Source organism: Homalodisca vitripennis, unplaced genomic scaffold (genome assembly GCF_021130785.1).
Source record: "Homalodisca vitripennis isolate AUS2020 unplaced genomic scaffold, UT_GWSS_2.1 ScUCBcl_36;HRSCAF=719, whole genome shotgun sequence".
NCBI lineage: Eukaryota > Metazoa > Arthropoda > Insecta > Hemiptera > Cicadellidae > Homalodisca > Homalodisca vitripennis.
In genome coordinates, this window is record NW_025776139.1 from 1 (window position 1) to 117,929 (window position 117,929).

Consider the following 117,929-nt stretch of genomic DNA (forward strand, 5'->3'; position numbering starts at 1 on the left):
TGGTATTTATTTACAAATACCGTGACCATGAAAAATGGACTTTTTTTCATGGGTTGGGCATTTATAGCCAAGTATTATTATCACAGGTGCATATAAACTGGGGGAAAAGTATATTATTGTATTATATTGATGCCTTTTGGGCATTATTGAGTTAAAAGATGGAAAATAACCGACAAAATTTTGTCGAACAACACTTGGAGAGTTAAGGATCAGGGGCATCACGTGATCTGGGATTCGACTTTTGCAAGCTCGAGTTAATTTTTTTTCTAAAAGAGCAAGCACTGCGCAGCGGGCAGGCATCGTTGACAGAATTAACGTACTAGTCAGCATCATTTCAGTAAAATTGCCAGAGATACTGTCAAAAACAGAGTTTTCAGAGGATTTCAAAAAATCGTAACTCCTTTGATTTTCGTTGCCGACGAATTTTTTCTTCACTATTGTTTTCAGGAAAAATTGTAGTTTTCAGGGGAAAAAATGAACATACCTTTCCATGGTCACGATATTGTAAATTGATACCAAAAAAAAGATAGTTAACCATACAAAATAAAAGTAAAATATGAATTATTGTGTCTTTTTCAGTTTCAAGATCTTTTTTTGTGGTTACTTTTTTATTATTATTTTAATGTCATTTTTCATATCACCTGTATTAATTTTATTGTTTGATTAATATTATGGTTCCTATTGACTATTAATTTGAAACATGTGACTTTAATTTTGCATTTTTAGATACATTGATATCGATTGATAGTTCTGTTATCATTACATTAAAAGTAAACGATTATTATGACAAGCCATAAAAAACCGGGTCTATTTATCGTACTCTGCCCCATTATTTTAGTATGACCTTACCTTAAATGTACCAGTTGCAATATAGAAGGCAACCCCTCTTGTACTTTTGCAACATTATGAAGCACAAGATAAGTGAGGTTTGTCAAAAGAGTTAAAAACGTAAAATTTTCAATTTCAATACAGCCAGAGAGGTCAAGGTGTGTGAGAGATGATAAAGACTGAAAAGACACATTGAAATACATGGGGTCTTTTTGTATGCCTGTGGGCATGAAATTTCTTATACAGAGCCTCTTCAACTTCGGGAGTCTTTAGGATTGGTCCACAAATGAGGTCATCAGAAGCAGAATTTACACTTTCATCCGGTAATAATTTAGCACCAACTCCAATTGTTAGATACATCAAATTTTGGCCATATTGATTCAAAACTGATAATGATTTATCTGTGATGTATCTACATTTCTCCAAGTCTAATTCAATTAATTTGTGTTTTAGTAACATTTCTAAACCTTCCTCGCTAATTTTTGAATTCCTTAAGCGCACGCATTTGAGATTTGTTGCATTTGGATTGCTGAATATGTTGACAAATTTGTCATCTACTACACCAACATTTTGAAAGTAAAACTGAAAAAATTTCTCACACAGTTCTCTAGGCAAGGTAAGACCAGAATGGAGTTCATAACGGTTTGTTTGTCGGTTTAAATAGCATACTGTAGATAGATTACGAACAATGTAAAGAAAACACTGATTGAGTAGGCTTTCAGGAGCAGTATCACTATCCCAAGTTCCTGAAGAACTGTATTCATGTATACTCTCTGGAGGAGACATTTCTTTAAATTAAAATATGCATGAACAAAAAAATCCTAAAACACTTTTTTATAAGATTATTAACAAATTTTCATCTCTGATTGATATCTATTCAAGAACCCAATCTCTACAAGGTCACTCAATCTTTTGACATTTTAGAAAACACATTTAATAATCAGATAAAAATATTGAAGTTTTCCACCTTTTAAACTTTTTCTGGTCGTCATAACAAAATTTTCCACAAAGTTTTATTGTTAATTATTGATACTCAAAAATCAGTTATTATGACAGCAACATTAGATGTGCACTAAAAATGTAAATGTAAGTGATTGCACAAGAATAGTAAGTTCTATATGGAAAACCTAGTAGCTTTTTGATAAGCGAAGTGAGTTATTTAACGGAATCACATGACACTTTCAAATAAATTAGAGTTCACACATTACATCCTTTAGTTCCATAAAAATTTTAGAGCAACTCAAAATTTTTATTGTAAATAAACTTCTCACATAAATACAAAGATCTGACTGATTGATGACTGACTGAAACGATTCAGAATTAAGAACAAAAACAAACCATAGATTATACCACACCATAGAAAAATGCATTGATAAGTATCAGACTGAATACCAAATTTACATTAGAAATTGTATACTTTTATTAGTTGCATTAAATTTAACATAAAACACATTTTTTAAGTTGTTCATTGCACAAAGGTATATTTTTCTGATAATAGTTTTATCCTAATAACATAGTTTCATTGTACATCAATTGTAGGAATTACGTTATTTAACAGAAACAGGATGAATAAAGGTTGCCGCGCAGCAACAGTTATGCCCGAAACGGTTACGAGAAACTCCCTAATATTTTGACAACGAGCAATGAATTCATTCGTTTCGTAGCCAACAACAGTAAGCTTGAACTGGAAACAGTCTAAAGCGGCGGACTAGAAACTCTTCAGCTGTTATTTGAGCATTAGGGCTATAATGAACAACAGAGTTGTAGTGAGACCATTATTACTTAATTCCCGTAAATTTATCTACAGATCGATAATATCAGTTTGTACATCAATTTTATTAAGTCCTGTGTAATTTATATTTAGTAAAAAATTAATTGTTTAATTATGTTTAATACACAAAGTAAATTGTTCAGTTTGAATATGTTCATTTGTGTTCTATAGGTGTGTAAAATTACTAAAGCAGGCCTGAGCCTTTCTTGTTAACACGTCGTCTATAAAGCTCCTTAGTTTGAAATTAATTCTAAGTTATTTTTTAAAAATTATGGCCAGCTACAAGTTTTGAAATATATATTTAAATAGAGAACATATTGATTCAAACGCATTAATATTGTACTGAAGTAATACTTTTTCGAGAATACTAAATGATTAGCTAACCCCAGCTAACAAGATTAGAATTATAACTTATCTGACATAGTTTTTTACTTAACTAAGGACGCCGCGCTTTATAGACTTGTTGTTATAGACTACGTTGTGTAACTAAAGTAGTGGTAGAAACTATAGCGCTTGGAACTCACATGTCAAGGTTTGTACCCACATAGGAGTGTTTCCAACTCAGCTAAAAACAGCCAAAGTGATTCCAATGTTCAGAAGGACGATCCTCGCCTCACAAGCAACTATCGTTCCATTTCGATTCTGCCAGTTTTAAGCAAAGTATTGGACACATTTTAAACATGTCAACAATTAATGCCATCGCAAGCCTTGTGGATGCGGTCGTGGAGCGTTTTGAGGGTCGGAAGCACAAAATTGGTGTATTTCTAGATCTTTCGAAGGCCTTTCATTGTGTTCACCATGCAACAAAAATCCACTTTTGTGAAAACTGGAATGATATGGGGTACGTGGTCTGCCACTGAAATGGTTGAAATCGTACCTCAGTGACAGATAACAGTTTGTAGAAATTTCCAATGTTCAGTCACAGAGAGTTTCCTTTGAATGAGGGGGGCCCCCAATGATCTATCCTTGGACCTATACTGTTCTTAGTTTATGTGAACGATCTTGGACTGTCAATTCAGAATGGAAAGATAGTCCAATACGCGGATGACACGACTCTCTGCATCAGAGCAAAATCTAATACCAATCTGGAAATAGAAACTTTTGTTGAACTGAATTCTTGTATTCAGTATTTCTCTGACATATCTTAAAACAAATAATGCAAAACGAATTATATAAGTTTTTTGTCTCCGTCAACAAATTAACAAATTCGACCTATAGCCATGGTAGATGACACCCTTTTAGAGGAAGTGGAATCCGCTGGACTTTTAGGAATATATCTCGATAGAGGACTAACTTGGACAGATCATGTTGAGCATGTATGTGCAAGGGTTGCTTCAGGCGTTCTTGCCCTGAGGGATTTGGCACAGGTTTGCTCTTCTGACGTTCTAAGGATGGCCTATTTTGGCCTTGTGTATCCCCATTTGACCTACGGCATACGCCTTTGGGGTGGATGTGCCAGGATCTGATTCAACAGAGTTTTCAGGCTTCAGAAAAAGTTATAGAATCATATGCAAATTGAATCCAAGGAGTCGTGCCGCAATGCTTTCAGGGAGCATGGTTTTCTAACTTTACCCTGCCTCTATGTTTTGGGTGTAGCTTTGTATTGCCGATTCTGATGTGAGTTAATGCGGGGCAGAGATGTACACAAGTATGATGGTAGACGTGGGGATAACTACAGGATGCAACATCATAGAACGCTGGAATCTGAACAACTTCATTCACAAGCTGGTGTCATGGATTAATTCATAATATCCATGAGAACATAAAGGGTTTCAACAACCCAACCCTATTAAAGGATCTTTTAGTGTCTGAAGTGTTTTACTCTGTAGATGAGTTCGTGATACGCCGCTAGGACCATAATGTTTCGTAACTTAGTGCCGATACTGAAGCCATGTAAGAATGAGAGGGAGAATGTAATTTAATGTATGTATGCGTGCAATAAATGAATCTTAGAATAGCAAACTGCAGGACCTTTAGCTTTATGTACTGACGTTTGCAAATGCAATGTAAATTTGATTGAAAACAATAAAAATATGTTTTATTGATTGATTGTAGCTTAGGTTACTACCATCTAGTGCATGTTTTTGCATTGGAGAATTTCTATTTTTGTGTGAAAAATTCCTTTATTTAAACTTGTAAATAGTTTTAAACTATTTAATTTTGTTCTTTGTCGTTTGTTACTTGTTATTAAGTTATTTTATCTTTTACTGTTCTGTTGTTTTGAAAGTTTGTCTTATCTATGTATTATTATTATAATCAAAATAACTATTTATTATATTTACGTAACTTTTACCATTTCTTATTCTGCAAGTCATATATATATATATATATATATATATATATATATATATATATATATATATTACTATAACTACAACTATAGTAAACATAACTAACTAACTTATATAGTAACTTAGTATAGTATGTAGTAGTCATAGTAACTTATATGACTATAATTATAATAAACAGTTTATTTGCCACAGTTTTGTAATGGATATTGTTAGAAAATAACTTTAGAAATGAAAGTTATTAACTTTAACGGCCTTTATCTTGATGCGGTGGAGGCTTCCATTTACTATTTGGAAACTCTGTAGGTTCAAAGAATTGAAATTATTTTAAACAAATTCTTTAAGGTCAATTTAGTGGCAAATCTACTAAATCTTTGCAGTTAGATGTTTGACCACTAGACACTGATACGGGTGGTCGTTGATATCTGAAACATCCTGTATGTTGAAAGATCCTTTACAAAACTTGACTAAAAGCAATTCTATGGATGGATTCCAAGGTTTAGGCCCGATTTCAATTAACAATGACTGGTAGGGACGAAATCCTGTGTTGAGAAACAATTAGCCCATACAACAGAAACATCCGAGAAAAAGCTTAAAAGTTATACTTTTCAACTTGATAGTAATACAGCGTAGTTGTCTAAATGCAATACAGCATAACATTTGACGTGCAATGAAAAATTTTAAAGGTAAGTCTTTCCTAAACACAGCAACAGTAGTATTTTATGTCCAATGTTCCTTAAGTTCGTTATTCAATCCTATTCTATTAAGAAAGCAAAGTCCCACTATATGATTCGAATTCAACGATCATATGTTTTGACATTTAAGCGTTCTTAATGAATTTGGACATAATAATTTCATCATTTTATCCAAAAATATAGACATAATTTTAATCAAATAGAGCGTAGAAGGCCTAGAATGTAGACTGTAAATAAGTGACTGTTATGCATATATTATTACAAAAACGGTTACTTACTGTTGTAAATATAATGTAAATAATATTTTTGAAAGTTTGACTATTGATTCATATTGGCAGTTGACTGTCTTATAAAACTCCTCGTTTTATCGCTCAAATCGCTAGACGCGGTGTTACCTCGTCTAATTGTTAAAGAAAAACCACATGATCAAAGGTTTGAATGGTCTGTTAGAAAATTTAAACACATGGTTGACATGTATTTTGTTCTTGTCTTGTTTTATCAAATGATTGATGTGAAATAGTATTTTATTATGTTTAGATTTAAAAAAAGTTCAATTATTGTTAACTGAGTCGTTCGAATTGCCTTTTCTTTTTAAGTTGAAATCTGCTAGGTCCATTGACATTTGAATGTCCTCTCACATTCCTTGTGGGGAACAACGATAGAAAAACAGAATCTAAGTAAGTGTAACATTTGCCTAACTTAATTAAATTTTAATGGTAGATGGAAGAACGTTGTCGGCTTTTGGGCTCAATTCAAACAGGTACACGAGAACGAGTCTATTGATAATGAAATATAATTTCAATATTTAATATAGTTTACAGCTGAAAATTCAGAAAAAGAACTAGTAGATGCTTTGCTCCGCCCGATCTAATTCGATTGAGTAATTTACACGTATGTTTGGTAGCAAAGAACTATTGATTGAATTGTAAGAGAATTGCTAAGCTTGGTTTTACCTCAATTAACTCGTAAAACGTTCACTCTAAAATACTTATGTGATCAATTGGAATCTCAGTTATGTTGTTTAAAACTATAGGAGTCAAAAGTGACACATACATACCTGTATGCTGTTTCCTATGGCAAAATCAACTTTGCCAGACCTGATAAGAGAATGGCATCGACAACAATTTTCTTGCCTAAGCTTAGTTGTATATAATTAAAAGACATCTCATAACCCCAAAAACACAAATTAGAAGAGCTTTAAGCATTTATGAGGCTTATAGTAGAAGAAAGGTTATCACTAGCACATAGTACATTATCTCATAATGATAAGAAGGTTAATCTTCCAGGGTAATAATAAGAAAGATACGAGTAAATTAGGCCTATAAAATTGTGCGGGTCGAAATGAAAAGTTTGTACAAAGCTTTGAAAGCCTATAACTACTGTTGCAAATTTAGTTGGATTTAGAGTTGATTCCAGGCTTAAACATACTTGTATATTTTGTAAGGGCTCTCATTCTAGTTAAAAGTGCTTGAAAGCTAGAAATATGAGTTTGTGTGATAGAATTTTAAGTGAAAAATAGGATTGTTTTGCTTGTTCTAAAATAGGACCCTCTCGCAGTCAACGTAAAGCTTTTCTGAAGTGCATAGTTTGTAATTGACATCATGTACCTCTTTTATATCTTAAGTTGGATGACACCAACAAACCACAAGAACCTACAAAGGTTGGACACAATTCAGTTTAGGACTGCAACAAGGAAGTGAGTCTTCATGACAATCTTGACAACAAGGCACACCTTCAAACCCTTAGAGTCTCTCTCCTCAGCGAGGAAGAAAATAACGTGAGGGCGTTAATTGGCATTGGATATCAACGAACCTATATAAGAAAATCTGTTGCCAAGAAAAAAATATTCCTTTAGAACAATGACTATGTCTCATTAGCTTTTTGGAGGAGGGATGATTTCGACAGAAGATTATGATTGTTATTTGGTAAGATTAAGAAATAAAGAAATATAATGGTGAGTTTTCATGTAACTTCAAGGCCTTGTACCATGAGCATCTGCAATTCCCTTCCTGCTGTGAAACAAGGGCCATGGACCCAACATGTAAAAACAGAAATAAAATTAAATTATTTTAAAGTATGTTCTATCGACATTTTAATAGTTTCTGATATAGATGACAAAATTTTTACCGGACAGGAGAGGGATCTGAAATGTGGCTTAGTTGCTATCGAAACATCTCTCGGGTGGATACTAATGGGTAAAACTATGACTATGGCTAACCTGACTATGAGTCCGAAAATTGTACTATGATTGCATCAAGTATCCTCTCAGTTGATAAGTTAACTTCCCTAATTAAGCTTAGGGAACTTACACACACTAGGTATCAAAGATCCTATTGAAGTTGGAAGTAATAAAGATGTATCTGTAGCTGTACGAAACAGATTTTTGAGGGCTTTAAAATATGATAAAGACGGACGTTATGGAGTACAAAAAGATACAACCTATTTTTGACGGGTCGGCTTGTAAGAAAGGATATCCTTCCCTCACATTATGTGTGAAAAAGTGGTTAAATTTATAGAAGAAATTTCTCCTTGCTTCTTCGCTTCAGACTGAATGAAATAGGACTAGTTTCGGACATTGAAAAAGCCTGCTTTAGGCACAAGTGAAAAGGACCGTGACTATTTGAAATTCCTGTTGGTTGAAGAGCTTTAATTTGGAAACTTATCGTCATGCTAGAATCGTTTTTAGGATCTCGAGTAGCCCATTCCTTTTGAATGCAGTTATTGATTACCACCTTAGACAAATATATAAAGAGCCTTGCATAGAAGAATCTGATCAATGTTCTGGGTCGGTTTTTAATAGCGCAAGAAAAAAAAATTATGGTTGCCTGTAAAGTCGGTTTTACGGGCGAAGATTTTACGTGACAACGTCTTTTTCTCGGTAGAATATTTATTGATATGAATATTATTAAATTGCACAATAGGAACAAGGAATTGAATGAAAATAAGAATTGCACAAATTTTAACTATAGAAATATATTTTGTTTACTAAAACATTGTACATAATTTGAAATTAATTAAAATTTGTTATTGTAAATGGTAAAGTTGAATAAAACATTTACTAAAATTGGAATTTGAAATTCTTGCTAAACACAGTTAAATTCTAACTCCGCGCGTGGTGATTGGTCGGTTTAGTTCGTTTGTTTGGTCGCACTGTTATGACAGGTTAGAGGTTATAATTTGTTATTTTAAATGTTTGACTAGCAATACGCGCTGTTTCTTCTCAATCGACTGAATTACGATTGATTGCAGAGTGATTTAAACTAATAATTTACTTAACACTATCAACATTTGTCAATAGTATGACATAACCTATAAACTCAGTTTCTCAACTTTTGTGTCAATCTAACAATTAATCAATCAATCATAGTTTACGATAATGAAATATCAGTGTACAATTATTTACCTTTATTGTTGTAGTTGTTGTAAATGACGAATCTAAGCACTCCACATTTTCACGAATAAACATAGTTATCTGCTTTATCCCGTGCGGCGGACCCACAGTTATCTGCTTTATCCCGTGCGGCGGACCCACTGGACGGGCATCGTAACGTTACCGGGCGTTACACTTTTTCATGAGTGACTCCGAGCCGCAACCTAATTTAAGACGTTGTCACGTCAAAACGCATTTAACCCTTTGCACTCTCCTGGCCTGCATTGCAGAATGTCCAATCACTCTTTTAGCCTGCAATGCATCCAGCAGATCCAGCACCATAACTCTGATTTTAAATGGTTTGGTTTGTCCATAAGCTCTCGTGTCCTGCATTGCAGGCAAAATCTATTTTTCTCTTCCACTCTCCTATCCAGCATTGCAGGCAACGCATGACTCATTATATTTAATTTTGTGTAATTAGTTGTGGTGTATCTACGTATTTCAAGTCATGTTAAACTGAAATAAAACTAACCAATTAACAAAATTTAGCTGTTTTCAATAGCCAAAAATATTTTTAAATTGAAATATTAACAATTTATTTGACAGTTTCTTTCTTGCTAGATACATATTGTCAAGTTTACTTAATTTACTTGTGTTTATAGACCTATTTTGTCATAACTCAGCATAAAATAGTAACAAGGGACAGTATTGATAACTATTAATGGCCGGTCAGATGTTGGGGTTCAAAACAATGTAAGGAAACAATGACGCAACACTTGCAACACAGCTGGCTTATCAGTGACTAAGGGGCCAGTTCTATTTCCAGCAGTGTGAGTGGTTTATCAGTCTAGTTGACAAGTGTTTCTTCTATTAGTATTTTGTTATTATATATTTTATATATTATATTATATATATATATATATATATATATATATATATATATATATAATATATTATTATATATTTATATATCTATAATAAGCCTTTTCTTTTAATTATATAAGTATAATTTTTTACTTTTATATGTTCATTTTATTGTCAAAACTGCCATTTAACTATTTCTGCACATCTGTTCATTTTATATGTTATCTATAAGTCTTTTATTTTAATATAAATGTGTTTTTATATGTTTTTTCTGTTATTTATAGATTTGTAATTAAGTTTTAAAACCATATATATCAATTTACTAAACAAAATATACATTTAAACAAATGTAAACACTGTTTTTCCTTATAACCTAACATATTTGTTTATGGTAGTTTAAAATTATTTTACGGTAAAATATAATACAACCAAGATACACAAGGAAAATTGATTACATTACAAATATAATTAAAAAAAAACAATATTGATAGAATTTTTGTAACCTTTGTGTATTTAAACTTTAAATACCCTTAAATGTCAGGCTGTGGAATGACTGGCAAAAATAAATAATAGTTGTAATAGCGTCACTGGAGCATCTAGATCCCAGCTGTGGAGGAAACCATGGCCGCCTGCAATGCTGGATAGGAGAGTGCAGAGGACAGCAAGCAATAAAATAATTCAGAGCTCTTGGGAATCCGCCATTGACTGCAATGCAGGCAAGGAGAGTGCAAAGGGTTAAACCTTATCCGAGACATGTTTATTTTGCTCTTTTCAATAGTATTTTACTCTATGGCTTTGGGGAAATGGTTGAAATATAAACAGATAACCAATCAAAAGAAGGATGTAAGAATCCTTACTGATTCAGATCAGAGACCCAGCTGTTGTATGTCTCTGTTTTACTAAGAGTATAAATCCTCTGCTTTTATCATATACATTTATTTATGTAATACTAAAGTTATGCTTTTCTGGTAGCTATGCTTTAAGAGATCAACTTCAATCTAATAACATAAGAAATAGCCATTTAATAAATAAATATCTCCAGATTTAATAAAACGCAGTCTAACTCATACGTTGTGTCCGTCACACTTTTTAATAACTTACTGTCTATAGTTCTCATTTTATTGAAGAAAAGAAATAAAAATATATTTTTTATCAGTTATTAAAAATCCTTTTTCTACTGTAAATGAATGAATGTTTTTTGTGCAAAGGCACTGAAAGTATATTTTAACTTACTCAATATTCGTTTGTTTTGTTACATATTATCAATTTAAAAATGTTATTCATTGCTTTTTTATTGTCATTAATAGGTTTTAACTTAAATTATTAAGAAGTTGTTCGTTGATGTATTTAAAAATAGTCCTATCTTTTATTATTTTGTTGTTTGTGTGTGTTATCATTGTTGCTTTAGCTAAGTTTTGATATAATTGCATTGGCTACTAAACGAAGAATTAATTGATTTTTCCATTTGCTTATTAATCATATTTTTACTATCATGTATGTACTGTAGGTTGTCATGTATTGACGACGGTGATTGCTAACCATATGAGCTCAAAACTAAGATTTTAATTCTGATGTCGAAAAAATTTTGAACGTGTTTGCCGTCTACTTACTTTTGGATATCTTCAGAGGGAATGACTCGAAATTCCAGGAGTTAAGTCTGTATGATACAGTCTGATTACAGATACTGTATTAAGCGGATGGTAAAATGGGGCGAAACTCAATATTCGCACTGAATCGACCTTGACATGTAGAGATATACCCATGTAAAACATGATTTTGGACCATTGTCAATAATACATTTTAGGCAAAGTCCATCCTATTTGAACAGTATATTCCCCATCTCAGACCGTGCAAACACAATGAACAATATATTTTCCCGAAATTAAAAGAATACAAGTCTCGTACAAAATAGAAGAATACATTTTCCATATATTCAACACTCTTTTTGAAATCCTTGAGGCAGTCAATTAAATATCAACCCATTTTTAGTTTTTCCCCACCATATTCAATTATTTTTCTTTAAATTGGAAGCAGATTGTAAATTTAGCTTCTTATCCAATTGTAGGGCCACTGTCGTTCAATGCGATGATTACATGTATCCTGTTTCTAGCTCAATTCAATTGCTAGTTTGAATGCTTTGACGAGCTCCTCACGTGTTAGATTTAATGGGGTGATCAACCGAGGCGGAGAGAAAGAGTGGGGATGGAGGGGCCCCTCCTGCCAACTACAGATAGCCCGTGTGAGGAGCTCGTGTCAGTTTTGGATCCATCAGTATAAACATAAACATAACCTAAATGTGATAGTGACATTTTTTCTAACCACAATTGTTTTAGAGTTTCTTTACTCGTATTCTTTTTACTTACTTCTAAATTTGTTAATCTAGTATCGCCTTTTATACTATTTTCTTCCATAAATAAAGGTAATTCAAAATCCCAGTCATTTTTAAATCCTTCAGTTTCCATGATGTTAGGCATCATTTCAGTTACATTATTAAATGACTTTGGTAAATCTTAAGACCAGCGGCACGTAATTTCACCGAAAAAACTAGTCCCGATTATCGCCGTAGCCGTTTACTCCCCCCCCAAAAAAAATTTTTGAAAAAATAAAATTTGAAAAACCTGACTGACAATGTATTTATTTGTTTTTTTGGTGTTATTATTTCGTAAGGCAGTAGTCCAGGTACTACTTCTAGTATAAACTCGTCTTATCTTATCAGTCATAAACGCGCGCCGGTTACCTTTTGCCTGTAATGAAACCTGCGTTAGTTCTGTCTGAGTTTTGTGTGTGTAAGCAGTCATGGCGTGATCTGGGCTTGGACTTTGCAAGCTCGAGTTAATTTTTTTTCTAAAAGAGCAAGCAGCGCAAAGCGCTGCGCAGCGGGCAAGCATCGCGTGATCTGAGTTTTGAATACGCAAGCTAGGGTCTTTTTAGCGTGTGACAAAAACCATCGCACGCCATTTCAATAACTTCACTAATTATTCCTTTCCTTGTCCATGTGGGTTTGTTTGTTTACGTCTGGCGGTCAATCGAAGCCGTCCTATAGGTCACGTGACCCTCTCGGCCAATCGGAAACTTTCCTGTTTGTCACGTGACTACTGTCAACTCATCAAAACGACCATGGTCGGCCATTGTTTTTAGTTTGATAGTCGTAAATCTTGTTATTTATGTGTTTTGTATTGCCAACATTTTACTGCTGAAAAACTGGTTGTTATATGTTAAGATTTACCATGACTTTATAAATAAGGGTAACTTTTTGGAGTTATAAAGAAAGTTCAATATTAATATAATTAATTCGATATAATTTCTATGTTTTGCAGATATGTTCGTGTAAAGTGTCTTTGGAGTTATAAAGAAAGTTCTATATTAATATAATTAATTCGATATAATTTCTATGTTTTGCAGATATGTTCGGATATAAAACGACTCATTAATTGGTAAGATAATAGAAATCAGAACCGTTCCGAACTGAGGTCGCTATTAGCCGCATGTACAGAGTTTGTCAGGAATTTTCGGGATTTATCGGTACTGCTCGGCTCTGCTCGGCTCTGTCCCCACTCTTTCTCTCCGCCTCGGTTGATCACCCCAATCTAACACGTGAGGAGCTCGTAATGCTTTGTATTTTTCATTCTTATTTTTTTACTCTATGATTCTTTTCATTCTCTGATTCCCAATATTAATGCTGATGGCGTATGAAGCTTACGTGAAAGTCTTGAGTTTGTGTTAGAGTGTGCTTATTGTTATTTTATAAATGCATTTCCGCATCGTAAAGTAATTCTAGTTGTTTGTTAGATAGGTTGGAGGAAATATGACTCAATTTTTACCACCTAATCTTCTAGCTCTCTTTGCTCCCAGAGACCCTATACCCTATCTTCCACCAGTAGCCAAATTACCTCATGAAAACAAAGGGCTATATTGGAATAGGAAATTTCTTGCAATTATTTGAGGTAAGCTTATTTTAGTGTAGACCTATTGCATTTGATTTACCACGATGTAGTAAAGACCTTATAGCCTAAATTAAATAGCTCTGCCTATACTACTCAACTCTCAACTCATTGGTCCAATTTAGTTCTATCTTTTTAGTAATAGGTTAGTGATATTTCTTCTAATACAATAATTAAAAGTTCAATAATCTGATTTGTGGCTTTAAAAAGTCAACATTTATTAGTAACATAGATTTTTTTATTGAGAGACTAATAAGTGGCCTACACTTGTTATTCGATTTTATTGAACTACTCTATTATTCAGATTTGGTATTATACATTAATCGTATGAAACAGGAATTTTAATACATTAACAACAAGAGTAATACATTACAATTTCTAATTACAAATTTAACAATAACATTACGAAATCTAACTATGATGTAGACTTACAAATTAAAAATAAGTTACAATATTTATAGATTGCGCTGATTGTAGTGAGTTCACGCTTTTGTGAAGGCAGTAGCCAAACCCACTGTAACTAATAAGTAGGAATCATATATTTTGTTAAATAAATTGTAATATTGAACTATTCACTCGCATCAAAAGAATCGAACAATTCAATAAAAACAACTGAATAAAGAGTGTAGGCCGCTATTAAGGGTCTACCCTTTTTATTGACTTCAGATCATCCATGTCAAAATTGTAGGCTTAGTCTTTACAGTTAGTTGGCTTAACTCTTATCTACTAGTGTGGCTATTTGTGATTCCTTTACAAGTGCAGGAATGTCTTAAACGTTTTATAAAAGTTCTAAAATACTTTGTTACAAATTAATGTGATCATGTTGTAGGTTGTGTTAATCACCACTGTTTGAAGTATTAGTTCCACAATTTTAAAATATTTTACTTGCAGTATTTCCAATCACAGGTAGTTTTAATTCTTTCCACATTTAATCAACACAGGGACTTGACCATCTCAGAATTTAATGAAATGTGGCATGAAGGTAGTCCTTACGTAGATTAGGAAAATTGGCAATTTTTTCGTTCATATCTGAAACAGTTTCAAAGTTTTGGCTAGTATAAGTAGTTTCTCAAAATCTTCAAAACATAAAAAAATTGACACAATATATAAGTGAGGTTAATTGCAGGAGTAGTCAATCAAATTTTTAACGTATTTTGCTTGTCGTCCAGAAGGCTAGCCTTTATGGTTTTAGGGAGTGCAAATCACAAATAGTCTAAGCTAACTATGTTTTTTTAATAATAAAAATGTAAATGTCAATTTTTGGTTGTATTTGTGCACTGTGCTTCTGTTATAGCCTATATGATTTTCAGTGTTAGCTGCTCCTGATAGTTTATCTGACCGTTTTGTGGTCAGAACAGCTTATTATAGTACCATCAACTATGCTGTACAGTATTCATGATGTCCATTAATCGACCGTGGCGCGTTAACTCTAATACCATCAATTAATTTTGAAGATTACTTACCTACATGTTAGCAGTTACAATATTTAAAAATTAATTAATTTGCTTTTTTATTGGTCATTGTGATCTTTCAGTGTGAGAGTATTTAAGTTTGTTGTGTAATCGTGTCTTATTTTTAAATTGAGAAAAGCTATTTTTACACTATTTGTTTGTAGAAAGGGTACTTTGGGATTATACCGACCACACCAGTATGAAGAACACAAAAATATAAATTTATAGAAACAAACATGATGGAACGAAAAAACAACTGTTTAATTACAAAATTACAAGCATTCCCAGGTATTGTGATCGGTACTGTTGTCGCTGTTATCTTATCTTTCTCGAGAATCCCAATTAGGGCAGGGAGCGGCATCACATCATTTGCACGGTACATAATTGCCTTTCCATTACAATTCAATTTATATTTCTGATCAGCCCCTCTAGAATTTGATATTTTACTGATAGGTACTATCTCGAGGGATGTTTTTCTTTCGTCGACATCAGCGCGGGGCAGGTGCTGCTGAAGCCCACGCTGATGGCCGGAGGCACTCGCATTTTGGGTGGCGGAGTGTGTTCAAGAATAGAAACAAGTTTTGAGTGTTTTTTCAATAAAGAGTTTAGTTTTAGTTTGGTAATGTTTGTTTTTGTTGAATTTTTGTGTTTGGAGAAATGTAGAGGTAAAACACGGAAGTACAACAAATAACAAAGCGACGTACCAGCTGAACGGGCGGCGAGACTCTGCAATCACGTTATCTACTAGACCGCTCGACTTTGACCTCTGTCTGAGGGTGGGGAGGGGTTTGCGATAAGACAATTCCTGTTTTATATTGATGAAATATTGTTCCACGCTAATCTAGTAATCAGTAGAAGCAAAATGTCAAATAACGATTCATGTCTGGGTGTGGTCGGTATACTCCCAAAGTATCGTAGAAAGTTTGTTTTAGTTTGTTTTAATTATTTTCAAATTTATTTTTAGGTTTTAGGAGATAAAAATTACAGATGACTTAATGTAGTTTAGAATATTATTAAAAGTAGGGTACTATTTTTTTAAAAGATAGTAGGAGTTATAGTTAGGTGAATTTACAAAGTCAAAGTCAAATTAAGTAAATATAAAGATAAATTCAAATAGTATTTTGATAAGAAAATCCCAGAATAATTTTGTCCAATTACTTCATTAATATATGAGAATTTTTAAAAAATTCAAACAAGATATAAATAAAGGCCCAGATTAAAAAAATATTTTTTTGAGATTCGAATTGGTTTTATTCTGAGGAAATTTATGTTTGAGAGTAAACTAAAGGATTTTTAGGGAGCTAATGTGATTATGCATGCTCATTACTAAAAACGACAAATCAAAATTGAAAACTTTCACATTCTGTTCGTAAGTATTGAATCACTTGGGATGAGAAAAATACTTTTATCTCAGTAATAAAGAAACAATTGATCACATACAAAACTCTATTAATGAATTTTATTAACTTCTTCTCACATTTAAGGTAAGTTTGTTCAAAGATCAACTGATTCTTGTAATGGAAAGACCTTCAATGCCATATATTGTGTGGAATCGGACACTTGCGATCCTCGTAAGAATACGTGGATTTATGTAGAAGAAATTTCTAGAGAACAAGTTTGCAGAAAACAAAGCAAAAGTAGTTACTGTTCAAAAAAATAGTAAGAGTATGTTTAAGGATGAAATGGAAATAGAAGAACAGTAAACTTTAATGGGTGTTACTCATTAAAATACAGGTGTATTATGATAGCGGTCAGAAATGGAAGGAATAAGTATATGCATTTTTATTTGTAACAGTATCGGTCCTAGATTAGAAGAGAGATTTGAATTGGCAGCAAGCCAGAGCTGCGTTAGCGGTGGCACAATACTGTTAATCCACAGTATTTTTGCCTGTTTATATCATCAAATTTTTTGCTTACACAGATTATTCTATAAGAATTCATGTGGACGAAGAGAAAAAAAAACTACTCCCCGAGGAATTCTCGGGAATAGCATTACAGAGTTTCACTTTGCACTATATGTATTTAACCTCAATATGATCACAAAAATATTTGACTATAATCTTCATGTCGGTCACTGAATGATCAGTAAAGGGAAGTTGGATACATTTTCTTTAGATCTTGTATATTAGTTTTTCTGTATTAATTCTAGATAAGATTTATAATGGTGTGCTTTTAATTAACTTAATGACTTGTAGGATCCAAAAGATACTCCCCCTCCAACACGGGTGGAAACTCGAGATGAGCGCTTGGAGAGACGGCGGCGGGAGAGAGCTGAGCAGGTGGCATACAAGCTTGAACAGGAGATAGCATTGTGTAAGTTGATGAACTTAATAAACTAATTGCCACTAATATTATTATTTATATCTGAAAGTTACCTTTAACCTAATATAGTAGTTGTCACATAGAATAAATTACTATACATTAATATACTATACCAATAATAGTTCGCTCATGAGCTATTGTTGGTATTTTCAGTCATTATAAAAAGATTGAAATTGATCAGTATATTTTAAAGTTTCAAATTATATAACAAACAGTATTTAGCACTTTATAAAAATATCAGTTTTAAAAAATTGAGAAATGCAGAGTTGTGTTCATACACACTCCTAGATATTAGAGTTTTAAAATTAAATAACTGTAACCAATATGATGGAAAGTTTTGGTCGTTAAGGTAACATTGAAAATCTTTTATTTGTTTCAGGGGATCCTCATAATATACCGACATCTACTCTTGACCCGTTCAAAACTCTGTTTGTAGCGAGAATTGTAAGTATCATTTTATTAAATGCATAAATTACCTCTGTTAAATACTGATTGTAATATTTGATTAATTAAAAATAGAGTATGCTAATTTAGACTTGTAATATAGAGGGGCACTGTAACAGAAAGTTGTAAGACAAGCTGGTAGGAAAACCAACTTACATACGTTGTTTACTGGCAGGGTAGCGACCCGACCGGGTATAAGTCAGGAATCGAATGCATCAGGAATATGCTTCGAATCTCACTGTACAAGTGGAAAAATCACAAAAACAATTTTTCCGTCTCTATAAAACCTATGAAATCAAGAAATAATTTGATAGTTCTGTGAAATTGTATCCGTGCGTGTGTGTCTGTCTGTCCTCTACTAGTCTGTTGGAGTTTTTCTACCCTATCACGTCAAGCCCTCTACACATATAACGATTTATCAGACGATCAGTTGGCCGACCGATCGTCTCAGTTTAGTCTGTGAACAACTGCTCCTCACACACATTCTAATTGGTCTTTAGTTCACATGGTTAAAGCAAAGAGTGTGACGTTATGTTTTGACATCACGGTTGCATCCAAACCTCAACTGTACTAATACTGTCGGCAGTCTGCAGATAGCCAGTTTGCTGAATTTTCCACACACATCAGTTTTCGTTGTCTGAGAAGCTTTGATTAGACAGACAACTCATCCGTTCTCTAAGTAATCATATGACTGACTTCCCAGTACATGTGGCTATCGGTTGTACAAGTCGAACTTTCCAAACCAAATCTTGCAACAAATTATTACGTATTTGAGGAGTTTTACGTCGTGTTCTTTCTTATTCCATGAATACTACATAACGAATATGTTCAAGTTTGTCATTTTTACGAGGGCTGTTTTTTAAGTAAGGGCCGTTCTCCCGTACACGGTAGTAGTTCGCGTTCCTGCCGTAACGAGCGTGCGCCCCGCCTCCCGGCATTCCTAGCGAACAACTTCATGTCAGTTTCAGCTCTGTAGCTAACCTGTATGCATTACTGTGGATCTTTAAAATGTTTTAAGATTATCGAATCACCCGCCGCGTGTGAGATTCGGTCAGTGATACGATTTTTGACTGCAAGAAACATGTCGGCTGCTGACATTCACCGTCAGCTTTGTGAGGTGTATGGTGCCAAGGCAATGAGTGAAGGTAAAGTGCGGAAATGGGTCCGAGAATTTAAAGATGGCCGCGAAAATGTCCACGATGAAGATCGCTCAGGCCGGCCATCTGTGATCACGGGAGATTTGGTTACTGCAGTTGACGCAAAAAATTCATGAGGACCGACTGTTCACAGTAACCACTCTCTCTATGGAATTTCCTCAAGTGTCCAGGTCAGTACTGTACAAAATTGTGTCAGAAAACCTAAACTTTAAAAAATTGTGCTCAAGATGGGTACCCAAACTCCTCACTGAGGATCACAAAAAAAGAGATTAAGCAGTTCTTTGACTTTCTTGACCCGCTACGACGAGGAAGGAGACGACATGTTGAGTCGAATTGTCACAGGAGATGAAACATGGGTATCCCATACCACTCCTGAATCAAAGCAACAGTCCTTGGAATGGCGGCACACAACATCTCCAGTCAAAGTCAAAGCCAAGCAAACGCTGTCGCGGCGCAAAGTTATGGCAACTGTGTTCTGGGACAGGCGCGGTGTTTTGCTAGTGGACTTTATGCCACGAGGAATGACGATCAACTCAGAAGCCTACTGAGCAACCCTGGCCAGTCTCCGACGCGCCATTCAGAACAAAAGACGCGGCATGCTGACAAAGGGAATTCTGCTCCTCCACGACAATGCAAGGCCTCACACCGCTGCTCGGACACAGGAAACGATTGACTCTTTTGGCTGGGAAGTTTTGAATCATCCGCCGTACAGCCCCGACCTTGCTCCGAGCGATTTCCACCTTTTTCGGTACTTGAAAAATCATCTTGTCGGGAAGCGCTACAATGACGACGAAGAAGTCAAGACGGCCGTGAACTCCTGGTTGTCAGAGCAGGCGGCAAATTTCTTTGAAGAGGGATTTCTAAACTTAGTTTTAAGATATGATAAGTGCCTTAACAAACAAGGCAACTATGTAGAAAAATAAAAGAAAGTATGTAGATTCTGAAAATAAATGTATTTTGAAAAAAATAATTGTTGCTAACTTAAAAAAAAAAACGGCCCTTACTTAAAAAACAGCCCTCGTATTCAGAACATTTGGAACAATTAAAATTCTTTTCATAACCCAACTCGCAAGATTGCGCGTGGGAATAGTTTTGCAGTTCACACTTATCGCCCTTGTATATCATACCTTTAAAGTTCAACAGGCAATAAATCTAATTTCTGTTAAATACCAAGTAAGTTAATTAAAAAAATAAAACATTAAATAAATTATTTTTAATGAAATAGGAGTTAATATAACTAGATAACAATAAATAAGGTTAACAAATAATATTACAATAAAAATACAACAAACATAACAAATAAATAATAACAATATCACATTACCCATAATTAACAATCATTATCATGAATAATTTAATTGAATATTCATTATGAGAAACCCATTTTCACAACAATACTACTATTGTTTTGTTATTTCTAAGGTTAAATAAATGTACTCTTTTTCAGAACTATGACACTTCAGAATCGAAACTACGCAGAGAATTTGAAATGTACGGTCCTATCAAGAAGGTAAGCCAATTATCTTGTACAGTTAAGTGATTACTCCCTGTAAGGTCTTTGTTTATTAAAGAATGTATTATCTTTTGCCACACTTCAAATTTGGAGATTACGTTATAGCATATTTAGCTTACCAGATCCGTTATACTCAATTTATTGGTTATACCAGTGCTAGATTTGTGACAGTACACATTGGTATGCCGTACCAGAGCCTTTGGCGGGGGATAAAGTTGAACATAATGTTTAGAACTGTAGAACGTAGTAGTGTTTTACTTCAAAACCAGTTTGGTGTGTCTGGACTGTACTTTAAGCTGTATGTAAGGAGCTAGTTGCCTCATTCCCCTTCCCTGTTTCTGCACAATAATTCAGCCACTGACTGCCTTCTGGTTGCAACAGTTACCATAACCTTAGTCAGTTCCTGCCAAATGTCGCATCAAGCTTCAATTCGTGCATTCGGAATGTTAATTGTCAATGCAGTAAAAACATTCTATGGTCTGTGAATATTCTAGGGGTTCGTTGTATTAACTCATGCAGTATTTTAGAATCAAGCGCACACATTTTGCTAATTGTGCGCTTGTGTGTACGCATCTTTACAATGCATAAAATAAATAAATATTTTAAGAAACCTAAATTAGATGAACAAGCTGAAAAATGCACAACGAGAAAAATGCTTGCAATGGAAACAGATCATTTGGAATCAACACAGTCTTATTTCCATCTTGCATTACTACATCTTCTAATGGCATAAAAAGAAATTATCAAAAATGGCCAAACTGTTTTACTTTATAACAAAAGAAAGTTTTGTAAAAAATCCAGTTGGCCTTAGTACACAACAAAAATTGGGTGTGAAGTTGGCCTAAATGTTGGATATTTAGGTATAGAACAAAATGAAAATGTTAAAAACAATGGACTGGATGTGATATTACTAGTTTTAGGGAGACTTGAGTCCAGCAGCAAACAGCATTGAGAAAGAAAATATATGATCACAAAGACAGTGCTGCACATTTAGCAGCTTTAATAATGGTTGCAGAGTCCTAACAGATTGCCTATAAGGTTGCAAAACAGAATCAGTCTTTTAACGATTTTGAGTCGGAAATTGATGTGCAAGAACTCAATAGTTTAAATATGTGTCACATCCTACATTCAAACAAGGCCTGTGTGAATATCGTAAAGCGCATAAGTTCTGAAATTAAAAAGCACACTGTACAGGAAATAATCAAATCAACTGATAAATCTGAAATCATTTATGAATCAACAAACTATGATGAGTCAAAAATCAACTTGATTTTTTACATTAGAGTTTTCTTACAAGATTTAGGTATGAAGTGCCCTTTGAATATATTTTTGGACCTGATTGAACATGAACAGGGATGCTACAGGTCAGGGAAATCAGGGAAAAGTCAAGGGAAAAAACAGGACTGGAAATCAGGGAAAAGTCAGGGAATCCGGTCTCAAATCAGGGAAAAGTCAGGGAATTTCGACGTTGGTCAGGGAAAAATATAAAATCCCTTTACACAAATAAACTTACTGCCGCTGCGCCGAGTCCAAGCCTGCAGACGATGTGGCGCATATCTTACTTCTGTGTTGTAAAAGATCATTTAAGTCAATCTTTGTGTACGTATTAAACTGTGTTCACTTTATTTTTTTCTTTTTTATATTTGCCACCCTGTTAGCCTCAACACCGCTTTTTTTCCACCCAATAATTGCCAAAAACACTGGGGATTGCGTCGAAAAAAGTCAGGGAAAAATGAAAAATTTGGTTTGGAAATCAGGGAAAAGTCAGGGAATTTCATTATTGGACTCCTGTAGCAACCCTGATGAAAGTGTGTCTTGAAATTTTTTCATGCTATAATTAGCCTTGAAGTTTACAAATTAGCTGACAGTGTTTTGCAAAATAGATTAATTGATGTGGCATGGGACGGAGCAGGAGTAATGTCTGGCCGCACCTTTGGATTGTGTGCCTTGTTAAAAGACAAGTTTCCCTCTTAACATTTTTTCATTGCTCTATTCACAGGCTTGAACTTGTGTAACTGATGTGAAGAAAATGGCAAGTACCAATGGCTTTTCAGTGTTTATTGATAAACTGTATGTTCTCTACTATATCTCTAAGAATTGCCAACAGTTGGTATCCATAAAATTAAGCAGTGGTTCACTAAAAGGAAAATTGCTTTTTCTGTATCTTGCAGTAAGAATTGTTTCTTTTAAAGGTCTGTGTTTATTTATTTGATTAAAAAGTAGTACAACAGCACTTCAACATGATTTAGTTTTTGCTTTAGAAACGGTAATCTGATATCCTTGAGATGTCTAGAAGTTCTTATGGAGAGAATGCAGTGATAAAATGGCAATGAAGAGCAGTATAGGTATTTTTGTGAAAGTCATAAAACATGAAGATGACCTTGTAAATGATTTTCCTCAGTTTTCACCACAGTTGCCAATGTTTATATAGTGTTAAAGAAATCATGTACATGGAAAGTCGAAGAACTGTTAGGGATCAATATTGCCTCCAAACTCTTAATTTTGTAGAATACAAATATAGAGTCACGTGATATTGTTCAGAGTGTTATTCAAGATGATTTCAACTTCTCTAAATACAATATTTCCAAATCCAATGAATAGAAATAGCCCTTTTGTTAGTAATTACCTAAAGTTTTTGTTAGGAATTATGGAAAGAAGAGCTAAAGGCTTGGTGGGTTCATCAACAGTGAACTGCATATAGATAAATTTTCCCTTTAGCAAACCATTGCTTAGAACTGCATAACAATTCGAGGACTTTTGGATATTCCTTCGCCATTTATTTTCAAATGAAATATCAACTTCACAAATTCAAGCATTTTTATCATAATTTAAAGAGTAACTGGGAACAAAATGATTATATTTTTTCCACATAATGAGCTTAAGAGGTTTTCTTGTAGACCAAAGTAAGAAATACAATGAAGTGAAGCCAGGTTAGAACTGTATTTTATTTAATTAATCCATTACTGCTATAGTTGTCAAGGAGAATTTACAGATTTAATTTAACCTTCAATTTAATTGAAAAATGTAAATAAGAAAATAATTTACTTTACATAATTTAATGGGCTTAAATTAAATTTTAAAGATGTAAAATCGAATCGCATTGCAGCATGGCCTGGGCGGCTGACTCATGTGTGATGACGCCCCACTTCTGATCTCATTTGTAACTTAACCACATAGTTAATGAAAAAATGTGTAGAATAAAAGTGTTTTATTCCGATTTTTTCAAACAACATTTCTTCTAATTCAATCATCTGACCAAAAAAACAAAACCTTTCTTGCAGAAGTACTTTTTGACATTTTTAGTCAATAAAAATATTATTACTAATCTTAATAATTTGTAAATTATTTTAATAAAAATTATAAGCAAAATAGATTTTCTAAAATGCGTATCATCATGCTAATATACTTCTGCAGGCAAGTACAAAATTTCATAATTTTATTACAATAATAACTATGATTTACAGTAGTGTTAATGAAACAGCGAGAATTAAAGTGAGTGCCAGCTTTTGGTGCAGTGAAATCACCAATATTTGTTCTGTGCCTGTAATGGCTCTTATATGAAAATGCCTGTTCTGCTTCATTCTTTGATGTGCAGTTTTTGTTGTTGCTCAATAATTTTGCATTCTATTTTTCAGATAGTGATGATCCACAATACAGTGAATGGGAAGCCCAGAGGCTATGCCTTTGTTGAGTATGAACACGAACGTGACATGCACTGTGAGTACACAGGGAGTACATAAGAAACATTTGCAGTCAGGGGGGCATTATCAACCTCATTTGCTAAGCTAATATTTTGGTTTTCTTGTTCTTGGTCCAGTTTGGGGGAGGAGGAGACAACTTAAACTCTGTCAATTGTCTGTGAAATACCATACCATTGCTGGCTAAATAGGTTTGTATGTCTGGTAAGACCCAACATACAAATTCTTTATCAAAAAATATTTTTGAGGTGTCAATCCCCCAATCTTTTTTGGATATGTAGTTACAGATTTTAATTGAAAGCATTTGATACATGAATTAACAATGGGAATAATTTTTTTTATCACAAAAATATATTGAAAAATAAGATTTTTTACTATTATTTTAAAACATAATCACAGGTAAGACATTTAAAGGTGCAGAGTATTTGATAGCAAAAATTTTAAGAAAACAAATTGTATTTCGGCTAAGTATTCGTCTTTACTCTATATACTATAAGGAAGTCTAGTATTAAATCAATAACTGCTATATAACATGTAGAAAATTGTGCTTTCTACAGTAATTAAAAATATGATAATGTGCTATTTGTATACTAAAGAAATTGTCTTCAGACACAGATATTTTAGGCATGTGTCTAGTTTGTCTCATACAAAATCATTTTGTAATGTGTAGAAGGACCATTCTAAGAATGGATAATATTTACTTAAAAAATTGTCACTTCAACAGTTATTTACTTGTAAACCGAACACCGTGATGTAATTTAAGCATGAAATGAAAAATCCACCATTAATTTACACTGTTGAGTCTAAAAATTTAAATTTAGAATTTTCTCAAGTTAAAAAAATATGATTGTTAATAGTGGTATAAAACTTACAGGAATGTTATGGACAATTAATGCATTACATTTTGAGAATATTGTATGATTGTAAAATTGTCCCACGTTTAAAGCCAGAAATATATGAAAGACAAGAAACACAGATTAAGCATGCTGTAGCCAAGCATTACAAACAAAAAAGTTACATGCCATCACACTAATGATATTAAAACAAACAGTAGAACTCAAAATCTACAACTGTTCAAGACAGGATATCATCTTGCACCAAGAAGTACTCATATAAATGGCAGGAGACACAATAACAAAAGAATTACAGCTGAACTATTTCTGCCTATGACACGTTGATAACAGTTTCTGTGAAATCTTTAAAAACAGTACTCAAAAGACCAAGATACATAAAGAGGTAAAAGAAATAATGAGGATAATTGCTACATTTATGTGATTTGGTTATTTTACAAGAATGAAGGAAAACAACAAGGAACTGTGAGGTAGAAGAGAGAAGTAACAGCTGAACAAAAATTTGGTGGACTGTGAAAAACAAAGCTAAAGCAGATTTAGTAATAAAAGAAAATATTACTGGTTATAATAAGAATATATATATAATAAAATATTGAGATATGCACTCAGAAGAGATTAGCTAAAGTGTGTGGGAGAAACCCGTTTAATTTTTTTTAATGCAATGGCAACAGTAAATGTTCATAATAGTTCTGCTAACTTTATAAGTCCATGACAATAATACATTTTAAATAAAGAAAGTTATTTTGTTAGAAAAAACATGGTTTATTCACTCAAAAATATTGTTTTGATATCTTTACCTTATCATTTACAGAGATAATTCATAAATCAGATTGGATTGTAAGCTGCGCAGCTGAATTTGATAAAATGAAGAAATAATATTAAAAAATATAATTTTTTGAATACCATCTTTCTGTCCCAACATACTCTTCTACAAAAAATTTATTATGATAAGCTATGAGTCTTCTATTTACAATTAATTATAAATGCAAACTACGTTAGGTAGATTGTTCGTAACATAAAAGGTTGTAAGCAAATTTTTATTTGGTGTTTTACTTGTGCAGAGCTCTGTTGTTTCCATCTTTGTTAGTTTCTATGACATTAATAACTATTGTAACTTTTTTTAGAAGTTTAAATGTTTCAGTGTAGTTATATGTTATAGCATAAAAGTGTGAAAATTATTTAGGTTTACCTGGTTTTGTTTGATAGTAATGTGAAAATCCGTCCTATAAATTTCTTACTAATGTAAAAGGTTTATTTTTGGGGGTCATTTTCTAATTTTTGTTAACAAAATTTTAGGGATAGATTTCTGAATTAATGTTTGCTGGGTAAATTATCTTTTATTAGTTCCATTTCTTCATAAAAATAGAAACAGTCATCGGACAGAAAATAATCATACAGTTTTTATTTTACTAAATTTAAAGTCATGTAAATCATAACTCATGTGATGTTGTAAACAAATGAAAAAATGTTGAGTTTTGTTAAATAAATCCAAAGTTATGCAATTTGGCCCAAACAACTGGAAAACGACAATCTTGGTCTTAAATTGGTGAAAAAATCAATGAAAAAATACAATCTATTAGTATTGTCACTCATTTATTCATCCCATTATAAGTGCGTTTACCAGCAAATAAGTGTGCATTCTTTTAAAGTGTCTAACTTTTTAAGTTGTATTTTAAAAGTACCTAGTTTGTCTTGTATCACACTCAAAAGGATTTAAAAGATGGCTTGAACTTTTTCCCATAAGAAACATGTTAAACCTCTTGAACCATTCTACTCCTTCATTTTTATTTTACGCCTTTTGCATGACATCTCATTGGAAAGGTATAACTATCAACATGTTGTGGGATTTTTGTGGTTTATAGCTCTTTTCCATGAGTTGCTTGGATACCATAAGTAGTGTGGGTTATTAAACAATCACGTAACTGTACACCACTGGACTTTCTAAGGAACCCTGCGTAAAAAAGGAATCTTCTATAAATTATAGTTAGGTATTATTGCTTAACATGTCGGTGAGTGCACATTTCGTATGCCTTTATAAGGAGTGAGTCAATTACCAAAAATAACCTCAAAGGAGTAAAGGAAATAAAATTGAAATTTTGTATAAAACATTGTTTAATTACGTATAAAAACCATGAGTAGAGTTACATACCAAGTTTAAAAGTTTTACATTGGTCTTAAGAATTTTGTATGTATGACATTTTTTGAAAGAAGGAAAAATGCACAATGACTCACTTGAAGAACACTCTTAAGAGGGTATTTCACTGCGATAGGCTCTTGGTTGTGTCAGTTATCTCTTGTAACTAGTGGGTGTGGAAAATAGCGATCAGAGTGACGAGGAGAATCCTTGGTTCCACTGAGGGGACAGTGACAATTGCACAATTTTTAGGGGCTATATGGGTTTCAGTAATACTACCATTAATGTTATTTCATTTGAGATCTTTAGCATCACTCTTCAACAAGGTTAGAATTAGTAAGGATGAAAACCTAGAATTATTACTAATGGGTAGGAAAATTATCACGCCTACGTTGAAAACTTCTTTCTAAGCTTTACTGATTTGAAAGAAACAAGGACACATTAAAATGTACAGGTTTTGAAATTTTCTATTAAATCTTTGTCAACCAGTAAAGAGCATTCTAGTTTTCTGTCTACTTTGGATTGCAGAGTCAATATAGGAAACAGGGTTGCCAATTCTCTTTCTAGACATTGTGTCTGTTCATGCTGTTTTAATATTATACTCTAAATAAATAATACATTGTTAGACTGTTGAGGGGATTGAAGGGAGGGACTTGTATAAGGTTTTAGTTTGGAGAATTTCTGCATTTTTTATCCATTAGTATGCTAGTACCCATGTAACAGTGGCTAGATAAAGTGAACTGGTAACCCTGCTTCGCACAATGACTGCAACCCAAAGTTGGCAGACTGGTTGAGAAAGATTGCCAAAAACCAAAAGATTTTTTTTTTTTTTTTGGTTGGTCGCAATGGACAATTTCTAAACGTGTACTTTTGTTTCTCTCAAATCAGTGGGCCCTGGAAAGACATTTTAAAAGTAATACTGCTAATTTTCTTGTCCATTAGTAATCATTTTTAATATTAAATTTTAAATCAAAGTAAACAATTATTCTAAATTTCTAATTCCTAATGTTTAATCTGTAGAGAATGGTGGTTGAATAAGCAAAAGATCTACTCCTTTTGTCTGTTAAATGTTCCAAAATTACTAAAATATTAACATATTTGTGACAGTGTAAAACAATAATGAGATTGCATAATTGCACTATGGATGATCTCAATATTTTATATACCAATACTTAATGCTGAAGCAATCACACCTTCTAAACAATTTGAACATTCCAAAAATCGTTTGTTACTACAAAAACTTACTTGATATGAAATTGTTAAAAATGAACAGTTTACGATTTGTTATCAACAATTGAGCCATCATGAAATGTAAATGAGAAATATAACAAACTGTGTAAAGAATGGGAGGTAAGATGAAATGGAATGTAGAATATTTAAGACAATGAGGTAAGGATACATGGTAGGGAGGTAAGTTAAAGCAAGAAAATGTCATAAAGAGTGGGACGGTAAGTTTAGATGGAAAAGAACATATGTAAAGTAAACTGAGTACAAGGGAGAGAGGTAAGTTGGGCAGGAAGAAACATAAATACAGTGGACTGACAAAGGATGGAGAAATACATTGTGATGCAAATGGACAGTTACATAAAATTATGTAAATTGAGCAAGGACGGGAGCAAATTGTGCCAAAAATAAATATGGATATAATAAACTTAGCAATGGTAGGGCGGTAAGTTGTGGTGAAACTGGAAAGTCACAGAAAAACATGTAAATTGAGAAAGGATCAGAAGGTAAATTGTGCCAAAAATAAATATGGATATAATAAACTTAGCAATGGTAGGGCGGTAAGTTGTGGTGAAACTGGAAAGTCACAGAAAAACATGTAAATTGAGAAAGGATCAGAAGGTAAATTGTGCCAAAAATAAATATGGATATAATAAACTTAGAAATGTTGGGAAGGTAAGTTTTGGTGAAACTGGAAATTTGCAGAAAAGCATGTGAACCAAAAATAGGATCAGATGGTAATTTGTACCAAAAATAAATATGAATATAATAAACGTAGCAATGTTGGGGAGGTAAGTTGTGGTGAAACTGGAAAGTCACAGAAAAGCACATGAACTGAGAAAGGATCGGAAGGTAAATTGTGCAAAAAAATTAATATGAACACAATAAACTTATGTGAAAAATGGGAAAGTATAAGTATGTAATGTGTAAATAGTAAAATAAAAACTTTAACTGAGTAAATGTGGGGAGGTAAGTTCAGCAAAGAGATGTTAACTTAATTTACAGCGTAAAGGTTGGAAGGTAAGGTGGAAAGATAACCTACAAGGATTAAGGTAACAGAGTTGAAAACTGATTGTGAGTAGTCACATTCAAGCAAGGGTGGAAATTACTGAAGATGTCAGTGCTGATAGTAGTGGTGTTATTGTTAAAGTAATTATTAGCCCAATATTTGAAGAACATTGTAGTGCTACTAGAATTGTTGAGAACCAGGTGAATGTAATTAATTATTTAAAAAAGCATAACATTAAAATAATGATAGTATAAGTGAACTATTTTTGTAATGATGTGCAAGGCACACAAGGTTGATTCTAGTAGTGATGAACCTATCGGAATATATTAACTATTTTCTATAGTATCGCATCTTTTATGTTTTGTTTGATGCTAACAGTGTTGTTGTGACTGATAAGTTTTACAGGTTCAACTTGAGTGCTTGCTCATTGCTAAGTTAAGTAATTCTAAAATTTGTTAAATGTTGTAAAGTTAGGTGTGCTTTGGAGTGATTTGAACTATTTCATGGCAACTTGACGTTACAATGAAAGATTTTAACGATCTGCTTCATTCAAAAAATTGTAAACGTTCAACTATAGAGCAATTTGAAATCGTAATATTAGTTCTGCAATACCATATGTAACTGTAACGCATTGATGAAAACGGAATTGCATATTTTTACGAAATGGTGTTTCATTTACTTGAAACTTTCAGGTGATTTCACTCCTTACCTGACACTATGGTATTGCAAAAATTATTATACATAAAATAATCAACTTAATTTTTCATGGCGATTTTTATTCATCATTGTGCAATAAGTCACATATAAACATCAATCCACCTTTTTATTTTGTTACATGTTTACATGTTAATAGTACATACACAAATTCCTTGTGTTCACACACCAAATTCATGACAATTCTGAAAAATGGTTCATGTATTTCACACGTCTTAAACAGATAGTTTTACTGACAACAATTTATGGATTTTCATGCAAGAAAGTCTTGTAGCTATTGTAATTGAGTCAACAAAGTACGCATAGCATTGGTTCCTCTTGTTTCTATTATCAAATACAATTTAAAGTTTTCTTTATTTTTACACAAATCTCAGTTATAGTATACTTTGTTTGTTAGATAACCAGGGGGATATTGCATATGAAACGAGATTCTTACATCTTTTTGTGTCTTTGGGAAAGTTTGTTGACTTTTAATCATTATTTCAGATTTATGCTTTTTTAAATATCAATGTAGTACGTATCAACTTGGTAACTAATATAATACCAGTATTACCACAGACCAAAGAAAGTAGTGGACTGGGCAGCCAGTGGAACCAAGTCAGAACTGAGTGGGGAGGCACTACCAAGCATTGTGCCTTTCTATTTCTCTAATCTCACTTCTGTAAATTATTAATATTAACATGAACATTTCAACAATGGTAGTTCATTTGAAAAATGATAACAATACATTTGACATTTCCTGTATTTTTAATATTTTATTAAAAACAACTACAACACAAACAATAACTAACAAATATGTTAATTTTGTATGTAGTTCTGTATGTAGTAATTTATAAAATGTATACAATTCTTTGTTTTCATCGACTACCCTACACATCATATATTTTAAAACAATTTTCTTGTTGACCAAAATAATCTGACCAAATAAACATAAACTTTTTCACAGATGAACTTTTTTATTTACTTTAGCCAAGAAAGGTTTTATATGAATTGTTCTAATTTGTTCCAATAAAAATCAGAAGCAAACGACTTTAAAAAATTCTTATCATCATGCCAATATTCTGTAAACGAGTTCAAAATTTTAGAGCTGTAACTATGTTTTACAACAGTATTAATGATATGGTGAATTCAATCTGAGCAACAGTTTTGGACATTTGTTTGGTTCAGTGCCATCACCAATAAGGGGGCGTTGTTTGGCTTTCACTTTTGTAATGGCTCTTGTATGAGAATGCCTTGTCTATATTTCTTTGGTCTGTGTACTTCATGGAGGGGATTCTGCGAATCATAATTTTTTATGTTAATTTCTACATAGTACAGCTGTATTTTATATTAACAAAACTTATCATAGTATGAGACATATCATTGTAAGCCTGATGGTTTGGCTTTGTTATCTTTGAAAAGAGATCTCAACTAATAATTTTAATTCTAGTGTTAACGCAAAAAGCTAATCATCTATATTCATGTAAACATTTTGGACTTTAAACAGTTTTTTGCCACAACCCAAGCTTACAATTACATGTCTCATACTGTAGTAGCTAAGAGTTTTATGGTCTCGCCATTAGTTTGTTCACCCCAAGATGTTATACACCCAAATTTGATAGGTTCCACTGTAAAAATTAAGAGTCTGCCTCCCTCAAAATAGTTTACTTTTGGTGATGCTGGTAATGAGGGTTGATGTGGTTATCATCTTATAGGTATTGTTTATTAGAAAATACTTTCTAAACACTTCATACACGGCTAGGTTCATTGTGGTAATCTTAAAACTGACAAATATTTTACTCTTTAACTGTTAAAATTAATTTATGTGTCAAAACACAGACAAAGTTAAAGCAATTTAGATTCTTTTTGTTGTAATGATGTTTATAATCTGCTGTAAATTGAGACAGTACATGTAGAAACGTACAGTGCTTCAATTTATTAATTGTAACTACACATAAGCATGTATCAGGTATTCATAATGTTTTCTTAGTTAATAAAAAGACCTTTATGATATAATTGTTCAATTTGCAAAATGAGTTGAAAGTGAGGTCACATTTCCAAAAAAAATCTATAATAAGAAAGTTAGTTAGTTTAAATATTGAGATAATTTTTCACATTATGGATAACTTTACATTATTGAATAAGTTAAGATTTTCTTAATTTTGCTTAAAAACGTTCCTTCAAAAGGTTATATTGTTGCAAACTGAATTGTAGTTATTGTTATTTCTTTGATAGATGTAAAATATTTTAAAATTAAGCCTATTTCATTATGTACATTTTGTTCTTTGTTAAAAGTTCTATATGCAACAAAACCCCTTTTATTTAAGTAAAACAAACAAATCTACATCTTACAATTAATTTAGTTGTATAACCAACAGGCAGGGGTTGTTTTGTTGTTGTGTTGGTTTAATCATTTTGTATGACGGCAAATCTTTGTTTCCAAAAAAGTGTTTATATTATTTAGGCTACTTTAAGAATGATAATTGTTTAACCAGCTGTATAGTTATGTTGTGTTAGCCCCACTAGATCAAATATTTAGTATAGTTTTTGGGTTTCAGAATTGTGTGTGTGTTAATACAGTGAAATATATTTTACATTAGCTTACCTATAGATTCTTTCAAGTTTGCCTATTTGAAGGCATGGCTTGTAACAGGCCTGAGTTAAGTGTAAACGTTATGATACAAAAATTATCAATATCTCTCAGAATTGCTATTTCAATATTACCAAAGCAGTTGGCTATTGTATTGATTAATGGGATTTTACCTTCTACACTCTTCCTCTTCTAGAATTAATAATCTAGTTGAATTATTGCTATTGCTATCCATACCACAGAAGAACTTTGCCACCTAATCATTCTTTATCTTTTTGCCTCCTCCATTCCAGTAATGCCTGACCTCGCTTTTATCCTTCCCTCTGCATTTAGGCTTCCTTAGACACATTTCTCTTGAGTTTAGTTCTCTTTGTAGAACTTGACACCATATACCTCATTCTTCACAAAGTCATCATATCAAACAACTAATTATAATTAATTCTAAAATAAAATAATAACACACATGAAATTTAGTTTATTTAAATGAAATTAGCCTGTTACAAGCCCTGGAGTAAGTAAATTTATTCAGTTTCAAATACTTTGCAGTATTTATTTTAATTTAAATTAGTATTGTTTAGAAAACATATAAAATATTGATTAACATTTTCCTTAGATTTTTTCCTGTTAAATTAGACTGTTCTATATTTTGTAAATGGTTTGCGCGTGACGTAAGTAAATTGCGCACCAGGTAAAAAATATAATATCTGAAGTGGACCCACGTGGAACACCTTGCTAGCACATTGCATTTGTTGTTCTTATCAGTTAATGTAAGTACACTGTTTGCGGTAGGTACACCTTTCATTTCATATTCATAGTTAATGTTACAAAACTGAGTTTACAAGGTTTGCCATGCAGATCGGTCTGTACTCAATGTTGCATGAACTTCAATAAGATATTGAAAGGTTCACACGAATACGTAATTGTTTAATAACAAAATTTCTTTGTAATCTGTTTGACCTAAATGTAATAAATAACTTACAACATTCATTAAAATCTACTTATTTAAAATTAAAAGATCGGGGGATCTCATTATAATTTAAGTTTTAAACCCATTTTGTCAAAAACCACCAATAAAGAAAAATATTTATAAAATATTGAACGGTTATTGTCAATTTTATAAGTTCTTGCGACGTTACAAATAAACCATCAGTTAATTCAAATGAACAATTGAGCGGACAAAATATTTTCTTAATAAAAATTGTTGCAACATTTATTTTAGCACATTAATATTTATTTCAAAAACATTCTTTTGTATGTAAAACTTAAGCTTTGTATATAGGAATAATTACTCTGTAATACAAATACATTTCAAACTATAAACCATTATAAAATACAAGAAATTAAAATTAAATCACTAATAAGATTAAATTTAAATTGGATTTGTAAACTAAATAAATACAATACTGTTGTGGTACAATAGTTATGTTTTAAAGCCATTTTAAAACATATATAAAAGGATCATATGATGATTTATACGTTTAACACGATAGTTAGTTGTTATCTTATTAAAAAATTAAGGAAAGCTTTTTGTTGCTTGCGTATTACATACATAAAATTTAGTTTTAATAATAACAAATTCAATGTAAAAGTATAGATAAGTTTAGTTTCAGGACTGATTTTTCTAGTAGAAGGTTAAATGTATAATTGGTAAGCATTGTGAACAGGTGAAATGGACGGAGACAGCCAAGGTTTGTATATTTTGGAGGTAATAATTTTCCATTATTGACACATGCCCCTTGTGCTTACTTTACAGCTGCTTACAAACATGCCGATGGGAAAAAGATGACGGGCGGAGAGTCCTGGTTGATGTGGAGAGAGGTCGCACTGTGAAGGGGTGGATGCCACGGCGATTAGATAAAGTAACACAATACCCTCTTAAAATAGTTATAAAATTCTCTTATTAGGCCTAACCTACTGAATACAAGCTGTAATGTTTTTGGTGCTTAAACATTCTTTGTCTATGGTACCATGCTTTTAAAAAGACATTCATATTACATTTTGTAAGCTACTAACAATATTTTACATAGTTGATTTTCATAATGACATCCTCATGGGTGGTATACTCTGCACTAAACATTTAACTATTTTACAGTAAGACACAAAAGTTCTGCACATTTAATACAAGTAAAAGGTTAATCTGTTTCAATATAAAAAATATTGAATGGCAATTTTAATTTATATGCAGAACGTAATTCAATATGTATGTGGAGGTTTCATGTGTTAATATGGGTGTCGATAGGTGGAGGACTGGGAGGTACCAGACGAGGAGGTCCTGATGTGAACTTGAAGCACTCTGGGCGAGAGGATAACGAACGTGAGAGAGAACGTTATCGCCTGGAGAGGGAGAGAGAGGCAGCTGGGGACCGAGGAGGCCGTGACAGAGATCGTGATAGGGACCGGGAGAGAGAGAGAGAAAGGGAGCCACGAAGACGGTCAAGAAGTAGAGACAGAGAAAAGAAAAGGAGATCACGCAGGTAATTATGCAAACAATAAATGTTAGGATTCTTGACAAGGCTTAAAACAATTTCAGTTCCTAAATATTATTATCTAACATAAATGTTAAAAAAAAAATGCTGAGATGAATTTGTTGTAAGATTATTATCGTGAAATGATTAAATTCCAACAGAGTAAATAATTCTGTGTTCACCATACAGATATGGGATAATGATTTATGATACCTCAATATAATTAGCCAATATAAGCAAAATAATGAAATCTCAAATAATCAATATTAATAAAAAATGAAACAATATTTAAAAAATTAATAAAATATTAGATGAATACTCTTAGGCAATGTACAACTAATATGAATGAAAATATAACTAATTAAATAATGTATAAAATATACTAATTATTCAAAATTTGTACTAGCGAAAATCTTTAAAAGTGCTGTTAGAAATGTTTTATAATAAAAGATTGTACAAGAATAAAAAATACATGGTATTAAAAAATTTGAATAGCAAATGAACTATAATATTATTTATAGACCAATTTCTACTAATAATGGCCTACATATTACCCAAATATGTGCTGTCATACTACTAAACTACCTTGATAGATTACTTGATTTTGGATTACTCTAAATTGTATTTCATAAGGCACATTTTTAAAATCTTTTCAGATCATGTTTTTTATTAATATAAAAATTTGTACAAATAAATGTTTACCAGCTAGTACATTTTTACATTTTTATAAACCAATAATACAAATATAACCATGAATCTTATCTTTCTTATTGGTGTACAGCTTGTTGAAATGGTTCTTTCTGGCTTAACCAATAAAACAAAATACACAATAATTAAAGTTGTATGTCTAAAAAATAAATTTGTTATTTAAAAGTATACAAACACAATTTTTTAGTCTTGTTAGTGTCTCTTGTTACGTTATTTTTGTGAATGTTTCATAATTAATATAAGTATAAAAAGTAATAAAAAATATTTGTTTGTTTACAGCCGCTCCCGGGAGAGAAAACGTAGACGCAGCAGGGAACGTATTAAAGATCCAGAGATTGAAGAAATTGATGAGATTGTTGAGAAAAGACCAAGAGATCGTGATCGAGACAGAGATAGGGATAGAGAACGTAAAAGAAGGCGAAGTCACTCCAGAGATAGAGACCGTAAAAGAGAACGTAGAGAAAGAGAAAGGGAGAAACGAGAAAGGGATCCTGACTATGAAGAAAAAGTCCGAATCAAACAAGAACCTATGGATGGTAGGTTTTATCTTTTCATCTTAGTAATTTGAATTTAGTTACTCATAATAATTAAGTAATGATATCTGTAAACATGTTTTCAAAGATAAGAAAAATATCTCACATTAGGATTTTATTTAGATCACCATTGTTCCTTTACTTCTTGAAATATTTATGATCCACAACAATTTGATGGAAATTGTAACAAAATCAGAGTACTATAAGGTTGACTAGACCCAATTTTGCTTGTACTTTATACCAATAATACTGTACATATCTCAAATTTAGTTATATTAGAAGTTGATGTATTAATGTACATTTGTGATATAATATTTTAATAAAAATAGAACCAAGAAAATAAATCTCATAATTCAAATCTGTATGAAAAAGGAACCAATAAATTAAATGGTATTCATGGGACTATGTATGATTCTACTGCACAATGTGTATTAATATGTTTTGTACTTTAAAATACATTAAAGTTGGTTTGTCCACAAATATTAAAACATTAGTGTAGAACATCATATGCTTTATGCGAAACTGATACTTCTTTACCAGTGTGTAAGTGGCTAACTGTTCCACATGTAGATTATGCTATATATGAGATTTTTCTAGTTCACTTATTAAAAACGTAAGCATTTAACAAAAAGTAACAATTTAACATTATACGAAAAACAAGGTGTAAAAAAATATGCCAAAATCTAACAAAAAGATATTAATTTGTATGTGTACAACCACCAATATTTTTTCTATATACTATAAATGATCCTGTATTACAAATACTAGCTTCTGTACCTAAAATTAAGAATGAAAACCTGCCTCTTGTCATTATCATCAGTTAAATTTAGACTTTAGTCAAGTCATAATAGAAACGATCAGTTTGCGGCGAGTGCCGCTACAGTTTTGAATTTGGCGCGCGTAATCCGTCTGTTGCCGCGAACGCGATGGCCAGCTGCGCCGACCTCTAGCCCTTAGCTCAAACAATAGGAGCCTCCTACCATCCGGAATTCTTCCGGACAGGTTCTGGGAGGATGGTTCCTGCTAGGTTAGCAGGCAGAGACCGGAGGTTGTGGTCAGTCGTTGTGCAGCCATCGGGTGGAGTGGACGGTAGGAGTAAGTGTACGTGGCCTGAGACTTGTTATAATTGTTAGGGAACCTTTCGGTACTATATCCAAATTATTAGTTTTTATTCATCAAAGCTGGTTAGGTTTTGGGATAGACGGAACCTAGTGGCGGATCCACGGATTATTCCTCTATAAGGTCCCACCTTCCGGTCGCGACGCCACGAGGTCGCAAATATTGGTAGCGCGAGCCGTCCGCCTCGGATTCCCAACACCATTCCTAACCAGCATTAATTTTAATTTCACGCTTTCCGTCCATTTTTTTTTTCGAATAACAGTGGTAATTTCTCAAACAATGGCGTAAATCACCACAGGGCAGCGACCGACGCCACGAGGGAAGCAGCGACCTTCACTAACCGATCAGATAACTAAATTAGTTTTAGTAATTTAAATTAAGCTCAATTTATAAACTTCTCTTACTTAAGTTGATTTAAACATTTATTTTTTGGCTCTTTATTTAAAAAATTTTTCATCAATTTTAGCTCAATCTTAATAATTTAATATTTTTTGCCCTTTTTATAAAGTATTTCTTAAATAACTTAGTATTTTTTAATAACTACTAACAGTAAAGTCCAACATTTATATTTTGTACCCGTGGTTTGGCAAGTAATTTTCAGAATCAAAATCTGTTATTTTAAAAATGAAAGTACTTATGATAGAGCACTACATTTTTCAAACGGAAGTAGGCATATTTCAGGTACTGGTACGCAGGCATTTCAATATTCATGGTTAAGAGGATCAGAGGTTAAGTTGAATTATGATTGGCTTTTATATCAGGTTTTTTTGCATGTAGGAGCAGTTCTGGTTAAAATGAATTTCAGCCACAGTTGAGTTTGCCTTTTTGCCCCAGTCAACAAAATCCTCAATAAAAAAACCGTTTACTTCCGGCCTGATATTTCTGGTACTATAATTAATTTTGCTTGGTTGCCCAATTCAAGAAAGTATGTAAATATTTAGGCTTGAGAAGACCACTTTGGTCAAAAATCATCTATTTCCCGCACTTGTCATCTACTACCGAAAGAGTATAAAATCCTCACGAAGTTCATGCAACATTTTAAAATTATCGTTTATAAAAGGTTTAGCATGATGGAAACTTTGTGGACAAGAATGACTCATTGAGGAATATAAATGTCCATTCATCTGTTTTTTTTCTTAAGCCACTGTAAAAATCCCATATCACAATTTCAAAGAAGGCAGTCAGTTTCAAGTACCTTATATGCAAACATGCGAGCTTTGTTTATCAAGGTGGTTTTATAACAGTGTTTAAACAGTATTTTTAATGCATTAAATGGTTTTAATTTTACGTGGTTACAAAATGTATTAAAAGTTAAATAGTCAGTGATTTTCTTTACACTACTGATCAAGCACTGTGTATACTAAATATTTTCTAAAATTTGAGTTTTAACAAAATGTTCCTCTTTGGGGATCTTTAGCTGAAATTCTTAACAGCCGTTTGTGCTCGTTTCATGAGTATTGTTATTATTTTTCTGAGTTCAAAAATATTCCAGAAATTCTTCCATTTTATTTTTTAAATCATCCTTGGACTTCACAATATTCTGTTTAAAAAAATTAGCTGTGTTGGGCCAGCCATTCTGGAAGTTAGCGGTAAACAAGCCATTTAGAAATTTTTTATTACATAGAGTCATGCTTAATATCCAACATTCCGAATGAATCTTGATATATATACATATATATATATATATTTTAAGAAGAGGGACACTTCATTGTATTGCCAATTCTTATTCAGGAAAAACTGCTGCAAGCAATAATTAATGTTTTTAAATTACAATTTCTACTCTTGATTAAAGATTTTTTCTTCCTTCGAGTTGAACAGTGGACACTCCATCACTGTAATTCCATAAGGTGGGTTGTTCTAAATGAAAGAACAATATACAACCTACAGTTTCATGATTTAAAATTGTCTTAACATGTAAATACACAGATTATTCTATAAGAATTCATGTGGATGAAGAGAAAAAAACTACTCCCCGAGGAATTCTTGGGAATAGCATTACAGAGTTTCACTTTGCACTCTATGTATTTGACCGCATAATGATCACAAAAATATTTGACTGTAATCTTCAAGTCGGTCACTGAATGATCAGTAAAGGGAAGTTGGATACATTTTCTTTAGATCTTGTATATTAGTTTTTCTGTATTAATTCTAGATAAGATTTATAATGGTGTGCTTTTAATTAACTTAATGACTTGTAGGATCCAAAAGATACTCCCCCTCCAACACGGGTGGAAACTCGAGATGAGCGCTTGGAGAGACGGCGGCGGGAGAGAGCTGAGCAGGTGGCATACAAGCTTGAACAGGAGATAGCATTGTGTAAGTTGATGAACTTAATAAATTATTTGCCATTAATATTATCATTTATATTTGAAAGTTACCTTTAACCTAATATAGTAGTTGTCACACAAAATAAATTACTATACATTAATATACTATAACAATAATAGCTCGCTTATGAGCTATTGTTGGTTTTTTCAGTCATTATAAAAAGATTGAAATTGATAATCAGTATATTTTAAAGTTTCAAATTACATAACAAACAGTATTTAGCACTTTATAAAAATATCACTTTTAAAAACTGAGAAATGCAGAGTTGTGTTAATACACACTCTTAGATATCAGAGTTTTAAAATTAAATAACTGTAACCTATATCATGGGAAGTTTTGGTTGTTAAAGTAACATTGAAAATATTTTTATTTGTTTCAGGGGATCCTCATAATATACCGACATCTACTCTTGACCCGTTCAAAACTCTGTTTGTAGCAAGAATTGTAAGTATCATTTTATTAAATGCATAAATTACCTCTATTAAATACTGATTGTAATATTTGATTAATTAAAAATAGAGTATGCTAATTTAGACTTGTAATACAAAAGATGTAGAGGGGCACTGTAACAGAAAGTTGTAAGACAAGTTTGTAGGAAAATCAACTTACATAAATTGTTCACTGGCAGGGTAGCGACCCGACCGGGAATAATTCAGGAATTTAATGCATCAGGAATAAGCTGGGAATCTCACTGTACAAGTGGAAAAATCACAAAAACAATTTTTCCGTCTCTATAAACTTATGAAATCAAGAAATAATTTGATAGTTCTGTGAAATTGTATCCGTGCGCGCGCGTGTGTGTGTGTGTGTGTGTGTGTCTGTCTGTCTGTCTGTCCGTCTGTCCTGTACTAATCTGTTGGAGTTTTTCTACCCTATCACGTCAAGCCCTCTACACATATAACGATTTATCAGACGATCAGTTGGCCGACCGATCGTCTCAGTTTAGTCTGTGAACAACTGCTCCTCACACACATTCTAATTGGTCTTTAGTTTACATGGTTAAAGCAAAGAGTGTGACATTATGTTTTGACATCACGGTTGCATCCAAACCTCAACTGTACTAATACTGTCGGCAGTCTGCAGATAGCCAGCTGGCTGAATTTCCCACACACATCAGTTTTCGTCGTCTGAGAAGCTTTGATTAGACAGACAACTCATCCGTTCTCTAAGTAACCATATGACTGACTTCCCAGTACATGTAGCTATCGGTTGTATAAGTCGAACTTTCCAAACCAAATCTTGCAACAAATTATTATATATTTGAGGAGCTTTACGTCGTGGTCTTTCTTATTCCATGAATACTACATAACGAATATGTTCAAGTTTGTCATTTTTATTCAGAACATTTGGAACAATTAAAATTCTTTTCATAACCCAACTCGCAAGATTGCGCGTGGGAATAGTTTTGCAGTTCACACTTATCGTCTTTGTATATCATACTTTTAAAGTTCAATAGGCAAAAAATCTAATTTCTGTTAAATAACAAGTAAGTTAATTAAAAAAATACAACATTAAATAAGTTATTTTTTAATGAAATAGGAGTTAATATAACTAGATAACAATAAATAAGGTGATCAAATTATATTACAATAAAAATACAACAAACATAACAAATAAATAATAACAATATCACTTTACCCAAAATTTCAGAAAAGAGCAGCTGTATGGATATATATCACAGAATGGTCTTATCTGTGATGAGCAGTTTGGGTTTATACGTGGCCGTAATACTATCAAGGCTGTAGAATCAGTAGTCAGTAAAGTCTTAAATAGTTTTGAATGTAAAACCATATGTTCTGCTACACTAATAGATCTATCAAAAAGCATTTGACTGCATTCCACATGACTTGCTGTTGAAAAAACTAAATCAATATGGTGTTAAGGATGGGGAATTGAGACTTTTTTCATCATACCTCACTGGTAGAAGGCAGACGGTGGTACAGGCTAATGACCAATCTGATTTCTGTAATGTAAAAATTGGTGTACCACAAGGATCAGTATTGGGACCTTTCTTGTTCATTATAGCGGTGAATGACTTTGCAAATAGCATGCCTTGCAATTCAGTTCTATATGCAGATGATGCAACACTACTGAGCAGGAACAAACAGCTAGACCTTCTGATGTTGGATCAGAGCAGAGCATTAGAAAGAGCAAAAGAATGGTTCAAAGTCAACTCTCTTGTAGTAAATAATGACAAAACTGAACACATATGTTTCTCCTTAGATTTTTAATGTAAGCAATAATTTTAAACCTGTTAAAGCAGTTAGGTATATATTTAGATAGTAGGCTAAGCTGGGACTTTCATATTCAAACTATTTGTAAAAAATTAGCTAGAGTAATTTATTTATTACGTAAATTAAAAAGCTGTGTAAGTTCAGAGATGCTGTTGACAGCTTACTATGCATTCTTTCATCCTCATCTACTGTATGGAGTGGTGTTATGGGGTAATAGTAGTGCAGCCAAGCAAGTGTTTTTTATGGCAAAAAAAGGCACTAAGAGTAGTTAAGGGTATACCAGAAAGAGAGTCTTGCTACCCAGTTTTTTAAAGAATTACATATAATGACTCTGCCTTGTCTATTTATTTATGATTGTTTGTTAAGAGTTAAGGCAAACCTAAGTAAATATCAGCTAAGACAGGATGTGTACATAGTTACCCAACTCGATATAATGGAAAGTTAGAGATGTTTTAAGTGTTAGATTAGAGAAAACAAAGAAAAGTCATATATTTATTGAAATAGAATTGTTTTAATAAACTACCAAGAATAGCTTGGTCAGTCAGCATGGTGAAATTTAAAAATGTACTGAGGACTTGGTTTTAAAGAGAAAGCTTTTTATTCTATAGAACAATATTTGGCAAGTGATACTAGTGATATGAGATTTTAAATTAGGATAATACATTCATTACTGTTGATTTGTTGTAGTTTATTTTAAATTGTTGACTAATTTTACCAATTTTATCTCGATTATTTTAATTCACTAGTTATAGGCTTTATGTTATTGTTTTGTTATTCATGTTAATCTTGTTTAATATTTTCTGTTAATTCTTGTTGTTAGTTTCTTGTTACTCTATTTAAATTTGTTAATTAATTATTAAAAATTAGGAAATTGAAAGAAGCTTAAGGAAACTGAAATAAGAAGTTCTTAGTTTAAATATTTTTTAAGCCATTCATATTACTGACGAATGTTTATTGCATGTAAATCATGTTTTAACAACAAATAAAGATCTTGAATCTTGAATCTTGAATCTTGAATCTTGAATCTTGAACAATCATTATCATGAATAATTTTAATTGAATATTCATTATGAGAAACCCATTTTCACAACAATACTACTATTGTTTTGTTAATTCTAAGGTTAAATAAATGTACTCTTTTTCAGAACTATGACACTTCAGAATCGAAACTACGCAGAGAATTTGAAATGTACGGTCCTATCAAGAAGGTAAGCCAATTATCTTGTACAGTTAAGTGATTACTCCCTGTAAGGTCTTTGTTTAGAGAATGTATTATCTTTTGCCACACTTCAAATTTGGAGATTACGTTATAGCATGTTTAGCTTACCAGATCCGTTATACTCAATTTATTGGTTATACCAGTGCCAGTGGGTAAAGTTGAACATAATGTTTAGAATTGTAGAGCGTAGTAGTGTTGTACTTCAAACCAGTTTGGTGTGTCTGGACTGTACTTGCCGTATGTAAGGAGCTAGTTGCCTCATTCCTCTTCCCTGTTTCCGCACAACAATTCAGCCACTGCCTTCTGGTTGCAACAGTCATCATAACCTTAAGTCAGTTCCTGCAAAATGTCGCATCAAGCTTCAATTCGCATGCGTCGGAATGTCAATTGTCAGCACAGTAAAAACATTCTATGGCTTGTCAATGTTCTAGGGGTTAGTTGTGTTAACTCATGCAGTATTTTAGAATTAAGTGCACACATTATATTTTAAGAAACTTAAACTAGATAAAGAAGCTGATAAATGCACAACACTTGCAATGGAAACAGATCATTTGGAATCAACACAGTCTTACTTCCATCTTGTATTACTACATCTTCTAATGGCATAAAAAGAAATGATAAAAAATGGCCAAACTGTTTTACTATATAACAAATGAAAAGGTTTTGTAAAAAATCCAGTTGGCCTTAGTACACAACAAAAAACTGGGTGTGAAGTTTGCTTAAATGTTGGATATTTAGGTATAGAACAAATCTGGTATGAAAATGTTAAAACAATGGACTGGATGTGATATTACTAGTTTTAGGGAGACTCGAGTCCAGCAGCAAACAGCATTAAGAAAGAAAATATATGATCACAAAGATAGTGATGCACATTAAGCGGCTTTTAATAATGGTTGCAGAGTCTCAACAGATTGCCTATAAGGTTGCAAAACAGAATCAGTCTTTCAACGATTTTGAGTCGGAAATTTATGTGCAAGAACTCAATAGTTTAAATATGGATTGCATCCTACATTCAAATAAGGTCTGTGTGAATATCATAAACTACATAAGTTCTGAAATTGAAAAGCACATTGTACAGGAAATAATCAAATCAACTGATAAATCTGTAATCATCGATCAATCAACAACTATGATGAGTCGAAAATCAACTTGATTTTTGTACATGGAGTTTACGTACAGTATTTAGGTATGAAGTGCCCTTTGAATATATTTTTGGACCTGATTGAACATGAAAGTGTGTCTTGAAATTTTTCATGCTATAATTAGCCTTGAAGGTTACAAATTAGCTGACAGTGTTTTGCAAAATAGATTAATTGATGTGGGATGGGACGGAGCAGGAGTAATGTCTGGCCGCACCTTTAGATTGTGTGCCTTGTTAAAAGACAAGTTTCCCTCTAACATTTTTTCATTGCTCTATTCACAGGCTTGAACTTGTGTAACTGATGTTGTGAAGAAAATGGCAAGTACCAATGGCTTTTCAGTGTTTATTTATAAACTGTATGTTCTGTACAATGCCTCTAAGAATAGCCAACAGTTGGCATCCCTAGAATTAAGCAGTGGTTCACTAAAAGGAAAATTGCTTTTCCTGTACCTTGCAGTAAGCATTGTTTCTTTTAAAGGTCTGTGTTTATTTATTCGATTAAAAAGTAGTACAGCAGCACTGCAACATGATGTAATTTTTGCTTTAGAAACGGTAATCTGATATCCTTGAGATGTCTAAAAGATCTTATGGAAAGAATGCAGTGATAAAATGGCAATGAAGAGCAGTATAGGTATTTTTGTGAAAGTCATAAAACATGAAGATGACCTTGTAAGTGATTTTCCTTAATTTTCACCACAGTTGCCAATCTTTACAGTGTTAAAGAAACCATGCACATGGAAGTTGGAAGAACTGTCAGGAATGAATATTGCCTCCAAACTCTTAATTTTGTAGAATACAAATATAGAGTCACGTGATATTGTTCAGAGTGTTATTCAAGATGATTTCAATACATATAATTATTTTGACATGAATCTCACTCATAATCATTGAAACTTGTTACTCTAAACATGATATTTCCAAATCTAATGAATAGATATAGCCCTTTTGTCAGTAATTACCTAAAGTTTTTGTTAGGAATAATGGAAAGAAGAGCTAAAGGCTTGGTGCGTTCACCAACAGTATTGTGAACTGCAGATAAAGGTATTATCCCTTTAGCATACCATTGCTTGAATGTACAGAATGATTCAAGGACTTTTTGGATATTCCTTCGTCATTCATCTACAAAAGAAATATCAACTTCACAAATTTGAAAATTTTTATCATAATTTAAAGAGTAACTGGGAACAAAATGATTGTATTTTTTCCACATAATGAGCTTAAGAGGTTTTCTTTTAGACCAAAGTAAGAAATACAACGAAGTGAAGCCAGGTTAGAACTGTATTTTATTTAAATAATCCATTACTGCTATAGTTGTCAAGGAAGAATTTAAAGATTTCATTTAACCTTCAATTTAATTGACGGATGTAAATGAGAAAATAATTTGAGAGAATAAAGATGGCCGGGGCGGCTGACTCATGCATGATAATGGCCCACTTCTGATCTCATTTTTAACTTAACTACATAGTTTATGAAAAGATGTGTGGAATACAAATGATTCATTCAAGTTTTTTAAAACAACATTTCTGCTAATGAAATCACCTGACCAAAGGAACAAAACCTTTCTCATAGAAGGATTTTTTGACATTTGTTAGTTATTACTAATGTTAATAATTTATAACGTGTTTTAATAAAAATGGTAAGCAAAATAGATTTTCCAAAATGCTTATCATTATGCCAATATACTTCGGCAGATAAGTACAAAATTTCATTTTAATAATAACTATAGATTATAGTAGTGCCAATGAAACAGCGAGAATTAAAACTGAGTGCCAGCTTTTGGTGCAGTGAAATCACCAATATCTCTTCTGCACCATATATGAAAATGCCTGTTCTGCTTCATTCTTTGATGTGCAATTTTTGTTGCTCAATAATTTTGCATTCTTTTTTTTCAGATAGTGATGATCCACAGCCCAGAGGCTATGCCTTTGTTGAGTATGAACACGAACGTGACATGCACTGTGAGTACACAGGGAGTACATAAGAAACGTTTGCAGTCAGGGGGGCATTATCAACCTCATTTGCTAAGCTAATATTTTGGTTTTCTTGTTCTTGGTCCAGTTTGGGGGAGGAGGAGACAACTTAAACTCTGTCAATTGTCTGTGAAATACCATACCATTGCTGGCTAAATAGGTTTGTATGTCTGGTAAGACCCAACATACAAATTCTTTATCAAAAAATATTTTTGAGGTGTCAATCCCCCAATCTTTTTTGGATATGTAGTTACAGATTTTAATTGAAAGCATTTTGATACATGAATTAACAATGGGAATAATTTTTTTTATCACAAAAATATATTGAAAAATAAGATTTTTTACTATTATTTTAAAACATAATCACAGGTAAGACATTTAAAGGTGCAGAGTATTTGATAGCAAACATTTTAAGAAAACAAATTGTATTTCGGCTAAGTATTCATCTTTATATACTATAAGGAACTCTAGTATTAAATCAATAACTGCTATATAACATGTAGAAAATTGGGCTTTCTACAGTAATTAAAAATATGATAATGTGCTATTTGTATACTAAAGAAATTGTCTTCAGACACAGATATTTTAGGCATGTGTCTAGTTTGTCTCATACTAAATCATTTTGTGATATGTAGAAGGGCCATTCTAAGAATGGATAATATTTACTTAAAAAATTGTCACGTCTACAGTTATTTACTTGTAAACCGAACACCGTGATGTAATTTAAGCGTGAAATGAAAAATCCACCATTGATTTACAATTTACTCAAGTTAAAAAAATATGATTGTTAATAGTGGTATAAAACCTACAGGAATGTTATGGACAATTAATGCATTACATTTTGAGAATATTGTATGATCTTTGCAATGAAAACTCTAAAATTGTCCCGGTTTAAAGCCAGAAATATATGAAAAAGACAAGAAACACAGTATTAAGCATGCTGTAGCCAAGCATTACACAAAAAAGTTACACGCCATCACACTAATGATACTAAAACAAACAGTAGAACTCAAAATCTACAACTGTTTCAAGACAGGATACGATCTTCTTGCACCATGAAGTTCCAATAACACAAATAACAAAAGAATTACAGCTGAACTATTTCTGCCTATGACATGTTGATAACAGTTTCTGTGAAATCTTTAAAAACAGTACTCAAAAGACCAAGATACATAAAGAGGTAAGAGAAATAATGAGGATAATTGCTACATTTATGTGATTGGGTTATTTTACAAGTGGAGGAAAACAACAAGGAACTGTGAGGTAGACGAGAGAAGTAACAGCTGAACAAAAATTTGGTGGACTGTGTAAAATAAAGCTAAAGCAGATTTAGTAATAAAAGAAAATATTACTGGTTATAATATGAAGTGGATGAAAATAAAATATTGAGACATGCACTCAGAAGAGATTAGCTAAAGTGTGTGGGAGAAACTCGTTTAATTTTTTTTAATGCAATGGCAACAGTAAATGTTCGTAATAGTCGTGCTAACTTTATAAGTCCATGACAATAATATATTTTAAATAAAGAAAGTTAGTTTGTTAAAAAAAACATGGTTTATTCTCTCAAAAATATCATTTTGACATCTCTACCATATCATTTACGGAGATAATTCAGAAGCCAGATCGGATTGTAAGCTGGGCAGCTGAATTTGATAAAAAGAAATAGGTACTTTGGGATTATACCGACCACACCAGTATGAAGAACACAAAAATATAAATTTATAGAAACAAACATGATAGAACGAAAAAACAACTCTTTAATTACAAAATTACAAACTTACAAGCCTTTACAGGTATTGTGATCGGTATTGTTGTCGCTGTTATCTTTCTCGAGAATCCTGATTACGGCAGGCCGCGCGGCATCACATGATTTGCATGGTACATAATTGCCTTTCCATTACAATTCAATTTATATTTCTGATCAGCCCGTCTAGAATTTGATATTTTACTGTTAGGTACTATCTTAAGGGATGTTTTTCTTTCGTTGACATCAGAACCGACACCTGACTTGACACCTTCGGTGCTGCCGAAGCCCGCGCTGATGGCCGGAGGCACTCGCATTTTGGGTGGCGGAGTGTGATCAAGAATAAAAACAAGTTTTGAGTGTTTTTTTCAATAAAGAGTTTAGTTTTAGTTTGGTAATGTTTGTTTTTATTGCATTTTTTTGTTTGGTAAAATGTAGAGGTAAAACACGGAAGTATAACAAAGCGACGCACCAGCTGAACGGGCGGCGAGACTCTGCAATCACGTTATCTACTAGACCGCTCAACTTTGACCTCTGTCTGAGGATGGGGAGGGGTTTGCGATAAGACAATTCCTGTTTTATATTGATGAAATATTGTTCTACGCTAATCTAGTAATCAGTAGAACTACCTTCAAAACCCTTCAAAACTAAAACTCTCTAAAGTCTACCCAAAGCACAAGAAGGGATCAAAAACCAAACTTGAAAATTATCGACCAATCTCTTTAATCTCTCCTTTCTCAAAAATTATAGAAAAAATTGCACTAAAAAGGATGGTACAACACTTGCAAGAACAAGAACTGCTATCAAATTGCCAACATGGATTCTTGAAGGGAAGATCCACCATCACTGCAATGACAAGCTTAGTAGAACATATCACAGACCAACTAGAAGATAATAAGTTTGTCTCAGCCATCCTTTTAGACTACAGCAAAGCATTCGATTGCTTAGGGCATGATTTGATTGTGAAGAAACTATCAATTCTAGGCTTCCAAGGCAAATCAAGGCATTGGGTGGCAAGCTATCTAGCAGATCGCAGCCAGATTGTGGAAATCCATAGAACCATAAATAATAAATCGTGTACTTTTAGGTCCCAAACTCAGCCAATAACTAGAGGGGTGCCCCAGGGTTCAGTCCTGGGTCCTTTCTTGTTTGTGCTGTTTACCAATGACTTTAATGACTTCATTAACCACAACAACATCCTCCCCATTATGTACGCAGATGACACTACGCTTCTTCTTCAACATGACACAGCGCAGGGACTACACTCAACAATCACTACATCAACTGGAAAAGCTCTACAATACTGTCTACAAAATGACTTGGCAATCAATCCGTCAAAAACCACTCAGCTAAATTTCAGTAGAAGACATGAACAGATCCCAGAAGTTCCCAACATCTTGGTAGAAAATCATTCTAAATTATTGGGCATGACAATAGACACCAATCTTTCCTGGACTGAACATGCTGATACATTGAGCAAAAAACTTGGACCTGGAATTTTTGTTGTGAGAAGAATAAAGTGGATAGCTGGACAAGAGGCTGCAAAAGCAGCATACCATGCGCTGGTAGAATCACACATAAGATATGGCCTGACTATATGGGGAGGAACTTCACAACAGAACCTTGACAGAATACTGGTGCAACAGAAAAAAGCTATAAGAGCACTCGCCAACCTCACTCCAACAGAGAGTTGTAGAGATGCCTTCAAATCACTGAGGATTATGACTGTCATTGCCCTTTACATTTACTTAGTAGTTGTCTACACAGACCAGGCAGAGCTTACCACCGGAGAAAACATTCACTCCTACAACACACGGAGAGCAGCAGACTATCATCTTCCAGCGCACCGCACCACACAATACAGCAGAAAACCATCATATATCGGACGGAAAGTTTTCAACTCACTTCCAACAAATCTGAAAATCCTCAACGGCCAACAACTGAAACGCCATCTGCAAGACTGGCTGATGGAGCGACCATTTTATTCAATAAAGGAATATTTTGAAACAAGATGATTGAAGCAAGACCGAAACTTGAAGGACCTATTTCCTTTGTATATAAACTTGTATCTCTTGACGAATGTACATTTCTTAAAGAAATTGTAATAAAGACTTTTGACTATTGACTATTGACTATAGAAGCAAAATGTCAAATAACGATTCATGTCTGGGTGTGGTCGGTATGATCCCAAAGTACCAAGAAATAATATAAAAAAATAAAATTTTATGAATACCATCTTTCAGTCCCAACATACTCTTACACAAAAACATTTATTATGATAAGCTATGAGTCTTCTATTTACAATTATAAATGCAAACTACGATAGGTAGATTGTTCATAACATAAACGGTTGTAAGCAAATTTTTATTTGGTGTTTTACTTGTGCAGAGCTCTGTTGTTTCCATCTTTGTTAGTTTCTATGACATTAATAACTATTGTAACTTTTTTTAGAAGTTTAAATTTTTCAGTGTAGTGTTATAGCATAAAAGTTTGAAAATTATTTAGGTTTACCTGGTTTTGTTTGATAGTAATGTGAAAATCCGTCCTATAAATTTCTTACTAATGTAAAAGGTTTATTTTGGAAGTCATTCCCTAATTTTTGATGTATGCTGGGTAAATTATCTTTTATTAGTTCCATTTTTTCATAAAAATAGAAACAGTCATCAGACAGAAAATAATCATACAGTTTTTATTTTACCAAATGTAAGTCATGTAAATCGTAACTCATGTGATGTTGTAAACAAATGAAAAAATGTTGAGTTTTGTTAAATAAATCCAAAGTTATGCAATTTGACCCAAACAACTGGAAAACGACAATTTTGGTCTTAAATTGGTAAAAAATTTGGGTGAAAAAATCAATGAAAAAAGACAATCTATTAGTATTGTCACTCATTTATTCATCCCATTATAAGTGCGTTTACCAGCAAATATGTGTGCATTATTTTAAAGTGTCTAAATTTTTATGTTGTATTTTAAAAGTACCTAGTTTGTCTTATATCACACTTAAAAGGATTTAAAAAACGGCTGGAGCAACCCCATAAGAAACATGTTAAACCTCTTGAACCATTCTACTCCTTCATTTTTATTTTACGCCTTTTGCATGACATCTCATTGGAAAGATATAGCTATCAACATGTTGTGGGATTTTTGTGGTTTATAGCTCTTTTCCATGAGTTGCTTGAATACCATAAGTGAGTGTGGGTTATTAAACAATCACGTAACTGTACACCACTGGACTTTCTAAGGAACCATGCTTAAAAAAGGAATCTTCTATAAATTATAGTTAGGTATTATTGCTTAACATGTTGGTGAGTGCGCATTTCGTATGCTGTTATAAGGAGTGAGTCAATTACCAAAAATAATCTCAAAGGAGTAAAGGAAATAAAATTGAAATTTTTATAAAGCATTGTTTAATTGCATATAAAAACCATGAGTAGAGTTACATACCAAGTTTAAAAGTTTTACATTGGTCTTAAGAATTTTGTAATGTATAACATTTTTTGAAAGAAGTAAAAATGCACAATGACTCACGTGAAGAACACTCTTAAGAGGGTATGTCACTGTGATAGGCCCTTTGTTGTGTCAGTTATCTCTTGTAACTTTAACTAGTGGGTGTGGAAAATAGCGATCAGAATGACGAGGAAAATCCTTCGTTCCGCTGACGGGACAGTGACAATTGCACAATTTTGAGGGGCTATATGGGCTTCAATAATACTACTATTAATGTTTTTTTAATTTGGGATCTTTAGGATCACTCTTCAACAAGGTTAGAGTTAGTACGAATGAAAACCTAGAATTATTACTAATGGGTAAGGGAAATTATCATGCCTACCTTGAAACTTCTTTCTAAGCTTCACTGATTTGAAATAAACAAGGACACATTAAAATATATAGGTTTTGAAATTTTCTATTGGACTGCAATCTTTGTCAACCAGTAGAGAGCATTCTAGTTTTCTGTCTACTTTGGGTTGTAGAGTCAATATAGGAAACAGGGTTGCCAATTCTCTTTCTAGTCACTGTGTAACTGTTCATGCTGCTTTAATATTATACTGTAAATAATTCATTGTTAGACTGTTGAGGGGATTGAAGGGAGGGATTTGTCTAAGGTTTTGGTTTGAGAATTGCAGCATTTTTTACCCATTAGTATGCTAGTTCCCATGTAACAGTGGCTAGATAAAGTGAACTGGCAACCCTGCTTCGCACAATGACTGCAACCCAAAGTTGGCAGACTGGTTGAGAAAGATTGCCAAAAACCAAAAGATTTTTTTTTTTTTTGGTTGGTCGCAATGGAAAATTTCTAAACGTGTACTTTTGTTTCTCTCAAATCAGTGGACCCTGAAAAGACATTTTAAAAGTAATCCTGGTAATTTTCTTATCCATTAGTAATCATTTTTAATATTAAACTTTAAAACAAAGTAAACAATTATTCTAAATTTCTAATTCTTAATGTCTAATCTGTAGAGAATGGTGGTTGAATAAGCAGAAGATCTACTCCTTTTGTCTGCTAAATGTTCCAAAATTACTAAAATACTAATATATTTTTGTGACAGTTTAAAACAATAATGAGACTGCATAATTGCATTTTGGGTGAATATTTTATGCTGAAGTAATTGCACCTTCTAAACAATTTGAACATTCCAAAAATCGTTTGTTACCACAAAAACTTACTTGATATGAAATGGTTAAAAATGAACAGTTTACGATTTGTTATTAACGATAGAGCTGTCATAAAATGTAAATGAGAAATATAACAAACTGTATGAAGAATGGGAGGTAAGATAATATGGAATATAGAATATTTCAGACAATGAGGTAAGGATAGGGAGGTAAGTTAAAGCAAGAAAATGTTACAAAGAGTGGGACGATAAGTTGAGATGGAAAAGAACATTTGTAAAGTAAACTGAGTACAAGGGAGAGAGGTAAGTTGGGCAGGAAGAAACATAAATACAGTGAACCGACAAAGGATGGGGAAATACATTGTAATGTAAATGGACAGTTACATAAAATTATGTAAATTGAGCAAGGACGGGAGCAAATTGTGCCAAAAATAAATATGGATATAATAAACTTAGCAATGTTAGGGCGGTAAGTTTTGGTGAAACTGGAAAGTCACAGAAAAACATGTAAATTGAGAAAGGATCAGAAGGTAAATTGTGCCAAAAATAATTATGGATATAATAAACTTAGCAATGGTAGGGCGGTAAGTTGTGGTGAAACTGGAAAATCACAGAAAAACATGTAAATTGAGAAAGGATCAGAAGGTAAATTGCGCCAAAAATAAATATGAATATAATAAACTTAGCAATGGTAGGGCGGTAAGTTTTGGTGAAACTGGAAAGTCACAGAAAAAACATGTAAATTGAGAAAGGATCAGAAGGTAAATTGCGCCAAAAATAATTATGGATATAATAAACTTAGCAATGGTAGGGCGGTAAGTTGTGGTGAAACTGGAAAATCACAGAAAACATGTAAATTGAGAAAGGATCAGAAGGTAAATTGCGCCAAAAATAATTATGGATATAATAAACTTAGCAATGGTAGGGCGGTAAGTTGTGGTGAAACTAGAAAATCACAGAAAAACATGTAAATTGAGAAAGGATCAGAAGGTAAATTGAGCCAAAAATAATTATGGATATAATAAACTTAGCAATGGTAGGGCGGTAAGTTGTGGTGAAACTGGAAAATCACAGAAAAACATGTAAATTGAGAAAGGATCAGAAGGTAAATTGCGCCAAAAATAAATATGAATATAATAAACTTAGCAATGGTAGGGCGGTAAGTTTTGGTGAAACTGGAAAGTCACAGAAAAACATGTAAATTGAGAAAGGATCAGAAGGTAAATTGCGCCAAAAATAATTATGGATATAATAAACTTAGCAATGGTAGGGCGGTAAGTTGTGGTGAAACTGGAAAATCACAGAAAAACATGTAAATTGAGAAAGGATCAGAAGGTAAATTGCGCCAAAAATAATTATGGATATAATAAACTTAGCAATGGTAGGGCGGTAAGTTGTGGTGAAACTAGAAAATCACAGAAAAACATGTAAATTGAGAAAGGATCAGAAGGTAAATTGCGCTAAAAATAAATATGAATATAATAAACTTAGCAATGGTAGGACGGTAAGTTGTGGTGAAACTGGAAAGTCACAGAAAAACATGTAAATTGAGAAAGGATCAGAAGGTAAATTGCGCCAAAAATAAATATGAATATAATAAACTTAGCAATGGTAGGACGGTAAGTTGTGGTGAAACTGGAAAGTCACAGAAAAACATGTAAATTGAGAAAGGATCAGAAGGTAAATTGCGCCAAAAATAAATATGAATATAATAAACTTAGTAATGGTAGGGTGGTAAGTTGTGGTGAAACTGGAAATTCACAGAAAAACATGTAAATTGAGAAAGGATCAAAAGGTAAATTGCGCCAAAAATAAATATGAATATAATAAACTTAGCAATGTTGGGAAGGTAAGTTTTGGTGAAACTGGAAATTTGCAGAAAAGCTTGTGAACTAAAAATAGGATTGGAAGGTAAACTGTGCCAAAAATAAATATGAATATAATAAACGTAGCAATGTTGGGGAGGTAAGTTGTGGTGAAACTGGAAAGTCACAGAAAAGCATATGAACTGAGAAAGGATCGGAAGGTAAATTGTGCAAAAAAATTCAATATGAACACAATAAACTTATGTTTGGCAGGAAAAATGGGAAAGTATAAGTATGTAATGTGTAAGTAGTAAAATAAAAAATAACTGAGTAAATGTGGGGAGGTAAGTTCAGCAAAGAGATGTTAACTTAATTAACAGCGTAAAGGTTGGAAGGTAAGGTGGAAAGATAACCAACAAGCATTAAGGTAACAGAGTTGAAAACTGATTGTAAGTAGTCACATTCAAGCAAGGGTGAAAATTACTGAAGATGTCAGTGTTGATATTAGTGGTGTTATTATTAAAATAATTGTTAGCCCAATATTTGAAGAACATTGTAGTGCTAATAGAATTGCTGAGAATCAGGTGAATTTAATTAATTATTTAAAAAAGCATAACATTAAAATAATGATAGTATAAGTGAACTATTTTTGTAATGATGTGCAAGGCACACAAGGTTGATTCTAGTAGTGATGAACCTATCGGAATATATTAACTATTTTCTATAGTATCACATCTTTTATGTTTTGTTTGATGCTAACAGTGTTCATGTTGTTGTGACTGATAAAGTTTTACAGGTTCAACTTGAGTGCTTGCTCATTGCTTAAGTTAAGTAGTTTTAAAATTTGTTAAATGTTGTAAAATTAGGTGTGCTTTGATCTATTTCATGGTAACTTGACGTTACAATGAAAGATTTTAACGATCTGCTTCATTCAAAAAATTGTAAACGTTAAACTATAGAGCAATTTGAAATCGTAATATTAGTTCTGCAATACCATTATGTAACAACTGTAACTTATTGATGAAAACGGAATTGCATATTTTTACGAAATGGTGTTTCATTTACTTGAAACTTTCAGGTGATTTCACTCCTTACTTGACACTATGGTATTGCAAAAATTATTATACATAAAATAATCAACTTAATTTTTCATAAAAATATTTTTAATAATATGGCAATTTGTTCGATAACGTAACAAAACCTTTAAGTTGGCGATTTTTATTCATCATTATGTAATAAGCCATATATAAATCGTTGATCCACCTTTTTATTTTGTTACATGTTAATAGTACTTGCACAAATTCTTTGTGTTCACACACCAAATTCATGACAATTCTGAAAAAAATGGTTCATGTATTTCCCACATATTAAACAGATAGTTTTACTGACAACAATTTATGGATTTTCATGCAAGAAAGTCTTGTAGCTATTGTAATTGAGTCAACAAAGTACGCATAGCATTGGTTCCTCTTGTTTCTATTATCAAATACAATTTAAAGTTTTCTTTATTTTTATACAAATCTCAGTTATAGTATACTTTGTTTGTTAGATAACCAGGGGGATATTGCATATGAAACGAGATTCTTACATCTTTTTGTGTCTTTGGGAAAGTTTGTTGACTTTTAATCATTATTTCAGATTTATGCTTTTTTTAAATATCAATGTAGTACGTATCAACTTGGTAACTAGTATAATACCAGTATTACCACAGACCAAAGAAAGTAGTGGACTGGGCAGCCAGTGGAACCAAGTCGGAGCTGAGTGGGGAGGCACCAAGCATTGTGCCTCTCTATTTCTCTAATCTCACTTCTGTAAATTATTAATATTAACATGAACATTTCAACAATGGTAGTTCATTTGAAAAATGATAACAATACATTTCCTGTATTTTTAATATTTTATTCAAACAATAACTAACAAATATGTTAATTTTGTATGTAGTTCTGTATGTAGTAATTTATAAAATGTATACAATTCTTTGTTTTCATCAACTACCCTACACATCATATACAGTATTTTAAAACAATTTTCTTGTTGACCAAAATCATCTGACCTAATAAACATAAACTTTTTCACAGATGAACATTTTTATTTAATTTAGCCAAGAAAAGTTTTATATGAATAGTTCTAATTTGTTCCAATAAAAATGAAAAGCAAACAACTTTAACAAATTCTTATCATCATGCCAATATTCTGTAAACGAGTTCAAAATTTTGAGAACTGTAACTATGTTTTACAGCAGTATTAATGATATGGTGAATTCAATCTGAGCACCAGTTTTGGACATTTGGTTCAGTGCCATCACCAATAAGGGGGTGTGGTTTGGCTTAGACTTTTGTAATGGCTCTTGTATGAGAATGCCTTGTCTATATTTCTTTGGTCTGTGTACTTCATTGAGGGGATTCTGCGAATCATAATTTTTATGTTTTTATGTTAATTTCTACATAGTACAGCTGTATTTTGTATTAACAAAAATTATCGTAGTATGAGACATATCATTGCAAGTCTGACGGTTTGGCTTTGTTGTCTTTGAAAAGAGATCTCAACTAATAATTTTAATTCTAGTGTTAACGCAAAAAGCTAATCATCTATATTCATGTAAACATTTTGGACTTTAAACAGTTTTTTGCCACAACCCAAGCTTACAATTACATGTCTCATACTGTAGTAGATAAGAGTTTTTATGGTCTCGCCATTAGTTTGTTCACTCCAAGATGTTATACACCCAAATTTGATAGGTTCCACTGTAAAAATTTAGAGTCTGCCTCCCTCAAAATAGTTTACTTTTGGTGATGCTGGTAATGAGGGTTGATGTGGTTATCATCTTATAGGTATTGTTTATTAGAAAATACTTTCTAAACACTTCATACACAGCTAGGTTCATTTTGGTAATCTTAAAACTGACAAATATTTTACTCTATAACTGTTAAAATTAATTTATGTGTCAAAACACAGACAAAGTTAAAGCAATTTAGATTCTTTTTGTTGTAATGATGTTTATAATCTGCTGTAAATTGAAACAGTACACGTAGAAACGTACAGTGCTTCAATTTACTAATTTTATTGTAACTACACATAAGCAAGTATCAGGTATTCATAATGTTTTCTTAGTTAATAAAAAGACTTTATGATATAATTTTTAAATTTGCAAAATGAGTTGAAAGTGAGGACACATTTCCAAAAAAGTTTTTTTAAATAAGAATGTTAGTTAATTTAAATATTGAGATAATTTTTCACATTCTGGATAACTTTACATTATTGAATATGTTAATAACATTTTCTTAATTTTGCTTAAAACCGTTCCTTCAAAAGGATATAATGTTGCAAACTGAATGGTAGTTATTGTTATTTATTTGATAGATGTAAAATATTTTAAAATTAGGCCTATTTAATGATGTACTTTTTGTTCTTTGTTAAAAGTTCTATTTGCAACAAAACCCCTTTTATTTAAGTAAAACAAGCAAATCTACATCTTACAATTAATTTAGTTGTATTGATGGTTTAATCATTTTGTATGACGGCAAATCTTTGTTTAAAAAAAGGGTTTATATTATTTAGGCTACTTTAAGAATGACAATTGTTTAACCAGCTTTATAGTTATGTTGTGTTAGCCCCACTAGATCAAATATTTAGTATAGTTTTTGGGTTTCAGAATTGTGTGTGTGTTAATACAGTGAAATATATTTTACATTAGCTTACCTATAGATTCTTTCAAGTTTTGCCTATTTGAAGGCATGGCTTGTAACAGGCCTGAGTTAAGTGTAAACATTATGACATAAAATTATCAATATCTGTCAGAATTGCTATTTCAATGTTACGAAAGCAGTTGGCTATTGTATTGATTAATGGGATTTTACCTTCTACACTCTTCCTCTTCTAGAATTAATAATCTAGTTGAATTATTGCTATTGCTATCTATGCCACAGAAGAACTTTGCCACCTAATCATTCTTTATCTTTTTGCCTCCTCCATTCCAGTAATGTCTGACCTCGCTTATCCTTCCCTCTGCATTTAGACTTCCTTAGACACTTCTCTTGAGTTTAGTTCTCTTTGTAGAACTTGACACCATATACCTCATTCTTCACAAAGTCATCACATCAACCAAGTAATTATAATTAATTCTAAAATAAAATAATAACACACATGAAATTTAGTTTATTTAAACGAAATTAGCCTGTTACAAGCCCTGGAGTAAGTAAATTTATTCAGTTTCAAATATTTTGCAGTATTTATTTTAATTTAAATTAGTATTGTTTAGAAAACATAAAATATTGATTAACATTTTCCTTAGATTTTTTCCTGTTAAATTAGACTGTTCTATATTTTGTAAATGGTTTGCGCGTGACGTAAGTAAATTGCGCACCAGGTAAAAAATATAATATCTGAAGTGGACCCACGTGGAACACCTTGCTAGCACATTGCATTTGTTGTTCTTATCAGTTAATGTAAGTACACTGTTTGCGGTAGGTACACCTTTCATTTCATATTCATAGTTAATGTTACAAAACTGAGTTTACAAGGTTTGCCATGCAGATCGGTCTGTACTCAATGTTGCATGAACTTCAATAAGATATTGAAAGGTTCACACGAATACGTAATTGTTTAATAACAAAATTTTCTTTGTAATCTGTTTGAGCTAAATATAATAAATAACTTACAACATTAATTAAAATCTACTTATTTAAAATTAAAAGATCGGGGGATTTCATTATAATTTAAGTTTTAAACCCATTTTGTCAAAAACCACCAATAAAGAAAAATATTTATAAAGTATTGAACGGTTTGTTTACAATTTTATAAGTTCTTGTGACGTTACATATAAACCATCAGTTAAATATTTTCTTAATAAAAATTGTTGCAACATTTATTTTAGCACATTAATATTTATTTCAAAAACATTCTTTTGTATGTAAAACTTAAGCTTTGTATATAGGAATAATTACTCTGCATTACAAATACATTTCAAACTATAAACCATTATAAAATACAAGAAATTAAAATTAAATCACTAATAAGATTAAATTTTAAATTGGATTTGTAAACTAAATAAATACAATACTGTTGTGGTACAATAGTTATGTTTTAAAGCCATTTTATAACATATATATAAAAGGATCATATGATGATTTATACTTTAACACAATAGTTAGTTGTTATGTTATTAAAAAATGAAGGAAAGCTTTTTGTTGTTTGCGTATTACATACATAAAATTCAGTTTTAATAATAACAAATTCAGTGTAAAAGTATAGATAAGTTTAGTTTCAGGACTGATTTTTCTAGAGAAGGTTAAATGTATAATTGGTAAGCATTGTGAACAGGTGAAATGGATGGAGACAGCCAAGGTTTGTATATTTTGGAGGTAATAATTTTCCATTATTGACACATGCCCCTTGTGCTTACTTTACAGCTGCTTACAAACATGCCGATGGGAAAAAGATTGACGGGCGGAGAGTCCTGGTTGATGTGGAGAGAGGTCGCACCGTGAAGGGGTGGATGCCACGGCGATTAGGTAAAGTAACACAACACCCTCTTAAAATAGTTGTAACATTCTCTTACTAGGCCTAACCTACTGAATACAAGCTGTAATGATTTTGGTGCTTAAACATTCTTTGTCTATGGTACCATGCTTTTAAAAAGGCATTCATATTAAATTTTGTAAGCTACTAACAATATTTTACATAGTTGATTTTCATAATGACATCCTCATGGGTGGTATACTCTGCACTAAAAATTTAACTATTTTACAGTAAGACACAAAAGTTCTGCACATTTAATACAAGTACAAGGTTGGTCTGGTTCAATATAAAAAATATTGAATGGTAATTTTACATGTTATTTTAATTTATATGCAGAACGTAATTCAATATGTATGTGGAGGTTTCATGTGTTAATATGGGTGTCGATAGGTGGAGGACTGGGAGGTACCAGACGAGGAGGTCCTGATGTGAACTTGAAGCACTCGGGGCGAGAGGATAACGAACGTGAGAGAGAACGTTATCGCCTGGAGAGGGAGAGAGAGGCAGCTGGGGACCGAGGAGGCCGTGACAGAGATCGTGATAGGGACCGGGAGAGAGAGAGAGAAAGGGAGCCACGAAGACGGTCAAGAAGTAGAGACAGAGAACGAGAAAAGAAAAGGAGATCACGCAGGTAATTATGCAAACAATAAATGTTAGGATTCTTGACAAGGCTTAAAACAATTTCAGTTCCTAAATATTTTTATCTAACATAAATGTTAAAAAAAAATGGAGAGATGAATTTGTTGTAAGATTATTATCATTAAATGATTAAATTCCAACAGAGTAAATAATTCTGTGTTCACCATACAGATATGGGATTGATTTATGATACCTCAATATAATTAGCTAATTTAAGCAAAATAATGCAATCACTAATATAATCAATATTAATAAAAAATGAAACAATATTTAAAAAATTAATAAAATATTAGATGAATACTCTTAGGCAATGTACAACTAATATGAATGAAAATATAACTAATTAAATAATGTATTATTCTAAATTTGTACCAGCAAAAATCTTTAAAAGTGCTGTTAGGAATGTTTTATAATAAAAGATTGTACAAGAATAAAAAAATACATGGTATTAAAAATTTGAATAGCAAATGAACTATAATATTATTTATAGACCAATTTCTACTAATAATGGTCTACATATTACCCAAATATGTGCTGTCATACTACTAAACTACCTTGATAGATTACTAGATTTTGGATTACTTAAAATTGTATTTCATAAGGCACATTTTTAAAATCTTCTCAGATAATGTTTTTTATTAATATAAAAATTTGTACAAATAAATGTTTACCAGCTAGTACATTTTTATAAACCAATAATACAAATATAACCATGAATCTTATCTTTCTTATTGGTGTACAGCTTGTTAAAATGGTCCTTTCTGGCTTTACCAATAAAACAAAATACACAATTATTAAAGTTGTATGTCTAAAAAATAAATTTGCTATTTAAAAGTATACAAAAACAATTTTTTAGTCTTGTTAGTGTCTCTTGTTACGTTATTTTCGTGAATGTTTCATAATTAATATAAGTATAAAAAGTAATACAAAATATGTACAATATTTGTTTGTTTACAGTCGCTCCCGGGAAAGAAAACGTAGACGCAGCAGGGAACGTATTAAAGATCCTGAGATTGAAGAAATTGATGAGATTGTTGAGAAAAGACCAAGAGATCGTGATCGAGACAGAGATAGGGATAGAGAACGTAAAAGAAGGCGAAGTCACTCCAGAGATAGAGACCGTAAAAGAGAACGTAGAGAAAGAGAAAGGGAGAAACGAGAAAGAGATCCTGACTATGAAGAAAAAGTCCGAATCAAACAAGAACCTATGGATGGTAGGTTTTATAGGCTCATAATTCACCTCTTTCTTTTTGTTCTAAGCTGTTTGAATTTTGAATAATTTAGAAACAATCCTCATCTTAGTAGTAATTTGGATTTAGTTACTCATGATAATTAAGTAATGATATACATGCAAAATATGATCCAAGGGACTTAATAGATATTCTATATTTTAATAATTGTAAACATTTTTCAAAGATAGGAGAAATACCTCACATTAGGATTTTATTTCATTGTTCCTTTACTTCGTGAAATATTTATGATCCACCACAACTTGATGGAAATTGTAACAAAATCAGAGTACCATAAGGTTGACTAGACCCAATTTTGCTTGTACTTTATACCAATAATACTGTACATGTCTCAAATTCAGTTATATTTGAAGTTGATGTATTAATATACATTTGTGATATTATGTTTTAATAAAAATAGAACCAAAAGAAAAAATCTCAAAATTCAAACTGTATGAAAAAAGAGCAGTAAATTAAATGGTATTTATAGGACTCTATGATACCTACTACACAATGTATATTAATATGTGTTTATTTATACATTGTACTTTAAAATACATTAAAGTTAGTATGTCCACAAATATTAAAACATTAGCATGTGTCTTTAGAACATTATATGCTTCATGAGAAACTGATACTTCTTTACCAGTGTGTAAGTTGCTAACTGTTCCACGTGTAAATTATGCTACATATGAGATTTTTATAGTCCACTTACTAAAAATGTAAGCATTTAACAAAAAGTAACAATTTAACATCATACCAAAAACAGGTAAACAAATATGTCAAAATCTTTAACGTAAAAGATACTATTAATTTGTATGTGTACAACCACCAATATTGTTTCTATATATTATAAATGATCCTGTATTAGAAATACTAGCTTATGTACCTAAAATTAAGAATGAAAACCTGCCTCTTATCATTATCATCAGTTAAATTTATACTTTAGTCAAGTCATAATAGAAACGATCAGTTCACCAACATTTATATTTGGTACCCGTGGTTTGGCAAGTAATTTTCAGAATCAAAGTCTGTTATTTCAAAAATGAAAGCACTTATGATAGAGCACTACATTTTTCAAATGGAAGTAAACATATTTCAGGTACTGGTAGATTCAAGATTCAAGATTCAAGATTTTATTCATCATTAATCATACAGTGATGCAATAGATTTCGTCAATATCAATACAACATAATTTTACTTTTTTATTGCTTGTTGAGTTGTTGGTAACTACTATATTTAAATGAAGGTTTAAATAAATATAGAAAAATAAATGTAGAATAACATAATAAATAGCTACAACACTATATACAGTACACTGTAATAGTTTTAACATTAAAAACATAGATTATCAATAGATTAAAAGACATACTATATAACCACTATATTTAAGTGAAAATTAAAACAAATATAAAACATTATAAATAGTTATAACACTATATAAACTACACTGTAATAGCTTCAACAATAAAAACGTAAATTATTAATAGACTAAAAGACATACATTTATGAATAAATAATTAGACAACAGTTAAAAACACAAAAAACATAAACTAATAAAATTTAAAACAATGAACAGTGAATAGACTATATACATTACATCAAAATTCATTAAAATACATACATTTAACTATCTAATCTGAGTTTAGCTTTGATTAAAAATTAGTAAAAGATGTCCTTAAATTTACCATAATCAGTAGCTAGATAGTCATCAACCTTGTAGAAAACTTGTTCCTTTAACCACTTTCTCAAGCAATATTTGAATTTATTAATAGAGACAATGTGAGCGGATTGAGGCAATTTGTTAAATAATCGATTTTTCATGCAAAATATGCTGTTATTTGTTTTTGTAAGTCTAGCAGGTAGTAAATCTAGGGCATAGTTATTTCTTGTGTTATAGTTATGTATATCAGATCTAATTTTTTATTTATGCAAATTTTCTTTTACGTTTATTAGACAGAAATATATATATAAACATGGGAGTGTCATTATTTTTAATTCTTTGAAAATGGGAAAACAAGATTCACGATTGTCCAGTCCTTTTATGGTCCGTATAGCATATTTTTGCCATCTAAAAACTTGTTCCATATAAGTACTATTTCCCCATAAAGTAACGCCATATACAATCTGAGAGTGAAAAAAGGCATAATACGCATTGATCAACATATCACTACTAACACATAGTTTAAGTTTTCTTAGTAAATAAATGATTTTAGATAGCTTTTTGCAAAGGTATTTTATATGTACATCCCATTTCAAACTGCTGTCTAAGTATAGGCCAAGTAGTTTAATAGACTCTGCTTCAGTTAATTTAGTTAGTGAAAAAATAATTGATTCTGTCTTTTTTTTATTTATATTTAAATGATTTGTTTTAAACCAGCTCTCTGCAATATTCATTGATACATTCTGATCTATTTCCAATTTTCTCATGTCTTTTCCACTCCAAACTAAAGTAGTATCATCTGCATATAATACTGATTTGCATGGTATATTACCTGGGAAATCATTTATTGCTATTAAAAATAGGAATGGTCCCAATACAGATCCCTGGGGAACACCAGATTTAATTAATTGAAAATTAGATCCATCATTATTTTGATATACCATTTGTTTCCTGTTACACAAGTAGGATGTCATTAAGCCAAGTTCCACACCCCCCAAACCATAACATTGCAATTTTTCCAATAATATTTCATGAGAGACACAATCAAAAGCTTTGGTCAGGTCAATCAGAGTAGCACATGTCAATATTTTATCTTCAAAACCGTTCAAAACATAATTAATAACACATTCAACGGCCTTAATTGTATTCAAACCTGGTATAAAACCAAACTGTTCAACACAAAACAAATTATTATTAACAAAAAAAATTATATAATTGATCTTTAATACATGCCTCAAAAACTTTACTTATTACGGGGATTAATGATATTGGTCTGTAACTTGATGGATCAGACTTTTTTCCTTTCTTATAGATTGGTATTACCTTTGTAAATTTTAACACATCTGGGAACACACCTTCAGTTAAGGCTCTATTGAACAATAAAACCAATGGCTTAATTATAAAATCAATGATTTCTTTGATTATTCTATTTGATAACCCATATATGTCTTCACTATTAGATGTGCTAAAATTACTGACAATCTTTTTTACCTGTTGTTCAGTTATTGCTTGCCAGAAAAATGTTTTATTTTGCATTATTAAATTATTATTATGTAAGTATTGATTTACAAGTAATGTTGCTCCCATGACATCAATAGGTTTGTTAATGTTCATTTCTGTTGGTGCATTAATGAAGTAGTCATTAAAATCATTAGACTTAATTGGACACTCAAGATTTCTACTGTTTCCACCAGATTCTTCTCTAACTACCTTCCATGCTGCTTTGCACTTGTTTTTAGAATTTGCAATAAATTCATTATTGTGTAACATTTTAGCCTCATTAATTTTATATCTGTAATGTTTTTTTTCCTTCTGATACAGTTCTTTTAATTGTTTTTTTCTGTCCAACTCATCATTATTACATTGGACATATAAGTTATAGCATACAATTACTCTTTCTTTAATTTTTTTCAACTCATTGTTGTACCACTTATTTGTTTGCTTTGTTTTATTATGTTTGAATTTATTAGTTTTTTATAGGACAACATTGCTCAAAGGTATTTCTAAGATAACCTAACACATTTGTAAATAGCAATTCTACATTCCGCTCACAGAGCAAATAGCTCCAGTTAGTCTCACTTAATATGTATTTAAGAGAATTGATAGCCTTTACAGATAGCACTCTAAAACTACAAGGTGATGCATCTTTCTGTTTGCTTTCTATATTCTCCCTAAGTATCTGACAATAAAGGCCATCATGATCTGATATATGTGGTTTGAAAACTTTGCATTCACTTACATTATGTACATTATTAGTTATGATGTTGTCAATACAAGCCAATCCTCTAGTAGGATTTTTGTTTAAACAAAATAAATTATAAGATGTCAGAAGGTTCAGAAAATTTTGAGACTCTTGTGAGTTATCTGAAATATTTACATTGAAGTCACCTGTGATAACTAAGTCATATTCAGGCATAAACCTTCTGGTAAGAAAACTTAAAAAATTGTCTAATTTTGTCAAGAATAAGTTATTATCAGACTGAGGGGTACGATATACACTAACTAAAACTATGTGGTAACTTTTTAAAACAATAGCAACTACTTCAAAAATACTTAAAACACAAAAACAATTAACATTTAGTATTTCAAAATCGATGCTTTCCTTAATAAATATGGAACAGCCCCCACCTCTATGAGGTTCTTCTCTACAATACATGTCAGCCACAACAAAACCTTCAGGTACATAAAGTAATTTTTCATATGAGTTAAGCCAGTGCTCATTTAAACTGACAACATTACAATTAAATTCATTCAACATTACTTCTAACATTCCAACTTTTTTTCTTAATGACTGAATATTTAAGTGAACTAAATTAAGTGGTGTACTGTTTATTACATTTTTACTACTTATATAACATGACATATTTTTTATTTTATGATATCTATTGATGTTGAGGCCAACTTCTTCTGTAGATAAGGTTTTGTGACTGTTCAAGCTGGTCTTCCATTTTCTGAAGTGAACGCGTTTCCCAAGTCTTTCTGATTCATTACATCCACATCACTTATAAGTTGTTGAGGTTTGAATGAAGAGTCCCCAATTCTTTTCTGATTATATTTTATTACCGCTTCACATATTTGTTCTGAAAGCCACATTTTCCCATGAGTGTTGAGATGCATACCATGTCTTGTGTGATGTTGTCGCATTGCCTTACTAGATTCTACAAGAATAATATTACTATATTTTTTACTCAATTGTTTAAGGTTACTATTAACTTTTTTTACCTCACTGTTCACACATGACCAGTCAGATAGATCATATCTGTGAGGGACATCTACAATAACAAAATTATGGCTCTTCTTTTCATTCAGTATGTTTTCAATTCCAGTTATGAATTTATCACCTTCATTTCTTGCAACATCATTAGTTCCACCGATAATTACACATAGGTCTTCGTTTCCTAAGTTTTCTTTATTAATGGTTTCCATATTTAGAACCTGTTCAGATCGTCCACCAGGTCTAACAAAGCCAATTGCTTCATAAAGGTTCTGCTTCTTATTTACATGCCATGATAAATTTTTCCCATGGCTGTCAGCACATATTAACAATTTTTTCTTCGGTTTTTTTATTGTTACTGTGGTATCTATAGTAGTAGCTTGCTCTTCATCTATTTCAACACCCGTCAATTTATTGCTTTCACTCTCTATAATATTAAGTGACTCAAAGCGGTTGGGAGATATAAAAGAAATTTCTGGTTCAGTATATGTTGATTTAGGTGTTATGTTTATTTTATTTAATCTTCTTACTACTGTAGAGAATAATAATTCCTTATTAACATTTCCTGTTTTTGGCAGTTCACTCATAGCAGCATCAATATGATTAGGAGTAGATGTAGGTGTATAATTTTGTATTTCAAATCTATGGTTGCCCAAAGAAGACTCCTTACATCTGCTGTTATGGCCACTATTGGTAATTCTTAGTTGATTTTCAAGTAGTGCTATTTTTTTTGTTATAAGTACTATTTCTTCTTCTTTTTTTAGAACTAGAGCCTCTAATTGAGTGTTATGGCTCCGGAGTTCATTTACTTGCCTATTTACTTGATTTAGGTCCTCATTTTGTGTTTTAATAATGATAAGTAAATTATTAACTTCATTTTCCAGTTCCTTATTGATTTCATTAGTGATGATTTTTATGCTTCTAAACTCCTCATTAATATCCATAGTTTCTTTATCTTCCAAAAAATTACTTTTAGAAACTATGTCTTCTTTTTTATTCTTATTATCAAAAATGCAACCCTTTTTATTTTTATTTTCATCTTTTTTTTCTATGTTGTCTGTGGACAACAAACATTTTTCGCAGAGATACTCCAATTGAAGTTTATTTATTTTTTGGAAATCTTCAGTGCTCATATCAATACATTTAAAATGGTGCCATTTGCTACAACTTCCTTTACACAGGACAGCTTGAGCACACTTGCTAACATTCTTAAAACATACACCACAGGGATATTTAGACTTTTTCATTGTGTACAAAAAGTGGTTTTAAAACAAGGGAGTTTATGTTATATTGTTATTCAGCTGCAATATAACAACTTAAAATTGTGAAATTAATTGATAATATTAATAGTAATATATGTATAAATGTTCTAGTACTTTGATTTAATTTTAATTTCAATTTAATTGATTTACCCTTTTTATTTAACAAAAACACTGAACAGTATTTTATTAATTAAACTATAAGATTGCAAGTTAGCAAACTTGTTTGTTATCAGATAGCACAGGTGTATTAAACAACCTCAGTCAAGTTTCAAGGTCAGCAAGATAAGAGTCAAAGCTTTATCAATTGACAATGTCAAAGTTCGGTTGTACTGTGGTTGGGGATGGAATAGTCTCAAACAGGAAACTACCACAGTTATCAAATGCAGGTTATAACTTCTTGTCAAAAATAAAACTAAGAGATTGTTAATACTACAATATCCTTATTGGAGACACTGGAAGGAGTGTTAGTTTGTAATAAAATATTAACTACTTGCAGTGTTTTTCACAACCCTAAGCTTTTTAAATAATAAACCACAGTCAATCCAACGGTAAAAAAACATGTGATTGAGTGAACTGTAAAGGTGAGTTTTTTACAATATTATTTATCCCTAATATTTAAATTTATGGAGCAAAAATTACTATCTCAAAATGATTTAAATACTTAACCAAAACACCTTTTATACACTTTTCTTTCTAAAACACTAAAATGAACTTGATAAACACAATATAAAATTGGCACTTGTTGTCACACACATAAGCTCAGTCCAGCATCCACACAGTCCTTAGACATTTCAATATTCATGGTTAAGAGGATCAGAGGATAAGTTGAATTATGACTGGCTTTTATATCAGGTTTTTTTGCATGTAGGAGCAGTTCTGGTTAAAATGAATTTCAGCCACAGTTGAGTTTGCCTTTTTGCCCCAGTCAACAAAATCCTCAATAAAAAACCGTTTACTTTCGGCCTGATATTTCTGGTACTATAATTAATTTTGCTTGGTTGCCCAATTCAAGAAAGTATGTAAATATTTAGGCTTGAGAAGACCACTTTGGTCAAAAATCATCTATTTCCGGCACTTGTCATCTACTACCGAAAGAGTATAAAATCCTCACAAAGTTCATGCAACATTTTAAAATTATCGTTTATAAAAGGTTTAGCATGATGGAAACTTTTGTGGACAAGAATGACTCATTGAGGAATATAAATGTCCAATCATCTGTTTTTTTCCTTAAGCCACTGTAAAAATCCCATATCACAATTTCAAAGAAGGCAGTCAGTTTCAAGTACCTTGTATGCAAACATGCGAGCTTTGTTTATCAAGGTGGGTTTTATAACAGTATTTTCAATGCATTAAATGGTTTCAATTTTACATGGTTACAAAATGTATTAAAAGTTAAATAGTCAGTGATTTTCTTTACACTACTGATCAAGCACTGTGTATACTAAATATTTTCTAAAATTTGAGTTTTAACAAAATGTTCCTCTTCGAGGATCTTTAGCTGAAATTCTTAACAGCCGTTTGTGTTCGTTTTATGAGTATTGTTATTATTTTTCTGAGTTCAAAAATATTCCAGAAATTCTTCCATTTTATATTTTAAATCTTCCTTGGACTTCACAATATTCTGTTTAAAAAAATTAGCTGTGTTGGGCCAGCCATTCTTGAAGTTAGCGGTTAACAAGCCATTTAGAAATTTGTTTTATTACATAGAGTCATGCTTAATATCCAACATTCCGAATAAATATTGATATATATATTTTTTTAAGAAGAGGTACACTTTCATTGTATTGCCAATTCTTATATAGGAAAAACTGCTGCAAGCAATAATTAATGTTTTTAAATAACAATTTTTACTCTTGATTAAGATTTTTTTTCTTCCTCTAAGTTGAACAGTGATCACTCCATCACTGTAATTCCATAAGGTGGGTTGCTCTAAATGAAAGAACAATATTATAGCCAACAGTTTCATGATTTAAAATTGTCTTAACACAATGCATTGTTGTGATTTCAGATTATCCTGACTTTGGTAACAATTACGATGAGCATGATTTTGAAGAAGGGACTGTCAAATTCGAGAAGAGTGAAGAAGATCGTGAACGCCAACACATGGAGAGATTGCAGCAGAATGACATTCCACCTAGCAATGAGATGGAACGAGAATCTAATGGAAGAAATAATTACGAATATGAAGTTCAAGATTATTAAAAGAATTCTATTTTATGAAGGCAACAATATTTGTATTTGGTTGTTTTTACCTACTAATTGTACGCTATTTGGAATGATTTATCTCAAGACTATTCATAGGAGTAAGGTAGATGTAAAACTTTCTTTTACATAATAAACGTTTACTTGTGATATGACATTTTTTCTGGTTTCCTTTTTATTATGTGACTTTAAACAATGTGAGGAGATTGAGAAAAAATATTTACTCATTCTCAAAACATGGATTTAAAAATAGAAATGCAGATTCAGGTTGCCTAGAAAGATGAAACTGGTGCTTCTGGTGACAATTCATTAAAATCCAGATGAATAAGCCAGTTGTTGTTTGTAATGAAAATCACTGTAGTAAAATTATATAGTAATAATGGACAAATCAAGCATTTTTCAGTCTCAAATCCGATTGTGAAAATTAAAAAATTGATTCTCGAATATCATATCCTAATACTCTTTTTAGCCTATCTTGTCATTTATATCATCACCAATTCAATGACTTGCAGACAGTACGGTAACAAAAAAATCCAAGAACATTTCTATTTTAAAGGGTTTTCCAGAGGTTTATAGAAATAGCTGAATATTAAGAACTAACTCATATCTGAATGTTGAGTTTAGCTCCAGTTCACGTTCCTCTTAGTGCAGCGTCTAAAATCTAACACTGTCACAGACTTGACTCTGGAATCATGTAAGTCTGAGATATCCAAAAAGGATTGTGCATCTGATGATACAATGAGGATTCCTCGTCACCTAGATTACACTTGATTTTGAATCTAGGTGTCAGATGTCGAAATGATGCAAAGAGTTCGATTTCAATTTCTTCTCCTCAGACTTTTTTTGGATAGATGCAGTAAACTTGTGCTGATGCACAAACATAAATATAGAAAATACTGCAAGCAGAATATTATTTACAAGAGTATAATAATTTGTTTATGAGTGGTCTATTTATGGTTTTTTTTTTTAAGTACGAAAAAACAGGTTATTTGCGGACTGCGAATCAACAGTCATCTGCCAATATACGCAGTGGACTCAAAACAGCACACAGTGTAGTTTATCATTTATGTATAAGTACAGAACAGCAAGCAACATTTTATAGAGAAAACTACAACAGTTTGTTAATTAGGTTACCTATCTACGATTTTCAATTGTAAAATTAGGAAACTAAAGATAAAGGTCGAGTTGTTTCATAAGCAGCAAATTTCTCACTCAGCACTAGAAGCAATAATAAATTAGAACAGAAAGGAAGAACCAAGTTAAAAATTACACCTGGAAAGTTGTAAAACATAACATTTGAATGGAATATTTTGGTGTAATAAGTATGAAGATATTCTGCACTTAGTGAAAAGTACAGAATTAATGTGTAGTTTTATTAATGTCGGAAGTCACCTTCGTTCAAACAGAAATCTTTTTGTTTAAATTTTTGCACTGGAGGTGGTTTTATTTTAAATAAGTAAATATAAGTGAACACTTGATTTTACTTCTCGCTAAGAAAATCGCATCCTCCTAACTTTACATCTAAATAAACGTAGTTTTAGTCGTATATCATCTTTTTATTAGATATAATCCGTTGCGGGTAACTTAACACCCCAAGAATCAAGTAGTTTATTTAAATTAAAAGTTCTAAATTACGTGCTCTGTGTTAGGAATATTCCACCAGCAATTTCGTCTGTCAGATATACAGGTGTTTCTGTGTAATCTTTAAATGCTGAGCAATTGAAGACACTGTTACCTGAATTTAGCGTATTATACATACTCCAGAAAGTAATAAAGGGTTTTGGATGTATATGTGTTATATTAACACAACCTATGTATCCATTGGCAATAATCAGACAGCCAGAATGTAAAGAAAATATTAGTTTTACATACTTTGGAATAAATTCACTATAGTAATATTGTAATTTTTTAATTCGTTAAATTTAGTTATTTTATTTTAGTTTCCTATTAGTGTTGTAAATAATAACAAAAATATTATCAACATTTTTATTTGAGGTCTACCCTCCGCCACCCCCCAAGTACATGCAATACTTGAGTTAGTTATTAGTTAATCTATTACAGAATTTTAAATAATCAGTTATAAACAGTAATTACCCAAATTTTAAGGGTTTAGTCAAAAGTTAACACTGGGGAAAACATTGTTTATCATGTAAGTAATTTATGAGTTCTGGTGCTTCCATTGAAGTCCGGGCTCGGTTGACTGAGATTTAGAGGGTAAGAGTTCTTTGTCAACGGAGAATTGGTCCATGGAATGAGGTCCTAGCCGCTCACTGACATGTGGTGTCAGTTCAAATTCTTCAATATCAACTGGGAATTTCAGAACCATGGGTAGAGTTCCCGGCCGCTCACTGACATTTAGAGTGTTGGTGTCAGTTCAAATTCTTCTTTATCAAATGGGAATTGGTCCATGGAATGACGTCCTAGCCACTCACTGACATTTGGAGTGTTGGTGTCAGTTCAAATTCTTCATTATCAACGGGGAATTTCAGGACCATGGGTATGGTTCTCGGCCGCTCACTGACATTTAGTGTTCATGTCATTTCAAATTCTTCTTTATCAATGGAGGATTTCATGCCGATGTAATGACGTCTTAGTAGATGGCTGAGATTTAATTCAGCGTTGCCTAGTTCAGAACATACAAAATATTGAAAATAATATCTTAGACCCGGAAATAACATTTATAGGTATAGTATATTTCTTGTGAACTGGCATGTTTTCCTTCAGTGAATGTTATACTAATACTTTAGATTTTATACACAGGTCACACTAACTCTTGAAATTTGGAATGGTATTTTGTTAAATGTATTAATAACCATAGTTACTAATTTCAACAATCACATAATAAACATATTAAATATGAATAGGTTACAACGATCTCTGTGGCTGAATTTGGAAGCCCTTGGATTCCAGTGATTTGGTGGACAAAGGCCGTGAAGAAGACAGTGTTTTATTTTGTTTTCTAGAATAAGTTTCTGAAATATTTCAATTGACTAAAATAATGCCATATGTAAGGCTGTAAACTCTCATAATTAATTATTGATTTTGAAATTTAAGTCATTTGTAGGGAGGTCAGTGAGAAGTAAATCGCATTTAACGTACTGTAATACGTAAATAATGTTAAATCGATGTAACTCTAACTCCAAAATTTCCGTAGTTATTTAACTCTATCGCAATATACATAGAAGGTGGCCACGCTTCTGGAATACCTGGAAAGTCATCGAAAAATAAAAGGTCATGGAAAGTCATTGAGATTCAAAAGTCGGTCATGAAAAATTTCAGTGGATATTATCCTATGCAAATTTTATTGAAATATGTTGCTGAATTGCAAAATTTAAGGAAGAGAATCCTGAATATGATGAAGTAGATAATTAATTATCAATAGTAACGATTCGTTACCCTAAAATAATGTGAGCTATTTTATTAAAAAATACTATAATTTCTTTAAAAACTAAATTAAATTTTATCAAAAAAATTTGAAATTTTTTCTTAATAAATGGCGGACTACAGAAAGTATGCAAATGATATTGAAAGGGCAGAGTTTAAAAATGATTATACAATTAGTAAACAACTTTTGAATGAACCAAATAAAAAAACTGAGTTTAATATTGATTTTGGAGATAACTTTTGTCGTCTAACTTCCAGTTTTATATTTGTGGAACTTTAACAAAACAAGATGGTCAAGCATATCTTGGAACAAATGATGTTAGATTAATTGATAATTTCATACCATTTTTATTCTCTAAAATTGAAGTAAGAAAACAAAATAAATTTATAGAAGAAATTGAAAATTGTGGTCAATTAAAGGAACCATTTTGTGTTCTAAAAGTGATGTATTTTCAAATTGTTTTGAATCAACTTTTAAATTTGGACAATTTGAAGCGGTTGGCGATTTTTTTTAGGGAGATATATTAATGAACTCCCTAAACAAGTTCAATGAAATATTTTGTGTGTCTTCGAGAATGGTATAGATTTACAAATTTAAGCACTTACAAATTAAATTTAGAAGATACAAGTTTTTAAACACCTGCACATTATTGACCGCAACATCTTACGAGACAGTTACTTATATTAAATAGCCAAACACTATTTGAAGGCGCTAAGTTATGATGTATATTTGTTTTTAAAATAAATTTCTGGTTGAACTTAAAGCTTGAGTGTTATAATAAACAACTTTATAATAAAGTAAGTGTAGCATGCGTATTTTTATAATTTTGTTGTGGTTTGCAAGAAGCTCAGCCTACTAAAAATTTAAAATTGTCCATAATTCAATCTCTAAATATGATCAGTAATGACCATAATGAAACAATTTTCATTATTTATTAAACATTACTTGAATTATTTTTTGTAAAATTAACTTGATTTTTTGGTCATAACTTATGTATTAGAACTGTCACAACAGACATGTGTTACATTTACTCAAAACTGTATCTACAAATCCTAATCCTAATAATATAAATGTGAAAGTGCCTTTGTTTGTAGTTTTTGCTTTCACGCATAAACTATTTAACAAATTGTGCTGAAATTTTACATGGAGATTCTTAGGGTAAAAGAAATAAAGAATATATTCTTATACAAGGTATTCTTATTTCAAAAATCCTTCAGGGCTAAGCCCCACTGGACTTTCTTTAATGTAGCAACAAATTGCCACCTTGGTCTCAAGTTGTGAAATATTAATTAAAAGAGCATTTATAATGTAACCAACTTATCTGTAAACATTGTTTATTATTTTTAATTTGTCTATATTTATATCGAGTAAAAATATTTTTAACACCGTTTTAGATTTCAGCGATAGATAAGTACAAGATGGTCAGAATTCGACAACGAAGACGCCCTTTCAGGCAGTCGGCAAGAACTATGCTCAATGAAAGTTCACTGGACTATGCTTTTGAACTAATGCACCAATTCCAGCTCTTAAATGTTATAGAATATTAACAATACTTCTAAGTTTCATTAAAATCTGAAAAGTAAAATTAAAGTTACAGAATTTTAAGCATAAGTCAATCTATTTTCACTAGATTAATTGAAATTTCTGACCAGTTCAGAGGCTGTATAAATTATTTGGCCGATTGAAGTGTTCTGTTACATTTTTATGAACTCCCTGACTTTCCAGATCAAATAATTTACGATGTGTAAATAGGAATGCAACACAATAAAATACTTATTATTTAATAACACACACATTTATTAAATATATTTACAACTAGTTGCATGTAAAAGTATTACAAATACGAATTCACAAAGCAGCTCTATACTTATTGAATTATAAAAAAAATAGCTTTGTACAAACGTATACAGTCTAGTATAAATAACAATGTAGAAAATGTTTATCTATCAATACCTATGTTAAAAAAATAGTTAAAAATATTAAAAATTCAAGACAGTAGACTTAAAAAGAGGATATATAAAGATATTTCATAGTAGGGGACAAATCTGTACAACAATTTATAAAAAGTTGAAATAATAAGAAACAAACAAAATAAATAATCTTTGCTAAAATCAAATCAATTGTCTAAGCATAACTGGTTCCAATAAAAATTCAATTGAACTAAACCCTAATGCATAAAATATAAATGAACAATAAATACTATAACAATAAAAACATGACACTATAAAATGAGATATATCAAGTTATGGTTATTAGCTCAAGAATTTTAACTGTTAAATAATTACAGGATGCAATTAAGCTGTATAGTCAAAAAAGATAAAATAATTTTAAATTCAGATAACAATAAAACAGCCAAAATGTTACTCATTATAAATCAGTTTTTAAGGTTATTTAATTTTAATGTGGTATAAAAATGTTTAACAAACATTCTTTGAACTTACTAGATTTGAAAATTACATTTATGAGGAACATTTGTATAAATTAATGAAGTGGTTTTGCTATTATGACTGGTCAGGTAGAATAATATATTTTTAAGGTACACTTTCTTTGCAAGTGAAAATTAATATCACCTAAATTAATGTCAATAAACTTCAATTTTCACTCCTTAAAATAAAAAAGCAATGTCTTCTCTTCATGTAACCTGTCTTGCCTTTACGATCTTTCACTACAGTTGGTTTATCTTTACTTTTTATTTTAGATGGTTTAGATTTGAAAGAACCTTTAATATTTGCAGGTTTTGAATAGTGTTTTCAATGCTTTGTCCAATAGTGATTGCTGAATATGTTGCATGTTCATTTTCTTACTCTTTATTTTTCTGCATTTATTATTATCCTCTTTGTGTTCTGTTTTTTTAATATTATCCAAAATCTTATCTTCTTTCATAGCAGTGCATTCCACTGAAGCTTCTAGGTTTACCTTTGCACTGTTTGTATTTCCCATAGCTTTTTTCAGTAACATATCTCTCATAATTTCTATCTCGTTCGAAGATGTATCTTCTTTGACAATTCCCTTTTTTTTATTTCTTGAAGTTACAGAGTTGGTATTGTGTTTTTTGTTTTGCATTTTCTTTTTCTTGCTTTTCTCAGGAATAAATTCTGAATTTCCCTTTTTTTGTAATTCATTTGTTGATTTATTATTGAAATTACTACACATTTCACTGCTCTTTTGTGGTTTTGTTTGTTTTTTCATTTTAGAAATACTATGTCTCTTTCTATACAAAGCCTTTCTTTCACTTTTCAATAATTTTTTTAAATATTATTGAAGATGAGATAGCTGAATTACTTGAGCATTGTATTTCATTATTATTTTCCAATAGCTTATGTTTACTTTTATTTTTCTTTGGAGCCATAGGAGAACAATTTATGTTATTCAAATCATGTACCTTATTTTTCTTACTTTTATGTTTGACTATTACAGAATCAGCTTCAGTCTTAGTATTAGTATCATTTTCATCTACTTCTTTCCTCAACATTAATATGACCATCTCTTGAGTCTCCTGAATATTTTCTTTTCAAATTGGATTTTGTTTGATGTTTGACAGATGGAGAATCACTCTTACTTTCAGGATAAGACTCACTTTCGTGTTTATCTTCAAAAATGTCTCCACTTTGAAAATATTCATTAGGTTTTTGTTTCAGCTTGTGTTTATTTTTTTGTTGCACAGTTGGAGAGACAATTTCAGAATTAGCTTATGTACTAGTTTAGAATAACTTTACACTGCAACATAATAGTATATTGGTGTTTTTGCAAACTAAACATATTATATATTGAAATTACCTTATTGTTTATAAAGAGCCTTTAATGTATGGTAACTCGCCACTCAAATCCACATACTTAATTTTAAAAGTAACTTCATCACCAATATTTAAAGTACTCCCATTCCAATCTTCAACTGTGATTCTCATGGGGCGTGGAATGGTTATATTGAATGTTTTATGCACCAAGCAGGCTATATGATTATTATTCTTCTTGCTTACTATTCCTGGAACATTTAAAACAATTATTAAAAAAAAAAACATGTAATACATCAATTCAGAGTTGTAGAGATTTATTGAGTAGGAGAATATTTTGTACAGGGATACATTACAGAAACTTTTTTCTACTATCGAGAAAGTAATAATCATGTATTCGGGTACAAACAATAAAAATTAATTTTGAACGATATTTGTTACTCCTGTATTTGAGAAGAGAAGAGGAATGCAAACTGAGGAGGGTAATGTACGGTAACCCAGAAGGAAGACGGCCCCGTGGGAGACCGAAAGTGAGATGGTGGAACCAGGTGAAGGCTGATATGGAGAAGATGGGCGCTTCAGAGAAAGATGCAGAGGACCGTTCAAGATGGAGGAGCTTTGTTGGTGCGGCTAAATATCACCTCCGATATAAATGGCCCTGGGAGTAAGAGTAAGTAAGTATTTAGTTCCCAATGAAACCTGGATCAAGTTAAGCTATTGATCATTTCAATTGATAGCTAAAATTTAAAAAAATACTTATTGGTTAGTAAAGCCTATTAATTGTGAGGCTGGGAAAAAGTTTTATTTCTGTCTGTCTGTCTACATATCACAAACAAAATGGCCTGCACGAAATTCTCCATGAAGCTTCATTTTTATATAAGCAACCCTAAGTTAGATATGGTTTATGTTACTCAATGGGATTCAGCTGAGCATTAGCAAATATGTATACTTGGGTCTTATGGGTAACTATGGTGGCAATGAGAAAACAGCAGAATAAATAAATGTGTAGACAGACTGTGTACAACCATGTGATTTGAACATGTGACATATTTATTCATAGAGTAAAAGTAAATAAATACTAGAGTGGAAAGTCAATTTCAATGTTAAAAATCAGTGACAAGATTTAATTTCAACAACACTCTTGTGTTATAGTATCCTCCCAAGCTCACTGAGACTTTTATATTTTAACATTTCTATGAAACTTAACTTAATGAACAAAATATGAACGTGACATATGGCAAGGTTCCCGACTTTAATTTTGTATGAAACTTAATTTCCACAAAGATAAGAATGTGTTCTACGAAGGTGCATGTCTAACTATTGAATTTGGATTTTTTTTATTATTTCTTTTCTGTATGATCGTTGATCTGTCTATATGCCAATAGGACATCTTGAGAATTAATTGAGTTAGACATATACGCACTCAGTGGCACACTCGTTGTATAGACACTGATAGACATTTCACTCGTATAAGTTTATTTACCTGTTAAAACACTTCCTACTATCGGTTTGAAGACATAAACATCAGCAACGTAGTCGACTGGAATCTGAATGTTTCCTGGATTGTCTTCGGATATTGTGGTTACTTGCACATTTTTAAAACTTAAAATTTACCATCCAACCTATAAAGAAAAACATGAAAAATCATTTATATGATTCCAAACATTGTTATTGTTTCAACACAATTTGAATACATTTAAAAATTTCTAAATTTTAAAAATACACTTTTAAACATGTGATCTTCCAAAACCAATGTGTCTAGTAATTAGTTTAGGTACAAGTTTCACAATGCAGTAATAACTCTAACCTTGTTAGCAAAAGGTTTACATGTGTAGTCAGTGTAACCAATATTCCTTTTGATTATGTGTTATGTTTAAAACCTGTGCTTGATGAGCTGCAGACATTTTTTTGAAATATACAGATTCCAATTTTGATGTTTTCAGAGTTGAAAGGTACGTTAACATTTTTATCACATTGGAGCTGGTATGACTAAACAAAGCAGGTATATCAAAAGTGCTGTTTTTCTTAGATTAAGACAACTATAGAGCAAAAAAGATGGTGAGATCAATTCTCAACTGATGCAATCTTGGAATTGGAACTAGTAAGTCTTCATACTAGTACTTTTACTTAGTACTAAATCTGAGCCAAAATTTCAAATTTTTATTTTCATGCCCAACAGACATATTGAGCTTCAAACTTCAAACTACGATTTTGAACATTTCTAGCAAGTCCACACCTTAAAACTTCAGAATTTGACATACCCACTTTTGTCATTTGCCTTCTTGTATAAAAAAATTTTGAAAATCCATTTTTTCCAATCTTATTGCGTTAAACTTTGAACATGTATTCAGATCTATACAGTACATTTAGTTTTAGGTGCATACTCATAGGTCCATATTAATGTTCGGATCATTCTGAAGAGATTGGTATTTATTTTAATGTTCTAGGATGCATTGTTTTTAAAGCTGAAATATTTAATTAGCGCAAAAATCCCTAGAAATAAGCATTCAACCGATGGAAAAATGGCCACCATCGGCTGTAAAATTTAAAAACAAATTGTACTTTTGTGCTTCTAATGAAATTTACTAATGAAAAAACATTTTGAAATTTATTAACATGTGAATCATTAACGATTTTACATTTTTCTACATTCTAAGTGTAAAAGCTTCTAAGCTTTTGAAATAAACAAGACTGTTAATCCATTTTCAGCAATTTTATATGGAAATAGGCAAGATTTTTTAAATTAATTTTTCACAAGTACCAACTGTTCCATACATACCTACCCAATTGGGAAAATCGGGTAGGGTACAATAAGCGGACCCGGTATTTTTATACCGAAGAATATAATCATCGATACCTAATATTTGCATCTCGAATCCTAGACTATCAATTGATATAAAAGTATCTTAGTCCTAAATAACAATCATATGTTTTTAAATAAAATATGAGTATGTAGGAAAAATTATAAATAATTAAGAAATTACATAAATAATAAATGAACCAGAACGAGATCGATCAAACAGGAAACTCATAAATAATTATGAGCTACAATTCATATGGTTTATGTCATAATTATTGAATTGTTTATAATTATACAACGTAATTATATATATTACGTGTATGTGTAGTAATAATTATTATTGTTGTATATACACGTAATCGTACATATTATAATAATATGATTACGTGTATGTAGATGGTATATATAATAATAATACGATTACGTATATTATTGGAGTGTTTACAGCTGGTGAGGCTTCAGTATAACAAGAGGCCACCACCACAATAAAATCATATTTATGATTATCTAAACTATATAAACAAAAATGTTGACACAAATTACGTTATATAAAAACTATCTGTTATGTGTACCTACAAAATGTAAAAAACCAAACTGTTTAACATTTAGTTACTTTTTACTGTTTTTAACCCTATAGGTGGCATTGTAACTTCTCTGTAGTGGCAGGGTTTTTTTAGGCCAACTGTTCGTGTATTTTTCTAATGTATATTACTACCTCACCTAGTGCCCCAAACTTAACATATTATATGTCAATTTTTTCATAAAAGAACATGTCCTACAGAAAATTTTTTTTCTTGTCATAAATTTTTGATGCGGCAAAAAGATTCAAAAAAGTAAAAAAATAAAACTTTATCCTCAGATTCTGTTTTGTACTTGACTTCAAGTGCATAAAAAAACAATTCCAATTTATACATTTTATCTAGAATTTATTGGTGATATCAGAAATATAAGTTTATATGACTTTAAAAATCCATATTTACACTTTTTGTTTTTTTTTATGGAAATGTACCAACGCACTTATTTTTGATGCACAGGGGTAAGACATAAAACCAATATATATATATATATATATTATATATATATATATATATATATATATATGTTGACATATAATGTATTCAATACTCTAAAACCATTTTTATGAATCATTTTGGTTATAAATCAACTAAAAAATAAATATAACACCCATTGATGTTACATACCTATATTTACAATATATACAAGTGTAGAATTCAGCTCTACTCTGTGTCGCTGTTGGATGACCTCTACCCATTTTTACCTGTTGTTGGTCTGTAGAAGTGCTCTAGGAGGTGGTAGCAGTTCTGGTATATTCCACCATTGCATCCTGGACACCAGTAGCTAGTTTTTTCTTTATGTTATGCTTTTCTGAACACACCATACACAACCGATTGTTTTTTCCGGGAAGCAAAACTAGTTGGTGCACTGGACCAAGAACATCACCTCCTGCTCCTGGAATTGGCAGTTGCCCCTAGTGTGATTTGGGTCAACATTTAGTTCATCAACTAAACTAACCATAAAGTCTCTTCGACTGAGAGACGTATCTGTATTTCTTTTGTAAAGGATATAAGCATTATGTAAGGACATATCCAAGAAGTTCGAAAAGATACTCTTCCAGTATCTTTTTGTTGGTCTGCTGCAGGTTGCATGGTATATACATTTGTCCTTTACATCCACCCCTCCCAAGAATGAATTGTAGTTAGCTATCAGAACAGGTTTTTCTACTTCAGTACCTCTTTTACTCTTTACAATTTTATTTTCAGTATGTACAGCAGTAGATAAACAATATAGGTACTGGTTTCCTTGACTTTTTCTCTCTGAAGCCTACAAGTAACAAAATGCCTTTTCTAAAATACACAATTTCTTTTGGTTTTTAAATCTTTATTTATTAAAGATTTTGACAATCCCTTCGAATTTTTTTTTATAGTTCCGGTGAGATAGGTTTTTCCTTTTGAATAGTGTTTCGGCCAAGGGAATCTTTGTATATCAATTATCAGTGAAGAGGTGATAACCTCTGTTCAGAAGATTGGATTTTTCTAAAAGCTGAAGAACTACTTTCTGTGCCAAAGGGTCAGTGCCATCTGATAGAAATTCACTCCCACAATACAACTCAGAATGCAGCACGTAGTTTGTGTTACTATCGCACACCTCACATTTTTTGAGTCCAAATCTATAGTGTCTCTTATTAGGCATGTATTGCATATAGACTCTCGTCTATACAGATGTTTTGGTAAGGTACAAAATACTGTTTGAAATTATGGTTCAGTTCATCTATGTATGGCCTAGCCTCGCCTACTTTGGGATTTTCTGTTGAGTTTAGATGAAGCAAAGCATTGATACTTTGGAAACGTCTAAGTCTCGTTACGTTTGCAAAAAACGATACATGTTGGCTTGGGTTTGTGTCCCAATAATGTATAATGTTATTACGGAAATACAGACTCATATTTATCACCAGAGAGATGTATTTCTGAATCTCATTCACTGTAACATCCGTCCAATTATGTAGCCTACTTTGCCCTTTGATTCTGTTTTCATTTCTAGCCTTTTCAATAATCTGTTTTGCATAAATATTAGTTTCTCTGGTTATTAATCTCCAAATTGTTTGAGGAAAAAATAGGAAGAAATAGGTTATTGGTTTTGAATTTCTCTGTGGACATTTTTGAGGACCAGTTTTATTTTCCCCAACAAAACAAGGTATTTGCTTTTCAGGCTCTGAGGGGATAATTTATGAGCTGTGGGAACAGTATCAGAAAATTGGGGGTCAGCTCTAGAACTAGGCCCAGGAATATCAAATGGCCTAGGAAAAGATCTTGGACTAGCGTTTGTTTGTATTGTTAGCCTACAGGAAGCTTGGAGCTCATTGTCCAAGTGAGTATTGTGCTCACGGCTCCACTCATCAATTTCGTCACTATTAGGTTGATAATCATCTTCACTATTAGAGGACAAATCAGTAAAACTATCACTAAAATCACTTTGATGATCAACATTGAAGTCAGATTCCTCCCCTTCATCACTTGAAACAGGTTCACCCATTAGCAGTTCTCTCAAGTCACTTGATCTATCTATAAAGTTTTCACTCATTTTATCACAAATTATTTACAAAAATATGTGTGATAAACTATTATTTAGCTCATAAGTAATAACTAGCTGAAATAAACTCCAAACTATGCACATGGAACAACACAAGAATGTAAACAAATGTGCAGTAAACGCTACAGTGTCACAACTGCACAGGCGGGCCAGATGTCTGCTGCACAACTGTTTCTTTATACCCACAGAGGATATCTAAAAATAGTATAAAACCTAATAAAATACGTTATTATTGTAAAGTATGAATTTTCATCTTTCTAAATATATGATTTTTATCACAATCAGATTATATATCAAAATCCAAAAAATAATGTAATGCGACGCAACGTAATCGGGCCAGATTTCTGGCACTGCCACTTAGACGATGACCGACCACACCATATATCCGGTGCCTGCCACTTCTAGGGTTAAGGATATAACTATGATTCTATTGTGGTGGTGGCCTCTTATTATACTGCAGCTGCTGTTGATATTGATTAAGTTAATTGTTGAAAATAATTAATCAGTATCAATTGGTTATATTGATAGTTATGATTAAGTAATATCGTTTGCCAATTTCAATATAAGAAACCGAGTTCACTTATCGTACCCTACCCAGGAAAATCAACTAATAAAATGTGAAGTAGGTCTTGTAAACAAGAACCAGTACCACCACTAACTTACTGCAGACTAGATGGCTAAACTAGTGTAGCTATTTTCAAGAATACCTGATTTTTATTGTTACCGTGTTACATTTAAAAATATTGCCAAAAGAAAGTAGGCTATGCTACACCAAAGAAATCTGGCTCTTTCTGGTTTTAGTGATATTATATATATAATATATATAATATATAAACATAGAAAAATAAAAGTAAACATAAGCTATTGGAAAAATAATAATGAAATACAATGCTCAAGTAATTCAGCTATATCATCTTCAATAATATTAAAAAAATTATTGAAAATTGAAAGAAAGGCTTTGTATAGAAAGAGACATAGTATTTCTAAAATGAAAAAAACAAACAAAACCACAAAAGAGCAGTGAAATGTGTAGTAATTTCAATAATAAATCAACAAATGAATTACAAAAAAAGGGAAATTCAGAATTTATTCCTGAGAAAAGCAAGAAAAAGAAAATGCAAAACAAAAAACACAATACCAACTCTGTAACTTCAAGAAATAAAAAAAAGGGAATTGTCAAAGAAGATACATCTTCGAACGAGATAGAAATTATGAGAGATATGTTACTGAAAAAAGCTATGGGAAATACAAACAGTGCAAAGGTAAACCTAGAAGCTTCAGTGGAATGCACTGCTATGAAAGAAGATAAGATTTTGGATAATATTAAAAAAACAGAACACAAAGAGGATAATAATAAATGCAGAAAAATAAAGAGTAAGAAAATGAACATGCAACATATTCAGCAATCACTATTGGACAAAGCATTGAAAACACTTAATTCAAAACCTGCAAATATTAAAGGTTCTTTCAAATCTAAACCATCTAAAATAAAAAGTGAGTCTTATCCTGAAAGTAAGAGTGATTCTCCATCTGTCAAACATCGAACAAAATCCAATTTGAAAAGAAAATATTCAGGAGACTCAAGAGATGGTCATATTAATGTTGAGGAAAATGTTAAAGAAGTAGATGAAAATGATACTAATACTAAGACTGAAGCTGATTCTGTAATAGTCAAACATAAAAGTAAGAAAAATAAGGTACATGATTTGAATAACATAAATTGTTCTCCTATGGCTCCAAAGAAAAATAAAAGTAAACATAAGCTATTGGAAAATAATAATGAAATACAATGCTCAAGTAATTCAGCTATATCATCTTCAATAATATTAAAAAAAATTATTGAAAATTGAAAGAAAGGCTTTGTATAGAAAGAGACATAGTATTTCTAAAATGAAAAAACAAACAAAACCACAAAAGAGCAGTGAAATGTGTAGTAATTTCAATAATAAATCAACAAATGAATTACAAAAAAAGGAAAATTCAGAATTTATTCCTGAGAAAAGCAAGAAAAAGAAAATGCAAAACAAAAAACACAATACCAACTCTGTAACTTCAAGAAATAAAAAAAAGGGAATTGTCAAAGAAGATACATCTTCGAACGAGATAGAAATTATGAGAGATATGTTACTGAAAAAAGCTATGGGAAATACAAACAGTGCAAAGGTAAACCTAGAAGCTTCAGTGGAATGCACTGCTATGAAAGAAGATAAGATTTTGGATAATATTAAAAAAACAGAACACAAAGAGGATAATAATAAATGCAGAAAAATAAAGAGTAAGAAAATGAACATGCAACATATTCAGCAATCACTATTGGACAAAGCATTGAAAACACTTAATTCAAAACCTGCAAATATTAAAGGTTCTTTCAAATCTAAACCATCTAAAATAAAAAGTGAGTCTTATCCTGAAAGTAAGAGTGATTCTCCATCTGTCAAACATCGAACAAAATCCAATTTGAAAAGAAAATATTCAGGAGACTCAAGAGATGGTCATATTAATGTTGAGGAAAATGTTAAAGAAGTAGATGAAAATGATACTAATACTAAGACTGAAGCTGATTCTGTAATAGTCAAACATAAAAGTAAGAAAAATAAGGTACATGATTTGAATAACATAAATTGTTCTCCTATGGCTCCAAAGAAAAATAAAAGTAAACATAAGCTATTGGAAAATAATAATGAAATACAATGCTCAAGTAATTCAGCTATATCATCTTCAATAATATTAAAAAAATTATTGAAAATTGAAAGAAAGGCTTTGTATAGAAAGAGACATAGTATTTCTAAAATGAAAAACAAACAAAACCACAAAAGAGCAGTGAAATGTGTAGTAATTTCAATAATAAATCAACAAATGAATTACAAAAAAAGGAAAATTCAGAATTTATTCCTGAGAAAAGCAAGAAAAAGAAAATGCAAAACAAAAAACACAATACCAACTCTGTAACTTCAAGAAATAAAAAAAAGGGAATTGTCAAAGAAGATACATCTTCGAACGAGATAGAAATTATGAGAGATATGTTACTGAAAAAAGCTATGGGAAATACAAACAGTGCAAAGGTAAACCTAGAAGCTTCAGTGGAATGCACTGCTATGAAAGAAGATAAGATTTTGGATAATATTAAAAAAAACAGAACACAAAGAGGATAATAATAAATGCAGAAAAATAAAGAGTAAGAAAATGAACATGCAACATATTCAGCAATCACTATTGGACAAAGCATTGAAAACACTATTCAAAACCTGCAAATATTAAAGGTTCTTTCAAATCTAAACCATCTAAAATAAAAAGTAAAGATAAACCAACTGTAGTGAAAGATCGTAAAGGCAAGACAGGTTACATGAAGAGAAGACATTGCTTTTTTATTTTAAGGAGTGAAAATTGAAGTTTATTGACATTAATTTAGGTGATATTAATTTTCACTTGCAAAGAAAGTGTACCTTAAAAATATATTATTCTACCTGACCAGTCATAATAGCAAAACCACTTCATTAATTTATACAAATGTTCCTCATAAATGTAATTTTCAAATCTAGTAAGTTCAAAGAATGTTTGTTAAACATTTTTATACCACATTAAAATTAAATAACCTTAAAAACTGATTTATAATGAGTAACATTTTGGCTGTTTTATTGTTATCTGAATTTAAAATTATTTTATCTTTTTTGACTATACAGCTTAATTGCATCCTGTAATTATTTAACAGTTAAAATTCTTGAGCTAATAACCATAACTTGATATATCTCATTTTATAGTGTCATGTTTTTATTGTTATAGTATTTATTGTTCATTTATATTTTATGCATTAGGGTTTAGTTCAATTGAATTTTTATTGGAACCAGTTATGCTTAGACAATTGATTTGATTTTAGCAAAGATTATTTATTTTGTTTGTTTCTTATTATTTCAACTTTTTATAAATTGTTGTACAGATTTGTCCCCTACTATGAAATATCTTTATATATCCTCTTTTTAAGTCTACTGTCTTGAATTTTTAATATTTTTAACTATTTTTTTAACATAGGTATTGATAGATAAACATTTTCTACATTGTTATTTATACTAGACTGTATACGTTTGTACAAAGCTATTTTTTTTATAATTCAATAAGTATAGAGCTGCTTTGTGAATTCGTATTTGTAATACTTTTACATGCAACTAGTTGTAAATATATTTAATAAATGTGTGTGTTATTAAATAATAAGTATTTTATTGTGTTGCATTCCTATTTACACATCGTAAATTATTTGATCTGGAAAGTCAGGGAGTTCATAAAAATGTAACAGAACACTTCAATCGGCCAAATAATTTATACAGCCTCTGAACTGGTCAGAAATTTCAATTAATCTAGTGAAAATAGATTGACTTATGCTTAAAATTCTGTAACTTTAATTTTACTTTTCAGATTTTAATGAAACTTAGAAGTATTGTTAATATTCTATAACATTTAAGAGCTGGAATTGGTGCATTAGTTCAAAAGCATAGTCCAGTGAACTTTCATTGAGCATAGTTCTTGCCGACTGCCTGAAAGGGCGTCTTCGTTGTCGAATTCTGACCATCTTGTACTTATCTATCGCTGAAATCTAAAACGGTGTTAAAAATATTTTACTCGATATAAATATAGACAAATTAAAAATAATAAACAATGTTTACAGATAAGTTGGTTACATTATAAATGCTCTTTTAATTAATATTTCACAACTTGAGACCAAGGTGGCAATTTGTTGCTACATTAAAGAAAGTCCAGTGGGGCTTAGCCCTGAAGGATTTTTGAAATAAGAATACCTTGTATAAGAATATATTCTTTATTTCTTTTACCCTAAGAATCTCCATGTAAAATTTCAGCGCAATTTGTTAAATAGTTTATGCGTGAAAGCAAAAACTACAAACAAAGGCACTTTCACATTTATATTATTAGGATTAGGATTTGTAGATACAGTTTTGAGTAAATGTAACACATGTCTGTTGTGACAGTTCTAATACATAAGTTATGACCAAAAAATCAAGTTAATTTTACAAAAAATAATTCAAGTAATGTTTAATAAATAATGAAAATTGTTTCATTATGGTCATTACTGATCATATTTAGAGATTGAATTATGGACAATTTTAAATTTTTAGTAGGCTGAGCTTCTTGCAAACCACAACAAAATTATAAAAATACGCATGCTACACTTACTTTATTATAAAGTTGTTTATTATAACACTCAAGCTTTAAGTTCAACCAGAAATTTATTTTAAAAACAAATATACATCATAACTTAGCGCCTTCAAATAGTGTTTGGCTATTTAATATAAGTAACTGTCTCGTAAGATGTTGCGGTCAATAATGTGCAGGTGTTTAAAAACTTGTATCTTCTAAATTTAATTTGTAAGTGCTTAAATTTGTAAATCTATACCATTCTCGAAGACACACAAAATATTTCATTGAACTTGTTTAGGGAGTTCATTAATATATCTCCCTAAAAAAAATCGCCAACCGCTTCAAATTGTCCAAATTTAAAAGTTGATTCAAAACAATTTGAAAATACATCACTTTTAGAACACAAAATGGTTCCTTTAATTGACCACAATTTTCAATTTCTTCTATAAATTTATTTTGTTTTCTTACTTCAATTTTAGAGAATAAAAATGGTATGAAATTATCAATTAATCTAACATCATTTGTTCCAAGATATGCTTGACCATCTTGTTTTGTTAAAGTTCCACAAATATAAAACTGGAAGTTAGACGACAAAAGTTATCTCCAAAATCAATATTAAACTCAGTTTTTTTATTTGGTTCATTCAAAAGTTGTTTACTAATTGTATAATCATTTTTAAACTCTGCCCTTTCAATATCATTTGCATACTTTCTGTAGTCCGCCATTTATTAAGAAAAAATTTCAAATTTTTTTGATAAAATTTAATTTAGTTTTTAAAGAAATTATAGTATTTTTTAATAAAATAGCTCACATTATTTTAGGGTAACGAATCGTTACTATTGATAATTAATTATCTACTTCATCATATTCAGGATTCTCTTCCTTAAATTTTGCAATTCAGCAACATATTTCAATAAAATTTGCATAGGATAATATCCACTGAAATTTTTCATGACCGACTTTTGAATCTCAATGACTTTCCATGACCTTTTATTTTTCGATGACTTTCCAGGTATTCCAGAAGCGTGGCCACCTTCTATGTATATTGCGATAGAGTTAAATAACTACGGAAATTTTGGAGTTAAGAGTTACATCGATTTAACATTATTTACGTATTACAGTACGTTAAATGCGATTTACTTCTCACTGACCTCCCTACAAATGACTTAAATTTCAAAATCAATAATTAATTATGAGAGTTTACAGCCTTATATATGGCATTATTTTAGTCAATTGAAATATTTCAGAAACTTATTCTAGAAAACAAAATAAAACACTGTCTTCTTCACGGCCTTTGTCCACCAAATCACTGGAATCCAAGGGCTTCCAAATTCAGCCACAGAGATCGTTGTAACCTATTCATATTTAATATGTTTATTATGTGATTGTTGAAATTAGTAACTATGGTTATTAATACATTTAACAAAATACCATTCCAAATTTCAAGAGTTAGTGTGACCTGTGTATAAAATCTAAAGTATTAGTATAACATTCACTGAAGGAAAACATGCCAGTTCACAAGAAATATACTATACCTATAAATGTTATTTCCGGGTCTAAGATATTATTTTCAATATTTTGTATGTTCTGAACTAGGCAACGCTGAATTAAATCTCAGCCATCTACTAAGACGTCATTACATCGGCATGAAATCCTCCATTGATAAAGAAGAATTTGAAATGACATGAACACTAAATGTCGGTGAGCGGCCGAGAACCATACCCATGGTCCTGAAATTCCCCGTTGATAATGAAGAATTTGAACTGACACCAACACTCCAAATGTCAGTGAGTGGCTAGGACGTCATTCCATGGACCAATTCCCATTTGATAAAGAAGAATTTGAACTGACACCAACACTCTAAATGTCAGTGAGCGGCCGGGAACTCTACCCATGGTTCTGAAATTCCCAGTTGATATTGAAGAATTTGAACTGACACCACATGTCAGTGAGCGGCTAGGACCTCATTCCATGGACCAATTCTCCGTTGACAAAGAACTCTTACCCTCTAAATCTCAGTCAACCGAGCCCGGACTTCAATGGAAGCACCAGAACTCATAAATTACTTACATGATAAACAATGTTTTCCCCAGTGTTAACTTTTGACTAAACCCTTAAAATTTGGGTAATTACTGTTTATAACTGATTATTTAAAATTCTGTAATAGATTAAATAATAACTAACTCAAGTATTGCATGTACTTGGGGGGTGGCGGAGGGTAGACCTCAAATAAAAATGTTGATAATATTTTTGTTATTATTTACAACACTAATAGGAAACTAAAATAAAATAACTAAATTTAACAGTTAAAAATTACAATATTACTATAGTGAATTTATTCCAAAGTATGTAAAACTAATATTTTCTTTACATTCTGGCTGTCTGATTATTGCCAATGGATACATAGGTTGTGTTAATATATCTATCAGACACCAATTCATTCAGTTCACTTAGTAAAAATTTGTTTTTCATCAAAGCCATTAGTGTTTATTATTATTCAGAAATAAGAGATTCAATAACCTATATTGTCACAATGCCACGAATCTTGGATTATTGTTCACAACACAACAGAAACAAACTACTTCTGCACCACACTCAAACATAGTCCACAACGACAAACCACACTAATTCAAAGAATGCAGAATTGGTTTCCGATTTACTTATAAAATGAGGGCTTTAATGACAACATAAAGCCCCGAGGTTGCCATGCGGTTACTTCTATATATGTGAATGTGATAAGTGTTGTGTGACTTCCTCATAATATTAATAGCTAGGAACAGAACTAAAAGTATACAACCAACATAATTTTTGTTAGAATCGTAGAAAACACAAAATGATAAACTTAAGAAGAGAGATTCTTCAGCAGAGAAAAACGTACAAAATTCATTCGTTAGATCCACAATGCAGATTCTTCTAGAACCGAACAAGTATTATCGAAAGCATCGGAGTGGAAACCAAATTTTAATTGGTCAAAATTGTTCAATTGTGTTGCGGTGTTCTTAAAAGGTTTTAGTGTATGGTCATAAGAACCTTTCTGATGCCGTGAGACAATTTAATATTAACCATACTATTATATATATATATATATATATATATATAGATATATATAATATATATATATATATATATATATATATATATAATATTAGATCCTATTTTATATCTATTTTTGTGGCATAAATAATGTTGTCTGTGCCCTAGAAATTACAGTTGTCTATTTTATTTGAGATTTTATATATAATAATTGTTTTAAGATAACTTTTATAATACCGCTGTGCACAGCAATAAAAAATAGACTCGTCACCACGCACAGACCTCTGTGGCCCATGTGGGTCTAAATATTCATGTATATCACGAGTACTATGCTTGTTTGTAAATTTAAAAAAAATTAATTTGATTTGATTTTGAAAAATGTATTGAGCGTTCCTACACTGACAACTCAGAAATTTCCCAATATTTTTAGAAGGAACACAAATGTACGTAAATGTGCAGGCCATGTTCTGCCGTGACACGTATCACCAAAATTGAAATAGGTACTCTCTTAGTTTATATATTTTCTATACAACCGTAATCAAGAGGTTTCCATGATTACCACATAATCCCAGGTGCCGCACTGACATGCTTGTGCAGGACTTAAGCAGTATTGGTGCAATACAGATGAATTGAGTTTTTATTTTTTTTTTACATTTAGTCTACTTCGTTATAGTTTGTATTAATGTAAACAACTTTGGTCTTTAGAATTTTTAATTACATCAAGTATACAGAACAATATTAGTATAAACACAGTTTAAGTTGTATCAGTGCGTACTGTAAACAAGTTAACAAATAAGATACAAAAAAGTTATATTTTATTGTTTTGTAGTTCGAAAAGTCACAGTCAAGACCAAACAATACACGTCTCTTAAACGTTAAGTATTACACGTTGATGTTACATTATATAAGACGTTCGAATGCATCATTGTTCTTGAACATGTACTGAATCATCAAGTATTATAAACGGGTTTGACGCACTGTAGACCTGAGGTTTCATGACGCTGAGGTTTTGAGAAGACTTTAATATGGGCAACTGTTACAGGTATTGTACAAAATTTATTATCGTACAACACTTACATTTTAAAGGTTATACCTCGTTGAAACTTCGATAACCAGTCAATCCATTTCGGAACACTTTTAGACGGAAAGATTTGTAGTACCGTAAACTGGGGCTGCTTAGGCCAAACGGGCGTCTGTATTATGCTGAATTAGACAACGTTTTCTCGACCTATTAAGTTCTTTATTATATTAGTTTTAAAGGTAAGTAAGTTCCATGTACACATTTAGAGGTTAATTTTATTGTACTTTGATGCATAAAGTAACTTTATTCATAAATTTCTTTCAAAGTTAAAGCTCTATCATTGCTCTGAAACACAACCTTAACATCACTTTTCATCATGTTTTGTATTTCATGTCAGTTTTGCCTCTAGTTTTAAAACATTATTTTAATTACTCAGCTGTTCCTGGTATGGAGTAACAAAAGCCATAACAATTGTGGTACACTAAAACAGTACTATATATAATACAAGTCTAGTTAGCGTTCATTAATTGTCTTTGTTTTAGGATAAATATGCCTCACAATTACCAAAGGCTTCTTGGAGCTCGAAAATATAAAAGTTTACACAAGAGATTTGAAAAAATCCCTGATACCGGTAGTCGTAAGCATAAATACGAGTGAAAATAGAATACTTAAAAAAATGGGTTGAGTCCTTTGAGGCTTACCTCAAAGAAAGCAGGCAGAAAAGACAGAACCAATCCGGGAAAAGAAGAAAAGAAAACTGAACGTTCCAGTAGGACGAGGAGTTGAAGGTTTGGAGGAAGACTCCTGCAATCATGATCCACAAGAAATTACTCCTGAGCCACAGCCATGCTCTTCAACACAAACTCAAGAGAGAATTCCCAAATGCCGAGAAGAAAAGATTCAGAATCAAGTGACGGAGATAATGAAGAACTTTCTTTGCGAGATACTGATTCATAATTTGTTTTAGAGGACTGTATTGATGAAAACTTAGAAAGAGAGCTTATACTACGCATAAGCATTCTAAGAAAAAACATAATATGGAAGACTTTAAACCAAAAGTACATGTTATTGTAGAACTTGTTTTCGTTTAAAATAAACAAGTTACGAAAATGCAGTTTTAGGCTGAAATAATGTTGACTAAACCACAAAAAAATAAGAATAAGAATAGAATAAGACAGTGAAATTTTTTTCGCAAAAGTATTTAGTCAACAGGGAAGTATACATTTCCCAATATTGTTGAAGATTTAATGGGCGTGTCAGTTCCTCTGATTTTTGCTATTGTAGAACCTATTGTAGTCCACCGTGAACGTATAACACGTTCCCATCTGATTAAAAAATTTGTAGTGAAATTAAAGACTCAAAACGAACAAAATAATGAATAACTACAGAAAATTTTAACAGAAATATACTTTTTGGTAATATTATAAGTATTCACGCTCATGTTGTTGTTGACCCGAATTTGGTTAATCAAGGTTTGACTGTGCCATAAAATACAAGGAATTTAAATAATTTTATTTGAAATTTTAAATAGATTCTGAATTTATTGTAACGTTTTAAAACTTTGATTGTTTTACGTTTCGGAATAAAATTCTACTGTCAATTAAGATTTTAAAAGCGATTTTCTTTGTTTTTAAGGAAAGGTGTTCCTAATTGTCACAGCAAAGATGTTTGGATAAACCAACCAAAGACATAACAAAGCAAATTAGTACAATCAGAGCTTTAAAAAAAAGAGTTACATTTAAAGACATATAATTTGGCCTCTTAGGGAGGGAGTACAGATTCTTTGGAAGAAGTCATAACATATTAAAAAAAACAAAGATAATACAGTGGTTGAATTAAAATCACTAAAGAAGATGTTTTTCAGTGTCTCTGTGATTTGTGTCGACAGAGGATACGAACAAGCTATGATTGGGAAGAATAATTTCCGAGTCTTCTGTAAAACAAAACCCAAGTAAATTATTATCACCTTCTTTGAAAAAAAGTGCTGACATTCTGACTAAGAAGATACTTCACAGCTGATGGATGGGGGAATCAGTTTAGCAGTAATAAGCGGGAAAAGAAAAAGCCCTCTTTGGTTGTGTCCAAACTGTGAAATGGACATGAAAGGCTCAGGTAGTATTTGCTGTAGTAGATGTTTAGAATGGTATAATCTTGAATGTACAGGGTGGCGCATATGTCAGTTTCCCCAGAAGAGAACTTCGAAGGCGTTATAGGTTAATGGAATAAAACACTGTTGGGATAAAAAACAAATTGATTATAGAAAATTACTTACATATTACTATACAATGTTATAGCAGTTGTTTGAAATATCCACCTTGATTTTGTATACACTTCATACAACGACTGAAAACAGAATCACAAACTTTTCACACAGAATCAAAACTGCGGTAACTACTTGAAACTGCTTATTTTCGATAAGTTTTTGAAATATTCTATAGATTATGTATACTTCTGGCTGAGTTATATCTACACGGGGTACAGCAAAAACCGATGTGTCAGTTAAGTATGAACAACGCTATAAATGTTCAGGAGCGGCACATCACACACCACAAATTACGTGATATTGGGGTGAAAGTACTACGAGTTATGACTGTTGGAGTTGGGGGTTTCCCTAAGTATATAGGGCTCTTGCTAGCCTAGAAATAAGAGCTTGCCACCCGCTGCCTGCTTTGACTTGAGAGGCTAGTACTGAGCTAGATTCTCCTTCTTCCAAGGAGGCATGATTGAGTCACTGAGATGCCCAAAATCCTTTCCCATGGATCGACAGGATATGACCCCTATCCCCTTACCCATCCAGAATATCCTGTAACTCCGGAAGCAGCTTAAAGGCCTTCTTCGGACTAAAACCAATTTTCAGCTTCTTGTCCTAGTAGAACAAATATTACCTAAGTACATGTACGCCAGATCACATGTCGCGTAACGGCCTTCACTGAAGTTGAAATCAAAATTTCAATTTTAAAGCTCATTTCATCCCCGACATGTCCTGCGGACTGACAGACAATGAGGTGGAAAAGAATGTTTACAGCCCTGAGGTAGAGGGAAGAGAAACTATGCCGGTCTACTGAGTGATAGGCTTCAATGGCGCTCAGCCAAATCCCATGACCAAATTACAGGTTTTCGGACATTAGTCATCGTTAATTTTACAAAAATATAACACCTCGTTTAGAGGATTGTAATTTATCTTCTTCATCGACTTAGATAAACTTCAAACAAACAAATCCCATGACAGAATAACAGGTTTTCGGACATTAGTCATCGTTAATTTTACAAAAATATAACACCTCGTTTAGAGGATTGTAATTTATCTTCTTCATCGACTTAGATAAACTTCAAACAAACAAATCCCATGACAGAATAACAGGTTTTCGGACATTAGTCATCGTTAATTTTACAAAAATATAACACCTCGTTTAGAGGATTGTAATTTATCTTCTTCATCGACTTAGATAAACTTCAAACAAACAAATCCCATGACAGAATAACAGGTTTTCGGACAAGATCCATCATTAATTTTACAAAAATATAACACCACGTTTTCAGGATTGCAAATTATCTTCGTCGACTTAGATAAACTAAAAAAAAACACAAATTCGATGACAGAATAACAGGTTTTCGGACAAGATCCATCATTAATTTGACAAAAATATAACACCACGTTTTCAGGATTGCAAATTATCTTCGTCGACTTAGATAAACTAAGAAAAAAACACAAATTCGATGACAGAATAACAGGTTTTCGGACAAGATCCATCATTAATTTGACAAAAATATAACACCACGTTTTCAGGATTGCAAATTATCTTCGTCGACTTAGATAAACTAAGAAAAAAACACAAATTCGATGACAGAATAACAGGTTTTCGGACAAGATCCATCATTAATTTTACAAAAATATAACACCACGTTTTCAGGATTGCAAATTATCTTCGTCGACTTAGATAAACTAAAAAAAAACACAAATTCGATGACAGAATAACAGGTTTTCGGACAAGATCCATCATTAATTTGACAAAAATATAACACCACGTTTTCAGGATTGCAAATTATCTTCGTCGACTTAGATAAACTAAGAAAAAAACACAAATCCCATGACAGAATAACAGGTTTTCGGACATAATCCATCATTAATTTTACAAAAATATAACACCACGTTTCGAGGATTGCAAATTATCTTCGTCGACTTAGATAAACTAAAAAAAAACACAAATCCCATGACAGAATAACAGGTTTTCGGACATAATCCATCATTAATTTTACAAAAATATAACACCACGTTTCGAGGATTGCAATTTACCTTCGTTAGATAAATCGTCTGAGATAAATTTAAAAAACCCTTCCTAACCCTTAGTAAAAAATTCTTTCATTGGAAAAAGTATTTATCAGTTAAAATATTTGTTTGTGATGTTTGCGTGAAACTTTGAAAGTGGTTCAAGGCCAAGAAGTTTCAAGGTTTGTTTCTCTGAAATTTCACTAGGAGCTTCAATATGATTTGTAATGATAAGCTTCGGATGATTTGTAAAATAAAGGTCACTAATCGAAGGGACAACTACGCCACGCGCGTTGTTGGTGGCCTTTAATAATGAAATGAAAATTTTATTGTCATCTGAAAGGATGACAAGAAATTTAAAATTGATATTCATAATTCTAGAATATTCTTGAATACAAAGGGCGCTTCAGCAGATCGTATCGGGGTTTCAACGTCTTCTCTGAGATTTTACATCTGCTTCTGTGAAAAAGTTTAAATACATTTCAATTCGACCACACTACTTTCGATAAACCGCAAGCGTAACAGAATTAGTTCTAAGTAAATTATCTGTAAGTTAATCAATTCATAAAATTCATTTAGTTGTGTTATTTAGAAACGATAGGTAATTTATTGCACACAAACAACTCTTCAGAATTACGTAAATGGCGGAAGCTATTATCTCAGAGTGTAAAGTAATAACATTGTCTAGCATTGATTAATGTATCAATGCACGTGACTAATTAAATGAGCAAGAATTTCTTGAACCAAGCATATTATTTTAAATTTGGGATAAATATATCATATATAAATGCAGATATGGTGTATTTCTCCGCGGATAAACTGACGTTTTAAAAGACAACATATTCATGTTTAAATTTAACTTTTAATTGTAAATATGCAATCATACATTGTAGTGTTGAATTGAGTTTGGGTCAATCTTATTTTTGGTTTAACGTTTTCTTGCAATCTCTAATGTTTTTTTGATGCGAAGGCAGTTCTCAATATTCTATGATAGGAGTCTCCCAGACTTATTCGTTGGATCTAGGATATGCATTCATACAGTTTATTTTCACACGACATTATTCATGACAATTACCCAAGTGTTACAAAGGTGAAGAGTGTTTAATTAAATGCGTTTTCTGATTGAAATAGTTTTTGGAATAAATCTTAGTTTTTACTTTGAAGAGGATTTTATCATTGGGTAGTAAAAATTAAATTATGATACCAATTTTATTTGTATTAAATGTCATTTACACAAAATAATTTTTGCGATAGATTTAACTGTTTCAGACATGTTGATGATTACATTTAATATACATTTTACTATAAATATAAGTTGATATAATAATGAACAATTAAATAAAGTTAATTAAAATGTTTTATGCATAATTTACAAGTAATAACATGGTTTCTAAATTCTTCTATTAGACCAATTCTGAAAAAAGTAGTAAACTGAGCTTATCTAGGAAACAGGACTTTTTCGGACATTGCCATCGTTCGGTGATACAAAAAATTAGTAACACTACGTTTCGAGACCTGCAATCTGATCTCTTCTTCAGGTGAATAACTAACCTAACACATAATTACAAACGTAATTATAAACACAGTTACAAACAGTTTGTAATTGTGTTAGGTTATTTATTTAACTGAAAAGAGATCAGATTGCAAATCTCGAAACGTAGTGTTCCTGATTTCTTGTTTCACTGAACGATGGCAAATGTCCGGAAAAGTCCTGTTTCCCTCACAATCCTTCCATCGGCAAAAAAACGTCAAACAAAGGAGTGCTCATCTAGGAGGATTAAATGAAAAGTACGAATAGTGTAAATTTATTCCTTTAAACGTTAATGTGTGTATTCATTAAAACATATTAAAGTATAATGTTAGTTTTGTTGTCATCGTAACATCTTTAGTTGTATGGCTTTAGAAAATCAGTACAATCGACCTTATACTGTATCGACTTTCCCCCTTATTCTGTTTAAACAAATATAGACTACATACATTCAATCGCGTGGTTTGTTTTGTAAACAACATGCAAATTAAGGATACCATAGTCACAACCTGTCAAATTGAAAGGTCAAATAAATCGCTTTCTGTTCATTGCCGTTTTACACGGTAAACATGGAAATAGCGGATCGGTAAAACGTGTTTTTAGTAAACGAATGGAAAGATTATGTGTGGAGCCAAGGAAGCGTATATTGTCTCGGCATACGTCTGGGTTTCAATGAATGGACCAATCGGTCTCAATATGAAGAATAATTGGAACAACCTACACAGGCAACAAGACGTCAGAGGTTGATTGGTGGAATGCGGGACCTTACCACATACTTCGGCCTCAACTGCACTCGTCGTTAAACTAAATTGAACAAAATCTATTCCACGTACTGAATTTTACTCGTATTTTTTCTTGGTACTATTGTCAAAATCGAATACTTTCGTAAACTACACTGTATAGTCAAGGAGCCGAAAGGTAATTTGCACTGTATAAGTTGAAAATCTGACTTTTATTAAAATCGATAAAGGAATTTTTCCCTAAAGATACATCGGTCGTCCGTCTTGCTAATTTTGACGAAAGTCGAAATTATAGGGTATCAAAAGGGTTAAAAATATGAAACAGTAACTTTTTCAGGTTATATTTTTTCTATCCTGATACACTTAAAACCGACCGATAGACACAATTAATATTTATATCAAGGTCATATTACTATATAAAGAAACTGAAAGTCATCACTTGAAGGGTCTATACAGGGTGAGTTTTAAGTCCCTTCCCCCCCTATTTTTTTTAAAACCGTATAAGTTAGGAGGTTTAAACTCCGTACATAGTCGTTAGACCTAAATATCTTGTTTTTCATGGGTTCATTGACTCTCCACCTCCAATGGGGGACGGTCCACGAGGAGTAAGTCGAGAATCTTAAATGTAAGCATAGGTTGATATGCACATCAAATTAAAGGCCTCTGTAAGTAGAATACAATGCCGCAAACCGGACCTCAAAAGGTTCATCCTAATGAAAATTACAGGGTGTTAAAATGTACAAAATAGTAATGTGCTATTATCTGCGTTTTATCGCGCAACTTTTTAAAAGTTCAGTGATCCCTTAAAATCATTAATCACAACAAAATAAAGTTTCTTTTAAGGGGAGCACTTCGCCCTATCTTCGTAATGTTAACATAGGTACACTTATCTCAAGAACTACTTGAGGTATCTTCATAATTCTTTTTTTCATTTAAAGAGGGCTTCTAGGGGAACACGTGGAACCAAAAAAAAAATTTTTTTTTGCATATACCCTAAAAGTTATATATTTTTGTTTTAACGCTTGTCAAAAACCTATATAAATATGTGTATATGTATGTATATAAATATTGAACTCAGTGAAATGTGATGTTTTTAGTGGTTCCACATATGTAAAACAGTGCTACAAACATACAAAAAAAATTTCATATTCCTACCATTTGTAGTTTTTGAGAAAAATGTACTTTTGTATTGAAAACCGCAACTTTCGGAAAAACACAAAAAAACGGAAAAAATACTGCTTTATTACCTTTTTCAGTACATTCCAGGTGCATAGGCTGGCTGATCTCCTTCCTGCTCCTCATATTCATCCTCCAGACTTCTTTTTAGTAAGTTTTTCTTCTGTCTAATTTTTTTCTCTATATCTTCTTGAGCTTTCTCTGCCTTCCAAATTCGCCGCCGGTCAAGCTTTTTCATTGCTGTAATAAAATGCTGCCCTGGTGACACTCCTATTTCTTGAAATACTTTGCATTTGCCAATGTAGCCATCATTAAAAGCTGTAACAGCTTCATATATGCCAAATTTCAAAGTTTTAATCTCCACAAATGTTCTTTTAGGTATGTAGGTCCAAATGACATTGTTGAGGGACTCATTGGGATTTTGAGTTTTTTCCCTTAGTACATTTGCCCAGTAGAGTTGGATTGGCTAGATCTTGAAAAATAGGTTTAATAAATGTCATTAGGTTTTCAGGCAAGTGAAAATGGCTGCCATGATCATAGTTTTCATTGGATTTTACGGCTTTGCGGTACTTACACCAGGTTTCTTCATCATCTGGACATAGTCCATGTTGAGGCCTTTCATTAGAAGACATCACATGGAAAAACTCTGCCCAAATGGCTTTTTTCATGTCTTCAACAGAGTTTGTGTTGCGTCTAATTGCCAATCCGTAGTATTTTTGGAGCTGAATAATGGCAGAATCTGTTAGCTTGTTCTTGCCGCCAAGTCGTGAGCCGTCAGGGAGTGTTTTAGTCTTAGCTTTTAGATTTTTTAATCTCGATCCCATCCGTTTCTGGACATGGCCTATGCATTCTATCTTTGTTATGGCAGTATCACCATAGGGCTTGGCTTCGCATACACTGGAGTACGCCTTGCTGTCTCCATCACCAAGGTATTCAAGGTAACGAGCCTCATACAATGCCTGCGAGCGCTGAAAAATTGCGACTGCTCCAGCAACTTCCATGGCTCCACTAGAACCTTCAAAGTTTGCGATACAGCCATCACCATGCGTGTTGTTTAGTCTATTAGTGCATCTGCAATATTTAGATAAAATCTCGATGTCTAGGACCTTACCGGTTGATAAAGATGTCACTGATACCACTCCATTTAGTGAAAGGTGACCCCGCTTCTGCCATGAGCCATCAGCAGCTATAGCGAGGTCTCTGCAACCATCATTATCCGATACAGCTTCTTGCACAGCACTTTGCATTGACTTCTTACACACTAACTCAGCAATTGAACCCAAGTAATGCTCATGTTCATGATATCTCAAAGGCGGAGGTGTAAGATTCATAAAAGCGCAAATTTTCTCCGCAGCCACTCTACCTTTGCCTATGTTACGCATAGCATAAACCAAACGAAGATTTAGGTCATAAAATGTGTTAGGCCTATCAGACTTTGCTTCATTCTGATTAGTGTTAGGCCTGACTAATTCAGAGTTTGTCACAGTAATAGTGTTTTCACAATCAGAACAGCTGACTATAATTTTTGATGCTAGGCCTACAATGTGTTTTACTTTGTAAACAAGTTGGCCATGGCAATTTTTACACACTGAAACGTTACTAAGAGCCTCATTCAACAATCCTATATTAACTATACAGTTTTCAGACTCATCATTTTCATTCAATTGGTACTGTTTCAAAAAAGGACTGACCTTCTTAGAAGATGCACTTTGAGGTCTTGGCCTATCCACATTTGGAGTATTGGTACCTCGATTGTTACTTGATCCTGAGAAACTAGGCCTAGGACTAGTTGGAGGGTTATGTTGATTTCCTTTGAAAACGCGTTTCTTGAAAGCAGGCTTTGAACGTGGCATTATAAAATTCACTACACTTATAACAAAAAATACTCAGAACTCTCCACTAAACTCACAAAAAACCATAATCATTTACGTAATTTTCACTCTCTAAAACAGAAATGTCAGTAACCAAAACATGTATGCTACCTAGGTTATAAGCAATGGTTATAAAACAGATGTTTTGTTGGTTAGTGTAAGTTGTTGACATAACAAACTGTCACTGCCAACCAAATCATGAACATGACTGCAACGAAGTAGTACTATAACAGCACCATTCAAAGTGTGACTGCTACAGGCCCGAAACTGCCTGCAGGCCTATTTAAAAAAAAAATATTTCGGACACTTCTAGTCATCATAAAAAAAATTTAATACCACCATTGTTATCGGGAAATTCCAAACTTTAATAAAAAAAAAAAAAAAATTTGTAATTTTTGAGATTTTTTACGAAGTGCTCCCCTTAAAGAATAAACAGCAATAGAAAAATTGTTTTGAATTGAACTTTTAAAAATTTACGCGATAAAACGCAGATAATAGCACATTACTATTTTGTACATTTTAACACCCTGTAATTTTCATTAGGATGAACCTTTTGAGGTCCGGTTTGCGGCATTGTATTCTACTTACAGAGACCTTTAATTTGATGTGCATATCAACCTATGCTTACATTTAAGATTCTCGGCTTACTCCTCGTGGACCGTCCCCCATTGGAGGTGGAGAGTCAATGAACCCATGAAAAACAAGATATTTAGGTCTAACGAATATGTACGGAGTTTAAACCTCCTAACTTATACGGTTTTAAAAAAAATAGGGGGGGAAGGGACTTAAAACTCACCCTGTTTATGGTTAGTTGACACTGATTTAACAATTATTTACGTATCTGACAATTACTAATTGTATCGAGCTAAGAAAATATACGCAAAAAATGCCAATTTCATATGTTTAACAATAAAATTTTAATTCCCTACCAGATCGAACTCCGTCAAACATGGCTGACGATAAATTTCTTTCGCATGGTAAAATGTTCTATTGATTTCAAGAAAACCCACGTTGTATGCTCATGTAATGCAAGTTTGATCTCAGCTCCTTGAAATGTTGAGCTTTAAACGTCAAAACAGTTTGGGCGTCTTAGCATGTTGGTGTCAACTACGGAGAATGTTGCTTTACGATAGCGGGAAACGTGACAAACTACCGCAGTTCGTAAATAGTTAAACCATTGATAAAGAAAATAGTGAGTCCTTGACGAGGTGATAATCCTTGAAGGTCTCAGGCTACACAACACAACAAGTTGTGAGGCACTAAAGAGAAGATATACTTACCCTTCCCACGAAGAAATGTTCCTTTTGGTAAAAAATGTGTTACCTCCCCCGATCTCCTTTAGATCGTCACATGGTTTCGCGTACTCAATTGTACGACTGATGATGAATATCAACGTTAAACCTTGACTCTGAAGTTGAAAAGACAGCGAGGAATACATCCTCACATCATACACCGTAGAAGGAAATACGCCGTGTTTTTTTCTTGCCCAGGCCATGCGTTACAGGGTGGAGGCCACCAGTTCAGTCCTGGGACTTTAATTCTGGTCTCTGCCGTAGTGGGGCCCATCCTGCGGGTGTCAGGTTGGCTGGACGATGGCGTTGGCGAGTTTCTGACTTGATTGGGTGAACTCCTGTTCAGTAATTACCCAGGGAATCCAATACCTAAGTTGAGACAATGAGTTTTACCCCCTATGAGAAAAGTTCCAATCCTATGTTTACTTTAACATCCAGTTTTACACTGAATAGCTTCTGAGAATAAAAAAGAAGAGTTCTGTATTTAAGAGTGGAGTGAATATTGGTAATAGGTTTGTTTATCTTCGTGTAAAATGAAGATAGCTATAAAGAACTTTCGGAGTGGTGTATTCAAAATGGCGTTAACTAGTCTTTGAGGCTCTTCGAGCACTCAACAAGAAACCTTGCACTGGACTTGCAAAGCCATCTCAAAATCCATAAATGGTTCAGCGCTTTACAGTGGCCATGCCACAGCTGAGAAACTGCTGTGCCCTAGCTATGGAGATAACCCGCGGTGTAGAAGGAGTCACCAAGAGATTTAATTTCTCCGTAAACAAAGAACAATGGTGTAGAACAACTGTGGTCGAACCTCGTGACGAAACACTTTTGGTTGGGCCAATTTCCTTGCAACCCGTTTACCTGGTTATTTACTTCGTACGGCGGCATGAGATATCACTTGGTATCACTTGGTGGCCAAGATGGCGTGCGGTTCCTTCGCCTCCGTCACTCTAAGAAACCCACTCATAATAAGTACAGTGGTTCATAATTGATATGGTTCATCAATCTAGTGCGTAGTGCGTAAGCAGTTTTGTCACGATCCCCATTATCGTAAAGTCTTAGCCACAGTTTCCCTTGTTGACACTAACTATGATAAGACGCCCAAACTATTTCGATATATTTGGAACTCATCAGGTGTGTATAGGACACAGATTTCAGTGACAACTTTAAGATTTTAGGATGCTCAAGAGGAAGGCGTTAGGAGTATAAACACTTTTAGCTAATTAGTTTTCCCCTCCCACCAAAATATTCTCCTCTAACCGTCAGGAGTGTATGTCGTACTAGGAGCTCAGAGATGGGAAGGCAGTTACAAACTTTTTCTTAGGTCTAAAATGATCTTTGATGTAATTAATGAACATCTAGAATATTACATTCACTTGCTCGTTTCTGACGTTGAAAAAACTCAGTTTTCGTTTCTAAACTTTTAAAACATAGGGCTTTCCTGTTCAACGATATGTTATGCTAATTTAATGTAATACTTGTAGTACTACTTTGTTATATTACACAAGATCACTCATTCAATGCTATAAATTGAGGTACGGCAAAGTGAACGCTCGATTTGAGTATATCTCAGGAATGAGAGATCGGGTAGCGAATATATGAACGCCGATAGTCAAAGTTCTTTGTTTGAAGTTTGTTTTCGACGATGGAAGGATTGTGAAGGAAAAAGGATTTTTCCGGGCATTTGCCATTGTTCAGCGACACAAAAAAAATCAGTAACACTACGTTTCGAGATCTACAATCTGATCTCTTCTTAAGATAAATAAATAACCTAACACACAATTACAAACTAGGTTAAAATAAACAAATCATATCAGAGCGTTGTGACACGCGTAAGTCAGGAATCATAACCACCATATTTTGTGTCAACTTCACTAACTCTAAAACATACGCTTGGTAAAAACTAAACACAACACTAATTAATTATTAAAACTGAACTACAGAATGCAGTAGGTCATTAGGTGATTGGTCGACGAATGCAGACTTATTCACAGATATTAGCATTCATTGCACAGATCTATCACCTGTAAGCATTTAAGCACAGATGAGTGTAAGCATTTGATGACTTGCATCTTGCCTACTTCATTTTTAAAAGTTGCGAAAACTGGTGACAAGAAAGAACGCGTACAGCAGTCTGTTTTTTTAATGCATGATCAAACGTATAAGTACTTCCCACTGAGTTATAACCACCACGCAGTTAATGCATTTCTAACAAACTAAGCAATTGTAATTTGTAAATTGGGTGGTGGCTGTAAACCAGTTCCTGTTTAAAACTGAGCCTTGTTACTACCATGAGCCGTATTTGTTACTCGCATTAATGTTGTTATGTTTTTGGCGGAATATGTTTTTGTTAAACAACAGAACTCGAAAACGTATATCAGGTCTTTCAGATGTAACTGGATGTTATATTAATATGGAAGGGGTGGGGATTATAGAGTAGTGCAAGTTTGAAGACGGTGACTATTTGAGTTCACGAATCATTTAGTTTTGTGTCCTCTTGTGTCGGATTCACAATTGACTCCTTGTGTTGTGGGTCGGTCCCTGTGAACCAACACCATCAAGATTTGAGTTTAATGATAGCGGTGTTTGATGAAAGTCGTGGTTATACGCTTCTTGCAAACCGCCATTGCTAATCCTTTGAAATTTTAATTTCCGGAGTTGCCATATGACGGCGAAATTTACTGTAAATGTGATGGGAGACTTTAATACTCATTTATGAGTGCTATTTTACAATCCTTCCAACACACATGCTTATGGCAAGCATTTCATAATGGAATTTACAAGTTACTGCAGTATAATCAGTCTAATAAACTTATTTAGGCATATCCAACAGAGGTGGTGCTATCAGTTTATTCACATTAGTCAGGCCTTCTGTGTACATATGTTATAGATTCGTCTCAGATAAACAAAGTAATCTTCAGACAATTACTGGAAAGAATATCCTAGAATTTTAAGTGCGTTATGGAAATATTTCATCAAAGTTATATAATAAGCCCTCTATGGAATGGTTTTAAAATATATAACGAAGTTTTTCTCAGGTCATATTTTTCATAAGTTGATACACTTAAAACTAACTGTATGACACGTAAACAATAGTTATTTCGTTGACAACCAACTATATAACGAGACTGTCACCATTTTTATGTTTCTATATAGCTGACGCTGATTTATCATTTATTTACGTTTCTTACGTTTGGTTTTTAAGTGTGACAAACTAAACAAATATGATCTGAGAAAACAATGATCATTTCATATTCTTAACTCTTTTGATACACTCCAATTTCCACCTGAACACAAAGAATAGGGGTTTTGATCGATTTCCAGAAAAGAAGGTTCAGTGCTTATACGAGGACAATGCAGGCTTATCCTCGGCTCCAAGGCTGTGATGCTCATGTGGATTAATCCTCAACTGAACAGTCTCGATCTAACAAACATCAATCTAACAAACATTGAAAACATTGAATACCAGTAGATATGTTATTTTTTAATAACCTATGTTATTCCAAGATTCCAAAGTCAGTAAACAAGTTTTAAAGTCCTAGAACTTAAAAGCTAGCCCATTTAAAGTTACTAGCATTCAAATTCTTCTCAACATTGGAGATTCCATTGCATAAGTGTGCGTAACGTAAGGTTTAAATATGTTAGAAACTGAAGACGGTAGATTCCAGTCCTCGGGACGTAGTGTTGTATTTTTGTAACATAAAACGATGGCAATTGTTGGAAATTGTGTTATACATTTGAGTTGAAGTAGTTAAATGAATGGATACTTACAATGTGCATTGTAATTGGAATATTATAAATATACAGTTAGTTATTGTTCCATTTTATTACTGGCCAAACTAATCAATGTTCAGGAGTTTCGGAAACCATTCCCTTCCGAAAGAGGTGTGTATACAAAGATTCACTGAACCCATTCACAAGTATGATAAAGAACCATTAACATCAGTTCATCAGTTAGTAGTAGACAGTTCAAAATATCTTATCCCAAGTTTCCCATGAGTTCTCTCTCCAAATCAGTTACAAAAGAACATTCACCATTGGCGATTCTTTTGTGGCTAGAATCATCCACCGAGACTGTTCAGTTGAGGATTAATCCACATGAGCATCACAGCCTTGGAGCCGAGGATAAGCCTGCATTGTCCTCGTATAAGCACTGAACCTTCTTTTCTGGAAATCGATCAAAACCCCTATTCTTTGTGTTCAGGTGGAAATTGGAGTGTATCAAAAGAGTTAAGAATATGAAATGATCATTGTTTTCTCAGATCATATTTGTTTAGTTTGTCACACTTAAAAACCAAACGTAAGAAACGTAAATAAATGATAAATCAGCGTCAGCTATATAGAAACATAAAAATGGTGACAGTCTCGTTATATAGTTGGTTGTCAACGAAATAACTATTGTTTACGTGTCATACAGTTAGTTTTAAGTGTATCAACTTATGAAAAATATGACCTGAGAAAAACTTCGTTATATATTTTAAAACCATTCCATAGAGGGCTTATTATATAACTTTGATGAAATATTTCCATAACGCACTTAAAATTCTAGGATATTCTTTCCAGTAATTGTCTGAAGATTACTTTGTTTATCTGAGACGAATCTATAACATATGTACACAGAAGGCCTGACTAATGTGAATAAACTGATAGCACCACCTCTGTTGGATATGCCTAAATAAGTTTATTAGACTGATTATACTGCAGTAACTTGTAAATTCCATTATGAAATGCTTGCCATAAGCATGTGTGTTGGAAAGGATTGTAAAATAGCACTCATAAATGAGTATTAAAGTCTCCCATCACATTTACAGTAAATTTCGCCGTCATATGGCAACTCCGGAAATTAAAATTTCAAAGGATTAGCAATGGCGGTTTGCAAGAAGCGTATAACCACGACTTTCATCAAACACCGCTATCATTAAACTCAAATCTTGATGGTGTTGGTTCACAGGGACCGACCCACAACACAAGGAGTCAATTGTGAATCCGACACAAGAGGACACAAAACTAAATGATTCGTGAACTCAAATAGTCACCGTCTTCAAACTTGCACTACTCTATAATCCCCACCCCTTCCATATTAATATAACATCCAGTTACATCTGAAAGACCTGATATACGTTTTCGAGTTCTGTTGTTTAACAAAAACATATTCCGCCAAAAACATAACAACATTAATGCGAGTAACAAATACGGCTCATGGTAGTAACAAGGCTCAGTTTTAAACAGGAACTGGTTTACAGCCACCACCCAATTTACAAATTACAATTGCTTAGTTTGTTAGAAATGCATTAACTGCGTGGTGGTTATAACTCAGTGGGAAGTACTTATACGTTTGATCATGCATTAAAAAAACAGACTGCTGTACGCGTTCTTTCTTGTCACCAGTTTTCGCAACTTTTAAAAATGAAGTAGGCAAGATGCAAGTCATCAAATGCTTACACTCATCTGTGCTTAAATGCTTACAGGTGATAGATCTGTGCAATGAATGCTAATATCTGTGAATAAGTCTGCATTCGTCGACCAATCACCTAATGACCTACTGCATTCTGTAGTTCAGTTTTAATAATTAATTAGTGTTGTGTTTAGTTTTTACCAAGCGTATGTTTTAGAGTTAGTGAAGTTGACACAAAATATGGTGGTTATGATTCCTGACTTACGCGTGTCACAACGCTCTGATATGATTTGTTTATTTTAACCTAGTTTGTAATTGTGTGTTAGGTTATTTATTTACCTTAAGAAGAGATCAGATTGTAGATCTCGAAACGTAGTGTTACTGATTTTTTTGTGTCGCTGAACAATGGCAAATGCCCGGAAAAATCCTTTTTCCTTCACAATCCTTCCATCGTCGAAAACAAACTTCAAACAAAGAACTTTGACTATCGGCGTTCATATATTCGCTACCCGATCTCTCATTCCTGAGATATACTCAAATCGAGCGTTCACTTTGCCGTACCTCAATTTATAGCATTGAATGAGTGATCTTGTGTAATATAACAAAGTAGTACTACAAGTATTACATTAAATTAGCATAACATATCGTTGAATAGGAAAGCCCTATGTTTTAAAAGTTTAGAAACGAAAACTGAGTTTTTCAACGTCAGAAACGAGCAAGTGAATGTAATATTCTAGATGTTCATTAATTACATCAAAGATCATTTTAGACCTAAGAAAAAGTTTGTAACTGCCTTCCCATCTCTGAGCTCCTAGTACGACATACACTCCTGACGGTTAGAGGAGAATATTTTGGTGGGAGGGGAAAACTAATTAGCTAAAAGTGTTTATACTCCTAACGCCTTCCTCTTGAGCATCCTAAAATCTTAAAGTTGTCACTGAAATCTGTGTCCTATACACACCTGATGAGTTCCAAATATATCGAAATAGTTTGGGCGTCTTATCATAGTTAGTGTCAACAAGGGAAACTGTGGCTAAGACTTTACGATAATGGGGATCGTGACAAAACTGCTTACGCACTACGCACTAGATTGATGAACCATATCAATTATGAACCACTGTACTTATTATGAGTGGGTTTCTTAGAGTGACGGAGGCGAAGGAACCGCACGCCATCTTGGCCACCAAGTGATACCAAGTGATATCTCATGCCGCCGTACGAAGTAAATAACCAGGTAAACGGGTTGCAAGGAAATTGGCCCTACCAAAAGTGTTTCGTCACGAGGTTCGACCACAGTTGTTCTACACCATTGTTCTTTGTTTACGGAGAAATTAAATCTCTTGGTGACTCCTTCTACACCGCGGGTTATCTCCATAGCTAGGGCACAGCAGTTTCTCAGCTGTGGCATGGCCACTGTAAAGCGCTGAACCATTTATGGATTTTGAGATGGCTTTGCAAGTCCAGTGCAAGGTTTCTTGTTGAGTGCTCGAAGAGCCTCAAAGACTAGTTAACGCCATTTTGAATACACCACTCCGAAAGTTCTTTATAGCTATCTTCATTTTACACGAAGATAAACAAACCTATTACCAATATTCACTCCACTCTTAAATACAGAACTCTTCTTTTTTATTCTCAGAAGCTATTCAGTGTAAAACTGGATGTTAAAGTAAACATAGGATTGGAACTTTTCTCATAGGGGGTAAAACTCATTGTCTCAACTTAGGTATTGGATTCCCTGGGTAATTACTGAACAGGAGTTCACCCAATCAAGTCAGAAACTCGCCAACGCCATCGTCCAGCCAACCTGACACCCGCAGGATGGGCCCCACTACGGCAGAGACCAGAATTAAAGTCCCAGGACTGAACTGGTGGCCTCCACCCTGTAACGCATGGCCTGGGCAAGAAAAAAACACGGCGTATTTCCTTCTACGGTGTATGATGTGAGGATGTATTCCTCGCTGTCTTTTCAACTTCAGAGTCAAGGTTTAACGTTGATATTCATCATCAGTCGTACAATTGAGTACGCGAAACCATGTGACGATCTAAAGGAGATCGGGGGAGGTAACACATTTTTTACCAAAAGGAACATTTCTTCGTGGGAAGGGTAAGTATATCTTCTCTTTAGTGCCTCACAACTTGTTGTGTTGTGTAGCCTGAGACCTTCAAGGATTATCACCTCGTCAAGGACTCACTATTTTCTTTATCAATGGTTTAACTATTTACGAACTGCGGTAGTTTGCCACGTTTCCCGCTATCGTAAAGCAACATTCTCCGTAGTTGACACCAACATGCTAAGACGCCCAAACTGTTTTGACGTTTAAAGCTCAACATTTCAAGGAGCTGAGATCAAACTTGCATTACATGAGCATACAACGTGGGTTTTCTTGAAATCAATAGAACATTTTACCATGCGAAAGAAATTTATCGTCAGCCATGTTTGACGGAGTTCCATCTGGTAGGGAATTAAAATTTTATTGTTAAATATATGAAATTGGCATTTTTTGCGTATATTTTTCTTAGCTCGATACAATTAGTAATTGTCAGATACGTAAATAATTGTTAAATCAGTGTCAACTAACCATATACAGGGTGTGTTTTTAAGTCCCTTCCCCCCCTATTTTTTTTAAAACCGTATAAGTTAGGAGGTTTAAACTCCGTACATATTCGTTAGACCTAAATATCTTGTTTTTCATGGGTTCATTGACTCTCCACCTCCAATGGGGGACGGTCCACGAGGAGTAAGCCGAGAATCTTAAATGTAAGCATAGGTTGATATGCACATCAAATTAAAGGTCTCTGTAAGTAGGTTAATATAAACGTAATATATTTTTATTTCCCATTTATTTACGTCATTGACGTGACTAAACATATATATGTGTATGTACAATTTTGATAAATGGCAAAAGCGTGATTTAATCTTTATTGAAACTACATTAGTACCGATGTTTGATCATATACATGTGCAAGTAAAAGAACTGGCCAATTCTCTTCAAAAAGCCATTGTATAATGTTCTGAAGCATTACAAACTTTTCCTGTATCTGATACATTTCTTCAGATGGATATAAACTACATTTACAGTACATATTAAATAAAACTATCAATCATTAAAACTTAATTGAGAATATGTTGCCAACTTTAAAATAAAAGCCTCTGAAGAAGTAATGTTGATTGTTAATGGGATGTGAGAGAAGGCATTACATTATCTTATAATGGGTATTCTATATGAGGTAATCTATAACCGTAATGCAGCTGTTAGACTTTTAGTTATAAGTAGAATAATGTAATTTGAGGTAATATATTAGAAATAGAATGTTATTAGTGATATCGAAAAAAATAATTCAAGTTTCACATGCGACTGACCACTACTAGAGCTTTAATTTCCCATAAGTTCAAGATTAATCTTTTGATGGTGTCTTCCTCAGTTTCTTTCCAATTTGAAACATGCAAACTTGAATTGATGTCTCCGTGACAAACATTGTTATAATTATTAATAGTTTTAATCTGAAGTAAACGTCTTCTTTGGCGTCTTCATTGTAGCTTTGTACGCTGTGATGGCTGATGTGAAGAGTGACAACTGTCGACCGTAACATGAAGTCGCAGTCAACGAGTTTATTTACATGATTTTATTCAGTTTTCATTGAGCCTGGTGGTTTTCTTTTACAGTTAATTTACATCATAAAAGGTAGTAAACTGATTATTTCTTCGGTTTACACGGCCGGTGTCATAACTACACTATTTCGGCCTAACCGTGGAAAGCTACCCTCAGTCACAATATTGTTCCGGTTTAATATCTGTTTTTTTAAGATTGTCTCCACATAAAAACCGATAAATTGTAAGAATTTAATTGGGTAAGCATCGTTTCGACGTTGTGTGAACTGCACAACTTAGATTTTATCAAATCATGTAGCTCGTCTTCTAGTATTTAAGGTTATTATCATTATATTAACAACTACCGAGAAGTGTTCTATGAAATTTTTAAAACCCTCAAATTTGTGTACATTATTTACTTTTACTCTAAATTATTGTCCAGTATGACTTAGATAGTGAAGCAGTAGACCTGTACAGAAGGAGAATCAATCGTTCCCATTAGGCAAACTAGGCGGCCACCGAGAACGGCAGGTTTTTGACGGGCGGCTAAAAGAAGAAAAATCAAAAGAACATAAATTACTTTACAGAAACCGAGCCAAAAATACATAAAACAGGCTCGTGTCACTTTAAAACTCAACCTTTATCATATCAAACATTACTTAGAGAATCAGCGTTAACCTTAGGTAAATTGACTATAGTACAAGAAACCTTTGTAGTTACCCTCTATGTAAACGTGAAGACGGCAGCAGTGTTAATGTTGTGTTCGGAGTTGGGCGTGATGACACTGTGATGTGGCCTTGTAAAGCATATTGTCGCATCGCTTCTATAACCCGCTTCTATGTGTTTTACTTGTCTAAACCTTTACTCAAGTCGGAGGATCGATCAGTCATCAGGCTAGTTTCGAGGGCTTTTTTATTGACACTGTGTAGTTTTTATTAGCGGTATCTAATGTAGCTTGATTATGCGAGCATCCCGTACGTAAGAGGACACGCTAGTAGATGCCGCCTGCTCATCCAAGGCTCTATTTTGAACATGGAGCAAAAAGCACTTGATTTGTCAATCTTTCATTCCACAAACAGACTTTATAGTGGAACGCCTGGGGGTTTTGATCTCTGATTACAACTACAGTGAATGCATTTATAAGGTCGATGTGGTATTTTGTTTTTCATACTATAAATTGCAATGTTTATCAAATTCTTCACTAGGTTTCTTTTCATTTTTTAAACAAATTACTATAAAAATTAATCTTTGTGCATCTAGTTTTGCTTTAAATGGATATTATAATAAAATGTGAAATTTCACCTAAATAGATGTAGAGAAACATCTATTAAGAACACCACTCTTCTTGTTGTGTGTTTGTTTATATTTAGGGTTATCGAGCTCTTGAAATGTAGTAAAGCGTGGAGGGGAGAGCGGAGCTGCAGGTGCAAAGTACAGTGGAAATATATAATATTAAAAATAATATACATGTAGCCTTATTTTCACATAGTTCAGTGCCTAGCAACGAGGACTGATATTATTAAGACTGTTTGTTTGTCTAAATTGTAAGATTTTGAACAGTCTATCAATTGTATTCACATCTCGTTACCATGTATATAAAAGTTTTGTTATTTAATAGGAATCAACCCGACCTTTTCCTCTATTTATGACCTCGACTTGATCTGAATACTTAACCTTCTGATCTGGAAAAGGTTAGGTTGATTCGTATTAAATAATAAAACTTGTATATATGTTAACGAGATATGTAATTAATGAGTATAACTGATAGACTGTTCAAAATATTACAAAGTAAACTGTCTTTATAATAACAACAACCCTCGTTACGAGGCACCGAACAATGAGGAAATATTGTAACATTCACATATAACATCATAAGCCTATTTCTTATTTCAAGTATAGTAAATCCCTGTGACTAAATCCATATTCGGACATAGTAACAATACTGTGGACGGTGTTCTGATCCTTAGATTTTGACCAACATTGACACGGTCCAAATGTTAAACTACAGATACGAAGTTCTAGGGCCAATTCCACATTTCTTTACAACAATCATAGAGGATTTAGGGACAAATGGATTTTAACCAAAATTGACATGGAGATTCTTGGGATAAATGACGATAATTATTTAATCTCCTTTCCCTTGGAGATAAAGGGCGTAGTTCAAGATCATAAATGTTTTTCGGACAACTTCCTCTTCATGGAAGTGGGAGTGGGTGCATAAATGTTGGTGAGGATTAACTTACCTATTGACATGAAATGTTGCTTGAATCCTCATTTCTGCATAAGGGACATTGGTTCGATGATGCATGCCATGGGATTTGCCTGAGCGTTAGGAAACATGTTTATATATTTATCTTATAAGTAAACCACTATGAAAATGAAAAAAATATTTTTATAAGAAAAATGTGTAAATAGACTTGATTATAAATTAAAACATAGAATTATTTTTAAGGAACAAAATTAATACAAAAATCTCAATGTTTTTTAATATTTCCATCACGTTTGTGCACAAGTTCACGGAGCCGTTTATCGTGGAAACTGAAGTATTTCCTTAGTCACCAATAAATTGTGATGACGACATGTTCTGTCAATCAAACGAAGAAGAGCAGAAAAGACAAGACAATAGCACAGAGACCAGGAAGTAAGTGCAAGGCCACACGGATAAGCTGGCTTCCGGGAACGAGAGCATAATAATAATTTTAGATCAATAACCTAAATTATGGCTGCTTTGAAAATTCTTTCATTTCATTCCTCCAATCTCAAGCACAAAGCCTGGAAACTTCACAACCACTTCAACTGTTTGAAAAATAAAAGCATTCCATTGCTATATTTTTAAACATATAATTGTCTTGATCAACAATTAACATCAGTGATTACCGTTGATAGATGTCGTAAATTACAAAAAAATACGCTTGGCTTCGTCAGCCCCTAAAATCCTTAGTTTCCAAAAATATTCAAATCAAATCCGACACCTGTTTTCAAATCGCAAGAAACCACAGTCAGTGGATCTTGTACTGTACCGACTCCCCCTTATAACCTTTGTTAAGATCCTCGCAAATGCCAATGGCACCTTAGGAAGAGCAGAATAAAGATTCGATTCGACCAGCCTCTCCATAAAAATGAACGCGTAACATTTCATTTAGAAGATTAGTATTACAAATTTAAATATCCCTTGCAATATTTTCACCTGTTTATGCCAGTTTATGAATTAACGCTTTTAAAAGAACTGTATTTTACTTAAGTTTTGTACATAAAAAGCAAAATTAGCAATTTCATTAACTTAAACTACTACACTGGCCTAACTGTTGATTTGAACAGATTTAATATTAGTCTAAATCGAGTTTAAAATGTAGAAGTCAGAAATGTACAATGTGTATGATATTAAAACCAAACCTGATATAATTCTTAAATTTTAAAATTAAGTTTTCTTTTAAAATCTGTAATATTTTTCAAAATTGTTTATACCCTGTTATTATACTGTCATTCTCTTTGCTTGATATTTCAAAAACCATCAACAGTTTACACATATCACAGTTGATGTTTATATTTTGCTTGTATCCAATTTTCTTTTTATCACAGGACCTAATGTTTAAAATAAAATTATATATTTCGTTGCTTCCAAATAACGGTCTTGCTTAACAAATAACACTCTATTACCTGATTGTTTTGTAAGCATGAAAGAAAATTTATCAAAGTAAGGTAAGCAAAGTATAAAATATTTATATTTCATAGAAAATATTTTATGGATAAAACTGATATAAATAAACTGTACTAATTTTTTATCATTTAAAATACATGTTTATTTAGATTATATCTTATATACTTTCAGTATCGATTTATTGTGGTCAAACAATAACATATTGTTAAATAATGTAGACATTAAGGAGGAGTCCTGATATAGTTTATAAAAGTTATTCATTATTTCATAAGAATATCCATTTTATCGAAATTATTTAACACCATAACGTCCTGCTCAAAAACCTCAGTCAACCTTAATTATTTTATGTCACTGGCAATGTAGTAATCGACAAATACTATATGTTCTTCTTTATGTATAAATCTTGTGTTATATTTTTCCATAGTGTGTCTTGTTATGCTATTTGTATTTTATAATTTGTTTGAGTCCAAAGATTTATTATTGAAAATTAAAATGATTACAAAATATCTTTCAGTGACAGTGGTTCATCTATCGAAACTATACACAACAGTCGTTTAAAATTCCATTCTTGTGTAATAATATTTTAATAACCTGTGTCAAATATCAAAACACCATAAAGTATGTAAATAACGCTTCTAACTGTAGTTATAACTGTTTAAACAATTATTAATTTTCACATGATATTAAGGATTATGGACCCTGAGAAATCTTACAATAATAGGTTTTTAAGATGCAAAATAATTCTCGATACATTTTACTATGGCAAAATTGGGTTTGAAATGGCGTTATAAGATGTTATATGATATTACTATTATAATTATTCCTAAACTTTTAAAACACATGCGTCCAACAAAGTTTACGGAATTTAATACATTTTACTGACTTCTTATTAACCATGCAAAATATAACTTTCAACGAAATTTAATAATGTAATATTTGGTTACATATGAAAACCACTTATACTTTATATTATCAACCTTGTTATATAAATATCAAAACAGGTAATTATAAAAATAAAATTTTCGTCTCATAGTAGGTTATCAATTTGTGGATACTAATACTAATATATTAGTACATACTCCTACTAACATGTATATATTTGATTTTTAGTATTTAATATATGTGGTTACTTTATCAGTTATGACATATTTTTCTACAAACAATTAGTATCTCGAGAACAACACTAAAACAACGTATTAAATGGAGTGCTAAAAAAGTAAAAATATTTGCCGTGCAAGGGGACTTATAAGGAGAAGGAGAATGAAGTAGTGGACTAATCGACCCTCTGGCCGCTGATAATGATCTAATGTAGCGGCGTGGGTCGTTGGGCCAACGCCTGGTGGTGTAATCGGCCCTCTTTTGAACATCGTACGATTCATTTCACTTAGGTTCGTTAGCCCAACGACCCCCTTCAAATATTATTGCTTAATTATTAAATCATGGTCCAATTACACCACTGATCGTTGGCCCAACGAACCTTTACCAGTTAAATAAAAAATATAAGAATCGTTGGGCCAACGACCCTATATTTACAATTTACAGAAATGAAGCAAATAGGGTCGTTGGGCCAACGAACCAGTGGAGTAATCGAACCTCTAAATGTTTGTAAAATGGGTCGTTGGTTCAACGACCCTCTGTAAAAATTACATTTCTTCCAGGAGGGTCGTTTGGGCCAACGATCAGTGGAGTAATCGAGCCGTTCCCATGTTTAATGTAAATCAATAATATTGTTTCGGACTGAA

General features: G+C 32.3%; 1 protein-coding gene and 1 long non-coding RNA gene across 2 annotated transcripts; one reads left to right on the top strand and one right to left on the bottom strand.

The window, feature by feature from the left end:
- Nucleotides 1-13,451: 13,451 nt before the first annotated feature.
- On the top strand, nucleotides 13,452-70,601 carry LOC124370119 (U1 small nuclear ribonucleoprotein 70 kDa-like). The gene is given in 14 exon segments (XM_046828411.1): nucleotides 13,452-13,719; nucleotides 13,721-13,760; nucleotides 17,404-17,521; nucleotides 17,910-17,974; nucleotides 20,579-20,641; nucleotides 24,280-24,361; nucleotides 34,597-34,623; nucleotides 34,626-34,697; nucleotides 35,083-35,317; nucleotides 36,296-36,552; nucleotides 60,134-60,235; nucleotides 60,633-60,873; nucleotides 61,839-62,095; nucleotides 70,258-70,601. Coding segments are annotated over 14 exon segments (1,851 nt in total). The 5' UTR covers nucleotides 13,452-13,621; the 3' UTR covers nucleotides 70,452-70,601.
- A 7,080-nt stretch (nucleotides 70,602-77,681) lies between these two features.
- On the bottom strand, nucleotides 77,682-80,380 carry LOC124370120. The gene is made up of 3 exons (XR_006923150.1): nucleotides 79,375-80,380; nucleotides 79,051-79,189; nucleotides 77,682-77,818 (listed from the first exon to the last, which is right to left on the bottom strand). It is a non-coding gene; the product is annotated as an uncharacterized LOC124370120 (long non-coding RNA).
- Between the last annotated feature and the right edge of the window lie 37,549 nt (nucleotides 80,381-117,929).